Source organism: Limanda limanda, chromosome 16 (assembly GCF_963576545.1).
Source record: "Limanda limanda chromosome 16, fLimLim1.1, whole genome shotgun sequence".
NCBI lineage: Eukaryota > Metazoa > Chordata > Actinopteri > Pleuronectiformes > Pleuronectidae > Limanda > Limanda limanda.
This window is the reverse complement of record NC_083651.1, coordinates 4,758,901-4,873,575: the sequence shown is the minus strand read 5'-3', so window position 1 is coordinate 4,873,575 and position 114,675 is coordinate 4,758,901. Positions and strand designations below refer to the sequence as shown.

Genomic DNA, 114,675 nt, shown 5'->3' with positions numbered 1-114,675 from the left:
GGCAGCAACGTTCATAGAATCCCTTCCTGTTGAGAATTTAGTCAACACAGTAAAAGCACATGTTGTATTTGTTGCTGAAAGCTGCAACCAGCTTTACCACAGGTGAGGATCGGACACATTAGTTTACACATGAGCTCCAGCAAGCGGATCCCATCCTGTCCTGTCCTGTGATACCACTGTGAACCTCAGGAGTCAGTATTGATTCATTATAGTCTGTGCTCATTCCAAGTAGCTCATATTCTCATTATTTAATGTTTTATTTGGACTGATCACCAACCGGCCTGATGGTCATTGTTCATAAAATGCAATAGAAACATAAAGTTCCACAGAAAAGGTAATTTAAGAGAAGATATAGAGGTTATATCTAAAAAATGTGATTCTAATGTAGTTCTTCCTTGTGAGTTATTGAATTATTCAATTTTGCACCATCATGGGTTTATAATATTTCGTGTTACATTAAGCAGCAGACATTGAATCATTCACTTGATTCAATTCATCATTCCATTCCTTTTCAGCCTATATAGATAATACGTAGAGTTTATTACAAGTGTTAAGAGCAGAAGTTGTGATGACAGTTTCGTGAACATGTGACACGGTTCAGGCATGTGGGCGTGAACCAGTGCACACCATGAGGCCTGTCTAAACTGAAGGCAGCCTACCATTAGCCTAGCAGTGAAGATAATACAACTTCCTCTTTCCACATGTTAGAACCTGACGGCCAATTGGAGCCATAAAAGTCCACCAGGTTCCCATAGGCGGCCGTTCACACCAGGCAGACTGTTGTTAATGTTAATGAGGTGTGATGGCAGGCTGTTTGGTTGTCAAGGTCAAGGCTAGCACCGCTCACAACACAGGGAAACGCCGGTGAACCTCAGGGCTGCTGGGACAAAGCAGAAGAGTTTGTGTCCTAAATTGTTTTATCGCAATATAACTGGATAAGTTACAGCAGGAGTAGAGACATGAACCCTGAGAGAAAAGTCTCAAACTGGTTCCAGGAGCATGTGATCTGACGCACTCATGTAAACAAGCTTTTAATTGATTATTATTGATTATTTTTCCTCTTTCAGGAAACAAATTAAGGAGACGTTGTCAGTGTGGAAGCAGCTTATCCCCGATAGCACGAACTTTTCTCTCACAAACCAGCTGGACTGTGTCACACACACAGCTTGGGGGGGGACTCAGTAAAAGTACTAATATCGCACTAATAATATCCCATGTTTTTAAGCAGAAGCAAACTCAACACTGAAAGCATAGCAAGGAAAAAGTACTTGAAGCAATTAATGTAATATAAAGTTCTCAGTTACTCTATAACCTATTTATTGTAATGTCGTATTACAAACATTTCAAAGGGGGATGGGGGCTTCACAGGATTTAGTGACATCTAGTGGTGAGTTGCATATTGCATCCAACTGCATAGGGTTCATTCTAAGCTCACAACTATTCTTAATGGTGTGATTTTGCACTAAAAGAGATGAAGCCACACACAGTGAACTGTTGAAGAGCCCTGCATTGATAAAACAGATAAGAGCCTCTGGCACAGATTATCGTAGTTAAGTAGTTTTTGGACTGATAAGAGGAACAAGGAAACGCATTCAACCTTTCACAAGCAAACCATTAATAAGTAAATGGTGAAAAACCGTTGGAACCAACTTGACCCGAGGATGATGCACAAGAAGCTTGATGAATGTTGGCACATCATTTTTATTACGATCTATTCCAGGGAAATCACGGGGAAAATGTCTTATCTTTCCATCAAGTTATGTAGAAATCCATCCGGTGATGATGCTGCTGACAATCAAACCAACCAACAAAGAAACTGTTGGGACCGGATGATAACATAACCTGCTTCGGTTAATAATACTATTCACAATTTCTCAGAGCTCGAGCTGTGGCTTGTTTGATTAAACGATAACTTTGAGTCATGAAGTTATCGTCATATAACACAAAGTCAGAGATCAAATCTTCACATCTGTCAGCGCTGAACCGGGAGAAGACTTTGCTGTAGGAGCTTGAAAAATGAAGGAAACATTACATTGATTATCAGAACAGTAGATTATCTTTCTGGAAACAATGAATTAAGGAAACTTTATCAGTTGCAGGCCTGCACAATATGTTTGAGACAAAAACAAATGGAAACAGGCAGAGAGACACAGGGAGAAGGATTTTTAAATGCTTCTAACAAATTCACCTTGTCATGTGAGGACATCCATACGCGGTCGCTCTGTATACGCTGCAGTAAATAGTGTTTGAATTCCACAGAAGATATATCATACGTATATAAATACACAGCGTCCACAGCCCAGTTCTGTATACGACTCCTGAATTCACAGAGAGAGCCCGAGGGGGCAAAGCAGCGGTGAGGCAGCTTCTAATCTTTTGTCATGATAAACCCACAGGAGATCCTAACAAGGCCAGGTCACATATTTGACCTTTGACCCCAGCACCACCCCTCAGTGGCCTGCCAGGAGGAGCCACTGTGTGAGTGGAGGGGGGATGAGAGAGGGAGAAAGAGAGAGAGAGAGAGCGGGAGGGAAAGAGAGAGAGAGAGAGAGTTTATGTCAGACTAAGTCCAGTGTAAACAGCTTGGACGCTGTCTGTCACCAGAGCTCAGTAACACAGTTGTCCTGTTTTGACCGTTCCATTTAACAGCAGTTATGAAACTTCTCTTTTCGGAGCCGGAGCTTATGAAACCATACGAGGCAGCGACCGGGCAGATTGACAGAGGAGAGAGAGGGAGGCACACGTCAGAGCGGGTCAGAGAACCGTCCACACCCATGGGACTTGTTCTCCTTTACTCACATGTGATGCCCTTAAGCAAGGCAGCTCAGTAAACTACGCTTTGAAAAGCAATATCCACATTATGACATGTTAGTTGTAGACTGTATCACTGCTGCTGTGTAGAAGAACTTGGGAAACATCGCTGGCTACTTTTTGGTTAGAACACTGTGTTTTAGTCTCTCTCTCTCTCTCTCTCTCTCTCTCTCTCTCTCTCTCTCTCTCTCTCTCTCTCTCTCTCTCTCTCTCTCTCCCATTAAAACATCCACAGTGTTCTTACCATCCTGAAGGCAGGATTCCAGAAGTGCGTGTTTTCCAGAAGTGATTCGTCTGGAGATGATTAACCAGGTCAGTATCTGTCCTGGATCCTTTTGCCTCCTTCAGGTTTTGGCTAGTCCTAGAAGCCGGACATAACTAACTCAGAATCACCAGACCAAGGCACCAACATCTCTCTTTAGCGTATTTCACCAGGGGCAAGACGTGAGGACACAATTTGATTTAGAAATAAATACTTTAGGATTAACTGTCCAATAGGATGCGAACACCTACATGTAACATAGAGAGTCACAGCAATTCTAGCCTTTCATGGATGTGCTGTTTGAGTCGGTGATGCAAGTAGAGGGAGACATACTGGGAGGCTGTGGGAGACATCTTCAGACTGGGGAGGGCGACCATTGCTCATGTGACCTGGTTAGCGTTTGTATGCTGTTCCACCTTCTGGTCTCCTTGATGCAGAGAGTCTACATTAAACTCTTCTGCCTGAGTTCTCCTGTCACCAGCTTCCAGAAAACATCCGTAACAGATCGTAGATTGTGATCATGGACCATAGATCATGATGGTGGATCGCAGATCAGAGATCAGGATGATGGTGGCAGCTGATCGTGGATCAAGATAACAACAAGACTGCTTGATATAAATACACTTTATTTATTCAGCACTTTTTTAAAACAGAGTTTACAAAGTGCTTTGACAACAAAGCAAGAAAAGTAAATAAAAACGGGAACACATAAAAGCAGTGATACAACAATAAAAAAGAAAAAGGGTAAAAACACAACATCACAGTAAAGTCTATACAATGGAATTTAAGAAGTGATTTAAAAGACGTCACTGACTCTGTTTCATCTCCTCAGGTTCCAAATAACTGTTTCTTTAAACTTTGACATGTGTACATGTACATGTTTACTTTTCTATCATGTTACGAACAGTTTCTTCTAATCAATGTTGTAAATATTGTTATTCTGCTGATGTGTTCAGTTTCACATCTGTTGCACGTCTGTCCTGAGAGAAGGATCCTCGCTTGTTTCTCTCTCTGAGGTTTCTACCTTTTTAGTTTGTCATTGAGGGTCACACCTGAAAACATTCTACATTAACATAATAACGTATCACACTCATGTGCTGAACTGGTCATTATTGGTTACCACTGCAGTCTATATTATGAATAAGCTGATGTTGAGTAGCATTTCTTCTCTGCTGCTCTTTTTGGACTCAAATTGTTTTCCAACAATCTGCCCTTTTTATATAGATTTTTATCACTTTCTTTCTTTTCAGTATTTTATTTATTTTATTGTTATTTTTAATTTCCTTATCTTTTAAATGTCATCTTAAAAGCTTCTTGTGTTATTTAAAATCTGTTCTTCTATATGAATAACATGAATAACGTGTTTATTTTTATTAAAAGGATTTTATTTTGATCTATCGTGTATGTAAAGTACTGCATTTCTTGTCTGAAAGGTGCTTTACAATAAGGGATTATTATTAGTAGTATTAATCATAGTGAAGATGTTTAGATGGGTTTCAGTGCTGCACAGCGTTATTTATTACCATAATCATTGTGGGGTGTTTCAATGGTCTTCATCCAACTCCCATACCTGCCTTTATTGGATGGATATTCATCTTATTGATTTTATTTCCTCCCACTGGCAGCTTTAAACTAATACTTTATAAACTACACTAGATTTGCCTGGACGATAGACTTGTCAGAGCTCATGTCTCATTCTTCTCACCTTGGATCAGACGGTGTGAGAATGTTCTGCTTCTCTCTCCCTCTCAGAACTCACTGGTCACGTTGCCAGAGAATGTTCACTCATCCGATGATCCATCATTTTCTAAGTGATGAAACTCGTAAACCCAAACACATTCTCTGGCAGCGCGGCCGAAGACTCGGTGCATCGCGGCGGTTTTATCAACAGACGTGGCGTGTGTTCCGTGAGATACAGTTAAGAGCTGTTTACTGTAAGTTACACCAACTGTGTGTAAAAAATTAATCTAACCTTAAAACTCCTTAATGCAACAAGACTTGTCTGTGTGCAGCATTTCTTCCAGACGACTCAGGTGTTTAATGACGTGCCGCCTGACGAACACAATCCCTGTGGTATGTTTCATGTTCCCGTCCTTTCATGTCCAATATCGTGTCCTTTCTAAATCAAGTGTATGAATTTTAAACAGACTTCTATGCAGCTGCGATCTGACTCACACACCTTCCTCTCTCAAGTCTTGTCTCAATTACAAACTGAATACTTTGAATGTGATGTGTTGACTTCTGGGTTTCTTCAGACCCCGGCCCGTGCATGCTGTGTGTTTATGGGTGCTGCCTTGGACCTTGTTGTGCAGTTCTGCCCTTTTTCCTTCATGCCATGTTGAGGTGATATTCGAAGCTTTCCTCTTCCCAGTCACCTCCACCAGCCGTTCCTCGGAGATTCCTGGGGCATTCCCCGGCCAGATGGGACACATAATCCCAACTACTGTGGTCTGGCTCTGCCCCAGTGTCTCCTCCCAGTTGCGTCCAAAAATGTGCTCAACCATTCCTGTTCAGGATGAAACCTAAAAGATCCAAAAACAACCTCATCAAGCTCATTCCAGGGTGAATATGAAACATATACAAATTCAGATATGGTAAAAAGTAGATATCTTTTTTTCCCTACAGTGTGTTGGCACATTCAGTGTGGCTCAGATATTGAAACAAAGAAGAAGAAAAAAAGAGTCCATTGTCTCCCGTGATAATTCCCCTTCTTTATCAGCGGAGCAACTGAAACTGCCTGTGTCATAAAAGCTTTGTTGAGTTTAGGGTCTATAGCGAAGCCTCAGGCCCTCGGCCAATTTAAGCAAGCTGCTCTCAGCGAGTGAAACCAGAGAAATGGCAATGCTCATGGGAGCAGGGGCAGTGATTCAAAGACGCCCATTCAGCAGCCAAACACTCTTCCCAGGGGTGTAGGCCATACAACCAGCACTATACAAGCATCACACATCCTCTGTTGTGTTACCTCAATTGAGTTATTAATTCATAAGTGATCATTTTAGCAATGTTTGTAACTCGATCGAATTCGGCACGTTGGATTTAGTCCAGAAAGTGTTTGAATTGATCGACCTCTCACAAACCAGCAGGGTCACACCAGGACAAGTCAGAAGGGAGAAATATCACCGTGAGTTTGTTCGTGTGCCACTTATTTCACTTCATAGCAGCATCAGGCGAAATTCAGCTTTTTCAACTGATCAATATTCATATAGAAAAGTGGCGAGCAGTGTTTTCTGACCTCAATGATCTTTTACATCTACCACATCATGTTAGAGTAGAATGAGAAGAAAGGAAGCGATGCAATAGAACAGTTTTCAGATAACAACCCTTCCTCCTGCTGCTTTCTATGAATCTTATATCGTTGGGTCTACTGCAAATTCTGTGAAAACCTTAATCACAACCGTTAGGCTTCCATCATATGATTCATAATTCATTGTAATCCACTGGTTTTTCAATGCTCCGTGTGAATATCTCCGTCCATCCCAACAAAACATGGTAGATCATGGATCATGCTGATTTTATTATGAATACAAGTAGATTCTTATGAACAAATACTTTAAACATGTATACACCTGTTCATTTCTGACACTGTCTTTTCTCATCAATGTTCTAAATATTGTTTTGATCCCTCACGTGTGGATCTCTCTGATGTTTCTACCTTTTAGCCCTGAGGATGTTGCACATTGAGATTTGTGAATATGAACTAAACATCACACACTTATCGGTATGAATATCAAGATCATGGATCATGCTGATTTTATTATGAATACAAGTAGATTCTTATGAACAAATACTTTAAACATGTATACACCTCTTCATTTCTGACACTGTCTTTTCTCATCAATGTTCTAAATATTGTTTTGATCCCTCACGTGTGGCTCTCTCTGAGGTTTCTACCTTTTTGCCCTGAGGATGTTGCACATTGAGATTTGTGAATATGAGCTAAACATCACACACTTATCAGTATGAATATCAAGACATTCTCTGTCTAATAAACCATGCACATGCACAAGTTGAACAGATTACCTGGCCTGTAACCAGCGTGAAGTGTTAGGAGTGGGACACGGCAGCAAGAAGGGTGAGGAGCGGGGGTTGTGATCCTTGGTGGTGGTGGGGGGGGGCAAAGCAGCAGAGTGGGTTTAGCAGCAGCTGCCCAGAGAGTGACGACTGCAAGGAGGGAGGCGGGGGGGGAATAAAGAGCCAGGGGAGGGAGAACCAGTTGAGTGAAGTGGATACAGAATGAGGAAGAGGAGGAGAAGGTGATGGAGCTCTCCTCTTCGTGAACAACAAATCCACCTTCATCATCATCATCTTGTACTCAATGTTTTTACTCTTTGCTTCTTTCTGATGATCTGACTCATCGATGCACCTTCTTCTTCTTCTCTCCTTCACTCGACCCGTGAGCTCCCGGTCCCACCAGCTGCCAGGAGTGTCCCCGGGTTAGTGGGGCCTTGAGCCACACAGATAATCAGCTTTATTAGTGCTGCTGCTAAAACCAATTTAAGAGCAGACTAGAGGGATCAGACGGGCCAGCTGTCCACACCAGCTCCGTGGCAGAGAGGCAGAGAGGCAGGCACCCGGGCCCCGGTCCACACACAACACCACAACAACAACCAGCCAACTGTTTGTGGCGCCAATTAAAAACCGTGAGCAGGCTTATTACCATATCACCATCACCAGCCCGGAGAATCCAGATAAAAAAACACAGAAAACATTCATTTGTTGTCACTGATGCGTTTGAGATCATCCATTCGGGGGTTATGGGAATATTGAAAATGGTGATTTGATTTTAAGAAGGTTTTTGACAGTTGACGTGGCATCCAGCCGTTATTTATTTATTTATTTCAGCTCGGACCGCGGGCCAACTCCCTCAGAGCAAAGTGTCCTCGCCTCATTAACGAGTTCCTGAACCTGACAGTGACCCGGCGCCGGCCTCGTGACCTCCCGGGGTTTCCTCTCCACACACAGTCCTGATTACAGAGTGGCGAAAGGAGGCTAACTCCATATTAGACCGGGGGCGGGTGTGCAACGCTCCGCTTCAGGAACACAACCTCAACCTTACGTCACGTCTCCGTCTGGGACGGGACACTGGGAAGGTTAATCTCAGGCACATCCCTTTTACCCAGTGCCAGGTCTGGTCCAGTCAGACAGAGGTTTCCAGGGCCAGATTAGCCAGGAAAGGGCAAGTGAAAAACAGGACGTGCTAACAGACGGGCTCTTTAGTATCAATGCACCGGGACGGATGAATCACTAACTCCTCAGCTGCTTTTTGATTTATTTCACCAAGCTCCCAAAAGGGTCCTCGTCCATTTGCACCCTTTTAGGATCATAGTCATACTTCTGCACATGATAACTGTTCTGTGGAAAGGAGTCGGCATAAATCCACACACAGAAATCTCAGCTGCATCAATCTCCTCCAGGCTTGTCATGATTTTCTGTCCCGTGTTATTATTCTTAAATGCAGAGAAGCAGCTGTAGGACGGAAGAGGAGATCCTCGTCTTAATCCTGTTGACTCGGGGAAACACAGCTTCTCTGACCCTGGCTATGGAACTATCTCCATGGCAACAGCACAAGACTCTTTGAATGAGTAAACGTTCAATATTTACAAAGTGTAATTGTCAGTGAACGTTCTTATTACATCCGGTTTGCATGTCGAATGTCTGTTTGCTCAAAGTTGAGTCAAGGGGAACCCTCACCGCCCGTAACCCATCAATTACTACATGTAAATATAAATATAAATGCACCAGCTGATTGTACCAGGTCCATTCAAGGGTTGATATTTATACCCATAACAGACCAAGCCTGAACTCCTGCAGTAAAAAGATCTTCATGTTTGTGTCCGTCCACATGAAGCTTCTTCATCAGACATGGGTCTATGTGTGTGTCCATGAAATTGACATGCATGTGTGTCTTTGTCTGTTGCACTTATGCTGTTTTCATGTGTGAATGTGTGAGTGTATTCAATGCATTTGCAAACTTGTGTGTGTGTGTGTGTGTGTGTCTGTGTGTTAGTGTGTGTGTGTGTGTGTGGAGGACATGAACAGCAGAGTCTTCGAAGGAGCACGGATCTCAGTTAATCTGCAGTTAACGGCTGTTTAAACAACCTCCATAAATGTTCAGCGCTGCAGCCCGAGCCCTGTTGAATGGAAAGCCTTTTACCTTGTGTGCAAAACACAGGCCGCCAGGGGCCTCGGGGGGGGGGGGGGGGGACTTGCATTTAATGTGTGCAAGAAGGCAGCCATTATCAGTCCCACAATGACACAATTCACCCTGACTGTGTGTCTGCTCTCCCATTTGGTTTGTATCAGGGCCCCAGTGCTGCTGATGGCTATCTAATTGGAGGAGTTAATCAAGAACTAAATGCGATCACAACTTTGGTTTAAAGCTGTTTTATCTCCTATTTGAAAGTTATATCCTCACAGAACTTCTGCTGCTTCTTTCTTTATATGATATTGTATTTGTTTGTTGTGCTTGTTTTGACTTCTGATATCTGACCCGTTCGATTGTCTTGCACCTAAACACTGGAATATTTACAGGAGCTCGATGCAGTTCAGCAACACATCATGTCTCCTCTTTTAAAACAAATGAGAAGCATCTATCTAGTCCAATGTGGTGAATAGCACACATCCTTCTGAAGTAAAAAAGACACACACAAACACACAAACACACACACCTCACAGTCATTCGGCCCACACTACACAACGTGCATCATTTCATGGATCACATTCATCATAACCGCTGATCTTTGGATGTCTTACTCGTAAGGAGACCTTTGAACATAGAAACAGTAGGAGCAGTGCCTCTGCACACACACACACACACACAGACACACACACACACACACACAGGGAGAGGGGGGGGGGTGAGTGAGTGTGTGTATTACGGTGACCAGTGCATTCAAGAGGGCATTACTCGCTCCACTCAGCGCTCTAGGGGAGCACAGTGATTTACTGTTCCTCTCAGCAGTGTTATAAACGCCGCTCGGCTCCTTAATGAGCCTCTGACATGCTGCATGTTTCCAGCGTGTTTTTTTTTGGCTCAGTGGCGACGACTGCCTGATTGCTGCCCCCATTAAGAGGGCATTCCCACTGACACCAGGGCGCGCCTTCAGCCGTATGCACTCAGGCAGCACAAGCAATCAACCAAGGCTCGGTAATAAGGGAGCGTATATACAGCACCTGCTGTGCCACCCGTCAAGCCGGGACCAGATTTATGGTATTTTCTTCTATTAGTATGTAGAGAAATTAGATTTTAGTCTTTTTTTTTTTCCAGCAACAGCATCTCATTCTGCGTGTGTTCTAATCACGAGAGAGCAGAGAGTCAACAGTGACCTGCTTGTATCTCCTGCTAAGTGATTATTTACCTCTCAGTCCTACATGTTCCCTGGAGTATCCAGGCTGCATGAGTGCACACTCCAGCAATCACATGGACTTTCATTGTGTGTAGAAATCAACAAAGTTCACAGTTAGTTTAACTCTTAGTCGATCAGAACCTCTGACACCTCTAGAGTTATTTCCTGAAAGCGTTCTTCTATATTTTGGTCATTTCTTAAATTGTCACAGACTTTTGAAATCTGGTCCCCATTTCTTCCTGCTGCTGGGATTGAAGGTTTGAGGTTTGCGTGTCACTGAGTGTGAAGTAAATTGAAATTGTATGAAAATGTGTTTTCTATCTGTGTCTAAATCTTTCTTTTCCTGCAGTTTTTTTCTTTTATCAGATCGACAGCTTGCCTTCCCTGGAGCTGCCAAAGTCTGTAAGTGAAGTTTGGGGCCTAAAGAGAGGAACTCTGCATCCGCTGGGTCATCACCAGGTTCACATACAACCTTATAATACTCCAATCTACCAAAGCTTGGAATAAACATATGATTTCTCCAAGAGCATAGTTTCCTCGTTATCCAGAATTATATTCTAGCATGAAAACAATTCATCATTCTAATAGTTTATTGCCTATTATCTCTAGGGTCTGGTAACAAGCCACGATTCTTATAGAAACAGTTTTCAGACATGTACTGAACTCTGGATAATCTCCTGAAATTCTGTGTGAGAAGACAAAGAGGAGGAGAATCTCCCGCCTAAGATCAAGCAAGCTTTCTATTTCAAAGACGCTTCTCGAGTCTCTTCTCGGTTGTGACGCTGCTTCTGTGGCCTTATTGATTTCCGGCCGATGTTCTCATCAGTCGCTCTCTTCCTCCACTTCCTCCTTTTCTCCATCACTACCGGCAGTAGATGGTCTGTAGAGGTAAAGGTCGGCGACGACGATGTTGCATGAGTTGTGCCGAGGAATGGTTTCTAATACAGCTGGCTCAGATATATATATATATTTTGTTCCTGCTGCTTCAGTTAACAGATACAAATGACACTCCTGAGGGTTCACACTGTGTTTCCTGTCTGCGTGAGGAAAGGAGCAGTTAAACAGATGTGGCCACATGGAACCGGCTCAGCAGTGTCTGCAGCTATCAGCCTCATTTCCAACACATTACCTGCTCCGGACTAAGTTAATGACATCTGTTTATTTTCATCCTGGTCCTGAATCCAAACCAAGCCTGCGTTGCAACAGTTCATCATGAAACCATTCGACTGGTAGAAACAGACTAAATAAAACAGTCCTGAACCTGAACACTTTGCCTTTTATACTGTTGGAGTTGCTTGTGAGTAAACTGAGGACAACAGGAAACAACACAAGTCTGCAGTCCTGCTTTATGATGACTTCCGTTCATAAAGTCTGAAATGTTCAGTGCCACAGCTGTTGTAACACAAACACAAGTAAATGAAGTGTCAGGTAAGGGGAAATCTAGCCTTAAATTCAGCCTAATGTATGAATAGACACATGAATTCCACTCACCACAGGATTGGGTTGAACATACATGCAGGTTCTCCAGTGGTTCTCCTGGTCCATGGAAAAATATATATTAAAAAAAATAATCCATCTGAGGCATCTGGTGTTGCTGCTGATGTATGAAAACCTTTCTTCACACACACACACAGAGTGAGAAGACCTGCCACATGGCCAGTGTCGACTCCACTTCAGCACAGAGTCCGGTGGTGACTAACTGACAGCTGCCAGCACCACTGATACACAATAACCACTGATACACAATATCTCCACACAAACCACTTGCAGCTGGACCAACGAGTCTCTGCGTCTCGTCCACGACTCCTTCTCTAAAACCCAGGACTCAGCTCTGAGGACCACAGATCCCAGTGTGCCCCAGTTTCCCTCTGCTTCCTGGACAAATCCCCTCTCTAGGTCAGTCTAGACCTGGCGTGCTGAGACGCCGGACGCGAGGACGCCGTCCAGACGCCATACGCCGCTCGCACTCTCTCTCCTCACATGGCTGGATTACTCCTTCAACCACCTGGACATGAGACTGAAGCACAGGGAGCAAGTTGGGGAAACACTCTGCTGTGAAGTGTAGTTTCATTTCAATCTGATAAACTCATCTTAACAGCCATTGTGATTTGCCATGTTTGTGTTCTATGTATGAATACAAAAAATTATATATAAAAATTGGCTGCCAGACATTGGAAGCCTCCCAACTCTCTTTCTGTTTGTGCTCGGGTTCTGACTCAGTTAAAGTTGTTGTGTCCACAGAGCAGGTCGGTTATAGAAGCTTGATATCAACTCTCAATAAACCTCAAAAACCTTTTATCGTTAAATCCTTAACAACATAGATCCAATTATTATTACTGTACTTTGTGTTTTTGTTATTTCGTAGCATTTGCTGTTTGTCCGCAGTAGCTGTAGATCACCAAACTCCATCGAAGCAAGCCAATAAAACCCTGTTGCTTTAATATTACACAACACACATGACACAATCAATCACGTGTGCGTGTGCGTGTGCGTGTGCGTGTGTAAGCTTACACTGACCTTTCCTCGGGGGGGTAACACACACTGCCATGACACGTCCCTCTGAGGAGTTGCTGTATATTGAAATCTGAAAAATGTGTCGCATCACGACCAAAACACAGAACAATGGCTTCATAATTCACGTGTTACTGACACTACAGTGAGACACAAAGGAATAAGGAGCCAAGTCATCACATTGTAGGAAATATGTTGTGTTGCTGTGTTTCACACGATTGGAACAAAGACAGAATGTAAAACTGCACTCAAAAACTTATTTATAATCGTATGTTCTATTTTTCATACTGATCTTTAAATATTAAATATGAACCAGGGGTCTTCTTTGACTGTTTTCTCCATGACACCAATGAATCAGAATCAGAAGCGATTTATTGCCAAGTAGGTTTACACCCACCTGGAATTTGCTCTGGTTATTGGTGCATACAATGAACATAGAAACATAAAAACACAATAAATACACCACACATAAGAAAATAATAAAAACCAATATATATTTACCCCCTATTTACTTCTTATTTACTCACTTTTTCTAATATTTATCCAAAGTAACATTTATTTAGACATAAACATATCGATATAAAAATATATAAATGATAAAAGATGTAAAAAGTGAAGTAAAAAGTGAAATGCAAAATGCAACATGCGAAAAAACAGTGAATAGTGTCAAATTGCAATATGTGATACCACAGGTTATACAAATTTTCCACCGAACCTCACAACCAGGTCCAAAAAAGTGAAACCAGCCTGGAGCAGAAAACGACTCCGGTGGAGAAACAATGCCGCTTCGCCCCAGTGTCGCCGGCACAGAGCTAATAAACAGCAGGTGAAGGATGAGTAAGAGCAATAAACACTGTGCAACCGGATCTCCCCTCTGGCAGAGACCCAGAGCTGCTTAGCTCTGCACATGAAGAGGAACATGTGCATGAAGAGAGGGACCACTGAGTGACGGCCCATCGTCCAGCCTGGAGATCAGACTTCTCATGTGGAACCTCATCTCATCTTATTTCATCTTAAACTCATATTAGGCTTTGACCTTGATCCTCCCTGCAAGATTACACCAAGTTTAATGATGGGGGAATGATGATGTATGAAAACATAAATGAGACTGCAGGTGGGTATTGGGTGGAGGTGGTAGAAGGAGGAGGAGGAGTTAGATAAACATACGCAGCAGCAGCAACAAGTGATAATCACAGATAAAGGTCTCGTATTTACTTTTACATTTTATCAAGTCTTTCATTTAAAGTACATTTGTTATTTTAAGCACCAAAAGTCATGTAAATGTACGACCTCCTCATTCTTCTTTTTGCAGCTCTATCAAGAAGAGATATGTCAGCCAATGCCTCTCCTCTGATTGGCTGACCAGACACAACCAGGCACAACCACATGTGATGGAGCAAGTTACTGAAGCTCGGTTGAACTCGCTGCCAAATGCACATTTAAATTCCACTCCCGTGTTTTTGCATCTGTCACCCTCACTCGCTCGTGGTGAATCCTGAGGATCATCTCCTGCTGCGGTATCACATCGGCTCCTCCAGATTTTTACCAGACGTTATATCAGAGGTAACAGCCGGAGAAGGTCCTGAGCATCTCTGGAGTTCAGTGCAAGTCTGAAAGCATCACATTGATAAGAGTCCTTAATATAGATTCAAATAAATAAAGGAGATGTCACAAAACCACTTGGAAGAACCAAATCAATGAAAGGCTGGTGGGTGGGTTTTAGTTTTAAAATCATACATCATTTATAAAGCACCAAGACTTACTAAGTTATTACTTAATCATAATAAGACATAATAATATTACCTTCACAATATAGGACCTTTAGTACTAAGTTTCCAGCTCAGCAGGAAGCATCAAAATAACAAGTCTTCACTACACCCCCCCTCTAGTGTGAACTAGATGTGTAACTGTAAGCATCTGTAGAAGTTGATCCATGTTGTCTCGTTTTGTTTTTGTACTGCAACACTCTAAAGAATATCTGCTTGTCAAAGGACTTTCTAAGAAACTGTTGGTGTCAAGAGGCCCCAGTGGACCACCCCCCCCCCCCCCCCCTTCAGGAAAACACCCAACAGGTCTCCAAAGGTTATCTCTGGTTGAGCCGGAGCAGATAACGATCTCCGGCTCGTACGGCTCCAGCACAGCCGTCTCTAGGAGAAGAGACAAAAGGCTCTTGTGTGAGAAGCAGCACACGGAGGATTTCGTGTTTGGACTCAAAGCGACGGGAGCTGTAAACACGAGACGCTGGTCGGAGCACATGGAAGCGGGCGAGAGGTAGCGAGAGGTGAAGAGTCGGCTCGGTGCTCTGCGTTCGGTCTCCAGGCTGTTTGGAATAAACTAACACATCAACATACGTAATCTGCCCCAGATGTTACAGCAGAGACGGACAAAGCCAAAGACAAGACGGATTTAATGAACCGTCCTTTTACCTGGAATCAAATTTGACTGTATCAGTCCTCTGTGGGTTTGTTTCCATAACTGTTGAATCCATTTTTATGATATGATAACAAGAACATCTACACACATCCCAGTCCCACCACCAGCACCAGGTCAACACATTCTCGCTATAAACCAGATTGACCTTTCCTTCTTGGGGACAGAGCCGTTGTAATTGTTTCACTTGTGCCACATTTGTCTGTGTGTGTCTCTGGGTGTGTGTGCTGTCCTCATTTGACCCACCGGGACATGTGAACTCCTGCTCCTGGGGACAGTTTTAACTTCAGCTTGGCAGATAAAATCCAATAAAAGACATTTTCATCTGCCGGTGGTTACAGTGTGTTCCTGTGCTCTTTAATCCACGTGTTTGTCTGGAACATGTCCTACCTCATAAAGCAGACTATTAAGCACAATCAATCTACTTTGCAGAGAAACCAGCGGGCATACTGAAGGGAGACGGGGCGAGTTGTGTGTTTTATTGTGTATGCATGTGCGTACACAATACAACACAACACAGCTTAGCGAGACAGATTCCACTCATTCGTCTCTTCTGCCGTTTTTTTTTTTTTTTAAAAGAGAGACCGCAAATCCTCAGCTCTGCCTGATATCATCTAGGGTTATGCTGCAGTTTGATTTAGGTGGATTATTGTTGGATGGGGGATGGCTCTGTGTGTGTGTGTGTGTGTGTGTGTGTGTGTGTGTGTGTGTGTGTGTGTGTGTGTGTGTGTGTGTGTGTGTGTGTGTGTGTGTGTGTGTGTGTGTGTGTGTGTGTGTGTGTGTGTGTGTGTGTGTGTGTGTGTGTGTGTGTGTTGTGGAGGCGACCTCTGGGCCTCTGTTTGTATGTGTGGGAACAATAATCGTGTAATATTCACTGATGACATTATGAGTGGAGAGTTGAGAGCGCTGCAGAGATCACCCTGTCTAGACTCTGGTAGTGCTATAATGGGATTCAGTCAGATTACTGTGATTACACTTGTAGTTGTAATACAGGGCAGCGGCTCTCTGGGTTGCCAGAAGGCTTCGGAGTCATTCACTACTGTCCCGGGTCCAACTCTCTAGTGGCTCCGATCTATCCTACATACACAGAGGACTTTACATTACATATTTACATCTGCATTTTCTATAAGAAATGTCCGTTAAATATCTTAAAAATCTGTTGTACGAACTAACTGTTGCTGGAGTGCCCTTGAGCAAAGGCACTTGCGTAATGTTTATGATTTTTCCATCAATAGCTCTGTCAGCCGTCATCAGATGCAAACACATTGTGCCAAACTTCCTGAATTCCTCTGACACTGGCTTGGAATACAAAGGTGGACTGATTTAAAACTTTACAAAGTTAAAGGTTCAGTGTGTAGAGTTTAGTGACATCTAGTGGTGAAGTGTCACATGGCAGCTGAACACCCCTCCCCTCCTCTCCTTGTAAAAATGAAAGAGAACCTGTGGTAGCTTCAGTCGTCATAGAAACTCAAAAGGTTTAGTTTGTCCAGTTTGGTCAAGTGTAAAAATCATGTTGGCCTCCGTAGAGAGGAGCCGCTCCAGATATAAATATAAAGTATTTAAATATAAACGGACGATTCTAATTTAAAGAAAACAACAATTTGTACGATTTAGATTTAACACACTAGTGGAACATCAATAGGATTATTTTATATTCAATAACTGCCAATAGATCCTTTCACGCTGGAGCTTTAAGTCTGAAAATATGCAGCCTTGGTGAATCTGATTCCCTCCAACTGCTCGTGTCGCTGCTTCTCACTTTGCTTTGTCCTCAAGTTCCCGTCTCACGTTTGTCTTTCCTTGTGTTTGTGTGCGTCTGCTCGGCGAGGCATCACGGCTCTTTCCCACCATTCCAACCGGGCACCTGTTCCAGATTAGCTCATCCACTCCACGAGACTCGGCTCCTTCTCTCTCTATCTTTCACCAGATCGTCAGCTCACCCGTGGCCGTGCAGCACTTTGGTCTGCAACGAGTTATCTTGTCCTATTTCTTTATTTTTTAACTTTGATCATTTCTGTTTCACTTCTGCCTCAGGTCCACTCTCACCAGTCTGTCCAGTGTCCTGACTCAATCTACTCACTGGTCTGTCTGCAAATACCAGCTCGATGTCCACTAATCAGTCTGGTCCACCATCGGTCCTCTATTCTTCAACAATGCAAATCAATATACTAAATATATATATAAATATTAAAGAAGATATCATTTTTTATTCCCCTTTAATTTATTTTGTTTGTTAGTTACTTCGCAGGATTACGCAAAATCTACTCAGCTGATTTCCATCAGATTCTGTGAAGACGTGGTGCAATGAGCAAAACATTCATTTCTGGTGAAGATCCAGGATTTATAGTTTTTTTTTTTCATTTTCTCAGACATTGCTAGAAAGGGCGTTTTCAGAATTTGTGTTATTTTCTCCAAGAATGAATGCATCATGTTAAAAAAAAAAAAAAATCTGGCATATTTAGGGGACAGGAATTTATGAGTGTCAGCAATTTGGTGCAGATCCAACAAAAAAATATAAATGCAGTAAATTGAATTGTGGTTTCATTAGGGGCCTGTTAGGCCTTGGCAGAGGGACGCTCGCTACCGAGTTAATATGGTTTCATGTTATTGTTTAATGACCTTGGAGCCTTCACGTCTTCTCATTGGAAGCTCGATCGTGGACATATTTCATCCTAGTTAATGAAATCAAGTCAATCAGTCACAACTTCTCAGAAACTTCACTCCCGGAATTGTTTGTTACTGGGAGTAACTTCTACCGAAGCAATTTCCAAATGGAGTGGTGTGTCAGAAAAAGATAAGAATAAAAAAATAATTAAACACAGAAACAAAATTCTACGGATTGTTCAGAATAACAGATTTTCTGAAAAGACAAATCAGACAAATATAATCCTGCGTGGTCCATGAACAAGATTCTATTCACCTCCATGAAATTGCAGTGGTGCGAGAAATGTCAAAATCCGTCCAATGAAATCCACGAGGAGAAATGTCATGAGAGCAAAACTGGGAAAATGCTTATTGAGCCTTTATTGAAGCATCGAGCCACTTACACCCACACCAAGCAAAGGTGTTAGGATTGTGAAATGAGGACGTTCAGCTCCTCGTGTCCCTCCAGCTTTCTTCCTGGAAAGCGTTCTGACACAGCCGAGGGAAACCGGATCAGGAACCTACGCGTTGCCCGTGGCCTACATGTCATGCTGTGGTGTGAGACCTGTTTACTTGGTTTCTATAGCTGCCCTTACACTTTGGCCACATGTTTTCGTGGAAAAGAGGACTATGCTTTCAGGGACTATAAAAGACCTTTTGTTCTCCGCTTCTGTCCTTAAAATACCTAGTAACACACAACACGGTATATGTGGGATTAGGTAATGGGATATGAGGCTAGTGTTTGCTCTGCGGATATGTATCAGATACCAAGAGGGACAGCGTCAGTCACTGCAGGCCGAGCTCTCTCAGCCGTCAATCGCAGATGTTTTTTGTTTTTTTTTTCCACCTATACACTTCAGATGTATAAGTTTCCCAAACAACATTAGTTAAGTTGTGTGTGTCTCCACCCACCCCCCCACCCCCCCCCCGGGTCCTGGCCTCAGGAGGTTCTAAGTGCACTCCTGAAGGAAATCCCACTTGTTTCTCCTCGTGGGTCTAAAAGGTGTTTTTACAGTAGGTCTGAGGCTGTTGACAAGGCAAAGGGTTTGTTGTCTTTCATCGTCGTTCATGTGGCTGAGATCATCACTCACCTGTCTGTACCGAACGCCCCCCCCCAACCCCACCAGCACCATCGGCCTGTCACTTACGAGCTCGTCTAATGGGAGATCAAAGCCCCTTCGCTGAATCCCCCAAAAGCTGCGGCGGGAGACGACAACAAAAGCAAGAAGCTGCAGGGGAACTCCCCCACTTCTAAACTTTTTTCTCTTGTGAGATTCCCCCTGAATAATCAAAGTTCTCAGATGTGGCACATATGAATATATATCCATCTATCCCCAGCATAAGCTTTGGTTGCACTTAAGTAAAGCCTGAATCCTATCTGAGAGGGTAGATCCTCTGGAGACCACGACACGCAGAGTTTCTAGGTCTGTCTCAGGGTTCCAGCTTCTCAGACACTTTGGTCATAGCCAGATCTTTGGCCTGAGACGAAGCATGGAGCTGGCCAGGCCCGAGGTGACTGTGTAATACATCACAGGCCGACTGTAATGAAAACAGAAAGAGGAAGGCATGTCAGGGGAGAGCGGCCTTGATCTCGTACGTCTGCTCAGTGTTGAGGTAACGCCGGGTGGACAGGTGCCTGAAAGCCCTCAGAACTACAGGAACTCACTTTGATGTTCCAGATTAAACATCCATGTTTTAATGCTAAACTCCAAAGTGATGCAATCCATGGAATAAAGTTCACGTATTACATTTACAGACCTGGTGTGTGTGCAGGTTTTACCTCTAACCAGCTCCACCTGGACCAGCTACAGCATTAAAATACATTAAATATACAAGAAAGCGCTCTAATAATGTATAAAATGAATCATACGCTGACATGGCTCATAATTCAATGTTCTCTTATTTTTATCATGTGAAACATCTAACTGTGACATTTCACTTTCACTGTATAGCTTGAACAATAAGTCTACTGACCAATTCAAATAGAAATATATTCATTCAATTTTATGGTAGAATACAAATAAATGTCACTTTAAGTTTCTCACATATGGGAACTTGTATGAACTTGGATGTATTTCTCATTCACTATAACACAAAACAATCAAACCGAGGACATACTCTCAGGAAACTTGTAACTGGGAAGATTTTCCAGGCAGTTTTTATCTTCATCAAATATGAGGAATGACAATCCTCAGTTTGATTTAAACTGGACATAGGAACTACATGGTTAGCGTCCTAAAACCCTCAGGCCAGTAGGACTCCATGATCCTTTGACATCATATAGAATAAACAATGAACTAAGACAAATAGTTGTTAGTTGCAGGCTGAAAAAGAAGACACATCACGTACACACGGAACCGAAAGAGTTACAGAAAGAAAACCTCGAAAAGACAGAACCATGGGCAGGAGATGAAGAGATGAGGGGCAGTTTATTCCTTTCCCCTCATCTGCCGGCCTTTTATTCTCCAAGGCCCAACCCAGCGATGTGTATCTGGATCTGGCCTGCATATTTGGGCCTGATCCTTCCCTGGGGTTCCTCAAACCGGCCCTCCGTGTTTGGGCATGAAAGAGAGCTGATAGTATTCAAAGTGCCATGACAAGAGAGTGACGCACACAGTCGCCAGGCTTTTATCTCCACATCAGCAGCTTTGACGCATGCCCGTCATCTCACCTTTCTGCCGCAGCAGTCCCAGGGCCATGAGAGGTGCTTTCATACAGTCCATCAGCGATGAGCGGGTTCCCGAGACAATGGAGCAGCGAACAATAGCAGCTGTCACCTGGAGAAACGAGTTTGAAGGCTCCTCACATCGCCTCCGTGTGCAGCTTCTCGGAAATCCAGCATGAAGCATCGGAGAGCAGTCAGCTGATAAGTTAATTGTGTTAATGTGGGCGAAGTGGTTGGTATAATTTCAAACAGATTGTTCCAGTCAATGAGCAACAAACAGGATGTTGTAATTTAGACCAACCAAGACGCTTTCCTGCTCCACTGTCAGGAACAGCCACCGCAGAAAATCGAAATCTAAGAGCGGATGTGTCTGCGATGGCCTCAGGTGGAGACGTGGAGATCTTTCTTCTCGCTGCCTGGTATCGAACCCGTAGATCACTGAGGAGATCTCTGGGAGGTCCCTCAGCCATCGCCCAACCTGCTGCACTCTGTACTTCACAATGAGCGTGTCTGTTAGAAGTGTCTTATCTCCATCTCTAGATGTTTCAGTAATCCTGCTAAAGACGGTCCCAATAAAAGCCCCTAATCAAATTAAAAAAAATTCCCTCTTGTGATTGTTATCTGCCTGGATGTGACAAAAGGGCTCATTCATTATCCAGATGTATTTCAGAGTCACGGTGAGGAGGCGTGTGGCTTCGGGACCACGCTGGTGTTTCTCTGGATTCCTCCGGGCACCAAGTTTACTGCAAGTCAGGAGATTTTTATCAATAATTAATTATGGTCTTGTTTGGAAATAAAAAGCAATTAGACCATGGACAGATTATGAGAGAATGAGCCCCTGGACACAGATAACTCCCACCCACACTCCAGCTATATACAGCAATATACCCAGGCTGGGTTTTGTCTCTTTGAGACAAATTCCATCTTTTTTCAATCATTTTACATTTCTTTTCAGTTATTGAGATTCCATATTGTTGAGGTGTGACTGAACGTGTGTTTTCTGATGCTATGCTATGATATTGCATCACATTATACATCTTGTAGCGTTTAAATCGACCTCATACAAGACACCGGGGCACATCTATAGCTTATGGGTGAATATATCTATATATAACAATGTTATTGTCTTTTTGGGACATCAGCTGTAAGTCATCCCCCTGTTCTCTCTCTCTCTCTCTTTCTGGAAGGAAGATGTTGTTGGTCTGTGTCACGAAGACACAATGAGCATATGATGTATTTATCGGCACTAACATCTATAGAATACCAACACAACACAGTCAAGAATCTCAATTCATGTTTTTTTTTACACGTTGTTGGGACCACTGGCAAAAATAGATCACCAGTACCTCCTGGTGGTCATTACAGGTAATGCCCCCTGATCAGGACTTAGTGAGACTCCAAAACTCTGCACACACACACTCACACACACACACACACACACACTAAAAGCACATTTATTACGTCTATAAAATAAAACACTGGCTCCAGCTGTAAACCTTTCTCTAATGTGAGATTTCACCGTAACAGCAGGGGAAACTTTTAACTGGATCATTTGGAGACATCACAGCACCCCCCCCTCACCGATTCCTCCCCTGGGAGAGACTGTGTGATTAGTGGTGCGGGTGTGTGGACGTCTGATGCTCTTCCATGTGCACCGTGTCACACAATACCGTGACTTGGCGAGCCAGACGGGCTCGTGAGTCAGAGCAGATAGGCTGCTTGTGGCCGGCCGTGCTGCCAGCTCACTCCGGCTGCGGTGAGGGTTTGTCTGCTGTGGTCAGGACACCAGGCCTGGGTCAGAGCCTGTAGTGTGTTCTCATGGTGCTCACAGGGGAGATGAAGGAAAACCCCAGAGAGAAAGTCACAGCACGGACCAGCAGCCTTGTAATTGTTCCTGTAGAAGAAAGGGAAATTACAGATCAAGGCCTTGAATCTGAGAGATGACGAGTTCCCACCTGCTGAACTCTCCAGGCCTCCACAGTGACAACATGTTGACCTCATCTCCCGGCTCAGCCAACAAAAACGCCCCGGACCGGATGTCACAGACCCAAGTCCTTTGAGGTTGACCGTGAGTCACTAGGAAAGGGGGACAACACCCTCCCTCACCTCCCTCCCCCCCTCTCGGGTCCCCTCCCACAGCTTTGAAGTGGTGTTGCAGATTGTGCACAAACAACGTAAACCTCCCTTGGAACAAACACTGTGATTTACCACCCAGGGCAAGGAAGTGGCCACTGAGACAGGTCCATTGGGTTTATAGGGCTATTCCCCTAGCTGTCGGACCTCCGGACGGATGCTCCTTTGTGATGGACACTTTGAGAAATGCTGGTAAAGAAGATTCCCAAAGTGGAGCCGGAGCAAATGTCTGGTCAGGCACCTAACTGCAGGCCTCCGAGTGCAGGACAAACTCTGTCACAACAAAACACTCACAGCTCTCACTGCTGTGGTCGAGACACCCGGAGGACAAATGTCCCCGGACTCCAGGGGTCAGATGCTGCTCTTTCACTTTCAGCTTTACTCATGACTCCATCTTGGGAACTGAACAACATGTGGCTCATTCTGCCATCGTGCTCCACTGAAGCTGGATCTGATTCACCCCAGTTCAAACCAATACATCTCTCATCACAAGATATGACTGGAAAAGCAACTATACTATCTATTTCCTGTACTTTTGTTTGTACTAAAGTCATTTAGTGGTTATTATTTTAAATAGTAATGTTGGTGCTGCTTTAATTGCTGCGCGGTTAATGCTAATGACAATACTACACCTCCATATAAGTACCACTTTTTGATAATGATTATTATTATATTATTGTGTGTGTGTGTGTGTGTGTGTGTGTGTGTGTGTGTGTGTGTGTGTGTGTGTGTGTGTGTGTGTGTGTGTGTGTGTGTGTGTGTGCTTGTGCTTGTGCTCTAATCACAGCAGTAGATATATTTTTACTTTAGGATCAGTTGAGAAATTCACGTTTTTAATGAAGAGGGAAACTCTACAAATAGTCAGTGTGTAGTTTTAATGATGAGAGAAAATTTACAGATTGAACCTTTAATGTCCATCAAACTGTAATACTATAAATGACAAATAGAGGGCAGCATTTATCAAGAAATAGCGTCACTGCGGCTCTTTAAAGTAACTGACTGTTCTAATTTAGAGCTGAAGAGGTCGCTTGTTAAAGAAATCTCACTAATAACATTAGAGAGTTACATCTTTTACATTGTTTAATTATTATTTTACATTGCTTACATCTTAAGTTATTAAGAAATAAAAACTCTGTGTATTCTCACTATAATAACCATGTTATTACAGTTGTCCAATCAGCTCAGTTTTATCCAGGAGTTATCTTAAGATTGTTATACATGCTTTTAATTTCTCATGTTTAGACTAATGTAGCTCATTCTATAGTCTGAGTCAGTGACGTTTACTTTTATGTTAGTTCATCCAAAATGCTGCTTATCCTCTTTTTAATCACGCTCAAATACAACTTTTCTTTTAATGCGTTTGTGTCTGCTTATGATCTTAACCAATATCTGATTATTTCAATTATTTTAGTTTACTTTTGATCAATAATTTCTCATAAATCAAGTTGTTCTCTAATTGCTTTCTTCTTGTATAGCACTTTTGAACTTTGTTTTGAAACGTGTTATATAAAGTCTTCTTTTAATTATAATAACAATAATATGTACTGATTTTATTGCTTTTTCCACATTTAAGATGTATTTCTTTATTGTTGTTGTAAGTCTGACAGATCCCACTACACTCACTGGTTTTAACACTGATCCTCACATGTGTCTCCAGCCTGAACCCAGTCCCGGCTGCTGGGAGACGCAGGTGGAGGTGAAGCCGTCTGCTGCCCTGAGGAAACCACAGAGAGAGATGGAGTGAATAGAGCTCATTGACGAGCAGATAAGAGGACAAGGTCTCCTCTGTGCTCCCTCCCTCCCTCACCTCCCTCACCTCACTTACCTCATTCACTCCACAAGCGGATGTGACGACAGTGGTTCTGGTCTCAGGTGGAGGATTTGACTCTGAAAGCCTCATGTGTTGCCACACTGATCAGAACAAGGCTTCTTCATATTTCATCTAATAACAAATAGATTGCCACGGTTTTTATTTGTTGTGTTCATGTCACTTTAGTGGAATCTGTGTTGCAGTATTACAAGAATTTTATAGTTTTACATGGAAACAAATCAGTCGCCTTTTATCTGAAAATATGTTTGTATAATTTCTTGGATGGAAAAACATTCAATCCCATGTGCACATCAAAGTTTTCCATCACTGACCTATTTTTCATTAAACACTGGAACTTAAGTATAATTAATTTAGAACAAAAGTATTGTTATTATCGATTTATGAATAGATATAGTTTAAAAAATCTAAACATTTCACTGATAAATTAGGCACAGATTAATTTCAAATGTGCACCATATGAACATGACAGAAGGAATATATAATAAAATGATCACTAATCTATGCATAACCGGTATCAGATGAAAACTACGCAAAGTTTTTATAAGATCATGAATCGCCTGATTGTTATCGGGATGTTTTAACACAAGATCACTTCAGAATTAGTTTCAGATTATCTGCTAACGTGGCTGATAAATTCCCATAAACAGTCTGAAATCACAAGCTGCAGATGTTACCACTGAGGAATGTATGAGGTAATATGATCAAACTATAATCTTATAATCTCCTGTGATCCTCATCTCTTCTCCTCGCCTCTCCATCTTTATTCCTTCTCCTCCTCCTCCCTCCTCCTCCTCCTCCCTCTTTGATTCTCTCCCCGGCAGCTTTGCTGTCAGTACTTTGCGGTGACATTCCTCTATTATTGCAATCAGAAAAGCTCGGCCAGCTCATTAAAATTCCTGCTTGTAGGAGCATAGCAGCACGGGAGAGAGAGAGAGAGAGAGAGAGAGAGAGAGAGAGAGAGAGAGAGAAAGAGAGAGAGGGCCAGTGATCCTGACTCCACCATTCACCCTGTGTGAGGCCGAGCTCAGGCCCAGAGGCTCCGGGAGCTGGAGGCCGCTCATGTGCACAGGCCGGAGCTGAGAAGAGCCACTCAGGCATGATGCAAATGGAGAGAGAGAGACAATAGGTGGCAGCAGCACAGCCAGGCCCGAGCATCATTCAGAGACTCGGGCTCTTTTCATCCCCTCTCCACCTCTCTGCTGTGGAGCCTCTCACCCGCCAACAAAGACTTGAAGGTTTCAGATGTTGAACTGCCTCTTGGGACCTTGTATTCGTGACCGTGTTTTTTTTTTGTGTTTTGGGTGAATATCGTAGTTGTGCTCTTGTTTTGTAGGAGTTCATAAAACACAATGCTTTGTTGTGTCAATAATAAGAAGACCACCTACACAACGCGAAACTATTCAATACTATGTACACATTTTTTAAATGTATAGCGAACATCACACACCTTCAAACTTAAAGTTCAATTCTGAAATGAGGAAGGCTTTGTCAGTTATGCCAGTAAAATCAAATAGAAAATAAAATAAGAAGTCAGTAGGAAAAAAATGAAAATTCACTCAAAGAGAAACCTAAATTAGTTTTACTTTCATTATTTTGGTTAAAGGAATTTAACTGTTCAGTCATTTCTTTGGAACATGCATCACCGGTTAGAAACCTGAGGTGTTTGTGAATGAATAATAGTGTGCTCTTATCATAATGCATATCAAACCACACTGCAAACAGCCACTCACATTCATTGATAACAAACTCAGTGCGTAGTACCTGGACAACTATACTACATTTGATAAAACACACTATCAAGCTGAGCACTGCCTGGGTTGTGTAGTGTCCAGCCAAGAGAAACAAGTACAAACACACAACCAAAGATAAACTACGTAGTTATAGATACGTCTTAAGTGTTTAAAAACATTTAAACCGAGCCTGAGTTGCATGTTGTCGTGTGGAATATGTTCAAGTAAACACATAAGTACAAACTGGAAGATACATTTTCTATTATATTCATATTGCAAACAGGCCTGTAGTTACTGGTTAGACGTTGCACATTAAGAATTCTAAATATAAAACATATTTTTAACACTGTCAGCTCATTTAGCTGAATATACTTCTACCACTTTTTGCCACTTTTACCCCAGAAATCTGAATCCATCCTCCCTTTACTTTCCTTCTAAATTACTATCCTGCACACCCCAGGGTTAGTTTATGTGAATTATGAAGATTGTTGTGTCTCTTTCTTTTTTGTTTAAATCATCATCAAAGCCTCGACTGTAACTACAGGCTTCAGATGCATTTGTTGGTGCACGTAACTTTGGTTTTAGTTGCAGAATCAGAGTCTTGATTCCCAGTCCACCCACACTTATTTTCTATTCTAAATTTTTGATATTCTATCTCATTGTTATTCTATTTTATTCTTTTTTATTCATTGTGTGACCCAAGCATTTCATTGACAGTGACTACTTCATGTTATCTCTGTTCATTTGACAATACAAATCTTGAATCTTGAATCTTGAATCCCAAGAAACACTGGAACATGTAAAAAGCTCTGGTTTTCTAACAGTAAAGGAACTTCATATAACGGTCACATTTAAATAAATAAAAACTCCTGCAGCCGGCCCGAGCACCAGCGTGCAGCCCGTGGAGAATCGAACAGTAAATGAAACTTTATCTTAACTTTTTTTTTTTCCTGCCCTCTCCCAAACTGCTGGATCGAGTTAGCCCTTCCCATCTGGTGCAGCAAATGGCCCAACTCACCAGGGAGCGAGGGGGGGTGAGAGAGAGGAGGAGGAGGAGGAGGTGAGGGGGAGAAAGAGAAAGAAGAGGAGGAGGAGAGGGGGGGGATTGAAAACAGATCGGCAGCTTGAGGATCTCAACAGCCACCGCATGTCTCTGCAACAAACTGCCGAGTGAAGCCGAACCCGCTGCGACTCCTACAACTTTCTACTCCAGAGAAGAAGAAGAAGAAGAAGAAGATTTTGTTATTTTGTTGCTTTTTGTTTTTAACGCATCATGTTAGTTTGCTGAGGACGCGCTTGCAAAAGAAGCGTGCGCAAGAAGAAGAAGAAGATGGATTGTAAGAAAAAGTTAGACTCGACTTAGACTCTCTCTCTCTCTCTCTCTCTCTCTCTCCCTCTTTCTCTGCAAACTTTGCGTGTTTTTATAACAAAAACAAAAGAAATAGAAAAAGTTTTTTCATGGAGTTCCGCGTCAGGTCCAGAGACGCTTGTGTGCGTGTCGTGCGTGTCGTGCGTGTGTCGTGGTAGGATCCGGGAACCCGACTCCTCCAGGGCGAAGTTCTCTCTCTCTTTTTTCTTACTCGGGACAAATAAGTGGACGAGCTGCGGAGGACAGACGGGAGAGGACAGAGACACAAGGTGAGGACGTGTGTGTGTGTGTGTGTTGGTGATGTGTGAGTCTGGGGATGAAGTTGATTTCATGATGTTTGTGTGTTTTCTGTGCTCACACACACTCTCCTGCTGCCTTGCTCCGGGCTCCGGGCAGCAGCACATCTCATTTGCACTTTGAACTTATCTGACAGAGGAATCCAAAAAATTCTTGTCCTGCAACTTGATCCATACGGGAAAGAGATGTGATCGGAAAGCTCGGCGCCAACCACCCCCCCAAAACACACACACAAACACACACACACACACACACACACACACGTCTTTCAACACTTTAACACAAACTGTATTCTAGTGTTTTCCTCTGAAGTCAACAGAAAATGAAAAGTTGTTGAAATTTCATTGTTAAATCAAAGATGAGATTTAAAACGACTCTGCAAATCCAGGAGTTCATTCCCAACATCAAGGAAACGACCTTTCTTCTATTTTCACACTTAATGAAAAACAATCACAATCACAAACACACACACACTCGTCTTTCAACACTTTAACACAAACTGAATTCTAGTGTTTTCCTGAAGTCAACAGAAAATGAAAAGTTGGTGAAATTCATTGTTAAATCAAAGATGAGAAAAAGATTAAAAACAACTCTGCAAATCCACAAAAACACATTTCTTCTGTTTTCACACTTAATGAAAAACAATCACAAACACACACACACACACAAACACAAACACACTCTCTCTTCTCACTTTTAGAGCACTTTACTTTTTAATCTCTTAATGCCACTATAAGCAGAGAACACAACCTGTGGAGTGTCAGCCCCCCCCCACTCCCCGGTGACATGTGTACTTATTGATCAAAGATTCAAAAGTTGACTATTTGCTCTGCAGCCTGAGCAGTCAACAAACACTTGACGCCTTTTGTGGGGCCCTTAACCAGATAGATTTGCTGTTGGCTCTTCCCCCCACCCCCCCCTGGATCCCCAAACTCGCTGTGCAGACTCACGAGGAACCCAGAGTTTGTTCTGACCCACATCCGAATTAAAAACAACAAAACTGTGTGTTTGCTTGCATGTAATTCACATTTTAAACCCAAGTGGATCCTTGGACGATTGTTTTTTTGCACGTGGAAAAGTTTGAAAATCGTTGGGGTTCAATTCAGAATCAGAATCAGAATCAGAAGGTATTTATTACACCTACATGGAATTTGCTCTGGTTATTGGTGCATAGAAACATAAAAACACAATAAATACACCACACATAAGAAAAAACAATAATAATAATGAAAAACAATATATATTTACTCACTATTTACTTCTTATTTACTCACTTTTTCTAATATGTATACAAGGTAGCATTTATTTAGACATAAACATATCTATATAAAAGATATAAAAAAGTGAAGTAAAAAGTGAAATGCAAAATGCAAAAAGCAAGAGGAATGTATGTTTCTAAGTTTCTAAACAGCAGTAACAGTTTAAGTGAGTCTACGGATACATGTGTGTGTGTGTGTGTTTTCCTCTTCACATGATGACAAACCCACAGCATGCAGAGCTCAGGCCATTTGCATGAGACACAAAAAGAAAAAGGGAAGAAAGTTTTAGTGCGTTTGCTCCATTGTGAGGAATGAACAGTCCGGGCCGAGGGAGAGAGAAAGGAGGGAAGAATGGATGAGCCCATTCAGCTCATTCAGCCTCAGCTCGGGGGGCTCGGCGGCGTTCAGAGACCCCTCAGTGGCCGTGTCACTTTCATCTCCAACCCCCCCCCCCCCCACCGGTGCATCGCCTCGGAGACCAGGCCCCCCCGACGTATCGATCCACTGGAGTTCTGCCTCGTTTCTGGAAAATCTGCAGCAAGTTTTAATGAGTCAAATACTGGAAAAGGAGTGACCTAGTGTGTGTGTGTGTGTGTGTGTGTGTGTGTGTGTGTGTGTGTGTGTGTGTGTGTGTGTGTTGGAGGGGTATAGGCCAAGGAGGAGGAGAGGAGGTGGGAGTGTGTGTGTGTGTGTGGGGGGGGGGGTTAAAGCAAATACCGATGAAGTCTAGCGTACAGGGACAGAGAGGAGGGTGAGGAGGGTGAGGTCTGAGTGACTGAGGAAGAGAAGGGGGGGGGGAGCACCCCACCACCACCACCACCACCACCATCCCCTCCTCCTCCACCTCCTTCTCTTCCTCCTCCACCACAACCAACCCACTCCTGCTGAGTAAACTCAAAAGTTAAGAGAGGAGGAAGAAAGAGCGAGAACTCCGACTGGAATCTGGTTTCTCTGAGTGAAGACACAGCAGCGAAACCAGTGGAACCATTCAGCCGCCTGTCACCTCCGGGTGGGGTGGTGTGGTGTGGGGTGGTGTGGTGTGGTGTGGTGGAGGCCTACTGGGAGCCTCACTGGTTCTAAGATGTTTGCACTGGAGTTTAGTGGCTGTGGATGAAGAGGAGCTGCTGCTCTTCTCCCCTGAAGCAGCGTGTAAACCTCTGACCTGCTGCTGAACGAGCTGCAGGTCAGAGGTCACGGCTTCACACGCTGCTGCTCCACTGGAAAACACTTCTGTACATTAACATTTAGCCTGAGTGTAAAGACTCGACTCCACTGTTCTCCGGGTGCTCCTGAAGTTTGGCCCATTTGGTAGGTGAGTCCTCCAGAGGCTCATCTGGACTCTGGAGGGTTTTAGGAGGCCTGAGAAACTCCAGAGCCTCTGACCTGAACATCTGTATGAGGATAAGAAGGAATCCTCATTTTAAAATAAATTAACAAAATAAAATACAATATCTGACCCCTTACTTACACATTATGTGCTGACACCCTGCCGGCACCAGTGTTTAATTAATTAGCTGTTTATTTCCCTGTGTGGAAAATACTAAATCATTCTTTCTTGTGAGGCAACAAGACTTAAACATTGCTTCACTTCGAAGTTACCAAATAAATACCTATTTTTGTATTTATATTATTAAAACGACATTGAATAACATAGACTTAAACTACTTTGTCGTCAGAGATACGCACCAGATCGATGTTTGATCTCACGATGGGATCAGAATCCTGAGGGACTGACTCCAACACCTTATCTATAATAATTGTTTTAAAATCTAAAACTGTAGATTTCTCCTTCAGTTCAGTCAAGAGCATCTTGTGTTTTTTAGCTCTTTTTTTTATGGCACAGGAAACAGGAAACTAACTTTCTGGAGAAGTTTTTGTGTCTTTAAGGACAAACAAACAAACACACACATTTAGGAGATGTAGTTTAAATGAGAACACAGTTGTTATAGAGCAGGATGTGTGTGTGGACTCGACACTACTCATTGTGTCAGAACTGCAAGACAAGAGAGACGTTTAACAATTATTTAGATGATTTAAAACTGGTTTAATTCATGTTTCATTGGTTTTTAAAAGTAATCCGACTACTTCTGTGTGAGGCCTGGAGCCACGTGTTGAACGATTCCACCATCGCTGACAGTCCACACTTCAGGAGGCAGGAGAAGTGGCAGAACGAGAGAAAGAGAGAGAGAGAGAGAGAGAGAGAGATGTTCTCTTTCACTCATCTGTAGAGCCCTTCACTGGATCCTTTGCTTTTCATCGGGGGGGGGGGGGGGGGGGGGGGGGGCAGCACAGGACGGTCCCAGCCGGTCCAAACCTCTGTTGTTTCATTCTCCCTCAAGTGTGCGAGGTTAAATACACTCACATCCTCTCCGCCGACAGAGAGAGAGAGAGTGGAGGGTGAGGTTTGCACTGTTTCACCCCCCCACACCCCACACCCCCCCCCCCCGGTGCTTCTCTATCTTTACACCCGAGCAGCTACGAGTGGACACTCAGACTCCCGGCACAAAACCCGAGGTCGTCTGGCCTCGGAACACTCACCCGCTGGTGGAGGCTGATGTGTGTTTAACAAGCTGCTTTAAGGGGCTGCATGGTAAAATAACTGACAAGCTCATTACCGGCCAATTGGGATCATCAGTCACCAGAGCCCCCCCCACCACCACCTCTTCATCCAAACCAGGGACTCAAATGTGATTGTTTCAGAAACAGGTTTTTCTCTGGAAAACTCTTATTTCCCAGGTCTAATAACCCTGTTCCTCTTCCTTTCGGCTCTGTTATTCTTAAACTGCAGCGGGAGAACAAACATCAGACCACAGCCGGCTCCATTATCTCCACACAGACAGGGAGACCTCAACACATCCACTGGTGTATATACACTGAACCCGGTGTGATGCACGATGTGTCATCACTCGCTCGGTGCAAAGTTCTTCCCGTCACGCTCTCTTCTCACCCTGACTCATCGGAAACCCGCTCTCTCTCCCGAAAGCGCTTCACCGGTAACATCATCATTGTCCAACAGAGCAGTGGAGGCCCAGCTCTCCTGTGTGTGTCCTGCCCAGGTCACAGGAGGTCGCCTCCTTGTGGGAGGGGGAGGGGGAGGGGGAGAATGATTTCATTATCTCAACACAAGATAAACTCCCGGGACAATGGAAAGTGACTGAGTTGATCTTTTCAGCCTCATACGTTAGCAGCTCATCATTGAGGCTCAATTTTTAACTTAAGATACTATTGTTGTGTTTTACATCAAATGCAGATTACATTAAATGACATAATATGCTTAGATAAAAACTATTTTATATTCTTTTTTTTGAATTAGTAAAGAAACCAGCACAGTAAGGTGGGAGATGAGAAAAGAGAGGTTTATACTTTACTGAAAATGTAAAGAAATAGGGGGAGCTCCATGAAAGCTGATAGATTTCGGGTAACTTCCATCATTCGGTGCCGAAAACAACAAGTTTAAAAATGCAAAAATCTGTGAGTGCAGAGTTAGACGCAGATAAAGTTACCAGATCTCTGTCTTTGACACGAAGTTGCATCGTGGGTAATAAAACAAGGGAGATTAGTCTGGTCCTGATTCATCGATATTTGATCCTCTGTCTTTTTCAAAGGAGGTAGTACAATGCTAAATTGTGTGTAAATGTGTTAGCTGATATATCTCAGATGTGATAACTTGATCCCTTCTTTCTGATTTAGCTTTGAGATCTTTGTAACTTGAACCCTGTCTGGTGTGGTCACTGTTTCTAACTGCTGGTGAGGGATCCTCAATTTCACATAATCACCTAAACCTGCGTCTTGTTCTCATTCAGGAGTTCTGTTGTTTCTCTAGCACAGTTTGGGCCGAAAAGGTCATTTTAAGACATCGCTGCAGATGATGTGAATGATGATAAGTTGTTATTTGAGGCCCATGTGGTGTCATGTGACCTGGCTCCTGCCTGCACCCCTGGTGGTAAATAACCCTCCTGCCAGCTGGTGGTGTAAAAAAGATGATAAGCCCTTACCACTATTAGAAGTGCAAGAGGGGAACAGATCACGATTTCCCCTCCACTGTATCATTATCACTTCCTCTCCAAACACCCAACAAGCATCTCTATGTGCCCGAGCCATTGAGACAGACCGACACAGAACCCCGCAGACAATGGTGTATTGTCTGAACTGTTTGCCCCGAGGCCCTAATCTGATGCAGAGGCAGAGATTGGGGTCTACGCCGAGGCCACTGACAACAAACTCCAGAGCCAACACACAGAGAAGGAACCAGGAGGAGGAGGAGGAGGAGTGGGATTTGTTTGTGCTGCTAACTCCGGGGTTCACGTCGGGAAGGGTGGGCGGGGGGGGAGGGCGAGGAGTTTGTAAGTTATGATTTACACTCGGCCCTCCCATAGCTGCAGAGTCGACTCAGCCTGGAGGGCAGGGCGGGTGGGACTCCTCTTTCCCCCTTCACGTTTCCATATGATGGGAGATATTAGACTCCGACCGGAGCTGACTCGGTGCCAGGCCACAGTCTCCGCTCAGATCGAAGCTGGAGACAAGAGGCAGAGTGAGCTTGGATATAGAGACATGTGGTTGTCTTTAGCAACCAGCTCTGGAACCTCTCCCTCCGCCCTCACAACATGCCATCACGCGGCTGCCATCATCTCCTCTACCTCTCCCTCTCTCCCTCTCTCTCTGTGTCTCTCTCTCATGGCTCCAGGCCAAGCTGAGGTTTGCTCATGTTTTGTAATCAGCTCATTAGAGAGAAAGTGGGATGAAAAACCGAGCGCTGGTTACGTGCAGGGCCGTCCCAGCACTCGGTTGTTTCCCATGCGAGTCTTCCCCAGTGTCAGGCTGCTCTCAGGGTGAACTCAGCAGTGAACTCAGCCGTTGGTCATGTTGGAGAGAAGGATTCCAGGACAGGAAAATGTTGGTGAAGACAGCAGATCTACGTACACGTCAACGGGATAGACTTCATGCTTTTTTAAGCAGGAAAGTAGCAATTACTGCGGCGGCTGTGGCTCGGGTGGTAGAGCGGGTTGTCCAGGTCCTAGAAGGCCGTCAGCTCGATCCCAGCTTCCCTCATCCTGAGTGTGAGTGTGGTAGAGGACGTCCTGCACTGTGTGAACGGGTGAATGGCAAAAGCACTTTGTCATCAAGACCTGGTCATAATGCAGCTCTGGACTTATTATATTTTGAGCCACATATTTATTCAACATTAACATTAACAACTTTCTGCCCAGACACAACGTACAGAACACACAATTAAAGGGACATGTCACGAATCTTACACACAACAGTGTTACTTGTCATAGGGAGTACAACTGTCAAAACAGAAATATTTAAAATGCGTCTGTCTGTAGAGAGACAATAGCACTGTTGATATTGTGCGATTGACATTTTAAAACCAGTGATCACTGGCTGGACTCACGTTGTCCTTCTACCTTTAAACACACTTTACTGTCAAAGCTAATTCTCTACATCCAGGGGACATCCAGTGTGTTTTAGACAGAGGGTCCTGTTTATTGCTGATGACTAACTGATCAGTTGTTATTTACGATTGACACCACGAGATCTCACCTGGTGACGTACTGTGTCAGCTGCAACTGATTGGTCACCAGGAACACACACACACACACAGACACACACACACTCACACCCTCCTCCCGTCATCAAAGGCCTGAGATGTGACACTGAAGTGGCAGCAGCTGCTCGTACGACGCACAACTATCACAACACTTCTCCTGCAGCGGTGAATTCCCCTCAGCTCTGTGAAGCTCCACCACAGTGAGAGAAGGAGACGCCAACTTTGATTTGGCCGAACATTAAATCTCTGGATAATCTGCCATATTTAACCTTGACCATAACTACCAGGCACCCAACAGTAACTCCAACCTAAACCTGAACCCTTACCTCAAAACGTGTTCATCTTGTACTGATTTACATCGTGAAGAATCTGAAGACTGTACAAACAGATTCAGGTCCTCACAACACCAGTAAGACCCGGACCACACACACAAAGCCAGTTTGACTTAAGTAGTTGCCAAAGTTATTGACAGCTGAAGCAGTTGAGAGCGAGTGCTAACAACACATTTAAGACGAATGACCCCGGCCAAATGTTTCACAGAGGAGGCCGGCTCCACTCAGCAGTGTGCAGTGTGGCTCAGGTGGCAGCTGTGACATTAACACACACACACACACTAACACACCAGACACACACATTCAGCTGTTATACACCAGCGAGAAAAAACAAACACATTACATTAAGTTGTGAGAAGGGATTATCATTAAAGGTCCGACAGGGAACTTTGCCTTTTAGAGTTTCCACTGTCACCTGTCGTAAATACCTAGGGCCAGACAGCATGTGCTTTTGTTTTGGAAGTAGTTAAAAACACACACACACACACATGTAATGACACACATGTAGCGAGTGCAGGACTCACACCAAGAAAACACCACAACGCTACAGCTCTCTTTCTCGTCCATCTTGTTTTTAAGAGACCGGGAGTTGGCGAGGAGCAGACTCAGGAGCGCTGGTCGGTACGGGGTTAGCCTTTAGCTTAGCATTTAGCCTAGTTCCTCTTCCTCAGCCTTAACATAGGCCTTTCTAGCCTGACTGCCATAAACCGTTGACCTGGAGGGTAATCGTTCCCAACCACAGACATTGAGAATAGTTTATTGAAAAAGCTAACTTGTTTAGAATCAAGAGTAGAAGAAACTACTCTCCAGAATATCTTTCTTATTTCTGGTTCTGACTCAAGGGGCTAGTCAGTTGATGGTTTGTCCAAACTGACATATGGACAAATTATTCATTCACTTCAATTTATCATTTGGTCCTACAATGATGCCTCTGCCTTCCTGTTTGTTACTTGTATGTTAAAAGTCAACTCCACCTATTCTACACATCAGAGTCATCTCAGAGAGGAATGAAGTCATATATCAAAAACATCGTAGAAAGGCTTTGTGGCTCCGGAGGGACGGAGCTCTCCTGACCTCTGTAGCTGTTTCCTCATCTCTGCTTGAGACCACAGACTTCAGCTGCTACAAGCATCACCTGAACATCTCTGCTTCTCCCGGATCAGCTTGAATCCTTTTCTGAAAGTGTGTGCCATGAGCCCGACAATGTTTTAGGAGCGCCAATGCTAAATTGGTGGACTCCTCTTTAATCTGCAAGTTGATTCTGTGCCTCCGAGTTAGTTTCTGCTCATTGACGAAGGCAAGAAAAACCCACATTGCGTAGATTCCTCCCGCCGGGGACTATGTGTAGGATTTGAGCTCCACATCTGTTTTGTGTTGGTGGAGGGAGACGAAAAGATCAACCACAGGATATTGCCTTTACTAGCAGGAAAGGTCAGGTTCAGGGGTGGGGTAGAACTCATCCACGAGGCTTTTCTCTGCTGTTTTAGATGCCTGTTATATTACATCAGTTGTTTGCTGCTCATCACTCTGTATCTGCTGCAATCCACTGGCTGGTCGGGTTCCGGTCGATTGTGAAAGCTTTAAACAGTCATAAGATTAAGAATAAATTGGGATATGGTGGAAAAAAATGTTTCAACAAGCCCAGATTCACATGACTACATTGAGAACAGCCTCTACACGTTTGGACACATCACGCTATAGGTCTTTAGAAAACCTACACCTTGATTTTGGGGAAAGCAGACTATGACAACACTCTCCTCCCCGGAGAGACCTGAAATCTATACATGCTTTTAGTGACGTCTCGGCCTGTGAATCAGACTAATGCTTCATGTGTCACAGATCTCACGGTCGGTTTCACGACCTTTAAGACCTGAGCTTCAGATCCTCACAGCGACGTGTTCCTCCAAAGACAAGTGATTCACCCGAGGAGAATTTGCTCCGTCCCAGTTTAAACTTGTTTGCTGCTGGAGGTCTGTGTTGCTCACTGTCACGTGCACGTCGCTGTACAACAAAGACATTCCTGGGCTGATATTGATGGCGTTGTGATATCTTTTGTGGTGAAACATCAAAGCCAACGCCAGAGATCTTCAAATAAGACAATATCAATTGTGGAATAATGATAAGAGTGAGCATGAGAAGGAGTAGAGTCAATCTGTTGAGTGAGATATTGTTGCTCCCAGACTTCCTTGGATAGAGCTTGGAAGTTTTAGTTCTTTCTCTTCAGGTCTTTTAACCTTCTGGACTTCCAGAAGCAACACGAGTTAAGAGGGATTAGGGTTAGCCATCTAGCGATATAGAAATGCACTATTTCATCTCCCTTTAGCTCAGTTTTGGTCTCCACCAGCCGCTGTGGGAAGTATCTTGTTCTTTAGCTACTAATTCTTCTTTAGCTAGTCACTAATATTATCTGTGTGCTGCTTGATGCTGGACTGGTAGGGTTCAGGTGGGCATTTGATCTTTTTCCTGACACATGAAATGTTTATTAGAGCTGGTTTATTACTTTGTCTTTCTTGTTACTGTCTTAAAAATAACTTTTAGGCACCGGAGCAGTCAGGACTAAACCTGAGTTGTGTTTTCTAAGAAAGGAAGTTTCTGGTGATTGAAAAGATCTCTGGTTTGAGAAATAAAGTTAAAGGTTTCTCATGAAACTGCCTGTAGAGCTCAGAATGAAGTCCGGTCTAAGTGGTTCGGGGGACGACAGCTGTATTGTGTCTGAATTACACAAGGAGCTTTCCAGATCTGAACATAGTGAAGGGACTGTTCGAGTGAAGCACATGGAAACACGGAGCCTGTGTGGACTCCTCCGCCGCCGCCACCTTTGACACTCGTCCACCTGTAAATTACATCTGAGTGCTCCAGCATTCCTCCTCAGTGCCTCACTGTGTGGAGGGTTCAGATCAGAAGCAGCGCCTTGACTGCAAGGTTTATCAAGTCTGTCTTAACGAAGGAGTTATTAGACGCAGCAACAACTCCCCACGTCCTCCTCAGCTAAGTGTTAACACAGAGGTCCGTAATTAATGTGTGTGTGAGTCCACGTCTTCAGAGAATCACACAAAATGCACTGAAAGGTTGAAATAACACAGCAACATGAGATGAATGTAATGAAAACAGAGACATTAGAATAATAATAGAATAAAGATAAGAAATTGAGAAGTGACAATTCTCTTTTTTGTGCACAGCCATTAATTAACATGACGTTTATCTTTTCTGTTATGATAATGATATTGTGAACCGTAGATTAAATATGCTTATTCTTAAACATGACTCCTGACTGAACAGATATGACTGAAAAGAAATCTGGAGCCAGTCGATCATGTGAGGAACAAATGTTGCGTTGCTTTAAATGGAAATATAATTTTCAAATATATCAAGTATTAGAAGCCATGGATGGAGAGAATATTTGATTTTGGTCGTTAGATTTTTGTTATCGTGAAAGGTGACGTGTTAATATCCTGCCTGTGATGAAAACACCAAAGATATGTGAAACAAAGCCATATTTTGTCGTTTGATGGTTGTTGTGTTAACCTGCATGCGTGTCAGCGTCAGAAACATGAGTCGGTCTGCAGGTGGCGTGAAGACAAGGAGACGCTCACCTCTCCACCTCTCCGGGTGTTTGCCAAGAGAGCAGAGTGAGGGACAGCAGTTGGTTAGTGTCTCATTGCATGAGTGCAAATCTTCTGTGTGAACCCGTGTGTGTCTGCGCGTGTGTGTGTGTGTGTGTGTGCGCGCTGCCAGGAAAGGGAGCCTACCAGCATACGGATTGCATCGACTGAAAGATAGGGAGGAAGAAAGTAAGAAGAGCAAAGCCTGGAAATCTTCAAGATGAGAGGGCCTCTTTTGATGTGTGTTTGCATTCCTCTCGGTGTTGGTGAAAGAGGAGCCGCTGAACGGTAGTGGAGGAGAGGAACACTCGAAACTGAACGAGGCGCTAAGGAAAACACACACCAGGTCTCATGACAACCGTCCGGCGGTAAATTAAACGCCAAGAGATAGATCCGTTGGGAAAAGAAGAAAGGATGAGAGACTGTGTTGATTTAATTTGTCAAGTTGAAAACCTTTTTATTTGTACTTTTCTTGGTAAAACCTCCAGGAAGGAGTGATTCTGCATTTGGAAGCGAATGGAATCATCCATCGCTTTTATGATTTTAAGACTGACCTTGGCAGAAGAAAACATAACAGTGACTTTCCCCCATTACCTCAGTCTGTTTCCTGTGCCTCATGTGGTTAAGTGGCACGTCTGGATGCTCCATCAGACTCAGGGCTGGTCGAGGAAAAAAATCAAGATGTGAAATCTCTGCTGTAAACCACCGTCAGTGTTTCTGTCCCGTGCTGTAAAACCTCCGGAGAACCAGGAGAGACATTCTCCCGCTGCCTGTTTTGGTTATGAATCATTAAATATGACAATTTTACAGTCCTGCCGTCCTTCCTGTTGTGGGTGGACTGTGTTGGAAAAACAGCACGGAAGAATTTGTTGAGTTTATTAAACACAAGACATACTTCTTGGCTTGTGTGCTCGCTAGCAGAGCACTTCAACCTGCCGTCTCGCCTGGGACACACACAGACACACACACACACACACACAGATTCTTCTCTAAACCTCGTCTCACATGTTTGTAAGATAATGACATTGTTCTATGGAGAAAAAAAGATCCACTTTTGTGGTTGTGTGGCAGGAAGAAGGAAGAAGAACAAATCCCCCTCACTGTCAAACTCTAGGATATGGTTTGTCGAGCCCAGAAATAAAGAAGCGTTGCATTGAAACTGAGTGAATAAATCATTTAAAGAGGTAATCTGAGAGATTCTTTTTATTTTTTAATATGGTGCTTTTACTCGACACTTCCCAGAATTCCCTTCAAACCGTGAAGTTGATCCTGTGGCCTCTTCTCAGGGCCTCTCGACATCACTTCATGACACGGCTCCGGGCTCAAAGGTGTCATATCAGATACAAGGTAAAATGGAAGATTAATTTGCATGATTAAAAACAAACCATTTGTTTATTTATTTGTTTATTTAGAAGGATCCCCATTAGCTCTACCCTAAGACAGAGCTACTTTTAGTGGGGTCCACATAGAAGACATACATACAGATATCAAACATTTAAAACATACATTACAATACCTATATCAAATATTTAAAACATACGTTAAATTACAAATATCAAAAGTTAAAATGCATTGAATAATGATCATACAATTATATGTTACAAATATCAAAAATAAGTTAGTGGTTATGCAGTTTTACCTTTGTCATGACATAAAATACTGATAGGTAATTCCATAGAAGTTTGGTAGGTGTGTTCTGTAAGTGGTGGTAATCCTGCCCGGCTCCATAAGCCTCCATGGCACCAGAGGGTGGGGTAAGGAAAGGGTAGAAGGGGTGTGTGGGTGGGTGGGGTGGGGGGGGCTTATCGTTGTTCGTGCCACAACGCACTGCCCGGCCAACCAGAAGAGGGGAAAAGAAGCGCGCCCTTGTTGTTCGCTCGCCTTTGGCCCCGGCCATCTGTCCGCTTGGCTCCTGACACCTGTACCAGCCTGTCAGAGCCGGGCTCCCCTGTCATGGGGGGCCGCGCAGGGTCCGGCCTGTAGGGAGACACCGAGCAGCGGGGGGGGCGAATGGAACAGCTCCGGAGAACAAGGGGAAGAGGTGGGTGAGGGGGGGGGGGGGTTAGGGTGAAATTGGGGCCACTACTTGAGAAACACAAACTTAGAGCAGTTTTACTCATTAATTTGTTATTTCTTAAGCATTCTTTTAACTGGTTTTTAATTTTTGAGCTTTTTTAGGTAAATAAATGACCTCTGCAAATAATTTTACCCCAAATCTGTCATCAAAGTGTTGGATTGAGGTTCAGACTCAACTGTTAATAGTTGGTATGGAAACAGCTCTTCATACGGAGCCAGATGTTCATCAGCCGGTGATGTTAAGGGGAGGATTTGTTGTTTTTAAGGCGCAGGCTGCTTGAGAGGAAAACGCTGTTGCTATGAGCAGCGACGTGTTCATGAGCAAACCTCGTCTGAGCCAAACGGGTTCGCTACCCCGAGGAAACGCCGTCTCTCCGGCCAAACTCCGTGAAACAGGCCCGTGAAGGAGCACGTTAACCACCGAGGTGATGTCAGAGCGACGGTGTCCAAGACGAGTCGGCTCCCTGGCCGAAGCTCCAGGACTTTTTGGCACCAGAAAAAACCCCGAAACAGATGCAGCTTAAACCTGTTAGTCGCCCACCTCTAATCGGCTTACCCTGGCCCGGTGGCAGGCGACTGGCACCTCCGACGGGTCACAGACTCGGCTGCTAGTCCGTCCACCGCACAACACAGAGACATGTTGGAACGCCGCGTGGAACCAAGGAGAGCGCTTTACACGTTCAGCATCACTGAGCAGTGATTAGGCTTCAGTGACAAGATCCTCTTCTCATATTCCAAAGAATGGGTTTTCAATATACTCAGCTTATCCTCTTCATTTTGGAGGGTTTTCATGACTCCAGAGAAAGTGGATTGGCAGATTGCTGTTTCAGCTCGTTGTTCGTTCCTTTGGACCGAAGTCAAGTCATAAACACTCTTGTTCTAGAAAAACCTGAGGAACCGCTACGCTTGTGTTAAGTTTTTAAGCAACTAAGCAACTTCCCACAGCCAAGGAGTAAAGAGGAGCGCTTCATTTAATGCCTTTCGGATGCTGCAGTAAAACAATGTTGTGAGCTGACCTAACATGGAAAGATCTCCTGATTACATCCAGTTGCTCAGCCTCACCACCGTCAAGTTCACAGACATTCTCTCTGTGTCTGGAAGATGGAATGAGGACCACCCCCCCACCCCCCCGCCCCCACACCACCGGACTGGGTCTGGTTTGTTCTTGGCCGAGGATGACGAGGGTCCCAACGAGTCACACAAGTGGCACTTTGCCAAGTTATTGAGCCGTTCACACAGAGTTTGTGGCTAAAACCTCACTCGTGTTTACTTTAGTGTTGCTGCTTTGTCAAGCTCAGAATCCTGTGTGTGTGTTTAGGGCCTGACATCAGTTACACTCACACAAAGCATGCACACACACACATAGAGAGAGAGAAATTGCAGTGCAAATAGTAAAACTGTTCTTAGTGTATTTAAACGAACATTTGTATTTATGACAAAAAGTAAGTAAAAACGTTTAAAATTACAATTTTTTGGTTAAATTTTGACCATATTTAGAAGTTCAACAGAAACACACAAACATACACAAACAAAAACACACACACAAACACACACACAAACACACACAGGCAATGGCTACTTCAACCGGTTTCCACCAACAACACATTCAGCTTGTTCAGGACCTTCCTGCTCATTTGTATTTTTTACAACTCCTCGTACTCATTAAAATATTAAAATATTAAAATATTCATCTTTTTCTGCAATTTTTTGAATTTCATAGTGGGAGTCTGTGGGAGGCTTCTGTAGTGGTGAAATCAAACCGGGACCTTGTGATGGTATTGGCTTGATCCTGCCCTCTACTTTTTTACCATCACACATTTTCAGCTTGAATCTGTAAAACTCAGACTATATTTTCTGCAGGAAATTCATTTTCTATCATAGTTTGTAAACGTATAGACCTGTAGGTGTTGATATTACTTGATTCAGCCATGTTTGTGATCCCTGCTGCTGAAAACTCTTCATTTCTCACTGTGATTCAACATCTCCTCCAATCTTACTGCTGAAAATGCTCTTGAAACATCAGATATTAATCAGCTCCTCTCTCTCCTCCTCAGGTGGTGACAGACGTGGAGGAGCAGCATGGAGACTTCAGCTCCAACAGCCACTGAGAAGAAGGAGTGTAAAGGTTCAGGTTTAGATGGAAGCAGCTTCTCAGAGCTGCCGAAAAAGCCCTCACCCACCACCCTGACCCGAGGTACAGCAGTTTACCAATTTACTCTCACACACAATTTACACCAATATTGTATCTGACATAGTGTAAGGAGGACATGGGCATTTCATCAGATTTACACAGTTAAACCTGATCGAATAAAATAGCTGTGATGAACAGTTTTCGTGCTATTTAATTTTTACCCCTCACTGTGGACAAAATAATGGTGTCAACCTTCCCCACAACACAACACAATTTAATAACACAACAAACTGCAGCTTACAAAGTAACCACAAAGTCAGAATTGAACATTATGACGGCCTTGAAGAGAGGATGTATTAGTTTCAGCTTGTTGTTCCTAATAATCTACCACCTGAGTTTACAGTAAGTGTTACACACAATTGTTTTCTTAACACTTGACATCTATTGCACTTGTGTCCGTCCTGGGAGAGGGATCCCTCACATGTGTCTCTCTGAGGTTTCTACATATTTTTACCTGTTAAAAAGGTTTTTAGTAGTTTTTCCTGACTCTTGTTGAGGGTTAAGGACAGAGGATGTCACACCATGTTAAAGCCCTATGAGACGAATTGTGATTTGTGAATATGGGCTATACAAATAAAACTTGATTGATTGATTGACAATAATTGCAATGCAAACAAGGCAATGTAGTCATTTGGTGATTGAAATGAATTGAAATGTGTGTATTAATTGTATTAATTGGCAGTACTGTGGCTGTATGTGAAGCAGGAGTGTAGAACAGCAGTGTTGTATCCTGACGCGCCCTCTCCAGGATCCTGTTCTTTGCAGTGAACTGGAACATTAGTGGAACTCACACAAGTTGCTGGGTGGCACATGAAAAGAGTTAGACTCGGAGATGGGGGCTGCATGTTTCAGAGATGTCAAAGAATGGGCGATGAAAAAATGCTTTAATGAGGTCGAAAGACCTTGTTCTCACCTCCCGAGTGTAAATTTCATGAATTACTTAAAGGGGCTGGCATAGCAGTGGACAACATGGAGAATCTGAGGCCTCGGATAAAGGCCGGGAGGACGGAGGGACCTTTGAAATGCTAACAAGATGTCGTATGACATTGTGCTGGTGTCTCTGCTTAATGATGGTTTGGTGGCCTGCCACCAGAGGAGCCTGAGCCGTAATTGTTTGGGGATGCAGGGGGGGGGGAGAAACTAGGACGTCTCAGCGCGTCCTCCCTGGCACCTCCACAAAGAGGACGCAAGTTTCTCAAAACAGTGAAGAAGAAAATATTGTGCTTGCCACGCCATGAATTATTCAGTCCTCTACACAGTTATGACCATTGTGTGTGATGTGGGCTGTGAGCGCTGGATCTCTCTAACCTTGCAGAACAGAGGAGAAGCAGTCTCCACCCGTCAGGGTTTATTTGTGCTGGTGAGGTCACACGGGGGGGTGCAGGATGTGCACGACTCCCTCTGTAACCGGGTCATAATTAAAAGATGAGAGCTCATGTTTTCATTAGTGGTTGTGTGATGAAAACTCCTCATAACGAGGTTGGAGGACCTTGCTCGGGCCTCGGAGGTACCACCACTGTTATAAATTACTAACGGCTGCTGGACACTGGAACCCCCCAGGAAGACGCCCTGGCATCATCTGAGCGGCCACTGCAGAAACATCTCACTCAAGCTGGGTTCCTGTTAGATGAAGGGCCTGGTGGCCTGCCATCACAGAGCTCACGTTGTCACACAGGGGGACGGTGGAAGTAGGACATTAGTATCTCAGTGGATAGTTTTAAAGCTTTGCCTTTGTTTTTAACTTGATTATTCCTTTTTATTTGAACTGGTTCTTAGAATAATGAGCATGTGCAAACAACAATGTGGGACAAGTGTGAATAAATCAAGTAGTTGGGATATATTCACGATCTTTGTACTCTTGTACTTTTGAATCACAAAGCACTAAAAACCATGCATTACTATGCTATAGATTTTAAGGCATGAAAATAAAACTCTCTGAGAACATCTTGTTCACTGATCCGTTTTGTCAGCCGGGCGCAAATCTCACAACCTGTTTCCTGAGAGCTCACTTTGCTTGTGTTTCATGCAGACGTGCCCTGTTGAACTCGTCTTTGTCTCCGGGTGTAAAGACATATGAAGGCATATCGGGCTCCGAGGGGAAACAGAGCTGGTAGAAAAGCAGCCGGGCGGCTGGCACAGCGGCTCAGGTCAGGTCCAGGCCAGACGATTGGAATCTGACTTCTTTGTCCCGGCCTTGTTAAAGGTTTTAAGTGGGCACCCACATTCGGTGGGACAGCTACAGGCCGAGCTTCCACAGGCTCGGCCCCTTGCAACCCGACTCCCGGGCCCTCGGGATTTACGAGTCTGTTGCAGCTTGTGCCGAACCATGTCAGAGGAACATGTGTTCAGATTAGGTGCCCGCTTCCAGAACTGTAAAACATCTGATGCTTTCAAAGGAAATACCTGTGATTGATGCCCCTGGTTCTCCCTCTCTCACACGGTCGGAGAGGGTGAGGACGCAAACAAGAGCGACAGTCTTAAACATAGATCTGCCAACTTGTTATTTCCAACCCTATATACAGAGAAAGTTTGCCAAAGAGAATTTTTCCATCATCCCTCACTTTGATGTTGACTGTACGAGGCCAGTGGAGCAGACGCGCTCTGTTCTTTCTACCGAACAAGTGTGTTATGTTCATCTTTCTTCCAGTCCGGCCCAAGCCTGCGAACCCAGCCATGAATTGATGTTCTCCGGCATATAAAACACATGTCTCCGTATAATTATTCACAGCTTTGATGTATCCCTGCATCCAGAGAAGGTTGCCACAAAGAAATCTGCTAACCTTTGTCAACACTGGCTGTCTCTGAATGAGAATGCAGAGTTAAATCACCCCTGCTCTCGTCTTGCAGGAGCAAATGGATCAGCGGCGAGTCGTAGCGGCTGTAGAGGAGATGGATGAGGAGGAGTCCGGTGTAATTAGTCTTGCTGCGATAAGCATCTGAGTGTTAATAATGGCCGCCACGGATAAGTCCCACGCGGAGTGTGAGTCTTAAGGCTCTCCCACAGGGTCTCTGCACCGGCCACAGGGCCTCTCTCTCTCTCTCTCTCTCTCTCTCCACCAGGTCAGTCCCCCCAGCGGCAAAGAGAAAATATCCTAGAGAAAATAAACACGCCCCTCACCCTGATCTCCCGCTCCATCCACAGGCCACAGGCCACAGGCCTCCTCCAAAGGGAGGACGGCCGCTAATCTTCCTGAGAAAGAGATTTCTGCCTTTCTCTCTGTGCTCCCTAAATGAGGCTCTTACGCTGCTGTGGTTCCACGGGCTGGGTGAGAGGTTGAGGGGGGGGGTGGGGGAGGTGAGGGAGGTGAGGGTGGATGGGGGGGTTATACAAGGATGACTGCATTCATGCCAGACCTCTTTGAGTTTGACTCCTTGGCCCCAGCACCTTAGTTAAAATAACCGGGACAATTCTTCTCCGGCTCACTGAAGTCTTCTACTCGGTGAAATGAAAAGAAAGAATAACTCCTGAGCATCCTCATAGGTGAAGTGTGTGCAACACAATGCAACAGTATGTCTCAGGCCTATTTAAAGAAATGCTGTGGATCAAATTACGTACAAGAAAACATGTCCCCCGGCGCCTGGATCCCACAAACATGTCATGGATTTCACGTTGAACAGCCAGAAGTACTCGGAGAGAAGGAGCTCTATCAGGTGTCATCCGCAGTCACGCTTTGTTACAGCGTATCAATAATGCCCTTTCCTGATACTTGAGAAGCCAGCAACAAGCTTACAGGAACGGCCTATTGACCACGTTGTTTATTTTCCTGTCAGAGTCTATAGCTGCTCACTATCAGGAACCCGCCGCCGTCCTCCAGCAAGGACTTCACCAGCGCCTGATACGGTTTCTGTCCCGGAATGACTTTCAATTCATTTCCCTTTATGTGCAGAACTCAGAGCTTCAGTGTCAGAGTCAGTTTACACCGACGTGTTGCTCATTGTCTTCTGTCTCTGGGACACGTTGGCTGCTGAACTACGTGAGCAGCTGCCTGTGTGGATTACAGAGATTTTGGTGTTTGTGGTAATTCACGTGGATTTTGAAACACCGTTAACTTGGTCGCTCTCCAAGTCGACCCCTCATCTCCTCTTCCATCCTCACGTCTCTCTCTCCTTCTGTTATCTAGAGTTTCACTTTGGGCCGCTGCCGGACCAAGACAGGATTTAGAGATTAGATATGCTAAGTGAAAAGCATACAGGGGACATTGTGTTTCTTCAGTATTTACTCCTCTGTTTATTTGGCCTTGCTGATTGCTGTGTGTGAAAGCCTTAAACCCAGGTTGTGGAGCCTTGAGCTGCTGAAGTCAGTCTCTTCATCATCATCACTCATTACAGGCTGCTCTCATCACAGCAGCGCTGGCCTACATACTCAGAGAAGAGCACCCCCGCTCCTCTGGAGATCCTTAGCAATTGGTCACAAGGGTTTTGCAGCTTAATATACTGTATATACATGTATTATCATTACATTTTATTTGATTCTGAATTATGAATAACTTCCCCGGCTCCTTTTTCATGTTTACTTGAAGTGCGTAAGCAGAGAAACCCCAAGCTGGATCCGGCTCCGCAGTTCAGAGGAATTCTTTAGAAGTTGAAAGCACTGTGGAGACTGATGTCTTTCTAGTTTTGAAAAAGAATATCACAAGACAAATGTTTATTTTAGTGAATGCTTAGAACAAAGTCTTAAAGGCCAATATTAAGCAGGCTCGTCTTCCGACTGTAGTTTTTGAGCAAATGCCGATAGCGTGTTGACTCAGTGGGAAACTGACAGCCCCTGGCAGGTCTCTAATGTGGTTATGAAACATAAATCAGGCTCAAATGAGAGGACGTTTCTGATATTGCTTGTTTCGTTGGAACGCTCCGCCTCGGCTTCAAAGCCTCCCGAGTTGAAAAAGCAACATGGTATGCTTTGGGCAATGTCTGCAAATATAAATCTCTCTGTACCAGAGGCGTCTGCACATGCCGGGCCCAAAGACAACATGTTGCATTCCTCGCAGTTTACAAGCGCTGGGAGAGAAGGTGGAGGCAATATATGGATGCTTTAGGGGATTAACCAGCCCTCCGTCAGCCAGCTCTCTCTCTCCCTCTCCCTCGAGTCTCTCCCTTCTCCCTGGCTTGTACTTCCCTTTTCTCCTTTTTTGTGCTTCATCCTCTCTTAAACAGAAAGCTCTTTCCCAGCATGCACGAGTGTAATCCATGCCCCTGCCTCTAAGACACTTCCTGCCTGTTTTGTTTGTTGGGCTGATGGGAATCAGCCCAGTAAGGTGCCCGGCTCTCTCTCGTTCTCCTTTAAGGTGTCGCCTCAGGCAACCGCTTTCTTTGCATATTATAAAAGAACTTGTTGAAAGTCCACAGTGGTGTATAAAGTACTTGAAAGCCATACTTGAGTAAAAGTACAGATATCTTACCTGAAAGTGACTTCGGTAAAAGTAAAAGTCACCCGTCAGAAAATGACTTGAGTAAAAGTCTTAAAGTAGCTCATATTAAAAGTACTTAAGTATCAAAAGTATCTGGTGTTGAAATGTACTTAAGTATCAAAAGTAAAAAGTACAAAGTGCTTTTTATAGTAGTCCTATACAGACACAAAACAATCCAAAATGTTTCTCCTCAAGATGTATCTCAACTGACTGAAAAATTATATGACAACAATATGAATATAATGTATGTAATGTATAATTTTACAAATGTTGAACCCTAGATGAGAGAGAGAGAGATAGAGAGAGAGAGAGAGATAGAGAGAGAGAGAGAGTGCTGCGTCAACCTCCGCTGCTCAAGTAACGAGCCACTTTGAGAATGTAAGAAGTAGAAAGTACACATATTTTTGTTCAAATGTAACGAGTAAAAGTAAAAAGTCGTCAGGAAAATAAAAACTCAAGTAAAGTACAGATACGTGAAAAATCCACTTAAGTACAGTAACAAAGTATTTCTACTTCGTTACTTCTCACCACTGAAAGTCCATACCCGTGTGTTTCTCTGCTGCGGACCCTCACGTCTCCCTGACCCGGTGTAACCCCCCCACGGCCTGCCAGCCTCAGCTGCTTTCCTCCGCTGACGCAGCCCGAACACTCACAGTTCAAGTGAAGCAAAATAAACATCGGAGGAGTTTGGACGTGGTGAAACAAAAATGTGCGCTGGCTGTAAACACGGGCGGCACGCACTTATGTAAACACGCCTGGTTCCTATGGCTGAGTTGGTCTGAAGGCGGACAGTTTGTGGTCAGGGCTCTTCCGGTTTGCATACCCCCACCCTCCCCTCCAACACACACACACACACACACACACGCCACACTCGCCTGCAGACACAGCTGTTGTCCACCCTCGCACAAATGTTGCCGGAGGAACAGGAGTCGGTCGCTGCTCAGAGGTTCACTCACCTATGAAGTTGTGTGTCTGCAGCTACTCAAGCATCAGACCGGGAAAAATAACACAACACACACGTGGCAGAGTTAGCATCAACATCTTCCTCTCCAGGGAAAATGTGCGCCTCTTATTGAATGTGTGTTATACTCTACTAGTTGTTTCAAATGGGCAATAAGTGTGTTTAAAACGAGTTGTGTAATTGTTCTGTTTCCGCCTCAGAGACAAGGAGGAGGAGGAGGAGGTGGGAATTGATTTTTTTCTTCCGTCAGTGAAAGTCTTCCAGAGGGAAACGCTGCTTTCTTGTAATTACAGATCTAAGGTTTCACTGTTGGCGCTTCCTAGCCTCCTGTTAGCCTTTAGCAATTAGCCTAATCACCGCGAGCTCCGGGGCGGTCGCACAATACCAGACGTGTTCGTACACATCACCTGCCAGCGAGTCGACCCAGATCTGAGTTTTTAAAATAAGAATGGTCACGTCAGGACACAATAGCAAACCGTCCTGCAGAGGTGGAGCAATTCCATAAACATCTCTGACCAAATAAACTTTTATGATATGTTTTTACGGCCACATCTCCAGGAGGGGGAATCTTTCTCCAGATGGAGTGTAACAGCCGCTGGCCTCAACCCAAGGGCAGGTCGCAGAGGAGTAAACCGTGCAGCCAGCAAAATAAGCAGAGGAGGTTTCCAAGGTGAATAAAGTGGAAACACACAAACTGTCCCAGCCTACGAGCTCACTGGCTCTCCCTGAATGAGAGTTAGTCACAGCTACTACGACAGTTAGTTACTCACACATTTAAAGCCTGTTGTAAAGTACGTATATGACTATGATTTCTAATGATCCGTGGATCACACTTGAACTTGGAACAAAAGGTTTCACTTTTTTGGAAATGGTGATTTATTGCTGTCTTAAAATTACAAGATTGATCGAAGGCCTTAGCTGAGTATGAAGTGGAAGCTTGAGGTGCATTTCTAAAAATACACAAATACAAGTCTGGAAAAGTAACTCAACAATTAGTGGAATTTGTAAAACTTCACAAGCATTTGCCAATTTCCCCAAATGTTTAAAAACCACTGATATGATCATGTGTCATCAAACAAAGTTCCACATCCACCAGGCCACCGGATGAGGACCATGTGGTGGACATTTATAAAAGAGACTGTAAATGGATATTTTATTGAGATTAGAGGACAATATAAATATATTATAAACAGGTGAATTCATTGTGGGCACAATCACATCAACATCTAGCTTTGACTGGTCTTCTTCAGCAAGTTGAGCAACCTCTGAGAGGGGGGGTGGGATGTTTGGTTTTCACTTGTCATCACCTGAACAACTAATCAAACTTATGACTCCTCGTTAAAACCATGAAACGAGGTTGAAAGCTCAGAGAAGTTTACGTGGACTTTGAGTCAGATGGATTCTGTCAGTCACAAACAGGGGATGAATTTGAGGTCTTTTCCTGGTGTCGTTTAACATTAACTTCAGGAGAAGAGTCCACTGGGTCGTTAGAACCTTCAGGCTGGTGGTTGCTACAGTTCCATGTTCTTTGTGAGAAACTTCTTTGGAACCCTTACTTCCTGCTCTGTAATCACCGGGCCCCTGTGTGGTTGTCATAGTTCCTGGAAAAAAAAACGCAAACAAAATGCTGCCATATGGAAAACCGATTTTCTAATGTCATTCATCAAACAGCTGCAGGAATAAAGCAACAGATGATTGAGTGGTGTCTCTGGTGGAAAGGGTAATTTCTTTGGTATGAAAGAAGCAGGATGTCTGAGAGGTGAGTCGGAAATTCTCCTTATTTCCTCTTTACCCATCGGCTGCTCACGTTACAGTGCTGGTTTTTAGATGGGACGACTCCACGGTGGAGGTGGCAAACATCCAACAAAGCACTTCATAGAAAACACAGATGCATAAAGTGCAAAGAAATATGGAGTAATAACATGATCTAGAACTCAGAGAAGAGAGTGAGGGATGATGTGAGGAGAACATGTGAACTGGACTGAGAGCTGAAGAGAAACCAGAGCCAGACGGAGAGTTTACATGAAATATAAACAAGAAGAACGAGAAGAAGAAGCTTCTTCACAAGCCCACGTGGGATATTTTGATCCAGTTGAGAGACAAGTTTGAATTTCAAGTCTGTTTTGTACAAAGTCATTCGTCCATTCGTAGATAACAAGCAGTGAGAAGCCCCTCCCACCCCCTGTCTGTCAAACAATCATCCATAACTGCTGCAGCATGAAAGTATAATTACACTCCTCGTTGTGTGATTACTGCGTCGTAAAGGTTAATCACTCAGGAAGGGGGCGGCGGCCTGCGGAACGCTCTGCGAGTGGAGCGGGTTTGTTGAATGAAAGCCTGTGTGTGTGTGTGCGTTAGTGTAGCGGCGTAAGTCTGTTGTGTTTTGTTTGCCAGGTGATTTCCCCGACAGTGTTCCAGCTAAGCCGGAGAATTCCTGGCTCCGGCTTCAAAGAGCAGCGAGGTCACCGCCTGACAGCGGCGGATTCAGACATGTTGGTGGCAGACAGGGTTCTAACCGTGCTCAGTGAGGGCGAGTGGGTCGTCCGCTTGACCACGGTCGACGTACACTGAAAGAAAAATAACCTGGTTTTCTCAGTTCCGCACAAACAAATACACAAACAGCTGTGGAGCAAATATGACAGAATTGCTTATTTCTTGGACTTCATCTTTACTCAAGGGAAAGGAGCAGGTATTTAGCTCAGATCACTCAGTAATGAAAAAGGTACTCCCTCTTAAAGTACTAAACACTTTGCTGTGAGATATTTTGTTGTTGGCTCGACCGAAAAGACAAAAGGAACTTGAATTAACCATCGACCCATTGTTCAGACCTTTCCCTGAGCTTAGCTTAAGAGACGAAGCTGGAAATCCCAGTTTGGACAGAATTCTCAAATGACCCGGCTCAGTGAGGAAGCTTGACCCTGCGGCCCCTGGGCAGAGCGTTGTCTTATCACAGATTAGAAGGTTGGCATCAACTTTCACGGTAATTGATTGTAATGTCTTGCGTGTACTGGCACGTGATTCGTCAGCCAGTAGGCAAAGAGTCTCACAGCTTCTATAAACTCCTCCCTGAGGGATTTTCAGTAGCTTGGCAATTGGTAAATGTATTGATTTATCACCAGTTTCATAGGAAAATGCACATGAAGTAAAGTTGCATGTGCAGCTCGTCCTTATAGTGTGTGTGTGTATGTGTGTGTGTGTGTGTGTGTGCGAACATCTGTTTATTGTATTTGCATTCTTCTCATTCTCATTTGCCTGATCACATTCTCTCAGTGTTGGCTTTGGCAGAACACGCTGGAGATGCTCGGGAGATACAAGGTTCTTTAAAATCCTCTTTATTCAGCAGAGTTGTAGTCTTAAGAATTAGAGAGAGAGAGTATCTGGCCCATCGGAGATTCTCACAGAACAAAGACGGGTGGGGGGGGGAAGAGAGAGACAGAGAGAGAGAGAGAGAGAGAGGGCACTCAGCTGAATAGGGGGGGTATTGTTTACATATCAAGACACTTCCTCTAACTCCCAGGAAAAGCAGTAATTTGCCTCGCACGTTTTTTTTTACAGTTTAATTTCTCCACTGCGCGGGTGGGGGGGCTGGGGGGGTGGGACGGGGGGGTAACCTCTTAATTATAGAGGAGGAAGTGGTCCTAAGCCCCGGACAGAGGCTGAGGGCTCACAGAGAGTCTCAACGAGTTCTGGACCCCCCCTCTCTTCCATTCTCTCTCCCTGTGAAATGCAGTTCCTCCCTCTTTCTTCTTCTGCTGGTTTATTAGCACGTGGTGGGACGTCGGGGGGGCTCGGCCAATTAGCCACCAGCCACTCCAGGTATTATTTCCTTCCGTGAGGTCAGACCCGGAGCTCGGTGGAGACGTGTAGGCGTCTGGGTCTGGAGGATGTGGGACCGGGGGGGTTGGCAAAACCATTGGGACTAGAAATCACTTCATTAAATAATCTCAACTTGGCACGATGCAAAAATCACTAACGTCCAAATTTGGGCAGTAAAGGCTGTAACGACTGGCCGAGGAAGAAATGCATAATGAAAAACTCAACATTCAAATGTCATGAAGTTGTGTGTTTCATTAAGTTGTGTGTTTCTTCTTTCACTTCCTTTAAATGCTCTTGTTACTTGATTGAGTAACAAGAGCATTTAAAAAAACACTTCTTGAAAACCTTCAGCAATGTAAAGGCCGAGTTCAGTCACAACACAGCATTGGTCCAATATGAAGAAACACACACTGTTTAAATATTGCTCATTCTTAGCATAACACATTAACATTAACCAGAGGACAGTAAAAGGATAGGACACATTAAAAAAGTATGAATAAGATGAGGAGTGTGACAGCTTGTCTGCAGTACGCTGAATAAAATGAAACATGTTTTCATAAGGATGTTAAAAAACAACAACTGAGGTTCCACGTGGGTTTCCTGGGTGCAGGATCGACTTGTGCTTGATTCAATTTGAGCTAAGTTGCATTTGGGATCATTAGTGTGAGAGAGAGCAGAGTGTTGTACAGCAGGTGTGTTCCGTCCTGAAGAGTCATGGAAGTTTTTTGTATGAAAACTTCTTTTCCCACTAAAAAGATCTCTGGCTTGACGAGTCCACAGCAACACACCCGAAGCGCATATCATCACACAACCACTAAAGTGCACTGGGAATTAACCAGTATAGACAGGAAGGAATGCACGTCCTACACAACAAGGGAATTGTTGCAGATTCCTTGAATAATAGTTTGTCTCCTACAGGCATTGAAACAGTGGAGTGTAGAGTTTACCTGATTTACAGCTGAGAGCAAAGACACGTTTCTTCAAATCAATGTAATCAAATTTCGTGATTTTGTTAGGACGAAGGACAGGATGGAGTTTCCAGCGTATCGGCCGAGTTGATGCTTTTCCAAAAGAAAACCAAGTAATAATGTGGATGTAGAGAATCTCACGTGATTATTTGGTGAAACTCCGGATGTGAGTCGGTGTAATGATGTCAAACACATTTCCAGTTTAGTCTCAGTATTTCTGGACTGGAGCTCGAACAAAACCAACAAGTCACTGTAAGTTCTGGTGAAACATAAAGACCTTTTTTTTTCTGACATTTATATATAAACACAGAACATGGAAACGTATTGATGCTTGTTAGAAACAGATTAGTTTAATGTGTTGTGAGGTGTCGTAGTGTCTGATGGACAAGAAGCTGAGTAGAGCTGTTTTTGCAGGTGTGCGTTAACTTAACTCACACTGGCCTTTGTGCACGTGTGTGTGTGTGTGTGTGTGTGTGTGTGTGTGTCTGTGTGTGTGTGTGTGTGTGTGTGTGTGTGAGTTATCCTGACTGTTTGCTCAGTGTTTAGCTGTGGCAGCTTGTCACAGCTGTAGAGACTGTAATTGCCCCTGACCTTGGCTGTGGGGCAGATGGAGTAACAACCGTAATACCAGGTTTCATTTTTGACTGACTCTCCTCCTCCTCTCCTCCTCTCCTCCTCTCCTCCTCTCCTCCTCTCCTCCTCTCCTCTCCTCCTCTCCTCCTCCTCTCCTCCTTCTGAAGGAACAGAGGAGGTTCTGTGAGCTCCTGCTCAGCAACGAACGCCCCTGAGAAATATTTTCCTTCATAAAGTTCTTGCTGCAGCCGACACCTCACCCGGGTTTCATTTCACTATTCAGCACAAATTTTACAGTCGGATTTAATGTGAAGTTAATGGCAAAAATTAATGAAATAATGTTATGCTAATAATTCCCTGTTTATTCAGCTACTCCCTCCCGTGCATGATCTCTGCAGAGGACAAGGATTTAAATGCACACTCACCTCTCTGTCTCTCCTCCTCCTCTCCTCCTTTCCTCTCCCTTCCTCTCCTCCTCTCCTCCTCCCTCCCTTCCCTCAGCCGACTGCCACTCAGTTACTAGCACCATTAAGCTGTCATAACACGCCACATATAACCAGAGGTGATCCCAGGACTGAGTGAATCAGGCTTTCCCCGGGGGGGCGGGAGAGGCAACCGCTGGTCCTAACAGGAGCTGACAAGTGGTGGTCCGACAGGAGGGGGACATCATGGCTTGGGCCGTGTTTCTATAGGTCCTGTAATAATCATATAGTGAACACCTTTCATTTTACAGGCTTAAGCTTGTTAAAGAATCTTATTTTACGACGACAATTTTAAATTCAAAACCCACTGACTGTGATTTGATTGAATGAATTGTGTGTTTTTAGTTCATTGATCTATTCACACTAACCCAACATGATAGAAAAAACTTAATTAAATATAACTGTTAACTTTGAACATATGAATTAAAGTTACATCGAACTTTAGTTTGTAGTTTAAATCGTAAAAGTCAACATGCTAACTCTGGTAAATCCACACGGAAGAAGTGTTTCTATATTGTTTGGATCAGTTTCGGGTTTTCATTCTCTCTCCTGATTTCACCGATGCTGTATATCTGGAACTCACTGACCCCCACCCACCCCTCAAACCACAGCATACAGTGGAACTTCACATGCTGCTCCACACGATCACTTAATGTGGTGCATTTAAAGAGGAGGAGAAGAATAATCCAGTGGCAGCATGTGGAACCCTCTCCCAACGAGAGCTGGGTGATGCAGATCACGACTGGGCCACATGTGGATCGTTATCCAGAGCCAGAGCAGGAAGAGTTAAAACTTCAATGTGCTCTTAGATGGCGTCTTTGAAGAAAGGGTGGAAGGGAAAATGCTTTTTAATCAAAGCCTCGGAAAAACAAAAGCAACAATGGCCTCAACGTTAGAGAAGCCGTCTCCGACCTAAAGAAACAGATGGTTTGTGTTTGTTTGCTGGAAACCGGAACTAAAGAGTGAAAGAATCAAATAAGTCAAATCTTTAATCATTTGTTTGCTTGTTCTTTAACACTGAGCTCTTTGAGTCGTAGGCCCATCAATCTCTATCTGCAGCTTTAATGAATTGAGTTTTGGAATCAGACTGTAAAGAGAACTAACCAACAGTCTCTCTTTTTTCCTTCCTTTTTGGATGGAATCTAGATAAGCGCATAAGACGTTACCCTGGATTCGGTCTGGAGCCGAGTGTTTGGCAAGAGTCCACGATGTAATTGTTTCACTGTGTTGCCGCTAACGACGACTGAGGAAGCATATGGAACTCTTTCCTGAAACTAGGGTGTCTTAGTCCGGGCCTCCGAAACAGTCTTCAGTGTCAGGACCAATCAAGACAACTGTAATGACACTATTACTAAGTTTAGAAATATTCACCAGCACCAAAATTATGAAGTTTTATAAATGTTTCTGTTAGTTTATTTGTTTATTTAGAAGGATCCCCATCAGCTCTGCTCTAAGACAGAGCTACTTTTAGTGGGATCCACATTTCAAGACATACATACAGATATCAAACATTTAAAACAAACATTAAATTACAAATATCAAAAGTTAAAATACATTCAAATAATCATCATACAATTTTATATTACAGATATCAAAAATTAACTTAGTGGTTATGCAATTTTACCTTTGTCATGATATAAAACACTGATATATCCAGTTCCATAGAAGCGAAAAACTGCAAACCATGTAAGAGAATACTACACATTTATGTACAGTACATCACCATCTAGTATCACAAGTTTCATTATTTGCTTTTTGAATATACATTTACGTGTCACGTTTATAGTTTCTGTTGGTCGCAGGTTCGTGACACAAATCAGCATCATGGTGAAATGTGAGTTTACGCGTCCGATCGGATGCAGACGTGTTAATGGACGTTGCCTTAGAGCCGTGTTTGTCCTGCGTTAAACCAATATGACCTCTTCTCATGCTGGGGGGGGGGTAATGGAGGTGAAACCCCTCCACACACTGACCATGTTTGCTCTGCTGTTGAAATTGCTTTAAGGATTGTGTGAACAAATCTTAGCGACGCAGTCTCAATTGACTCCCGGGTTTTTTCCTCCACACACGTCAATCCCATTAGCAATCACAGCTCGGCTGCTTTAAACATCAGATACACACGGTGATGAGCTGGTTTAATAATAAGATCTAGAGTTACTGAATGCTCTGTGAAAGGATGTAGGTTTAAATCTGGAGGCCGTCTGGACTCTTCTGCATACCAGAGATCTGATATACGTTTATTTGTTTAACACAAGCACTGAGGACATTGTTCAAGGACCTTTTTCCTTCTAAATCAATCAGGACACTTTGGTGAATTCAGGTTTTCAGTCATCAAATGTTTGTCTTAAAACACATAATCAAAGTATTAACTCATATCTTAACTACCAACGATTGATTGGATTCAAACCAAATGTAAAAAAAGGCCTGTGATGAATTTCAAATTCCAACAACACGTTCATCAAAGTGTTCTTGTGTGATTACACAATACTGTGCGTGTTGCTGCTGGGACTTTCTATATCATAGTCGTGCACATTATAGCAGAATATGTAATAATTGTGATGTTTCATGTTTCTGTTGATTTTCTATATCTGTAAAATCAACTTAATCATTAACTCTTATGTACGGAGAAAAATGTCAAGAATCTCAAACCTGCCGAGAACATTTCCTATGATGGAGAGCCCTTCCTGACCATATCCATAAATATGTTTGTCAGACAGCAGAGCTCCCCCCACAGGCCCGCCCCCCCGAGGTGACTCAGCGCTCCCAGTGTCACTCGAGGGAAACAGCGTGTCGTCTAATTTTATCACACAAAGCGTCGTGTTTGTCACCGCGGCTCCTGTGACAAACGATCCCTTATCCTGAGGCCTGTTGTGTGTTGTTGCTGAGTAATGTCCCGGCCACTCGCTCTCATCTCTGGAGTCTTCACAGGCTTCAGCCGCTCCGCTGTCACTTGTGTCTGTGTGTGTCTGTGTGTACGTTCACATCCAAGCACACAGTGAAGGATGCAGAGAATTTCAAGTAAACACACACTTTCTTTAATTTGTACAGAAACAGAGCTCAGTGTTTTCTGTGTTTTGCCATTTTGCTCTCCAGAAAGTCTCAATGCATTGTAAAGAAGCTGCATAAAGAAGTGTTGACTTTCTTTATATGTGAGGATCTAATCAGAATTTGCCTCAGGCTATCGGGAGGGATCTAGGCCCTCATTGGCAGAGCAGCATTAAAAGCACATGTTAGGTGACCTGGCAGATCCGAGAGGTTGAAGCTGCAATAGTTCATGTCATTGTTGACTCCGTGCCCTCTTCCTCTTCCTCCCTCCTTTCCTGCTCGGCTTATCTCTGCATCAACGGACTCTGTTTACTCCTCCTCACGTTCCAGCCTGAAGCCAGGGAGTCCTCCTTGTTGTTTTTCAATCTGAATCACAAGAGACAGGAAGAAGAACTAACGCTGTTTGAATGAATCAATAACTGAACAATACTGTCTGTTCTGATATGTGTCGCTGTCCTTCACAACACCTCCACCCTCAGGAAATCAAACTCTGGTTCCTCCAACACTGGATCCGCAGCTCTAGAAGAAAATATCGATGGGAAACATCCCTTCACTTCTTTTCAGAACATGAGTTTTAGATAAGGGCTGCTGGATAACGCTGCCAAAAAGCACACAATCGTCCACACATTTACAATTTCACAATCTCAAGATAGAGATTCCGCCCTTTCAACAGTTCAGAACTTCTTTTTCCAATGCGTGTGCGCAGGTTTTACAAGGTTTCAAAAGAGACTGAAACATTGTGACAAATCTGTAGCTCTGACAATGTGTTGGAGAAACACTTTAAAAAGAGAGCTACAGTTGTGAAGAAGGAAAACTTGAATACAAAATAATTAGATTATATCATGCTGCTGAACTTACCTTTGTCTTATTGGTTACAGTGAGAGTACTGGATATTTTGTTGTGAACTTATGCCACATCCTCAATGGTTCCTATTTTAACCTAATTAGCTGTGATGCATTATTACCTTTGATTTGTTGGATAAAAGACGACAGTAGTTTGTGGTTTGTATCAACTTTTCGCTCACTAACTAAGAGCTGTTATTCCTGTCTAATAATTTAAGGGGGAAAGCAGAAGTTCTTCATAGTAAAGAAATGTAGAAAGTGAGGGATAAATGGTCAGAGCGAAATGGGACGACGCCCAAATGTGGACACGCGAGCAGGCCGAGGTGAGGATGAGGTGAAAGAGAAGAATCACGAGTCGGCAGAGACTAAAACTCTGGTGACGGACTTTACATCCGTGACTGAAACCGCTTGGGAAGTCTGAGGGCATCTGGTGGACAGGTGGGAAACAGCAGGTTGGTCCATTTAAATCCATAGGGCCAGAGGAGGTGAAGGCCTGGGCAAACTGGGCAGACTGGGCAGAATGTACAGGAGCAGAACAGAACTCATGATAGAGAGAGAAGGAGCAGGGGCGAGTTATTGGACGGAGGGAGGAAAGAATTACCTGAGAGTCTCTGACCTGCTTCACAGCTGTTTCTTGTTAGAGCTCTAAAACAAATTCCCAGAGTGAGATGGTTTCCATGCTGAACGCTGCCCTGAAGAAGGAGGCCGGGAGAGAAGGGGGTTTATAAGACCCTGCTGTGTGTGTGTGTGTGTGTGTGAGTGTGTGTGTGTGTGTGTGCAATGTATAAACAGTGTAGTTTAACGTTTTATCTCATCGGGATAGATGACCTGCGAGCCCAGCTGACAGCACTTAGGACGCTCTGCCCTGTGTTCTGAACGCCGCTCACACTCAGCCGAGCCGCTCTCTTGGTTTCCTTTCAAATCGGTTCCTCTTCTTTTAAAAATGATCAACGCTAAACACAGCTTCAATAACACGACACGGGAGAAGGTTCAAGTCGACCCTTGATTCAACCGGGGCGGAGAATAAACAAGTGTAAGTAGGTCTTGTTAGAGCTGGTGTACACAGACCGGGGGAGGCAGTTTGGAGAGAAGGTAGAAGTGGACTAAATGTTTTTTTTAGAGAGTTTATAGATTGTTTAAAATCCTAAAGATTTATACGGTTGAGAAAGAGAAAGCAGAAGATGTGACCCACACGGTTTTAGAGCTGCTGTAAACTTAACGGCTGTTAATGTCAACCTGAAACTAATGGACGCATTGGTTTATTTGATAAAAACCTCCGTGCTGGTGGATGTAAACATTATTTCTAAGGTCCTTCAAAGAAGAATTTACATGAATCTGGGTCTTAAATAGCATTTTTTTGTCCTTCCTGGTCAAAGGGATAAATGTACTTTGCTCTGTGGGACCAGAGACTCTCAGATTCAGTCTGTTTGATGGAGACCAGACCAGGTCCGTCCAGGAGACACTCCCCAGCTCTCCTGCTGGGGTCCGGAGAGCGCCCTCCCCAGGGGGGCCGCCTCACCCCAGGGTGACCCCCAGCTGAGACAGCTTGAGATTGATGTGCTCTGCCTCCTTCTCCCACGCACTGTGAGCTGTTTTGGGTATTTCCTCTCGGCCTTTCCCTCCTTTCCTTTAAAGAATGAGCCGTGTTTACGAGTCGGAGACGCTGAGCTGGCGCTGAGGACGGACGCTGAGGACGCTCTTTGTGTCCAGCAGCTGCGTCCAGGAGGTTAAAGCTCCGAGTTCCCGCCGTCGGACGTGAATCCACTTCATGCTGTTCTGAGTTGAAAGAACACCAGAATGGATTTATGTATGAAGTTGCTTTTTACGTGTTTTTTAAGTCACTACAGAAAACACAGAACAGCAACAACCCCTTCTCCGTCTTTGACCTAAATTTAAAACCACGGTTTGAACTCGTTTTTCTGCTGCCTCCTCTGAAACCTACCGTCAGTTTGTTCTCACCGAAGCTGCAGCGGCAACAAACCCCGATGCGCTGATTGCTCGATCAAGCTTACACCTGCGTTCTAAAGCGGTCGGACAATAAATCAGAAGTCTGCACGGGAAGCTGATTATCCTGACACCTCATCGCTCTTCACCGAGAGGCCCGAGAGGAAGAGGCCGGCTACCTGTTTGCTAACATCACACGGGCAACACCCATACACCCGCTAAACACCCCCCGCCCCGGTGATGCATGGCTGTCATTAGCCGGAGACCCCGCCCCCCTGCTGTTGGACGCCATGTGATCACCTCAACGCAGCCAGGTTCAAACCTTACCACTTAGATTTGGGTGTTTTTATCTCAGGTGTAAGTTTGTTATTCCCTTATGTTACTGAATGGATTCCAGTCTCCCTGGCTGAAGGCGGCCCAGGTGAGATAAGGTCTGAGGAGCACTCAGTCTTTAGAACAATTAGGAGAGGCACCACAGCGGCGTGCAGGCCGGGTGATGGATCATACGGGCGCTGGGTTCGCCCGGGTTGATGCTGAGACTGAGGAGTGATTGTCTGAGGCGGGCGGCGTGCACCTTTCAACAGTGACTAATCGCAGAAGAGAGCAGCCAGCTGGGTCTGAGCAGGTTCTGTAAACAGGCCGGGACACGAGCGGCGGCTGCAGACGCCCGAGCCGCCGCCGCCGCCGCCGCACAACAGCACGATGACACAACACATGTGAGGGCGTGGAGGAGGAGCAGGGATGAGGGCGGCGTGTCAACCTGATGTAAATACAGGCCCCGAGGTCCTGGTAGCAACCGACTCGATTCCAATCTCAACCAAGCTGATTAAAAACCCACTGATACTTCCAGTGAAAACCTCAGGGAAAACGTGTAAATTTGCTCTCGTCGATATAAATACGATATTATTAAAAGCTCAATTCCAATGAGCAAAGTGAAAAGTGTCACTTTCCAGCAAAGAGTGGCCCACCTACATAAACTCTGACTACATGTTTGTGTATTTTTGCTGCAGAATAGCTGAGAAAATTAAGGAGCAAATCTGTGAAAGTGGCCCAATGCATTCCTAATGTAACCATATTTGGAAGCTGAATAAAAATATTCCTTGAGAGGTTATGAGTTACTTCGAGTGGATTCCTGTTCTTGGTGTCTCTGACTATGCTGAGAAAAAGTTTTGTGTATTTTTACTTCAGAATAGCTGAGAAAATTAAGGAGCATGAGACATTTCAGTCTCTGTGAGCTCATTGTTTTGGATCAATTCACCTTAAATCCCAGCGTTCAGTTGGTTCAGTTCTTCTGCTCTCGTCCCAGCAGCAGAAATCTCTGCTTTCAACTGGAAATAATATATAGAAGGGTCAGAACGCCCACTGCACACTACTGTAGAGAGTAGTGGTGGAAGAAGTGAACTAGAAACAGTTTTGGACCGGTTTGCAGTTCTGTGCTAACATGCACACAAGAACATGTGTTTGCTTTAGCTTGTGGGATTTGCTCTGCTTTCATACTAGTGTTGATTCATTTTAAAGGGACTCTTACCTTTGTTGCATTTTTACACTTTTTTTGGATAAGGTTAAATTGGTATTAATAAGGTAATGACACTCTAAAATGCAAGACAGACCCACCAGGAGTAAAAACAAACAATTATTTCACTCTCATAATATTTAGTGAAAACTTCAACCAATAAAATTCTTCGGACCGAAGGACCTTATTGGCCGACAGACCTGTCTGTTTGCTGCATGGACATGCAGGTTTTCCGTCTGCTTCTTGTGGCGCATTCGGGCCCGCGTCATCAAGGCATGTGAATGTAAATGTATATAATTTACCGAATCCATTGCTTTGGTAAACAAAAACTCACGTGCGTGCGCGGAGGCAGTAGGTTAAGTCTGCTTGTAAATAAAGTTTCTTCAAAAAAACACCGCGGATGGGGACGAGGGGGTGGGGCATTGGAGGAAGGCGGGATGATTCGAATGTGCTGTAATTCTCAAATGCAACAAAGGTAAGAGTCCCTTTAAGAATCTTACTTTGACGAAAGATAGAATGAACTCTGCATCTAGAACTCACTCAGTGACTAATGTTGTTGAAATTAAAATCTCAATTTTGCTGGCAGCATTGAGGTGCAGTGCCCTTATGTTATATTTGAAACATCAGCGTCCCAGCACTACACCTAACACACGACTCTGTTAATACGTTACAGGCCTCAAGCACAATCCCCTCTTTTCAGCACTGACTGACTTGAGAACCTGTGGAAAACAACTGTGTCAGTCTTCCCAGGGCCCGAGTGTTTCATGTGTACATCATAACATACACGCAGACTTTGCACGAGTTCGCAGGGACTAATGAATTTCCGCTCAAACAAGCTCCTGACATTACGGAGACCGTTGGCCTAATCCACTTACCTTCTAGCCCAAAATCCCCCTATCAATAAAAAAGGTATCATTTTACCGTCCCTGCGGGCTGTTAAAAGCAAAGAGCCACTCTGGTAAGACTTCCTTTTCACGGACGCCAGTGGTTCTCGTGCTCTCTCCTGAAAGCCTCTAATCCCTCCGTCGCCATCGCTCGCCCGTGTGCTCGCCCTGGAGGAAGCGACGTCTTGCAAACTAAACCTGCAGATTCCGTGTTGTGTGTGTACGGCAGGATTCCCCGGATTAGGCTAAACATACAGTACACTTTTTTATTAACCTTGAGCACGACACTCGCTGCAGTGTGACACAAGTGTGTTCAGAGCAACTCGCTGGTTTGTGTTGGAGAGAGAAGTTTGTGTTCCATCTTAAAAGAAACATGTTTGTGTTTGTCTCAGTCACTTGCTTACTGAGAGAGGACTGCAGAACAAATCAGTGTTTGTGTGTGTGTGTGTGTGTGTGTGTGTGTGTGTGTGTGTGTGTAATAGTAAACGTGTGAGAGCGTATGCATGCTCATGAGCGTTTGTGTGTAGCCGTTGGCACGGTGCTGTGTAGTTAGGACCCAGGCCAACTTTTTCTTCTGGAATTTCCTGTCTGGATTGAGCACCCCCACCTCTCCTCTCCTCTGCTCTTCACTTCTCTCGTTCTTTCTGTGCTTTCCCCTCCCTCCCTCTCTCTCTCTCTCTCTCTCTCTCTCTCTCTCTCTCTCTCTCTCTCTCTCTCTCTCTCTCTCTCTCTCTCCCTCTCTCCCTCTCTCTCCCTCTCTCTCTCCCTCTGCCCTTTTCTCTCAAAGCACGACAAAGGCTTTGTTTTTTTCTCCTCCTGAACATCATTGCCGGCCGGGCCTCTCAGGGCATTATTATTATCGTTGAGTACTTCCTCACAGACATGAGCCCACTTCACTCTCCACTCCAGCGTGGTCCTGACCCGGGGGCTTCATTGGGACGTAATGAGAGAGAGTGCTTTTCCTTCTCCTCTCTCTCCCCGAGTCACGAGAGGCGAAGGGACCTTTGTTAACACCGAACACCTGGCTTTGTCTTTAGTGAGAGATCAAACCGGGGGTTTAAGATGCAAACGATGAAGGAGGAGACGATCCGGGGCTGGAGCTCTCGGCCGGATGTTTGGCTCATCTGGAGCCTCCTCATGGGGGCTCGGGGGGGGCAGAGATATGTTCAGTCTTAAAACAAACACGTTATTATGAGACATCAGAGCAGATATGAGGGCTTGAAATCCAGTGACTGGTTCCTGTGGGCTGGATTGATTAAAAATATTAGATTACCTCAGCACAGAATCGCCTCTTCAATGAATTTTGAGCCCTTGCCATGTTTTTTACCCTTTCAAAATAAGATCCTTGCAGTAAAACACAGTTGGTGTAAAATCTTTAGTAGTCAACATCATTACCAGAAGGAGCATTATCAGATAATAACCAAATCTGCGTCTCTTCATCCAGCTTGTTATAGATAGATAGATAGATAGATAGATAGATAGATAGATAGATAGATAGATAGATAGATAGATAGATAGATAGATAGATAGATAGATAGATAGATAGATAGATAGATAGATAGATAGATAGATAGATAGATAGATAGATAGATAGATAGATAGATAGATAGAGAGAGAGAGAGAGAGAGAGAGAGAGAGAGAGAGAGATAGATAGATAGATAGATAGATAGATAGATAGATAGATAGATAGATAGATAGATAGATAGATAGATAGATAGATAGATAGATAGATAGATAGATAGATAGATAGATAGATAGATAGATAGATAGATAGATAGATAGATAGATGGATAGAGTACTTTATTCATCCCCGAAGGGAAATTAAGTCGTCATAGCAGCCGGTATATTTGAATACAATAAAATATAATACAATAGAATAAAATAAAAAATATTGAAGTAGAAAGAATAAAAAAATAAAAATAAAAAACAGAAACACAAGATAAATAGGTAGATAAGGTGCAGTGGCAAGATGATGGTAATAGTACTGATGATATGATGGTAATGTTATTGTTAGACAGTATATAAAAATAGTACAGTATATATAGTATATAATATAACATAATATATATTTATATATGATAGTAATTATACCAATATAGTAGCAGTATATAGTAATAATGGCAGCAACAGTATATATAATAATAATAGTAATATAATAATTATAATTATAACATGTACACATGTATAAATATGTGTATATAGACTTATATATACAAAGAATATGATATAATATATGATATATAGTAGAGGTATGAATATATATATAGCACTGTAAACATCTGAACAGTTGCCAGCCCCAGACAGGACTTTTACAACTCTTGGAAAGTTCTCACGTGACTTCACTTCATTCTCCGCCCGCAGTGTCACCGAGTCTCGTAAAAAAAGAAGTTTTTCTTTTGTCAGCTCGAGTCCTCTGTGCTGTTTTCTGTATACGAGGCCCCCGGTGGAGTAACCCTGCGTGACAGCCGAACCCGGAGGGGACATGCGGACTGTAAATCAAGACATGGAGGCGTGTGAAGCGCTGCAGCCACGTACCTGTCGCTGTTTGTCCCAGCAGCCGATGAAACAATGCAGCTGTCCGGGTGATGGAAGGGGGGGTGCTGCCCTTCTCATCCCACAGCCAGCAGCCGGGGAATCAGGCGACTGGGGACCTGGCACTGTGACTTTTAGTGTGTCTAAACTTTTATTGTACTTTATTATGCAATGGACATTCTACCAAAATGTGTACGAAGGCTTTTTACATTTGTGACATTAGGAATATTTCATATTCGTCAGGTGTCTCTCAGGAGGAGATATAAATAAATAGAGGGAGCAGCCAGGGGAAAAACAAATAAATCAGAAGTACAACGTAAAGTAACGAGCACATAAAGCACCAAATAAATTAAATAAGAATAGGATGTTGTTTGGCAGATTACTCAGCAGCTCTCCAGTGCGTCCTGACTCTGAGGACAACCTGTCTTTGTCCCAGTCCGTCCTCCTCGTCCCAGGCTCTCCACTGGACATGAGCCAGGCAGCACAGGCAGAGGGCAGCTCTTAGAAAAAAAAAAAAGCCCAAACTTCTGGCTCCACTTGTGAAACAAAGCCCAAACTGCTTTTCCCAGCTCTCACTCCCTCTCTCTCTCTCGCACTCATTCACCGGGCGCCTCTCTTGGCTTTGTAACACACAAGTTGACTCGGAATCGGCCGCCTGTCTCCAGGACAAAAGCGATGGAGGGTCACTGGCCGGGATCCAGCAGCATAGATCTTGATGGAAACACAAAGCCCTTGGCCTGCTGAGCTCCGAGACAAGTGGAGATAAGGAGTGTGGGGCACCAGACGGGTTTTACAACTCACTTTGATTTAACAGAGAGAGAGAGAGGTTTCTTCTTTCTGTGTGTGTGTGTGTGTGTGTTCATCAATTCAATATTTGTGAAAAGAAGAAGAAGAAGAAGGAGGGGTAAATGTTCCTTTCAGTTGACAGAACCTTGTGGCTCCATTTTTTTTTGTTGGTGTCCACTCTCAGTTCAATCTCCTCCCTCAGCTCTATATGATGTCGCTAGTTATTTGAGTTCTCTGTGAAATATGCAGTTATTAGCAGAAACATTTCAGCAGAATTAACTTCACAATAACATGAATTAACCAAAGGCCACAATAGCCGTGCATCAGTCACTTCCAGACCGATTCATCACAGGGAAAGAGACCTGTGGCTTAATGCTTCATCTTAAACAAACTCCCCAGCAGTCAAATGGTTCAGCGCCGCCTCCAGGGGAGCTCTCCTCTCCCAGTCGTGTGTAATCCCATCAGAATTAACCCAGGACAAGATGCCACGGCCTCACTCACAACAACAAAAGCCTCAATCAGGGTTAAGTAGCAGTAATGTGTGTCTTTGTTGGCGGCATCACCCAAAACAACATGCAGCGTTCGGTCGTAGCCTCCGGGCCGGGACTCCGGTTACGCCTTGTTTCCACAGCGCTGGTTCGAGCAAGTGAGGAGCCTGGAGGCACGTCTCCAACTGGGAGGTGTCTGGAACGTCTCCACGCAAGGCGATAGTTTAATTGCTGGGATTACAATGGGCTATAAGTGCAAATGTCACCTGAGCACTTTACAGAAATGTCGGCAAGGAGCTTGAAAAGATATTTAGCCTGGATTTAAATAAAGTTTTTTAGTCATAGGCTGTATTGTAGTTAAGCGAGATGTTTATCTTGTCTGCTCACCACCTAGATCTTGTTGTACTGTTCTTATGTCACTTATTATATATTATTATATTATTTGAGCGGTTGATACAACTGGAAAATATATAAATACAAAGCATTTAACTTTAAACATTTAACATGAACCCTCTTGCTCGACGTGAATGTTCGGCAGAATCTGTTGAGTCCTTGTTACCGACCTCAACATGTTCTCGTGCCAAACTGGAATTGCACTGATGTGAGAAGATTCCACCAATAAGCACATTTTCACCTGGTCTCCTGTCTGGGATAGAGACATTGACCTTTGACCTCAGGGGTCTGGGTCATCCTAGGCGGCTCCCGGGTCATCCCAGGTCACCTGGACAATGTACAGCCAAAGAATCCTAATAGCAACCAGGGATCAGCTGAATTGCTCTATGTGCTCCATTTATGTCTCTACACAATACAGACTCTCTCTCTCTCTCTCTCTCTCTCTCTCTCTCTCTCTCTCTGCCCCTCTCTCTCTCTCTCTCTCTCTCTCTCTCTCTCTCACACACACACACACACACTCAGGAGTCATTCAGGGTTGCTGTTTTTGGTTTCCTGCATGAAACATGTGAAACATCAGAGGCCTTTTGTCTCTGATTACTCCCCCTCCCCCCCACCCCCCCCACTCAGGCTCAGTTGTTGTAATGACAGCAATTAATGAGGATCGGCTGTGTTGTTCTAATGAGACTTCCCTCCAGCCTCCAGACCGTTTATGACAGGAAATGGTGGAGTTGTGCATTCTTTGTCTGACACATAAAAACACATTCATTGTTGTGTAAAAAAAACTGCTTCGGTCTCATTGGACGGAGTCGGCCATTAATGAACGTTCTCGGGCCTCAGACAGTTTGGAAGGTTTCAATTACTGATGCATTAGAGGAACTGTAAAACGGGTCAGTGGCGTCTCTCACGGCGTCGGAGGCGGAGCCAGGAAGTGTGTTTCTGACTTCTAACATTTGTCCGTGTGGTTCTGAATTATTTCCATCCTCTCGTCATCTTGAAGAAATGTGTCGCCACAAACAATCCACTGCTTTTGTGTGTGTCTCTGTATTTAATTTGTCTCTTCTCTCCGTTCACAGGTGCTCATCACCTCTTCCCCTCGTTTCACGCACCAATCCCCATCGACATGAGGCACCACGAGGGGCGGTACCATTATGAGCCACACCCACTTCACGCCATGCATGGGTAAGTTCCATTTGAATATTCTGATCTTTATTTCATATTCTCCAGGTGATCCCAAAGGTTGTAAAGATAGCAAACACACACACATAGATGAAGCTCCATTACAGATCTGATAAAAGGTGATAGAGAATATTAATATACTGTGTTTAAATATTAATGAATGCAATGAGATTATTGGTCCAACAAATAAAACTGAAAAGCTTTATAGCGTTCATCATTTTAAACTCAAAAAGAGAAAAACAAAATCATCCCTCTATGTTTCTCTCTTACAACAGGGTTAAATAACTCCAAAGCTTTTAAAAACTAATGATCATCTTGTCAATAACTCAATTGATAAAAGTTACTCTTAAAATAAAGCAACACCATTTATTTCATTATTTCTTTTACTAGTTGTGTTCATAGCTTTTCTCTCTAAGAATTCACTCCGTCTCCTTGGCGTTTCACTGATAGTTTGTGTCTCTCAGCGAGAAACCCCAGTTCAAATACTTCAAAAAGACAAAAACAAAATCGTCCCTCTACGTTTCTCTCTTACAACAGGGTAAAATAACTCAATTGATAAAAGTTCCTCTTAAAATTAAGCAACACCATTTATTTCATTATTTCTTTTACTAGTTGTGTTCATAGCTTTTCTCTCTAAGAATTCACTCCGTCTCCTTGGCGTTTCACTGACAGTTTGTGTCTCTCAGCGAGAAAACCCAGTTCAAATACTCCAAAGTTAAGTTCCACAGAGCGAGAAGGAGACAGAGCTGAAGGAGGCGAGTCATGTTAGCACCAGAACAACAGGCCGTTAACATCTCCTCCTCCAGATCCTCCTCTTACAGTTAAAGCTCTGGGACTTGGAGAACTCTCGGCTGCAGCATCACCAGAAACTGAGGAACTCTGCCAACTGCTGAGAGGAAATGTAATGAAAGATGTTAGAAGATGCACACACTGTTAGAAACATTATTACTGGCTATCGAAGTTATAAAAAGTCTTTTATGTCTCATTTATCCATTTTTCATTGGTAAAAACAGGACCTTAAAAGTCATAACTTATACTGCTTTGCATAAACAGGCTGGAGGTGCTTGGTCCTGCAGCTTCTTTTTTTACGACGTGACCTAAAAAAGCAACACTCATTTATTTCCTGTGGGCATTACCATAAAAGTCTGGCCTTCTCCACATCACCAGGCCCTTCCTGTGCTTATCTGGAATACTCAGATCCAGGAAGGGAACCCTGCAGGAGGAAGATCAATAGAGGTTCCGTGAGAACTGCGCCGTTACATTTAAATTCAGCGAGATCAGGTTGATACACAGCGTCGGCCGAGCTATTCATCACCGCAGAGCCAGGGAAGGGTGGGGGGGTGGAGTGGGGGGGTGTGTGCACCCAGTTTGTTTTGATAAATGTGATGGGACTCTGACAGAGTGCTCCCACTAATTCATCAACACCTTGATCCTGCTGTCGTTTCCACAACCCGCAGCAGATTCACCTAATGACTGTGCTGCTGCAGCGGAGAGGCTGGTCACTGTGTGCGTCAGGGTCTCCACTTTGTGTTACTAACACTGTGTTAACTCACACAAACACACAAACTTATGGCGAGCGCTCCATCATCAGTGTTTCATGTAATGAGCGGCTGGTGGTCACATGTCAAAGTGGCTTTGTTTTACAGTGTGAGGAAACAAACTGATGGATTCTGTTTCCCAGTTTATATTCATCATAAAGTAGTTGTGAGTCTAAATACAACTTTGCTTACACTGGTCTTATTCTTACAATCATCTCATTTTCTCACCACCACATATATTTTATTAAACAGAAAACTAAAGGTTGGACTTTTATTTGGCAGAAATAGTTTGCTCATATACTTCTAAAGGTATCGTTCATTAATCGGGATATTGATATTGATCATCCGACCCTAGTTTGTGTATCTATGTTGAACAATTTCAAGCATTTTTATTCTTTTCCTGGACAGACAACAATCAGGAAGCAAATGTGTGTGTCTTTGTCATGATTTACCACACAACCTCAGTGTGTGTGTGTGTGTGTGTGTTGGAAAAGTGATGCACTGAGAGAAAAGTGGTAATCCCGGTTTGCTTCTTCACTTTCTCCACATTGTCGGGAAAAGTTTCACAAAGTGGTTTCAGAAACGATCAGATATTATTGGAACGGTTCAGGATCCGTTGCTTTTGAAACTTTACAAGTTGTTTCATCATGTTTAGAACCAAAAGGTTTTGTTTTGTTGTGGTTTTTTCCCGCCGTTATATTCAGTCCCATTTGGAACAATCCAACGAGTACATCCCTTAAATCGTCTGTTTACAAGCGGTGACGCACACAGGTTCAAGCATCAAGTATTTTTTCCGCAACATGCATCTTTCAGCACATTTCCCCAAATACATGATCCAGGATTTTTAGAAGTAGCAGTTTTTCCGGCTGTGGTCTCCGTGCATTTCACGAACTTACTGAACATACCAGAGAGAGAAACCCTGTCCGAACAGTCTCTGGAATGCATTAGGACGAGCCTCTGATGAGCTGACAGGAGACACACACACACACACACACACACACACTTCTACGCTGCTACACACTGTGGAGTCGGGCCTCCTCCATGCGAAGCCACAAGCCAGGAACGCCAGCCGCCGCCGTGCCAACGTGTCCGACCGGGGTAATTAGCATCCGATAAATCCAGCCTTCCGTTCCCAGAAACCTCAGCGACAAACGAAGCGGATGAGAAGAACAGATTCCCCCCCCCGCTCAATCCTCAGCCTGTAGTTATGCTTTTCGGGGGGGGGGAAATTGCAGCGCTGAGGAGTTTGAAAAATGCCCACGGTTTCTGTGTGGCAGCGCTGTGGCGTGCACCCCCCCCCCCCCCCCCCCCAGTGCACACACAGATGTGGTCCCACAGCTCGGAATGTGTTGATTAAACACAGTTTACACATCAGCCATTTGGGTTGATGTTGTTTTTCTCCTCTCATTGTTTTGGTTTGGTTAACATGGGTGGGGTGGGAGGGGCTGGGGCAGTGAGGGGGGGGGGGCGGGCCGCCTGGCTGCCAGTGGGTTTTGACAGACGTGTTGTTATCATACTTTGTTGTCGCTTGGCTCCGGCTCCCGGCTCATCATCGTCACGGGCTAAATGTTTGAATTTTTTTTTTTTTTTGGACGCTCCAGCGAAGAAGAGCAGGAACAGGAATGTGCTGCTGTAAAAAAGACAAAAAGACAAGGGAGCTATTAATCACCAGGACTGAGATGTTTCACGTCCAGAGCCGGAGATGTTCACGCTCGGCTGCTCGGCCTCAACATCGTTTCCTTGCACTCGAAAAGAAAAAGACTAAATAGAATGTGACAGCAGTGGAGCTGAATAAAGGATAATTACGCTGTGGATAATCCCGTCTCATTTAAGTGTATCATCCATTCGTCTGACATAGTTTCTCCTCGGCCTCCCGCCCCCCCGCCCTCCTTACTACACAGGCAGCAGAGTCTCAAGTTTGTGTCTAAAAATCCTCAGCATCCTGATCCGGGCCCCAAAAACAACTCCAGCCTCCAGGATCCTGTGAGCGTGTGTCCCCTGTGGGCCGGCCGGGTGATTCATCTCCATCGCCTCGGCTGCCCAGAAGTACAGAAGGGAGTGTGTCACATCATAATTCATCCCACCACCCTGAGCAGCCAGGAGGGGAAAAACGCCAGCGAGGCAAATACTCACTTCTTGGTCAGCGCGGAGGGCAGAGAGGAGCTGGAAGCAGGAGAGTGGCTTCATCACCCGAACCTGGAGAACACAGGTTCCTCCCTCTCAGCAGATCCAGGGATTTTGCATCGATACAAACATGTTTTATCTCTTAAAGGCAGAAGAGGTTTGAACTCATAACAAACCAGCTCACCCCACACAGACGTCTCACGGCCAAAGTATTTATAGCTGTTGTGAGCGCCTGCTGGCATGTGGGCCGAGATGTTGCAAGCGTTTCAAACGGAGATAACAATACGGAGAGTTAGCGAATCCGTTCACCTTCTCACCCCCCCCCCCCCACCCTCCCCCCCCGAACATCTGGACGGTCAGTTAGAGGAAAGTGAGCGTGCTGGTCGGATCGCTGGCGTTGTGAAAATGGCGTAAAACTTTCAGGGCGTAGCTTTTAAATTCTGATGTTAGGAAAGATTCGAGTGTCTGAGTGGACGTGAGACTTTTAAACTCCTCTGAACTGCAAGAACTCCACCAAACCAGCACCCTGGCAGATTTGAATATTTGCACTACTGCACAAATTGCACTATTGTTGTTTTATTTTTCTCTTCATCTGTACAGATATATGTTTAAGATTTAAGATACATTTATTTGTCCCAAACACATGCACAGACATGCACAAGCACACTCATGCAAGGAGGGAAATTGAACCTCTGCTTTTAACCCATCTGGTGCAGGACACACAGAGCAGTGGGCAGCCATGTACGGCGCCCAGGGAGCAGATGTTGGGGGAGTAAGGTGCCTTGCTCAGGGGCACTAGACAGGGTAGGGAGAATCCTCTTGGATTTTTGGACAGATCAATCCAGGTTCGTCTTTTTGTTGTTTCTCCGTGGAGTCGAACCAGAGACGAACCAGAGACCTTTTCTGCCCATAGTCCAAGTTTCTGCCACTAGATATATATATTTTAATTTCTATTTTAAATTTTTTATATTCTATTTTATACTATTTCTATTTTTATTCAATTTTTTTTGCTTGTAATTACTTCAGCTTTGCTTAAAGAGAGCCTGGGCCTCAAGCTTCATGTATGTCTCTGTGCATTTGACAATAAAAATCTTGATTCTTGAACATCCACCCCATTATCCTCTTTGATAAGATGCTTCTGTTTGCAAATTTGTGTTTGAGAACTAAAACTACACAACCACTCCCTCCCGCCAAAACCCTCTTTATCATGTCTCGTGATGATGATGCTGTTAAAAAAAGAGACTTGGAAAACGTTCAACATTACATTTTTTCTTTAAATCACCACTTATCAGAGGTGTAATCTGCCCCAGCTCAGCGGTATGCACTTACTCATCTCCTCAACAAGCTGCTCCACGTCCACATCACTTTTTCTCACAGAGCAGTTTTAACAATGGAACAACAGAGAGCATGTAATCACACAGTGCAGAACACAGAGGCAAATAGCAATTACCTTGTTGAAGGCATGTCGTCCACTGAGTCACGGCGGCTGCTGATCCTTCTCGCTGCCTCCGCTTCTCATCATCCTGGAACTGGATTTCTTGAAGTTGCAGATTAAGAGACAGGGTTCCTGAGAGATTCCCAGTTCAACCTATGGGACAGAAACGCACAGACTTCAAGTAACGTCTTGTCAGAAAGAGGGAGGATCAACAAGGCCTCAACAGCGCTAACAGTCAGACAAGACTATTATTTGCTATTATTATATTCTGAGTGATATACTGCAGCCTGAGCGGTTTGTGTGTCGACACGTTGGTTTTGCTACCGGCCCCAAAAACAAATCACTATTGTTGATGGATTTAGGTTTTTAAAGTGAAATATGCAAGATTGTTTTGGGAGGTGGAGCACGGAGCAGGGGGCGTGTCCTGTCGCTCAGACTGAACATTCATTCATTTCTGCTTCAAAGCAAGTTCACACTGAAATTTCACTGCCTTCTATCCGTAATCCTAACGTGTCTCAATCCGCCGCTTAAAATAGTCCTGAATAAAAGGCATTTCCTCTGTTTGAGGGATGTTTGCATAGTTTCAAATTGAAACTATGTGAAAAGGAAACTGGAAAGTAGATAAACTAACACATCTGGGTGTCTCATTGCCTCATCCTTTCAAAAACAAAACCTTTCTGGCTATACAAAATATTAGAAATGCATATTATTGTATTAAATGTAAATTAAACCTGGCACCCATCTTTAAATCTGGGTTAATCCAAGATGAAGGTAGTGATGAAACATGCAAAATAGATTCCCCGGCAGGTGTTTCTTATAATATATTTGAAATAAATACAAAATGTATTAGATTATGTTGGATTGAGCTAAATGCTGTGAATCCCAGTGTGCAGCTTTGATTCTCCCAGTGTGATAAGGACGAGAACCAGTCCCAGTGCCAGTTCACCCAGGTAGTCCTTCACCGAAGCACCCGAGCACTAATCTGAGGAGGCACTGCCAAGCTGCTGAGAGAGGGGGGGGGCGAGGGAAGCGTGTTTTTGTGTATGGAGCGTCTGTTTCTTCTCACTTCTCCCCTCCTGCCCAGAACAGAGGGCTCTTTATGGTTGTTTGTAGGAGAAGAGTGGGCCCGACGGCAGAAAACTGGCCCTCAGACAAGGCCAGCAGTCTGCAGGCTCTTACTGGAAGTGGAGCGATGGACGGTGGCTCCGGGTTGGTTGGCTCGGGGGGGGGGGGAGCTGGGCCGGGCTGAGCCGGGCGCAGGGTGGCGTTTGCTCACAGACGGTGAGAGAGAGAGTGAGAGAGAGGAGGCTGAGAGGAGGATGGGATGCAGAGGTCCGGCCAGGCACACACAACCTGGACCAGTCACACTCGTATCTCCAGAGTCACATGATTTGAAACAGTCCCACCATTGGATGATGAGGATGAGCATAGAAAAGTGTAAATCCTAAATAAATCCGAGCCCTTTCCTTAAGGATTCCATCTTAAAGACCACAGGAGGAATACACGGATGAGAGTGTTAGAAGAACTTAATTACCCCAGAAACAAAACAGATAATTACCTCTCCAACAGAAACACCAGCCACCAAGGCTTCACTGTTCATCAGAATCAGAATCAGATCAGAATCAGAATCAGAATCAGAATCAGAATCAGTTGCTGTTCTTCAGTCGTCTCCATTGAACATCAATGTTGGCTCAAGTTTTATTTCTTGCAGGAATCAAACCTCTTCTTGGTTTTTCTTTCACAACCGAGAGATATTCTAGGTATTTCCTCCAGAATAATGCAGCTGGTTTTCTGTATTCTGCCAAAGTTAAGCTACTGGAATCCTGCCTGTGAGAAGACTCTGGCCCAGAAGATAAAATATTTGACAAGCTGGGAGGCAAATCATTTCATCAGGGAGGAAATAATAATTCACTGAGGTTTTCACAGATCTGCAGCCTCCACTGATGAGTTATTGTGTCTTCCTGTTGTCAGAGGTTGTTCAGTTATTCACTGCTGTCAGAATGAAAAGAGGATTTCAAGAGATATAACAACGAAAAACACAAATATGTGTTATGTTGATTCCATATCTTAAACATAAACACACACATTAACAGACACACACACATTCTGAGTACCCAGCAGGAAGTTGATGCTGCCAAGAATCTAAACCACACATATAAACACTCATTTGTTCGCCGACGCTCAGGGACTCGTAAAGACGGATATTCTCATATTTTAATTACATCTCATTGTTGTGTGCGAGTGTCACTGTGGTCATTTGTTCTGGAAACGACTTTCTCCCCATTTTGAAACAGATTGAATTAAAGGAAACTTAACTAGTGTGCAACATTTCAACAGGACCAGCATGAGGTTTCTCTCTCAGTTTTAAAATGTAAAGGAAGTACAAATACAGGATGGAATCGGCCCGCAGCCATTTTATATTTAATATCATTTTAACCGTTTGTGACCGTGGCTCCTTGTGTGAGTCAGTGCTCCTCCTCCTCCTCCTCCTCCTCCTCCTCCTCCTCCTCCTCCTCCTCCTCCTCCTCCTCCTCCTCCTCCTCCTCCTCCTCCACCTCGTCCTCCTCCTCCTCCTCCTCCTCCTCCTCCTCTTCCTCCTCCTCCTCCTCCTCCTCCTCCTCCTCCACCACAGGCAGGAGAACAGTGACTCACTGGTCTGGTCCTTTCTCAAGGTTTACCCCCCCCCCCCTAACCCCCGCCTCCTCCATTCTGTCTTTGGAGGGAACGACTGACAACTAATGGCTACAATACTCATACATATGATCACAGGGAATAAAAGACGTGTTGTACGTCAAAGTGAACTTAAGTTCGCTTTGATGACTCGCCGCCGTATCCCAGTAATCCAGCATCATTAGAGCTAGTCTTGGTAATCCCTCCCCCCTCCGCCCCCCCTATCGGCCCCTCTCATCAAAGCTACACCCCCCCAAAACACGTGAACACACATTTCCGGAAAACTCGCTGACTTCTAGTTCTCGTCTCCGCCTCAGCAGTGTGTGTCTCTCCGGCTCGTGAACACCCGGGTCATGAGAGAGAGAGCTGGAGCAGGCAGGTCGGTTGGTGACGTACAGGTAACCGGACAATCATTTCATTCTGTCCGAAAGAAATGAGTGACTCTATATAAAGATGGATATCCGGTGAAAAGGGTTTGAATAAGTGGGATTAAAAGTGTTTTAAACTCAACTCTCCAGCCCGTCGTTTGAGACAATGACCTAAATGCTCCATGTTCGACAGCAGCTTACTAGTATTTCACAAATCACAATTGTTTCCATAATGGAGTTTCAGGATCCTTCCTTACTTGTTACACTGTTGTGGGTTTGAAGCTGTTTTCCCTTTGGGTCGAGTGAGCCAGGTTCAGGCCGCAGGGTGGGTTCTGGTGGGCAGGTCGGTGAGTGACGTACAGGTACATCAGCCAATCATTTCATTCTATCCAAAAGAAATGAGTGACTTTATTTATAGATGGATATCCAGTGAAAAGGGTTTGAATAAGTAAGATAAAGAGTGTTTTAAACTCAACTTTCCAGCCCATGGTTTGAGACAATGACCTAATCGCCCCATGTTCATCAGCAGCTTACTGGTGTTTCCACCATCCACCAAGTGTCAGGATCATAAAGATGGATATCCGGTGAAAAGGATTTGAATAAGTAAGATAAAGAGTTTGACACAATTACCTAAAAATGCTCCATGTTCGACACTAGCTTACTAGTATTTCACAAATCACAAATGTTTCCATAATGGAGTTCCAGGATCCTTCCTTACTTGTAACACTGTTGTGGGTTCGATGCCGTTTTCCCTTTGGGTCGAGTGAACATGACAGCCAGGTTCAGGCTGCAGGGTGGGTTCTGGTGGGCAGGTCGATTGGTGACATACAGGTACATCAGCCAATCATTTCATTCTATCCAAAAGAAATGAGTGACTTTATTTATAGATGGATATCCAGTGAAAAGGGTTTGAATAAGTAAGACAAAGAGTGTTTTAAACTCAACTTACCATCCTGTCGTTTGAGACAATGACCTAAATGCCCCATGTTCATCAGCAGCTTACTGGTATTTCCACCATCCAACAAGTTTCAGGATCATAAAGATGGATATCCGGTGAAAAGGATTTGAATAAGTAAGATAAAGAGTTTGACACAATTACCTATAAATAACCCATGTTTGACAGCAGCTTACTAGTATTTCACAAATCACAAATATATCTCATAATGGAGTTTCAGGATCCTTCCTAACTTGTAACACTGTTGTGGGTTTGAAGCCGTTTTCCCTTTGGGTCGAGTGAACCTGACAGCCAGGTTCAAGCCGAGCACAGCTTCAACTCAAACTCGGCGTAAATCTGAAACCCTGCAACAGTCTCCGCTGACACTTTACGAGCCGACGTTAAAACAGCAATATAACCGCACTCTGTCATTCAGCCTTTTCATAACTCCTCCCACTTCCTCGCCCGTTGCGACGGCTGGATTTCAAACCCAGTGTTCTCACCGGGTCGGCATAAATATCGCCCCCCCTTCAAAGAGCCGTGGTTTGATCCAGACTTCAGACCCTCTGGCTCGTGGAGAGTTACAACACTCACCTGTCTGTGTTTCCACCAGCCGAGCCGGTAATTACCTCCCAGAGATGACAAATTTATTGTATAGCCTGGAGTGACCAGAGACTTTTATTCCCTTGCTCCCGACGGCCACAGGCACTCGCTCAAAAGTTCTGTGTATCAAGTTGCACCTTCTTATTAAAACATAATGTAATACCTGATGTGAGCGACCCTGTAGTTGCATGTGCTCAGACAGATACACCTCCTCGTATAGCCTCCGTCTGGACTTGTGTGGCTCTGGGGGGTTTATTAGAACAAGGTGAACAAAAGGAGGATAATTATGTATTAGATGTGCGACTGGGGGAATGGTGTAAGTGAATGGAGAATGCACACGTATGAAATAACAGAAGTGAGGGCTTGTCTACGAGTAGATCAATGAAGATCACTCACAATAATAACCATAGGAGTAATACATGTAATCAAATCACGACAGGCTGTCTCCAAACCCCCCAACCCCACCCGGACTTTTACAAGTTTCCCTCCGTCACCTTCCTTGTTCATCTTGTGTGTGTTTTTTTTTTTTGATCCCTCTATCCTCCTCCTTGTGTCATTCACCCGAACATATGTCTGACTTTGACTCGTCTCTCCACAGACCTCCAGGCCTGACGGGCAGTCCGGTCATCTCAGACATCTCCCTGATCCGTCTCTCTCCCCACGCCTTGGCCGGGTCGGGCGAGTCGCCGTTCAGCCCCCCCCACCCGTACGTCAGCCCCCACATGGAGCACTACCTGCGCTCGGTGCACGGCAGCCCCACCCTGTCCATGATCTCAGCCGCCCGGGGACTGAGCCCGGCTGAAGGTGAGATTCATTCAAATGTTAAGTATGTCTCAATACCTACAGATTTAATGTTATTAATCAGCAAAAGAAAAACTAAAATCCTCCACTCATTGACTAATCACTTTAGTCCATTTTACCTGAGAGACAGAAACAGTGGTGATTTATGCACCATGATGCACATAAAAAGTTATTGACGTAGACCTACAATTATTATTTCTTACTTATTTACATATTCCACTTTAAATATTCACAATACTCTGCACTTTCACCGCTTTTTGTTTGCCCTTCTGGTTCGATGCTAAACTGCATTTCGTTGTATAAGTACTTGTTCTGTGCAATGACCATAAAGTTGAATCTGATCTAATCTAAAAAAATCTATTTCATACATTTATAAACACACAACAAACATTTATTTCAACATGAAGTTTGGTGCAGTGTTTTGTGCTGAGCTTGGGAAATGTTTCTTTAAATGTTAAAGTTTGAGATGTACATTGAAACTACATTAAAATTGCTCTGCAGCTCACAAACAGCTTTATAGAGTTAAACTGCAGCTGCAAATTCTATCTTCTTTATTTCCCCAAAACGTTATAAATCCATTTTCACATTCCATTGTGAATTGGGGACAGAATTTAGAGAATTCCTTGCAAATAATAATTAAAATTCACCAATAGAGAAAAGTTCTGACTCCACCGGACAGAGATCTTCAGTTCCTGCCTCTCAGGCCATGAGCTGTAATACATGTTAAGCTAATCCTTCTTTATACACATACAGTGCAGTATATTCACCCTCTGGTAATAACACATGTATTTTGGCTGAAATATTGAATACATAATTAAGCACATTTTGGTTATGTTAATAAGACATTTTTCCAGTAGATTGTACAAATACTCACACCAGTGCATAAACAAGCATGTACAGGACTTACCTGTGAGACAGAATGTGAGAGGACACACACTCTGTGACCTTCACTTGTTTACACACACAGTCGGTGCTGGACATGGGAAATACTTAAGATGTGCAGACACACACATTCACACAACTTCCCAACAGTGTCGTGCATTTTTGAGATGGAAACACTTTTATGATGCAGGAATAAACAGTTGGAAACTCTTCACAGTGTTTTTACATTGTGCAGCTGCTCTTGTCAGTTAACATGAAGCAGTGGAGATTGTGTGTGTGTGTTTGTGTTTGTGGAGCATGTGCAGACTTCGCTCTACATGTGTGTATGTGTGTGTTTGGGCCGAGGACAACAAAGGAAATCAGCACATATACGCAAAACAAGCCGAGTCCCTGAACTATTGAGTTCACACGATGACAGACCGGTGCTCGCTGCTCCTGTGCAAACAGGTCGGGGGGGGTGGGGGGGGAGAGTGGAGCCACCGGCCTGCACCAGGAACCAATAAATCACAGAGAACCCGCTGCTGTCAAGTCGTGGCTCCCAGCTTTTCAAGAGAAGCAATGAGGAGGAGATGCTGTCACTGATAAAGTGGAAGAGGACTGTGGCACCGAATGGAGGCGACTCGGCAGAACATAAATAAAGTCTGTGGAAGTTCTCAGTGGGAACTGTGTAAACGTCTGATAGTGATACCCGGGTCCTCAGGAGGTTTTCTATTGGTTGTTTGTTCACCAGGATCTTTGCTGTGACATACAGCATAATTAATTCAATTAAATTAGAATAGTTAATTACTTCATTTTAAGTGAGCTGAAACATTCGTACAGGGACTCTGGAGTAGAAAACTAGAATCATAAGTTATTGTTGCACGGGGAAGGATTATGTGGTAACACCTGTGTTTTACAAGCTCATGTCTGACGTCTCAAAGCAGCAGCTTCCAGTTTCTATCTGTAACATAGAACTAGTTACTAGATAGTTGGTCAAACTCTTAGGTCCAGATAATCTCAATAATTCATAATTAGTTATAATAAACTGTCCTATTTCCCTCTAGTGCCACCATGAGATGTTTTTACTGAAATGTCTTGAGCAGAATTAGATGTGTTACCATGGAGACGTGCATGTTTCCCTTAGATTTAAATGGTATCAACAGGTAAACGTTTTAATCAGTCATTTGCTTTGGTTTATGAACCAATTACAAAACCATTAACCAGTTTGCAACACTTTATTTATCAATAGAAAATTCCATTGTAGTACCACCATGATGCAAAACGATTTACTTCATCACCAGGATCTTTGCTGTGACATACAGCACAATAAATTATATTAAATTAGAATAGTTAATTAGTTATTTTTAACTGAGCTGAAACAGTCTAACAGCATCTCTGGAGTAGAAAACTAGAATCATAAGTTATTGTTGCACAGGGAAGGATTATGTGGTAACACCTGTGTTTTACAAACTCCATGTCTGACCACTCAAAGCAGGAGCTTCCAGTTTCTATCCGTAGAATATAACTAGTTACTAGATAGTTGGTCAAACTCTTAGGTCCAGATAATCTCAATAATTCATAATTAGTTATAATAAACCGTCCTATTTCCCTCTAGTGCCACCATGAGACGGGCTTTTGTTGTTTTTACTGAAATGTCTTGAGCAGAATTAGATGCGTTACCATGGAAACTTGCACGTTTCCCTTAGATTTAAATGGTATCAACAGGTAAACGTGTTAATTAACCAGTATGCAACACTATATTTATAAATAGAAAATTCCATCGTAGTACCACCATGATGAAAATGATTTACTTCATCTCTAAAGTGAACTGGTGAGTGTAGCATTAGCCACTGTGACCTCTCTGTGGTGTTTTCCTGGGACCAGTGGGAGAGCCGCTGCCGTTCTTCCCCTCTGTGTTCACCGGGGAGGTCGCACACATGCACGACAAAAGACACCGACACAAAATGCATCTCTCTGCGGTGGTGGTAACTTGACCTGGCAGCCGTGGAGGAACCGTGGAGCACGCCCGGGTCACCGACACGCCGCTGTGCACCGTCACCACAGCCAGCGCCTAATGGCTTCTGATGGATCCAGGGTTTAGATGTGAAGCTTGTGTGTGTGTGAGTCTGTGTGTGTGAGTCTGTGTGGGCAGAGGGGGGGGGGGGGGAGACACTGTGGTTTAGCTTCCCCAATATATCCCTCTTGGCCCAAGCAACCCCCCCACTCCCATGCATGTTAAACCAGGGGAGGGGGGGGGTGCAGTAAGAAGAAGGAGAGAGGGAAACCAATCCATCTTTCACTCTTATAGTTTGTGACACTTTTAAAAATGTGGCTTCACTGGGAGCAGGTGTTAACACAACTTACGTCAATGTTACCTTTACACACACAGCATTTAAGGCTTCCTCAGCATTATGTGTGTGTGTGTGTGTGTGTGTGTGTGTGTGTGTGTGTGTGTGTGTGTGTGTGTGTGTGTGTGTGCACCTGCACTTTAGGAAGGATTTCAGCCTGTCAAAAGATGTATACACAACACCAGAGAAGTGCAGGAATGTGGTATTCCTTCCCTCCGCAGCCGCCGCTGCCCGGCTCCTTCTCTCCTTCTTCTCTCCTTCTCTCCTTCCCTCCTTCCCTCCTTCTCTCCCTCGGCTTCCTTTACTCCCCAGAGATATTTTCCCACAACCCACAGAGCCTCAAAGACATCAGACATTTCTTTATCACGCGCTTCGTGCCCTGGGGCCGGCACGAAAAGCACAAATCTTCAAATCTGTGAAAGCAGGGCACTCCTCTCCTCCTCTGTTTAGTCTTACTCTGACCTCTCTGGTCCTGTCTGTGTTGTTATCATCCTCTCGAGGAGCAAGTGAATACGACTTCACAACAGGGAAATGAAATGAAAATATATATGTTGGCTTAGATTTTATTTCCAGAAGAAGAAGTTCACCTGTTCTCCCTCCTCTCCTCTCCTCTGCACCAGTGACCCACGAACACTTGAAGGAGCGAGCTCTGTTCAGCCTGCCCCCCCCTCCGCCGGGGGCCAACCCCACCGAGTACTACCACCTGATGGCCAGCGCCAGCCAGCGGAGCCCGTACGGCGACCTGCTGATGCAGAGCAGCGCCGCAGCCGCAGCCGCTGCAGCCGCTCATCTGCCCGACTACATCAGCCCCATGGACGGTAAGAAGACGTTTCTAGCAGAACAGCTCATTAGAATCACAATATTAGATTAGAATAGATTAAACTTTATTGTCATTGCACAGTACAAGTACTTTTACAATGAAATGCAGTTTAGCATCTAACCAGAAGTGCAAAAAAGGCAGTAAAAGTGCAGAGTATTGTGCATATTAAAGTGAATATGTAAATAAATAAGATCTGTACAGTAAGAAATATATATGGAATATTACAGCATTAAGAGGAATTGTATGATATAAGAACGATGAATACACTATGAGCAGGATAAATATATAAATATATATAAATATGAATACACTATAGGCGGGATAATACAGTAGTAAAAAAAGTAACAGTCTAGTGCAAATGGTCAAATGTACAAATGTTCAGTGGTTGGAGAGAATATGTGGGTCAGTAGACCAACAGCTTGATGACACGTTATCAAATCAGCTTATTTGATCTGGATCCTGTTTGTGTTTCTCTGGGAGATCCCAGCTGGAGAGTCGTATTCTGGCCTTTTAGCAAGTTACTGGGTTTAATGTTTAATAGCTGGAGCTGATTTGTTTTTCTTATTCTCGTGTTTGTCATTTTTAGCGGAGTTGTTAAAAGTGAGAAGCCGGCTCTCAAACCTGAGGGATTTGTGCATCGCTCTCTGCAAATACAACAAGAGATTTGTTAGCCTTAGATCTGCAAATAGTTTTATAACCCATAAGAAATACCAATATAATATGTCTTTAGTGCATTTTAAAAATCAAAAGCATGAGCAGAGCAGCTCCACTGGAGAACATGTGTAACTCCGGTAGAAGAGGAACTAACTTTAACAGCTCCTGCATCTCTCCCTGTGTTCTCAGCACCAGGCATGTTGATCCCATCCTCTCACTCTTCTTCTTGAGGCTTTTTTCCGTAGAAGCGTTTCCCACATCAAAGCTACTAGAGCATTTTGGACTTGAATGCACCACGGGAGGGGGGGGGGCACAGCTTGTCCAGGGCTGCATAAACACAGAAAGTCCCGAGGCCAGGAGCTCGTAAAGACACATTACCTTAGACTCCCTCATGCTGGTTGTGTTTCAGGAGTTTGCAACTGTTATTATGAGACAACATCCGACCAAACAGATCCAGAGTCAGTGTGAACGGGGGGGCGGGGGGGGCTGCGTGGAGAGAGTGTAACCCTGGGAACTCTGTGCCTGCTCTGCTCCGGTGTCAGGCTGTTTAAAGCAGGGATTAATGTCATGAACTGTCCACCTAATGACAGGGATGAGGCGGTTACACACTGACCGACACACACATGCACACAGGGGCCGCACAAAAGCTCTAACAGGCAGGGAAAGGCTCAGGAAACGTGTCTATGTTTGCACACACACACACACACAGACACACAGTCACACACAGACCAGCTTGTTTCTTGATTGCCCGGTTAGAACCTCGGCCTTCTATCAAACTGACGGTCAGGAAACCGGAAAAGATTTGATTTTCAGCAGCTGAAGGAATCCAAGAAACGTTATGAAAGGAGAGTTGTGAGAAACACAGAGTGGAAAACTGTCCGTGAGAGTCGGCCTCTTCGATGCCCGATAATCAAATACTCTCCTTGGCATCGCTGCATGGAGCCCACCCCCCCCTCTCCTCTTTCTTTCATCACATCCCACCCAGAGAAAAAACCCGCCCAACTAACACAAGAATACTCACGCTTTGCAATTTACAGGGTTCCTACGGTCATGAAAAACCTGGAATAGTCATGGAATTGTAAAATGTGTATTTCCAGGCCTGGAAAAGTCCTGGAAAAAAATAAAATCCCAAAAGTTTTGGAAAAGTCATGGAAATTTGTTATATTCATATTTTCATGTTGTTCATTTACGCTGAGTTTTAAATACTTCATATGCTTTTAAAGAAATACGCTCAAAACATAAGCAAGCATACGCTCTCAAACTAACTGAGTTATGTATACTGTATGCCTTAGAATTCTCATTGCTAGTTTAATAACTACATTTTGTCACGTTCTCATGTATACACCGAGATTTCACAAAATGTTTGGACATGGAAATTTGGTTTAAAGTTGTTGAAAAGTCATGGAAATCCATTGGTCAAAATGTGTATGAACCCTGAATGAGTCGTTTTTACTTTGCTCAATCACTTAGTTAAACACAGAACTGCGGAGAACTGACAGGTGAGGTCGGATTAGGGTCCACGCAGAAACTGTAGACCACCCCACCCCCCCCTTCTCTACCTGGGGCCACCACAGTGACCACTGCTGTTCGGCCTTGCCCACACTTGTTTGAGGAAGTTGTTTGCTCAAAAAACCGCCTGCTCCAACGCAGCGTCCCACTAGCTGCCACCGTCCCAGCAGCTTTTATTCAGTGTTCCACGGTTCTCGCAGTGATGTGGTCCGCCTCGAGACCCCTCCGCCCGTCTGCAGGCTGCACACACAGCGCCCATATTGACCCAGGCCGCCGACTCATGGTCATCGCGGGCAGCCGTGGCCGGAATCAAAGACCTCATTTACTGCCAGAGAGCGAGAGGAGGGGTAGAAGCAGAGGTGGCAAATACGCGCCTTATCCCTTAATGTTAGTTTTGGATGGCAGTGCAGATAAAACCCATAATAAAAATCAGTGTATGCATCAGTGTGCAGCCGACCCACCGCAAGAGCCGGGCGCCCTCAGTGAACCCGGAGAACGAGTCCTCGCCCACGCCAGGTCGAGCCGCCAGACACTGAGCGCTGCTGTGAGACGTGAGCTGCTGCTGGAGAAGCTGTGGACACAAGTGGAGTTAACCTGCAGGTCTTACTGGTCCACCTCGGGAGGTTCAGGATCTGCTGTCGGGCAAAACCTCAAACCAGACACTTAAAACCAGGAGTTTATCTCCAGCACGTCAGGAAGACATGATTTTTTAAAACCCTCCTGTGATGTTGTTTTACGAGCGCGACATCTCTTGACTTCCTCAGTTAGAACCGTAAACTTTATAGGACAGGACTGACGGGCAAAATGGTTTTATCAGCACTTAGACAGGACTCTCTGAAATGAACAGCTATACCTGTAAGTGACAGAGACACTAAAGCCTCTTTTCCACTGGTGAAAAACCAGTTAACATCGGGTTTTGTCTGCAATGGGAATGGTTAGAATTGACATCCAGCTTGTAATAGACAGGGTCAAACATGACTAATATACTTTTTCAGCTGGTTTACCCGTGTTTTTAAATATATAAATCAGCTAATGACTGACAATACAATTAGTTAATTACAAATATGCACTTCCTATACTTTCAACTGTCGCTTTTATCTATTCATTATCTATCAAAAGCTGCATGAATGCATTGTGACTCCACCGTATTATTACCAGAACTGAATCACATGCACATAGATATTTTATTGTGTTTTACAGTAAGCTGGGAAAACACTCAAATCACTTGAGTGTGGTTAGCATTAGCATTAGCACTGGTACACCACCGCTACACAGCCATGAGTGTAAAGTCTCATTTCACATTGGGAGGCATTCAGACCCGTGTTTGCATTGGAGTGAGCCGGTATGTGAGGGTCCGGGTGGGCAGAGGAATATCAGAGCGACTTGCCGGGAAAAGCGTTGAAGCTCCCGCGACAAAAGCGTCGGCCAAAGTAAACGTGTTCCATCCCGATGGATGGAGCAGGAGGAGAGAGGGAGATGGGTTTGTGTACCCGTGTGGTGGTGAGGTGGGGGGGGTTGGCGGGGGGGGTCGGTCCCCTCAGACAGCATACACAAACACTTAACTGTGTGTTGGTTCACGAGCACATGGCTGGAAGTATGTGCCGGACTCGCTGGGCTCAAAGACGATTCAGTGAACTCATAGAACTCACACTGTTGGTATTAGTGAGATTTAGCAGTGAAAATAAATACTCTCCCACTCGTGCTGGCCCCCGGGTTGGGGGGGTGGCGGGTTGGGGGGGGCATGGAGGGCCGCATGGGGCCCCTGCTGCCCACAGACTCGAGCTGTGGTGAGGAGGTGGTGAGGTTTGCCAAGCAGCTGCCGCTTCACCCCAGACGAGGTCAGGGTGGACAAGCCAAAGATTTCCTAACGGCTCGGGACCTGGTGTGTGATGAACACAGAAGGTTTATTAATGGTTTAGAACAGGGGTTTTCTACTGTTTTTTCTCCCAGGGACCACCATTCTGACTTGAAAGTAATCCGCGGCCCACTGATGTGCCTACGCGCATAGGTGCATACATTTGGTTTTCCATGTTTTATTTAAAAACCTCAAACAAATCTAGAATAATCTGTGAAAAAACAACAAAAACGGTTGATTGCATCATTCCGTGATTAAGAATTGAAAACAAAATTAAAATGCAGTTTGTAGTTGTACTGCATCTCAGAACCATATGTACATCAATATATAACGTTCATGACTTAAATGTACAGACATGTAGCTGACATGTTTAGAGAACGTTAAAGTAACAGTGATCAATAACAATCAACATAAACTGGGGCAACAACTGAAGAGGGAAGATGACAAGGTAATGCAGAATATTTCACAAATGATAATCATACAATATCACACAAACAATTGAGGCCTACTTAAGTTTAACCTCATGATCACCAGCACCTTTATATTATTTTAGACATATTTTTCTTATTTTAGATATTTTTTTTAGAATTTCGCGGACCCCCTGCAATGCTGTCGCGGACCACCAGGGGGCCGCGGACCCCCAGTTGAAAACCCCTGGTTTAGAATATGTTGTTTGAAATGATGATAATCAACAAAGCCAATGGAAATATGGAAGGTTTGCATATGGTCAAATGACTCATGATGACCGCTCTACTTTTGATATAGACATTAGCAATGCTGCTAACTTGGAATTCCAATACCTGGATTTTTTTGGGCATAATTCAACTTTTCACAAAATTCATTTGAGAGGATAAAATAACATGACGACATTTTATTTCCTAAACGCAACCATCACTCTGACATCACAATGCAAAAACACTTCTTAGCCATATGCAAAAGAAACACTTCCTTTGCATAAGGTGAAATGACTCATGATGACCACTCTACTTTTGATATAGACTCAATGTTGCTAACTTGCAAGACCTGAATTTTTTGGGCATAATTAAACATTTCACACAATTCATCTAATAGGATAAAATAACATTTTATTTCCTAAAAGGCGAACTTCCCTGTGACATCATAATGCAAAAACACTTCTTAGCCATATGCAAAAGAATGGTGAAATGACTCATGATGACCGCTCTACTTTTGATATCGGCTCAATGTTGCTAACTTCCAAGAACTGGATTGTTTGGGCATAATTCAACTTTTCACACAATTCATCTGATAGGATAAAATAACATGACTACATTTGATTCCCTAAAGGCAAACATCACTCTGACATCATAATGCAAAAACACTTCTTTTGCGTATGGTGAAATGACTCATGATGACCACTCTACTTTTGATATATAGACATTAGCAATGTTGCTAACTTCCAAGACCTGGATTTTTTGGGCATAATTAAACTTTTCACACAATTAATCTAATAGGATAAAATAACATAATGACATTTGATTCCCTAAAGGCGAACGTCACTTTGACGTCATAATGCAAAAAACACTTCTCAGCCTTTATTGACTTCACTCAACATTTCCTCAACGCAGTTTAGACTCACAGTTTATTTCATGAGTCTGAGCAGACGTGGATGTGGATGATAACTCCACATGTTGGCCGCGGCCGAGGCGATGATACGTTTTTCATTGCTCACGCTGCAGTGTTATCCCAAAGCCCCAATTTTAGAATCCCTATTGTGAGAGGAGAGGCCGCACGGTGACCCTCGGCGTGCTCGGCCTCCGCGGCGAGCGCCAGCGCCATCTGGGGATTAGCACAACCCTCCAATTAAAGTGTTTTCATTTTCCACAAAAGCTTTTTCAGTTAAAACAGCACAGGGAAAATAGTTAAAATAATCACACACGCACTCACACACACACACACACACAGGCTCCTGAGACCCATCCCTTTAACTACACACACACACACACACAGTACATATAATATACTGTACATTTTATGGTTTATTCATTTTATGGGTTTATTCTCTTTTGTTTTTCTTTTTTTTATTTAGTTTTTACTGTATCAATGTGCACTGGGGCGCCTGTAATTATGACTCTATATAAATCCAGATCCCACAATTACAACCAGCCGGCGGAGTCCACAGACCAATGGCACACACTCACACACACTTACACACTTACAATAGACACACACTCAGATATATATACACACACACGTACCCACACTTGCCATACTACCACCACTGCCTGGGCGACAGCTGTTTTCTCACTCCGGGCCGGAACCTGCTCACCCTTTCAATTATAACCGCCACAGATAAAACTCTCCACTCACCAAGTGGTAAGAGTTGTGTGTTGATGTGTGTTGATGTGAGATTTATTCCAGGTCATATTCAGACAGACCAAGTACAACATCGGGGGAAACTAAAGTAAAGCAGCAGTAGTTTGTATCTCATCGTGTCTCAGACGTCTAATCTGCTGCTAGAGGCATCGAGGATTCCTCCGAGCTGAGGTGGAGGTGTAGAGATGGAGTGGGTGGTTTGAGGATGGAGGTGGAGGGCGGTGTTTGTTGGGCACGGAGCCCAGAAGGGTGAGGCAGGCGCCAGGCCACCAGGTTGTGAGGCCTGCTTCCTGCTTTATAAAGGGGGGTGGGGGGGTATTAATACACTTATCTCCCATTAAATTTGTTGGCAAGCCAGCGAGCTCGCCCCACTGCAGACGGAGCTAATCCCAGCAGCTGCTCCGCCCGTATGGAGCAATGCAAACTTTGTTTAAGAGTGAAGTTCTCATTTATGACGACCCATGTTCCCAGGAAGAGGATTGCCTCCTCCCTCCTCCCCCCCAACCTCCTCCACATCCTCTGCTTTACTCCTCTCCTGCCTCTCTCCGTTAATCTGCTCCCAACCTTCTAGTGACCAATGAAAGATGACGTATTTTATTTATTAGCCCTAAAGAGGTCAATTCAAAGACCATTGGTTGTTTTTTACCAACTCTTAACTCTCTCATACACGTTTCTATCATCTTTACCAGTCTTTATTTTGTTCTTTCGGGCCCCAGCCTACTGTAGTCTGCTCTCTGAAGCTCCCAGGGGCCTTTTAACCAAGTGCACATGCCTCTGCTTTACGACTTGCCACCTCCAAACATAACAGTTTGGGCAGTGAGACCCGGGTTTACTGCTGTCGGTCTGTTGTGGTGATTATGGCTGGTGCCTAGATTCATTTGGCCTGAGGTGTTGTCACTTTTATCAACATCTAGAATCGCTTCACACCTTCCTTGTTTGCTCCAGACCTTCAGATTTTTCCGATTAGTATAGAACAAAATAACCCAAATTGTGTGTGATCAAAAGAGGTGAAACTGAAACATGGTTCAGTTTCTTTGCCGAGTGAAAACACTTTTTTAAGCCTCACTGGTCGGACTGGGAGTTTCCCAGACTCACAGGATTGTTTCCAGTCTTCTCCTCCTATGATAAAATGTTTTATTAGTGTTGAGAACTCTGTTGAAGTTAGTGATGCTCGTAGTAATATCATAAGAATATAAGAGGCAATGAAATGAAGAAACGCTCATCTACAAACCAACCGCATGTGTGAAACAACCTAGGCTTGGTGGAGAGGACATGCAGCACAAGTGTGTGTGTCTGTGTGTGTGTGTGTCTGTGTGTATGTGTGTGTGTCTGTGTGTATGTGTGTGTTAGGTCCCTGTGCATGTGCTTAGGTGTGTTGTGATGGGCCTATTATGGGTTTCCTGCCTCACGCACCTCTGATGAAGTCGGCAGTGAGACCTAATTACACGTGTGTGCTGACACACACCAGTCCTGCTGTCTGTCCCCTCACACAGCCGAGCACCTGTTTGTCCCCAATGACTGACCTGTCTCTGTCTCTGTCTCTGTCTCTGTCTCTGTCTCTGTCTCTGTCTCTGTCTCTGTCTCTGTCTCTGTCTCTGTCTCTGTGTCTCTGTCTGTCTCTGTCTCTGTCTCTGTCTCTGTCTGTCTCTGTCTCTGTCTCTGTCTCTGTCTCTGTCTCTGTCTCTGTCTCTGTCTCTGTCTGTCTCTGTCTCTGTCTCTGTCTCTGTCTGTGTCTGTGTCTGTGTCTCTGTCTCTGTCTCTGTCTCTGTCTCTGTCTCTGTCTCTGTCTCTCTCTGTCTCTGTCTCTGTCTCTCTCTCCATCGGTCTCTGTCTCTCTCTCTCTGTCTCTCTCTCTGTCTCTGTCTGTGTCTCTGTCTCTGTCTCTGTCCGTCTCTGTCTATCTCTGTCTGTCTCTGTCTCTGTCTCCGTCTCTGTCTCTGTCTCTGTCTCTGTCTCTGTCTGTCTCTGTCTCTGTCTCTGTCTCTGTCTCTGTCTCTGTCTCTGTCTCTGTCTCTGTCTCTGTCTCTGTCTCTGTCTCTGTCTGTCTCTGTCTCTGTCTCTGTCTCTGTCTCTGTCTCTCTCTGTCTCTCTCTGTCTCTGTCTCTGTCTCTGTCTCTGTCTGTCTCTCTCTGTCTCTGTCTCTGTCTCTGTCTCTGTCTCTGTCTCTGTCTCTGTCTCTGTCTCTGTCTGTCTGTCTCTGTCTCTCTCTGTCTCTGTCTCTGTCTGTCTCTCTCTGTCTCTGTCTCTGTCTCTGTCTCTGTCTCTGTCTCTGTCTCTCTCTGTCTGTCTCTGTCTGTCTCTGTCTGTCTCTTTCTGTCTCTCTCTGTCTCTCTCTGTCTCTCTCTGTCTCTCTCTGTCTCTGTCTGTCTCTCTCTGTCTCTGTCTGTCTCTTTCTGTCTCTCTCTGTCTCTCTCTGTCTCTCTCTGTCTCTCTCTGTCTCTGTCTGTCTCTCTCTGTCTCTGTCTGTCTCTGTCTGTCTCTGTGGGAGCTACAAGCCCCAGAAATGTCCCTAATAAGTGCACACACGTGATGGACTCTCAGTATGTATGGAAAAACAAATTGCTTTCTGTTTTAAGTTCATGGGAAAGTAGCCGTCCCCACTTCTCTCTCTTCTGATCTTTTCTACCAGAATATATAAATAGTGCAACCACCAGGTTTAGCAGGAGGCCGTGAACTCTACCTTGTTCTTTTTTAATGGTATTCTCAGATCAATTTGTTTAAATTGCCTCCTTTTAACTCGGCCGAGTACAGCGGTCAGAAAGAGATTCCTATCACCGTAATTACTGAGAATGATTGGGGCGATTCATTATGCATAAAAGGATGCGAATGTTAAACAGGGGTGCCTTGTGTGTGTGTGTGTGTGTCTGTGTGTGTGTGTGTGTGTGTGTATGTGACAGAGAGAGAGAGAGATGCAGGAGATAGAGTGTAGCTTAGCATCGGCTATGACCTCCACACGACTGCTCGGGGCGAAATGTTTCTTCTAACAAGGTTCTGTATAAATGCTGGTTTCCATTGAGGCCATGTAAAGACTTAATGGAAGCACTGGGAATGTGCTGTAGTTCTCCAGTCTAGCCAACATGAGGCGTGAGGGTTGCAAAATTCCGGGAATATTCAAAGTTGGAAACTTTCCAAGGGAATTAACGGGAATATACGGGAATTAACGGGAATGAACGGGAATAAACTGGAAATGTTGTGGGTAATTTATACTAACTGTATTTACCTTGTCATATACAGACATAAATATAAACATTTTGTTTGGTCATAGGCTGATTTGAGCCCTGAGGAAACTTTGGGCACTTGACTATATGCTTCTGCATCGTTGTGTCATTCTTAACATAGGTCTTTGCACAGTATTTGCTAATGTACACAGCCTTTCCTTCTACATTGGATGGGGTGAAATGTCTCCACACATGAGATAGTGCACGTGGCATTGTTCTGTAGAATAAGATGAGAAAAAAGTTTGTAAAAAAACGCTAATGCAATGCCAGAGATATAAATAGTTAGCCAAACAATCGGAATCATCTGTAAACATATTTTACAATTTATGGATAAATGTATGGAAATAGGCTAGATGAACAGATGAACAATCCTCAATCATGGATAAAGAGATGCAGGAGATAGAGTGTAGCTTAGCATCGGCTATGAACTCCACACGACTGCTTGGGGCTAAATGTTTCTTCTAACAAGGTCCAGTATAAATGCTGGTTTCCATTGAGGCCGTGTGAAGATGTAATGGTTCTCCAGTCTAGCCAACATGAGGCACGACCATTTCCATGCTGCACGCTTCTTTACAGCCAGTTGATTTCTTTGTGAAGATGTCCACTGAGATGACGCTGTTGTTGTGTCTTTGTGTCCAGTCTCTCGTTTCTCCAGTCCTCGGCTGACCCCCCGGCTGAGCAGGAAGAGAGCCCTGTCCATCTCCCCCCTGTCGGACGCCAGCATCGACCTGCAGACCATGATCCGCACCTCGCCCAACTCGCTGGTGGCCTACATCAACAACTCCCGCTCCAGCTCGGCCGCCAGCAGCTCCTACGGGCACCTCTCGGTCGGAGGCATCAGGTATTCAGAGTGAGCCCCCGATTCATGATTCACACCCGACTGTAGAATACTGTAAGTTTGGAGAATGCTTGTATCTGACCTTCCATCACAGGCTCATTGTTTCCTCTTCCCTTGTGCCCAGCCCCTCCTTCAGTTTCCCTCATCCCATCAACCCGATGGCCTACCAGCAGCTGTTGTCCCAGCAGAGGAGTCTCAACGCCTTCGGCCACGCCCCTACTCTCATTCAGCCGTCGCCGTCCTCGTATTCCGCTCGCCAGCACCCGCTCACCGCCTCACCGATGTCCACCTCGCACAACATCTCCCACTCGGAGGCAAACCAGGTAGGAACGGAGGCATAGATAGAGTGTAAGGTCAACTGAGGGTCAATGGGAAGTTTCCTGATCCATGGGACCTTAGATTTATATATAAAGACTAGATGTCTCGTTCGACGGAGCCGGACGTCCGCACATGGCGGCCATCTTGCTGGGGGGCATCTCGCTCACCAATATCATTGTGTTGGTAGTGGTAAATAACCATAACTTGCTCAATTTTCAACCGATTTTTAGACGTCATAGATGTAGTTATGACACTGCACAAATTATTCATTTTTTTTAGAAAATAACATAATTATTCATAAGTATGCAGTGTCATATCTACATCTCTCTCCCAACGTCTCCGTTGGCCGGCAACGCAGACGAGACATCTAGCCTTTATATATGATCTATGTGACCAGATACAAGGTCTGTAAATGTTAAGCTGAGCCGGATGAAAACATGCAAAGACTTGATCCCGAGGCAGGTAGCTGCCATGTGACGTGTAACAGGGAATTGAACTCCTGTTGATGGACACGCTGGGAGATTCCCGTTCCTCATTCCACCTACAGAGATCTGATTGTGTCAGGTGTTGAAATACAGACGAAGCTGTCACAGGGAACAGATGCAGACTTATTGAAAACCAGTATTCTTGAGAGTCTGGGTTAATGTGGACCTTAGAGTTGAAAGTTGATAATTGGCTATTGTAGCTCTGGATACATCTGACTTGTAGGTGTGAGCAAACATTCCAAGTAGAGGTACAAAATATGGAAATCTTAAGACATCTGTTAAAAGCTCGATGAGACAAATCCTCACGTTTGATGAGCTGGAACCAGAATGTGAGTCTTTCCTAATCAAACAATAGTTATAGCACTTTTGTCAGTTGTCAGTTGTATTTCCTGTAAATTGTGTCTCAGGTCAGAAGGAGTACGCTGGAGACTCTGTCCCACTTCCATCTGTCTTCCTCTCCTCTGTCTCTCTCCATCCAGCCCATTATATACACCACAGCTATTCCTAATGTAAACTTCCCACTCAGTGAATCTCTCCAGCCCTCGCTGCCTCCAGCTCTGTGTGTGTGTGTGTGTCTGTGTGTGTGTGTCTGTGTGCGGACACAAACCGACACTCTCCAAGTATCGAGGAATAAATATTTGCACCTTTCTCATGCGCACACACACACACACACACACACACACACACACACACACACACACACACACACACACACACACATAAAAGACAAAGACACATCCTCCATTCATGCACACGCACAGACACAACTCCAGCTCTGTTTCAACACTGATCAGAACCATATTTCCCTTTTGGTTTCCAGCCACTGAATGAATCATCGAGGCCCCCAGAACCGCTCTGTGGTGTCTGGGTGGGATTAGTAGACCCCCCCCCCCTTCAATGTTGGACGCCCTCCAATGAACCTTAAAACACACAGACACACACATTCCCTCCCTCTCTCTCTCTCACTCGTTTATATCTTTCCTTTCTTTTCATCTCCATTAGAGCTTCAACAGGCCTTCCGAGTCTTTGTCTTTCTGTCTTGTTCGGAATCTGTTGGCAGATCAAAGCCCCTTCCCCCCCCAGCCCCCGACCCGCTCTGCACCCTGGGTAATAACTCCTCTTCTTTCATATTTCCTTGTGGCTTTGCCGTTCATAAAGCAGTCTAAACTGTTTAGTCTCGGCGGCAGGTCCCGGTCTGACTTATGGGCCGCGGTGCCTCACGTCACGTTTGCAACCGATTGCGAAGCCAAGAAACAATTGGATGTTAACTTTGTGACTTAATAATGTGAACCCCCCCCCCAGCCGCTCTGTGTGATGACTGCGTGGAAAGGAGTAGTGTCTGTCTGAGAGAGTCTATAAACTGAAAGACTGATTAAAGGCGATCGAGTGGGAGGACTAATGGACACATTGACAGATGTATGAGGAGGCCGGTGTGTGAGAGGATTAATGGAATGATTGGTTTGGCACAGAATGCATGGAGGACAAAACAGGAAGCATATTATTCTACCTCCTTATCTGGCTCAAGGAGGTTTTCAGAATTCCAGATCCACGTCAGTAGAATGTCTGTTCCATGACGCGTTCTCTCACGTGTGTGTTTCAGAATGCCAGTGGAGACCCAGCAGTGAGCAGCACGGTCAACCCACTGATCACCAAGAGGTCAAAGGTCAAGACGGAAGCTGAGGGTCCCCTGCCCATCTCTCCCACTTGTCAGGTAAGACAATAAACTAAACAAGATCCAGTTGTAAATGCAGATGCAAAAATAGTCTTTATTTATTCAGCGAGTGTTCAAAGTCACTCATCAAGTGTCCAATCTGCTGTGGTGCCATCAAACAGAAGCTCAGGACCTACATCTCTTAAGGGAATAAAATAGAACGCTTGCTGACTTCAATGCTGCTTTCCCCTCTAACTTTATAATATTGTATTTTACAATTAAATGTAGATAGCCTGTTATATATTTGAAGACCAATGTCGTCTGTATGAATATGAGAATGAAAGAACAAGGAAATGTTTTGACAATCTGAAGTGGTACATAGCTGTTAATATTGAGGTGATATAATATATAGTAATTGTTGATTTTCAATCATGAATACTGACGTCTGTAAATACACACTTAAATATATTTCCCATATTATAACACTCATTCTTGCCAGAAGTGCCTTTTGAGTACTTAATGCTTTATGTACTAATTTCTAGATTTATTTTATTTATTTTTAAAAACATCCTTATTTACTGCAGGATTCCTTTCCTTGTAAGTTGAGGAATCTCCATCGCAGCTTCAGCTTCTCACAGTGGGAAAAGAGCCGTCTCTCTAACTGCAGTTTGCTCATTTGGTGTTAATTGATTATAGATGTTGAATAAAAATGCAGCTTTAATTAATGACGAGAGGTGTTAGAAACAGAGATAAGATAAGACAAATGCAAACTAGTCCTGAATGTTCCTCCAACGTATTGACCAGCCATCGTGTGTCTTTTTATTCCGTGCATTAATGGATCCAAGAGTTATAACACTTTCTTTGCTGCTGATCTATAAAAAAAGTGTTGCTCTGCGTTCTTCCCACCAGGACCATGGGGGGGGAATCTTGGACTTGAGTGAGGATCTGGATAAAGACGAGTGCAAGCAGGAGCCCGAGGCCGTGTATGAGACCAACTGCCACTGGGAGGGCTGCAGCAAGGAGTACGACACCCAGGACCAGCTCGTCCATGTGAGTGTGAAGCTTGAGTGGCCGACACTGAGGAACTTTAATGATACTGCCCGACAGCAGGAAGCGTGGGTCGACCCTGACACCGGAAATTCCACTGAAAAGCTCCAACAATAAGTGAATATAGTGATTAATGAATCAAAAATCTTATTATATTTGAAGAAAAGTCCTTTCACACATCTTTTTATTTTGCTGGTTGGACAAACCAGAGCATGGGAGGGTGTATCATCAGTAATCTTGAGAGTCTGGGCTAATGTGGACCTTAGAATTGAAAGTTGATATTTTGCTTTTGTTGCTCTGTACACGTGGATACATCTGACTTGTAGGTATAAGCAAACATTCCCAGTAGAGGTAAAAAATATGGAAATCTTAAGACATCTGTCAACAGCTGGAACCAGCATGTGAGTCTTTCGTGATCAAATAATTGTTATAGCACGTTTGTCAGTTGTCAGTGTACTTTCTGTAACTAAGTAAATTACCAATAAGTGAATGAAGTGATTAATTAATTAAAAATCGTATTATATTTGAATAAAAGTCCTTTCACACATCTTGTTATTTTGCTGGTTGGACAAACCAGAACATGGGAGGGTGTATCATCAGTTACACACTAAACATATGTTTTTTCTGGAATTGAATTGTCAAAACTATTAAATGTCCAATCATTTAAGAAAATAGATCATAAACAATTAATCAGAAATAAATACAATTCTTGGTTGCTCTGGATGCCACTCGTCTCATCAGTATTATGAGTTTTCCTTTGCTTTAATGAAAGTTAACAACAAACTTTACCATAAGCATGGGTCGACCTTGACCCCGGAAATTCCACTGAAAAGCTCCAACAATAAGTGAATGAAGTGATTAATGAATTAAAAATCGTACTATATTTGAAGGAAAGTTCTCTCAAACATCTTGTTATTTTGATGGTTGGACAAACCAGAGCATGTGAGGATGGATCATCAGTTACACAATAAACAGATATTTCTTTCTGCAACTGAATTGTCAACTATTAATCAATCATTTAAGACAATAGATTATAAACAATATAATTCTTGGTTGCTCTGGATGCCACTCATCTCATCAGTATTATGAGTTTTCCTTTGTTTTAATGAAAGTTAACAACAAACTTTACCATTAGAGTTATTGCATCTTTCTGTGTAACAAGTGAGAAGTTCAGACAGCGTCTCTTTGCCTCATTAAGTCGGTGCTGGTTGAGTCCGGTCAGAACTCGGTGCAGTAACTGATCTGTTCCTGTGGAGCTGACACACGCAGCGCCTGCTCTCGCCACATTCAAGCAGCTGTGCCCCACCAACCCCTCAGTACCCGCGACCCCTGACCCCTGACCTCTCACTCCCAGCGACACCCCCCAACCCCTGAAGCCCAGAGGGGGGGGGGGCTATAAATCCTTCATCATGCCAGCAGCTCTGGAGTTATAGAACCTCATGCTCCCATGTTTTTTCCGACTTTTTAGATTTTCACTTTCTGACTGCATGTCACTATGGGCAGCTGCGGGTCAGGACCAGAGTTACCTTTCAGAACTTTTTCCCCGGGTCCAGCTCCCCATCCACGAGCCCTGTGAAAGTTTGCCAGGATAGTGATCGGTCCATAGTGATTCTGAAATGTGCTTTCCATCAACTTCATAAAAACACACAAGCAGAAATCCAAGGCTGTAAAAAGCTGTTCTCTAACAGAAACTCCTGACAGCGCCTCCAGGGATTCACACACAACCTCTCGCCACATCAACCAAACACACATACACCTGCGGGTTCCTCAGCTCCCGCTTAACCCAAGTTAAGTTAATCCTGTTTCAAGAGCCAAAAATTATGGATTCACAGCGGCGTGTAACCTGAAAATAGAGGCCTGCTCTCGGGCCACACACTTGCTTCCATTCCTCCTCCCTCACTCAGAATAGATCTCAGCAGAACCGTCGACCACGGAGCTTTTTCGCTGGTGAAGAGACGTGACCACATAAGTGGAGCATTGTGGGTCTGGATGTCCTCAGGAAATGAAGTGGTTCCTCTGGGCGTGTGGATATTTGCATGTGGTACACAGGATGAGAGTTCTGAAGTTTGTGTCTGCTCGGAAACGTCTCGTGTTGTAACTCGTGTTGTATCTGAGGACATGATTGAGACGACTGTGAAGGTAATCGGCCGTTCTCTCACATGTATGCACAGTGTAGGAGGAGGAGCTGAATCCCTTTAAGACGAGAAAGGTTGAAAACATACACTGGAATTCACTCAGATCTCAAATTTTGACTAGAACCTGTTTGTAAGTTTACTGCTTACACAGAAGGAAATGAGACCTTGTGTCCCCTGACTTCCTGATCTGGTAAAACAGAGGAGAATGGGCAATAAATACAAGGTGGTCACAGAATCTTCTTCCTCGCCACTTTCACTTGGGATCTGAGGAAGTTCCTCTTCCTTGAGAAACTCACACACACAGCCTGAGAAAACACACAGTGCTTTCAAAGTGACTGTGTCCTGTTGACAGATGCATAATAACTGTCAGCCATAATGGATGGCACCATCACTCACAACGTCTATGTGTGTGTCTGTGTCTTTTAAACAAGCTCACACACAACCTGTACTCCCCTGTATCCCCTACACATGTTCTGCCAAGTTGTGATAATTGACTTGAGTTGGATTTGTCGTCTCCTCAGCACATCAACAACGACCACATCCACGGCGAGAAGAAGGAGTTTGTGTGCCGCTGGGACGAGTGTTCCCGGGAGCAGAAGCCCTTCAAGGCGCAGTACATGCTGGTCGTCCACATGAGGCGCCACACGGGCGAGAAGCCGCATAAATGCACGGTAAGAAACCTCACGCCACCATGAGACTGTGTAGTTACAGGACTGCTCCAGAGAATCAGACTCACATTTAAAGTTGGGGACCTGCGATAGAAAAGGAATCTGAAAACCTGAGTCAACAAGTTCTTCTCACCTTTAGTCAGAAAGGAAGGATCCTAGCCATTCTTTATATTAAAATACTTTATATTTACATCAGGAGCGGGTTCTTTCTCTATGGAGGCTGCCATTTTTTTTACAGTAGCCCAGACTGGACAGAATAAACAACTTTTGAGTTTTTATGACAACTGAAACTACCACAGGTTCTCTTTCATGTTCTGAAGAGGAGTGTTCAGCTGCAACGTGCAACTTCACCACTAGATGTCACTAAATTCTACACACTGAACCTTTAAACTCTCAGAGCTAAAGCTGACAAGATGAAATCACAGGTACAATCTTTAGGGTAACTTTAACTAACTAGTTTTTTTGTGATCAACTTTTTATTTTACTGAGAAATGTAGCAAGGTACAGATCAATGTTACAGTAATCAATAACAACATATATATTTACATGTACTCATACCTGTCAATGTATATAGACACACAAAGGTAAACAATAAAGGAAAAATAATAACTAGGAATAAGTCAAATAATAAAATAGAAAAAATATATATATATATGAAAATATTAAATAAACAAACACAAATATACAATAGGTCATTAATACAAAAACAATAACATATGTATGTAATAAAATCACAGGGAAATAAAATAAAATAAAATAACATAAATGAATAAAATAAAACTACCCCAAACACAAACCACCCACATCCCGGATCCAGCTTCCTAAAGAAACCTTCTTTAACTAACTAGTTAAGTGGTAGACAAGAAAATGGAACTTCCCTGTTCTTCAGCCGCATTAGCAGCTGGTTATTCTGAATCATCTCTCAGATGTAAAAGAAAAAAACTTCATGAGATTTTCTTTTTGCACTCAGAACCAGAGATACACTATTTCCCAGTCAATAAATCATAGGGATTTTACTCGAGCCTTCATTTGCTGTGTGAAGATCAGATTGAGGTTTTCTGTTTTCTTGGCTTCAAAGCTCACAGGCTCTGGTGAATGCATTAAAACAGATGTAAAAGAGAGAGTTAAGAAAGCTGATTGACAGCGTGGGCGTGTAATTAAAATCCTGCAGACAAGCAGGGGGCCAAGGGTCCTTATTAAGACCCCGCTGTATATTCTGTTCTAAAGTCCCACGTGCATCCTCTCACAACACTCGGGCTCCTCTTTAGTCTGCTCTTTTAAGCTGGAATCTTCTGACTTTTATATCCCGTCTCTGAGCGAGTCTAATTTGATTCTCTTTTAATTTCAGAGCCAATTACATTCAGAGTAACTGCTCAGAAGGAATACCGAATTATAGCTTGTACAATAAAAGGGAATACAAAGGCAGAACGTTGACTTTTCTTTGTCTCAGTAAAACAGACAAATGGCTCTGCCGCACACTTAGTTTAGATATATCACATAATCGCCCTTTTTTACCACAGTGTAGCAGTGCTTTGCTTTAGTGTGGCACACGACAGAAGGGGGGTAAGAGCCCAAGAGTAGATTACATTTGAATAACTGTCTGTCTGTCTGTCTGCAGTTTGAGGGCTGTGCCAAAGCTTACTCTCGCCTGGAGAACCTCAAGACTCACCTGCGCTCCCACACCGGAGAGAAGCCGTACGTGTGTGAACATGAAGGCTGCAACAAGGCCTTCTCCAACGCCTCGGACCGGGCCAAGCACCAGAACCGCACACACTCAAACGAGGTAAACACTGTCTGACACACACACAGAAAACACACACTTCAAATTATCTTTAAATCAACACAAAGCTTTGTGCTCTACTGTCTAGTTTGTATTTATTTCTGTCGTGTTGTATTTGTTCTCTTTGCTGAATGAAAGTTTTAGCCGTTGCATAATCATTCTTATATTCATAGTACAACTTTAGCACACGTCAGACTTTCTTATGCCGTTGGCCTGTGATAAACTGCGGTATTGCACAATAATAATTTCCATACTCGTCTGAGGTTGAGTCACAATTTCCTCCTTTGCGCAATAAGGCTTATGTTAAATCCCTCTTGGCAGAAACCATATGTGTGCAAGATCGCGGGGTGTACCAAGCGCTACACGGACCCCAGCTCTCTCAGGAAGCACGTGAAGACCGTGCACGGCCCGGAAGCGCACGTCACCAAGAAGCAACGCAGCGACGCCCCCCCGAGACAGCAGCTGCCCAAGGGCAACGGAGAGAACGAGGCGAACTCCAAGCACGGTGCACGAGTAGTGGACGGCAAGATTGAGGCCAACAGCACCTCCAGAGGCCAGGATGACTGCATTCAGATCAAATCCATCAAGACGGAGACCTCCATGGTGAGTCCCGTAATAAATCACTCCACACAACTCGTTTCAGTTCATTAAAAAAGTGTGTGCAGTGTTTTAATTCATGATAACTGAATTAAATCTTTGGGATTTTAACTGATTCCAACCACGTTCAGCACTTTTTAAAATAACATGATGGTATAATTGCATGGCTTCTATATTCCTAAACCAACAAAAGAGAGGCACCGACTTATTTTCCTCACTGTTTTCCACTTTACTAATATTTCTCTTAAGGTTAAATGTGTATTACCTGCACTGCCTGCATCCTTCCAAACTCACCTCTCCTGTTGTTGCTTGAACTTGATTCTCTCTTTCCCTTCTAACCTTCCTAACGGACAGACTTCCCTGAGGTGAGCTCTCAAACTGTCCCTCTGTCTTCCTGCAGCTCAGCATGGGAAATGAGCAATGTGTCTTCTCCTGTTGCACTCTTGCATGATTTAAAACAACATTTTGCATGATAATACAGATTCATAAGAGTTTCTTTGTATGTAGGACACACAGTATATGCATGTGTGGAGGCACTAACATCCACGAGCTGCCATTAAACTGCATTTTTTCCATCCACAAGATCACTGGCTGTAGCCTCTGTGGTCGGCAGATGATAAAAGTCCCCGTCACATTAATATTCAAAGGCTGGGACTGTTTTAACATGTGTACTGTACAAATAGTGCCAGCATCAAGCTGTGATCAAGATTTGAGTTCATTTTAGACCAGTCTGATTTACTGCTTCCTCTGGATTGTTGCTCACAGAACTCATCTATTATCCACTTGTTTTTCTTGTTGTAAATAAATCAAGCTCATCTTTAAGTGATGAGATTATGAAACTATAGTCCTACATTAGTTATTACAAGTATCGGCACAATTGGAATTTTTTAACTGTGATAGTCGTTCTACATTGAAGAACACATCAGGGACTTGTCTGAACTTGGCATGAGACTGTAGCTTTGAGACCAGTTTCATTTTATTCATTTATTATTTTAAACTTCACCTCATTTACCATCTTCACATTATATATGCAGATACAATATTTTCCATGTGTTGCCAGGGTGTGACAGTATCGTTTTTTACTTTATCACTATCATCTATAATCAAGATTACATCATATCAAGCATAACTCTAACATCAAATCTCCATTGTCTCCAATCTCCAGACATATCAGTCCAGTCCTGGTGGCCACTCGTCGTGTAGCAGTGAGCCGTCGCCTCTCGGCAGCGCCAACAACAACGACAGTGGGGTAGAGATGGCCATGCACAGCGGGGGCAGCTTCGGGGACCTCAGTGCTCAGGACGAGTGCCCCCTGGTGGACTCCACCGTCCCTGCAGGGGGACAGCTGGGGGGGATGGGTCTTCAGTTGAGGAAAGCCGGCGTGGGTCATGGTGGCGGGGTCACCATCAAGCTGGAAAACATCAAGAAGGAAAGGCTGAAGAGCGTGAGGGACTCCTGCCCCTGGGGCAACTCGGCACCGCAGCCTCCACAGGGCCAACGCATCAGTATGAAGCTGCCTCCCATACCTGCACTCGGTACGTTGTCCTTTTAAAAGCAGAGTGCCTTGACTGTGAAATGAAGGTACAAGATGACTACATGGCATCATGTCTTAGGCCATAAGACTTTTAAACTCCTCTGAACTGCAATAACTCCACCAAACCAGCACCCTGGCATATTTGCATATTTGCACCAGCACCGTAATAAGCATATTTGAATATTTGCACTACTGCACAAATTGAACTATTGTTGTTTTATTTTTCTCTTCATCTGTAAAGATATATATTTAGATATATTTTATTTTCTATTTTAAATTTTTGATATTCTATTTTATTCTATTTTATTGATATTCTATTTTATACTATTTCTATTTTAATTTAATTTTATTGGTTGAAATTACTGAGCATTGCTTAAAGAGATCCTGTGACCCAAGTATTTCATTGCCAGCGACTGCTTCATGTTATCTCTGTTCATTTGACAATAAAAATGTTGAATCTTGAATCTAGTAGCATTGTCCGGTAATGTTCACGCAAAATAATAATAAATAACTGTAACTATGACATTAGCTGGTGTCATTCTTTAATCCTGTTTCTTGTATTTGCCAGGTTCCCTGCTGGAGAGCTCCAATGTGATGACTAATCTAACCGGTCTGCACAACAACAACCAACGCATCGGCGACCAGCCTTCGTGTGAGGTCACTCTGCTGAACCAGTTGAACGAGCGGCGTGACAGCACCACCAGCACCCTCAGCTCCGCTTACACCATGAGCCGCCGCTCATCTGGGATTTCCCCCTGCTACTCCAGCCGTCGCTCCAGTGAGACTTCCCAGTTTAGTCATCACCGCAATAACAATATCAGTTCTGCCGACTCCTATGACCCGATCTCCACTGATCTGTCCCGCCGCTCGAGTGAGGCCAGCCAGTGGGGGGGCAGCGGTACCGGCGGAGGAGGTCTCCCAAGCCTCCTGAGTCTGACACCAGCTCAGCATTATCGGCTCAAGGCAAAGTACGCTGCTGCCACTGGTGGAGCTCCGCCTACTCCTCTGCCCAATATGGAGCGGATGAGCCTGAGGACTCGCATGGCGTTGTACAATGACTCCCAGGAAGGCTCGTCTCATCCATTCCATCAGCCGCCCTCTGGAGCTGCACCCAGGCGCTGCAGTGATATTGGATATGGCGCCCAGAGCATGATGCCCCACGAGGTACCTGCCAGCCTCCCACGCCGTGCCAGTGACCCAGTGCGCCGTCCCACACTCGATCAGTTCTCCTTTCCAAGGGTCCAGCGCTATAACAGCATGAACAGCATGAATCCCAACATGGGTCCATCAGCTGCAGAACGCCACCAGGCGCTGGCCATGCAGGGCTACACTCGCTCTGATGGCAGCCTGCAACGCTACCCATTTGCCCCGAGACCACCTAGCATCTCTGAGAATGTAGCCATGGAGAACATGGCAGTAGATGGAATGATGACCGGGGGCGAGCAGAATGGAGAGGAGGACATGGTGCTTCCAGATGATGTGATGCAATACCTCAGAACCCAGAATTCCAGCCACTCGGGTAACAACTCGGGGCAAGTGGACTATCATTCCAACAATCAGACTCAGGGCTACCAGACAGCCATGGCCCCACCCACATCATTTTATGCACAGAGGAGGATGGCCATGGTGGATGCCACCATGCGTCCATCTGGTCAGGATCTGCCTTTCTCAGCAGCATCAGACAACCTGAACAAGAACAACATGCCCGTGCAGTGGAATGAGGTGAGCTCAGGGACCGTGGACACCACAGCCAAGCTCTCCAGGCAACAGCAGCATCCTGTCAGAGGGAATCTAGCTGTTGCTCAGCAGAGGAACAATTTTGGATCCTTCCCGACACAAGGTCTGGGTTTGGGTAGCAACCAGCAGGTAGTGCCTATGAGTCAGAATATGTCTATGCAGGGATATGCCAACCACAACAGCCAGAGGCCAATGAACATTAACCACCAGCAGAATCAACAACAAAGGCAATGTAACAATGTGAACTTTAGTGATCAAATGAGTCCTCAGCAGGGATATGGCCAAGAGGCGATCCCAAACTCTATAGCTGGGAGCACCAGCATGAGACCGACCCGCAGCGGTGCCACAGATCCAGAACTGCAAACCTACAGAGCAAGGACACAGGCTGATGGGTATTCTCACATGAACCAAGTGGATCTCCAGCATAATTACAACGTTGTTTCCCAGCAGCAGCAGCACGTCATCCACAATGGAGGCAGAGGAATGTTACAACCTCGGCCTCCCACAGAGCCCAAGGCCATTGCCAGACAACACACAGGATCTAGCTTAATGCCACCAAGTCGAATACCCAAGGCAACGCATGACACTTCGGAGGCTAGCCCAAAGAGGCCCAGTGGGTCAGTGGCCCAAAACAGCAACTCTTCTGTGTTCTATACAGGTCAGGTTCACATGTTTGAGCCAACTTCTGTCAGCTTCGATGCCCCCATGTCCCCCTGTGCCAACCAGGCTCCTGCCGGCAACAACAGCGCAGCACCCAACATGGCTTCACCGGGAGTCAACCAGGTCTCCAGCAGTACGGTGGATTCTTCAACTGGTAGATCTGGAGGTACGGAACACGCCCAGATCGACTTTGACACCATGCTGGACGATGGGGACCACTCCAGCCTGATGTCGGGCACCTTGAGTCCCGGGCTTCTGACGAGCCTCTCCCAGAGCTCCTCCCGTCTGACCACACCTCGGAACTCGGTCACACTTGCGTCGGTACCGGCGGGGATCGGCAACATGGCCATCGGTGACATGAACTCCATGCTCACAGCTCTGGCTGAAGAAAGCAAGTTCCTCAACATGATGAGCTGAGAGCAATCACAGACCTCATCGTCCACCCAGGCTTCACATCAGGAATATAGAGACTACACACGAAAGCACTGATCGAACAAGGCATACCGGTTATTTCATGAACTTTGTCATTGTCTGTAGTAAAATGCTTATCTTGTAATATGTGCTTCAGAATATACTATGTTACATTAAATGGAATTGAATAGAAAGTCAAGCTAAAGACCATTTTATATCATCATTTGTTAAAAAGCCATACTTATTAGCTACACATATATGATAGTCCAGGGTATATAAATGCATCCACAAACAACTGCCATTCAGTATTTGCTGCCCTTTACAAAGTGGTGCACTGAGAGCAGCTCACTTCGTGCCTTGCTGAGGACATCGAGCATCTGACGTCACAACACAGGAAACGGATCATGACATGTAGATATCAGGAAATATTTTCTCATGAAGACCTTAATGTGTATAGATTATACTGTATGGTACTTGCTTTAAGTTATGTTATAGACTTTTCATGTTTGAACTCGGGCTGTCAAAGCTTTAGTGGTTGATTTTTTTTCCTAAATGGCGTTAAGGGCATTTGTCAAAGCATATTACTACTTTGTTATTCTGTCCATGTGCACAACTCAGCATGTGAGAATGAATTTGTAATGATTCAGGAGAACAGCCACAGTTTCATATATAATTTGTTTGCAGCTAAATTCACAGAACAACATCAACACCATGCATGTAAAAATGGAAACATGCCTATTATGAAACAAACTGTAAACATTGGCTGCTATTGCAGGTTATATATGCACTTATTTCAATTTTCTTCCAGCATAGGAAAGTGCTATCGTAGCAACCTGTCCTGTGCACAACATGGGTTTTAATGCTAGGATTCAATTACACCTAGATTGTGGAATAAAGGTGCATGATAATTTACAGTTTATAGAACAGATTAAAATCAAGGTGCAAGAAATTTGAGACCTTTTTTACAAAGCAAAGCATTTGACAGCCCAAGTTTAAAACACATGGTTGTACAAAATTATTGTCCACGGATATTAAGTGCTTTTTGATCATGGTCTGAGCTCTTGGGGACGGCACTGATGAACCTGAACTGATTTCCGTCTTTGCCCTGTGGATCAGAGGAATGAACTCTCCATGGTCCAATCTCACAAGGGTAAGTAATTGGAAAGGACAAGGATATGCCTCTGGATTAGTCCGCCAGGGCACATGAACCCCCGTGTCTGATGAAGAGCATTCTCTAAAGGAATATACAAGTACCTCTGTGTGTTCTCAGTTGAGATCCAGCCCTAATTAACACATTCACGCCGCCTCCTCTCACTGCATCCCATGGGTTCTGCCTGGGTTCTGGATGAACTGCAGAGAGACCAGGAAGGGACTCGGACTTCTAAAAGGAAATTCTGCTTCTGACAGGATTCGTGAACAAGCCCTCCATCTTCATCCATGTTACTATGTTTGTTGAATTTCTAAATAGCCTTTCAAATGTTTGTGTGTATGCTTCCATTCACTTTTACTATGCCCAGTGTGTGCATGTGTGTGTGTGTGTGCGTGCATGTGTGCGTGTGTGTGAGTGTGTATATAGCTTTTGTACATTTCAAATAAACTATCTCTGTTTTTTTCTGTTTAAATCTCTTGGCTCTGTCTTCTTTGAAATCACATGCTCTGTGGCCCCGGAGGTCACATCAAAGTAGGACTCGTATCCTACAAGAGAAATCAGGCCTGACGTTTTCTCAGACTGCGATCGAATGCAGAACTGAGGCCGAGCACCAGAGATCTGACTGTAACGTTGGTGCCTTTATGCATAAAAGGTGCACACATACAATACAGATGAGTCAGAGCAACAGACTGGTATGAAATGAAAATGACCTTATTTGAAAGAACTGGCAAAATGATGATATTCAAAGTTAATTGATCACTGAAAGTTAAATTCCTGTGATATCTATAACTAGCTAGTTGAATAAATACCACATTCATCCCCATGGTGCAGCAAAGTCAGTGTTCCTCTTTGAACCTCCCACAGTTTGTCTCTTTCTGGCCACTTGGAGCCAACGTTGATGGAAAACAGTTGTTTCTTAAAACATCCCAGCATTTTACAAAGCTGTTGAAACAAGGTGGTCCATTTGGAGTCTTGTCTGTGGCCTCCTCATGTTTGGGTCACAATGTTCTAGACTCAAAACCACTTCTGAGAGAACTTACTGGCTCTTGAGCAACAGCTAGTCACTAACTCTGCTGTTGTTTGATGCAAAATAAGCAATGTACAGTTTTTTGTTTTCAGTGAAAACAGTTGTCGGCTGTGGGCAAAATCGACACTGTAGCCGTTTTCTGGAGGATGAGGGTATTACAGCAGGCAGACGGAGGACATAACGTGTAAAGATCGCTATTTCAATCTGAAATATTTGTTTTCTCTTTGCATCTGTCGCTTGTTAGAAACGTCATCACAGCCCTAGGTTATAAGGAAAGGGGGGGTGGGGTATAAGAACATAGTTAAACTGAATATTTAGAGTACTACGAGACCACATTTGATTTGACAGCAAAGTCCGTTGGGAACTGGTTGAAAGTGAAACTCGCTGATTGCTTTTGCCACTGGAATTTCTTATTCTCTTAGAGAGAGGATTGGGAGGAAAATAGCCTGGGGGGGGGGGGGGGGGAGTCTCAGCAGAGACGAGAACAAGAGGCGAGTGAGGCAGAAAGTGATGCTTAGACAAAAGCACACAAGTGAAGAGAATTGTGCCCCGGAGCCAGAGCTTCAGGCTGTAAAAGGGCAAACACACAATCTACTGTATGTGGGATAAGGAAAGAGATCAACCTGTTTCCTTGACGATACTCGGCACTAAATTTAGAATGTAAAATAAAGACATAGCAAGATTGTGACAGGTTGAGACACCTGCTCTTACAGCTGCATTTTTAGCTTAAGCTATACATGCAAAGTTGATATTACCAATATGTTATTGTTAGTATATAATTACCCATTTTCCAGTTAGTTATTTGTTAAATTTTCACATTACTCTCTGTAGGCGACAAAACTTTTGTCTTGCCAAAATCTGATCTTTCTGTGTTCATTAAATGATCAATCTTTCTTCAGTGAATCAAATTTATTTTAGTATATTAAACATAATTTGGAAGGGTTTTAGCTTTTATATGAGCCATTTCCAAAACCAATGGATTAATTAAAAGTCAGGTTATAAGCTGCTGTTTCTACAAAATGGATAAGTGACTTGACTTTTGTCAGGGACTGTAGAGGCAGAGCTACAGTCAAAATTTACCATTTTATTTCTGACAAACTGATGAATGTCAGTGCACCCAACTTCTATAATCTGTCACTTCTATGTTTACTTAATATTTCCTTAATTTCCTGTCTAACTCTTTATTTCAGTGCAGTGAGTTGACATTGCACAGTTTTCTCAACCTGATCGAGAGATGTGGTTCAAGCCAGGAAAGGATCCATTATATTTAATGTGGATTCGGTTTAGATTTTATAAATTGACATTGCACGGTCAATTTTGTACATTTTAGCCAGTATGTCAGAAATTAATCCCTGGATCTTGAAGTAAAAAACGATTGGATCAGCTTCAGGATTAATGATCGGCCCTGTAGAGGTTTGCACTCGCTATGAATATATTTAATGTTAGACTCTGTGGTTCAATCCTTGCTCCTCCAGTTCGCGCTGGCACAAGGAGGAAGGTCTGATTTATTTTAAAAAGCAATAAAAAAAAACAGTTTTTCTGTTTCTATTGCACATTTTTTCAAGTTGGGGAAAGTACATTTTTAGACCACAGTCATATCGAACCCAGCCTAAAGCAGGACAGTACAGAATTAACTGTATTTATTGAGTCTGTTGTGTTAAGGGCACAACGGATCTGTGTGGTTTACAACTGTGTTATAAAATAGTGTTATAAATTGTCCCTTTAAAGGGACTCTCACCTTTGTTGCATTTGAGAATTACTGCACATTCAAATCATCCCGCCTTCCTCCAATGCCCCACCCCCTTGTTCCCATCCGCGGTGTTTTATATAAGAAACTTTATTTACACAAGCAGACTTACAACCATCCCGGTGTTTTTATTTTTTTGAAGAAACTTTATTTACAAGCAGACTTACAACCTACTGCCTCCGCGCACGCACGTGAGTTTTTGTTTACCAAAGCAATGGATTCGGATTCAGAAGCACCGGTAAGTTATATACATTTACATTCACATTTATATTTTTCAGTTCAATGGTTATTTGCGCCTTGATGACGCGGGCCCGAATGCGCCACAAGAAGCAGACGGAAAACCTGCATGTCCATGCAGCAAACAGACAGGTCTGTGGGCCAATAAGGTCCTTCGGTCCGAAGAATTTTATTGGTTGAAGTTTTCACTAAATATTATGAGAGTGAAATAATTGTTTGTTTTTACTCCTGGTGGGTCTGTCTTGCATTTTAGAGTGTCATTACCTTATTAATACCAATTTAACCTTATCCAAAAAAAGTGTAAAAATGCAACAAAGGTAAGAGTCCCTTTAAACGCTGTCCCTGTTTAAAGCAGCACAATCATCAGCACTGTCTCGTTATCAAAGATGTCAGAGCTGGGAAGAGGAAGCGTCCCATCTCTATCTGTGGAATCCCCTTCCTCTGCGTTCAGCTGTCTCCTGGTTGGCCTGTGTCCCCCCCCCACAGGGCTCTGAAGTGCCAGTGCCCGTTAAGTAGAGGCGATTCAGAGGAAGTCAGCTGTCGGCTGGTGACATTCGCACCCCCGGCCGCGCCATGGCTGCTCGCAGACAAAACATCACGCATCACAGGGGCAGAGGGTCAAGTGGATGAAAGATTGCTATCCTCAGCTGACCCACGTGGAGCGAAGGCCATGTGGAGAGCTGGAGAAAAGCTGATACAGTCAAATGGAAGTGGTAGTAGATGTTTGAATGGGTCCACAAGCGCTGAAACACTGGACTGAAATGTTTAGCTTTAAATTTGACTGCCAAGCAACATAGTTCATGAAAAAGCAGTAATATTAGAGTATCATGAAAACTATCACCTTCTGCCAAGTGGCGTTTCAACCTGAAATACAGTCAGACACAAAAGTTGAAAGCAAAACCAGTTTCAAATTTGGTTTCCATACAAACACATTACACACGCGAAACAAGTGTACATGACGAGCCATGTGAGTTTCAGAGGGTTTCTTCTGATATGAGATCGTTTTTCATTTTAAAAACGGAAACTGAAACTCATTAGTGTGGATGTAATCTCAGTTAAGGGAGATTTTATACCTTACCTTACCTTGTTACTGTGAGCAAAGAAAATCTGTTCTGTCTTAAGATAGAAAATTCTGTGAAACTGAGTAAACCATATTTACAAAAGTAAAAGCTAAACTGGAGAAAGTGCATCTGTGGGTTTTCATAAATCAGTTCCTCAGCAGGTCACTGGTTTAAAGTGATACATTAACCATATTTCATTGTTTTTACCATAATTTTACCGGCCTCTATATCTTTTTAAATATGTTCCGAGTTCAGAGGAAGGAATTGGGAAAATAAAACATCAACGCTCGGGTCACAAGACACTTTGTGTGACACAGTTTCCACCGACTTTCACTCATTATACTTTAATGACGGTTTTGTTCGTGGCTCTGAATAGTTTTGGTGAAACTGTAATAAAACGTAACAACGTTCCATTTAAGAAGTGAACTGAATGAGTGCACTTGAAGAAGAACTGGAGTGTGTCACAATTTGCTCTCTGACCTTTGGGGGCGGGTCATCATAATAAAGCGATTCACTGACCGGGGCCGTTGTGCCTCTCTGCACCAGCTTGGCTCAGGTTTTCATCAAAGGCTTCCGGCCCGGAGCTCAGTGCCTTCTGAGATCTGAGGGACGTGACCCGGGTGAGAGTCGGGGTTACCTACTGCACCAGCAGAGCTTTGGCTCCAGCCCAGGGGCAGAGCGTGCCCCTCTAAATTCTGGAAGTGCAAAGAATTATGATCAAGTCGCCCAGAGCCTCGGGGGTGTCAGCGATGAAGGCCGGGCATTGTGGCCGATCTCCGGGTGTCAGAGTCCAGGGTCAGTCCCTCACCCGACCTCTCCTAGGTTCTCCTCTGTAGCCGGCCTAACTGGAGGTCAGATGCTGGGAGAACTCCGTCGTGAGTAGGTTGTGAGGAATGCCATCGTCTGATTGAAGTCGGGGGGGATGTTCTGATTAAAGGCTCATGTGAGTGAGAGCGAGTGGACGACCTTGTCTCAGCTTCTGGTGAGTAACATGTGTAGCTTCTCTTTTATGCTTTTTAGACTGTTTCTCAAAGAAGAAGAATGTGCACCCACTCATCTCCTGCACCCTCTTTCCCTTGGAAGTGGACAGTGTCTCGCTACTCACGAGTCATTATGAGTATTAAAGCATGACTGTGCATTCTCTTTGTCTGATGAATACCTTTGCATTGACTCTCTGTCCAAACCAAAAGTCTTCTTCGCAGATAAATTAAGTTTGATGAACAGAAAGTTTTCTAACTTCCCTTAGTACCGTAGATTGTTTATAAAACACGTCTAACACAGAAAAAGTTACAGTATATTGTAGAACAGTTCAATAAGAGTCAATAGTCAATAGCAGCTTTATTGTCAATTACTTTACATGTTCAGACATACAAAGAAATCGATAGAACGTTTCCCACTTTCCCACGGTGAAACATATAAAGTGCACAGGCACAACGTATAAGACAACAATACATTTCATATAGTAAACAAAAATACAGATTCACGTACAGCAGCATAAGTTTCTGTAAAGTAAAGTGTAAACAGTTAGAGAGGGAATCATGTAGAACATTACCTCAGTTCAAACAGTCCGTTCCAAACAGGCAGGTTGAGAATGGGTACTGCACTACTGTAAAAAAAAAAATCTTTAATATTCCTGTATGCATTCCTGTAGTTGTGGGAAAGATGTTTTGGGTTGAGACCACAGGGAGAAGGGGCAGTTCCGTCTCTTTGCTAATGTTCCTTCGGTTTGGCTCTCTCACATTTTTCCTGCAGGCCACATTCACCAGAGCAGCACTGGGGAAGCATTTCTGCAGGTCGATAGTGGGAGTTCTCCCACCCTGAACCTGAACTCTCGACCTCCTCCGAGGGGCTGGGAGACCTGACCTGCAGCTGATGTTGATGGACCAGTATTTTTACATCCTCAACACCAGTAATTATGTAGTGGAGATGTCAACTAGAACTACAATTTGAATAGCTGAGCAGCGGCTGAGGGACAGTGGAACCACCGGGCTTCTACGTGTGTATTAACCCCGACAACTTTGCAAGCTGATGTTTTTGGCCATGTTTGTTTTGGTTAATCACGCAGGTCTGGAATCCCTTAACAGAGCTCAGCACAGGAGAGAGATCGGCATTCCGTCACCAGTCAGAGGAACAAAGAGGACGTTGGAGCATTTTTACAGAAACCATACACACACAATATGAGGCTGTGCTATGGGCTCAGTTACCTTTTAAGTCCCAGTTACCCAGAGGTCTGTGGGACTTGAGATTAACATGAGGCCGGACCATCTCGAGTATCATACGTTCACCTCTTCCTTTCTGCAGGGCTGGACACAGGAAGGGGGGGGGGGGGGATCTGAGGCAGCGAGAAAAGAGGCCAGACAAAACACAGATTGTTTCCTTCAATACAATGAATAATGGTCCACTTGCCAAATAAAGCTGCTATTAGCAGACACAGCAGGTCTGTGTGGAACGGGAAACCACTGTGGTGCTCTTCACATGTCCTGAGGATGACTTGTGGGATGCATCCTTCTTTCATTTCCATATGTTTATTGAGAAGAATGTATGATTTATAAATAAAAGCACAACTTGTTGAGTTTAATAGAGATAGTGGGGATATTGTAAATCAAAACGATAGTAGTAGTACTGATGATAGCAATGCTTTTTTTAAGATTTAAATAATAAAACAGCTTT

The 114,675-nt window shown here is 44.1% G+C and overlaps 1 protein-coding gene across 1 annotated transcript; it reads left to right on the top strand.

Annotated features, from left to right (window-relative positions):
* Positions 1–42,927: 42,927 nt before the first annotated feature.
* gli2a (GLI family zinc finger 2a) lies at positions 42,928–106,870 on the top strand. Its single transcript, XM_061088769.1, has 13 exons — positions 42,928–43,042; positions 68,748–68,853; positions 79,121–79,326; positions 83,153–83,350; positions 93,562–93,763; positions 93,885–94,083; positions 96,164–96,274; positions 97,124–97,264; positions 99,918–100,067; positions 101,683–101,847; positions 102,166–102,447; positions 103,607–103,976; positions 104,544–106,870. The coding sequence occupies exons 1-13, from the start codon at positions 42,928–42,930 to the stop codon at positions 106,787–106,789; spliced, it is 4,491 nt and encodes a 1,496-aa protein (XP_060944752.1). The 3' UTR covers positions 106,790–106,870.
* Positions 106,871–114,675: the final 7,805 nt, after the last annotated feature.

Bases quoted from the DNA above. Each gene is read 5' to 3' on its own strand.
- gli2a (XM_061088769.1), top strand. From the start codon at position 42,928: ATGGAGACTTCAGCTCCAACAGCCACTGAGAAGAAGGAGTGTAAAGGT. The intron at 93,764-93,884 runs GTATTCAGAGTG...CCTTGTGCCCAG, and splicing joins CTCTCGGTCGGAGGCATCAG to CCCCTCCTTCAGTTTCCCTC. The intron at 96,275-97,123 runs GTAAGACAATAA...TCTTCCCACCAG, and splicing joins CCATCTCTCCCACTTGTCAG to GACCATGGGGGGGGAATCTT.